At 39.6% G+C, this 144,179-nt stretch overlaps 3 protein-coding genes and 1 pseudogene across 5 annotated transcripts in view; 2 read left to right on the top strand and 2 right to left on the bottom strand.

Annotated features, from left to right (window-relative positions):
* The window catches only part of LOC108276567 (caseinolytic peptidase B protein homolog), a 31,928-nt gene extending 3,155 nt beyond the window's left edge, over nucleotides 1-28,773 (top strand). Inside the window, 10 exon segments of the mRNA XM_053687060.1 lie at nucleotides 16,918-17,031; nucleotides 22,064-22,141; nucleotides 24,105-24,160; nucleotides 24,242-24,286; nucleotides 25,103-25,264; nucleotides 25,785-25,941; nucleotides 26,155-26,180; nucleotides 26,381-26,461; nucleotides 27,293-27,397; nucleotides 28,257-28,773. Of these exon segments, the coding sequence (XP_053543035.1) occupies nucleotides 16,918-17,031; nucleotides 22,064-22,141; nucleotides 24,105-24,160; nucleotides 24,242-24,286; nucleotides 25,103-25,264; nucleotides 25,785-25,941; nucleotides 26,155-26,180; nucleotides 26,381-26,461; nucleotides 27,293-27,397; nucleotides 28,257-28,484 (1,052 nt within the window). The 3' untranslated portion in view covers nucleotides 28,485-28,773.
* Nucleotides 28,774-31,739: 2,966 nt separating this feature from the next.
* Nucleotides 31,740-51,684, bottom strand: LOC108276646 (phosphatidylinositol 3,4,5-trisphosphate 5-phosphatase 2A-like; annotated as a pseudogene).
* An 11,124-nt stretch (nucleotides 51,685-62,808) lies between these two features.
* On the top strand, nucleotides 62,809-121,351 carry esama (endothelial cell adhesion molecule a). Of its 2 annotated transcripts, none has more exons than XM_017489774.3 (7): nucleotides 62,809-63,269; nucleotides 111,734-111,873; nucleotides 113,200-113,395; nucleotides 116,490-116,645; nucleotides 116,793-116,915; nucleotides 118,764-118,893; nucleotides 120,269-121,351. In XM_017489774.3, the coding sequence occupies exons 1-7, from the start codon at nucleotides 63,200-63,202 to the stop codon at nucleotides 120,726-120,728; spliced, it is 1,275 nt and encodes a 424-aa protein (XP_017345263.1). In that variant the 5' UTR covers nucleotides 62,809-63,199; the 3' UTR covers nucleotides 120,729-121,351. The 2 variants fall into 2 exon arrangements, with proteins under 2 accessions (XP_017345263.1, XP_017345262.1); XM_017489773.3 differs by having other exon boundaries at nucleotides 118,761-118,893.
* Nucleotides 121,352-123,930: 2,579 nt separating this feature from the next.
* On the bottom strand, nucleotides 123,931-141,340 carry fez1 (fasciculation and elongation protein zeta 1 (zygin I)). Of its 2 annotated transcripts, none has more exons than XM_047160836.2 (10): nucleotides 141,012-141,340; nucleotides 137,996-138,362; nucleotides 131,101-131,152; nucleotides 130,287-130,373; nucleotides 128,476-128,644; nucleotides 127,583-127,854; nucleotides 125,585-125,665; nucleotides 125,370-125,445; nucleotides 124,465-124,530; nucleotides 123,931-124,322 (listed from the first exon to the last, which is right to left on the bottom strand). In XM_047160836.2, exons 2-10 carry the CDS (start codon nucleotides 138,310-138,312, stop codon nucleotides 124,306-124,308), a joined length of 1,137 nt encoding a protein of 378 aa, XP_047016792.1. In that variant the 5' UTR covers nucleotides 138,313-138,362; nucleotides 141,012-141,340; the 3' UTR covers nucleotides 123,931-124,305. The 2 variants fall into 2 exon arrangements, with proteins under 2 accessions (XP_047016792.1, XP_017345266.1); XM_017489777.3 differs by having other exon boundaries at nucleotides 131,101-131,200; nucleotides 141,012-141,331.
* Between the last annotated feature and the right edge of the window lie 2,839 nt (nucleotides 141,341-144,179).

The following is a 144,179-nucleotide window of genomic DNA, read 5'->3' as shown; positions in this document are numbered from 1 at the left end:
AGCGAGAAGTTGTATACCGTGCTGAGAGCATTAAGGAGTTCTTACAGAATACCAAATGGCAAAAGAACATTGTAGTAGAAGAACATTTCCCAGATTTGAAGCAGTTTATCCATGATGTCAAACATTTTAGAAGGGAAGGAGCTTTTATTGACACTGAGATTTATCGTCTGAAGAAATTCATTACTAAAGTCAGCAGAGAAACTTCTGATGATGACCAGTAGAGTGTTTGGTGTGTTTTATATTAAAATGGGTTTTATCATCTGCTTGTTTTATCTACACCTTGTTCTTATGAGTGGGATTCGTATTGCAAGTTTAAACATTAACGGGGCAAGAGAACATGAAAAACGTGTAAAACTGTATGAGTTACTAACGCAGAAGCGTATTGATGTAGTGATGTTGCAAGAAACACATAGTAATGTCAATAATGCTACTAGCTGGATGAAGGAGTGGGGTGGGCTGGCAATTTTAAGTCACAATACATCAGTTAGTGGTGGGGTTGCCCTACTGTTTGCTCGCAATTTTACTCCCAGTTCTTATACAGTAGTTGAGGTTTTAAATGGGAGGCTTTTAAAAGTAAGAGCTATCTATGAGAATGAGAGCTTTGTTTTTATTTGTGTGTACGCTCCCACCAGTGCAGTGGAGAGAATGGTTTTCTTAGATAAACTAGACAATGTCATTGCTGACTGCAACACTGCCGATACCTTAATTCTGGGTGGGGATTTTAACTGCACAACAGACAACTTGGACAGGAACCACACAGAACCTCATGTAGCCTCCCGTAAGCGCCTGTGGGAGATGATGGAGGCTCACGAACTGATTGATATTTGGAGAAATTTAAATAGAAACCAGAAGCAGTACACGTGGGCCCACTCCATAGACAACACACTCTCCCTGGCAAGACTAGATCGCTTTTATGGTTTTAAACATCAGCTGACACTTTTTACTAAATGTTTTATTGTTCCAGTAGGCCTCTCTGATCACAGTATGGTGCAGTGTATTGTCAGTAAAGAAAATGTAAAACCAAAAAGTGCATACTGGCATTTTAACACTGCACTTTTAGAGGATACTAATTTTAGAGAATCTTTTATTTATTTCTGGAATGTTTTTAAATATGAAAAGATGGCTTTTAGTTCTATACAACAGTGGTGGGATGTGGCCAAAGCTCAAATTAAGGCATTTTGTCAACAGTACACTCTTAATGTCACGAGAGACATTGTCAGATCTCTGAAAGCTTTGGAGACTGGAATAGTGGAACTCCAGTGTTTGGAGACCACAGGAGATCGAGGGCAGGTTGAAGCCCTCAAAAGTAAAAAAGCTATAATGAATGACCTGTTGGGCATCACAGCACAGGGGGCGCTGGTCCGCTCACGCTTTAAAAGCATGAATGAGATGGATGCTCCTTCTAAGTTCTTTTTTGGTCTAGAGCAGAAGAATGGACAGAAAAGATTCATACATGCTGTGCGAACAGAATCAGGAGATCTTCTGTCAGATCCCGCTGAAATTCGCAAGCAGACAGTTAGCTTCTACTCGAAGCTGTACAGCAGTGAGCAGTCAGGGGCACAGACAGTAGAAGAGGGCTTCCTTAAAGACCTGCCAAAACTCTCAGAGCATGTGGCCAGCGATCTAGACATAGAGCTAACTCTAGCAGAGCTCCATGAAGCTCTCCAAGGGATGGAGAATGGAAGGGCGCCAGGCATAGACGGTCTCCCTGTAGAATTCTACAAAGCCTTCTGGACAGTTATAGGGCAGGATGTGCTAGAAGTGTTGCTAGGCAGTGTGAAGGGAGGTGAGCTCCCATTGAGCTGCAGGAGAGCCGTCCTGACCCTCCTGCCCAAAAAGGGAGACCTGACGCATTTGAAGAACTGGCGCCCGGTCTCACTGTTGTGCACTGACTACAAACTGCTCTCAAAAGCGCTAGCTTCAAGACTGACTAAGGTAATGGAGCAAATCACTCATCTTGACCAGACGTACTGTGTACCCGGCAGGTCTATACTTGATAATATACATTTATTATCATTTCGTGACATTTTGGACGTCTCCAGGCTATTGGGATTAAAGACTGGCCTTATTTTTCTAGACCAGGAAAAGGCTTTTGACCGGGTTGAACATGAATACTTGTGGAAGGTGCTGGAAACCTTTGGTTTCAACCCAGGTTTCATAGCCATGATCAAGACCTTGTACAGTGAAATTGAGAGTGTACTGAAGGTTAATGGTGGTTTGTGTGCCCCTTTTAGAGTCTACAGAGGTATTAGACAAGGCTGTTCTCTGTCAGGCATGCTGTATACCCTAGCGTTTGAACCTCTTTTATGTAAACTGAGAAATCAACTTTCTGGTTTTAAGATATCTCAATCCAGCGCTTCTCTGTGTCTCTCAGCATATGCAGATGACTTAGTCGTAATGCTGGGAACACAAACTGATGTGACTATTTTAATTGATGTTTTAAAAGATTTTGAGATTTTATCTTCTGCCAAGGTCAACTGGGCCAAAAGTGAAGCCATTTTAGTTGGAGAGTGGGGTGGTGGGCAGCCCATATTACCAGCTGGTTTGGCGTGGAAAGAGGGTGGTTTTAAGTACTTGGGTGTTTATCTAGGCAGCACTGAGTTTCTAAATAAAAATTGGGAAGATGTCGTTGAAAAGATAAAGGGCAGGTTGAACAGGTGGAAGTGGTTGGTCCCAAAAATGTCTTACAGGGGACGCACGCTGGTCATCAACAACCTGGCAGCATCAACCCTGTGGCACAAGCTGGCATGTGTGGATCCGCCACCAAACCTGCTCTCGAACATCCAGGCCCTGCTAGTGGACTTCTTCTGGGACAAACTACACTGGATCCCTCAAAGTGTCCTTCACCTGCCCAAGGAGGAGGGGGGGCAGGGGCTGATCCATATAGCCAGCAGAACTGCGACTTTCCGACTCCAGTTCATCCAGAGACTCCTCACTGGACCTGAGAGGTTGGTATGGAGAGCAGCAGCTTATAGGCTGTTACACACAGTAGGAGGACTGGGATTAGACAGAACGTTGTTTTTAATGGACACAAAAACGCTAGACCTTGCTGGATTACCAGTTTTTTATAGTGGGCTTTTTAAAATATGGACTTTTTTTTAAAAACAAATCAAGGGGTGCAGAACACCATACTGGCTGCTGGAGGAACCCCTGGTGAATGGTGGGAGATTAGATATCTCTGGTGTGACCACCCCATCATTATCCAGAGTTCTGGTCTCATCGGGGATTGTGACACTCCGGCAGCTGGTGAACATCGCAGGAACGGACCTGTCACGGGCTGAGGACTTGGCAGCGAGCCTGGGACTACGGTCGCTGCGTATTGTGAACAAGCTCCTACATTGCTGGAGGTCCACCCTAACGTCAGAGGAGCGTGCTCAGCTGATGAACAATGAAACAAGCAAGACTGGACCTATAGAAGAGGAACCTTTTCCCCAGCTGGGCATCGCTCCAGATCTAGATGGGTGTGGTGGCCCCCTCCTGGAGTTCAACAGTGACATGAACATTGAGACAGTGACCGGCAAGCTCCTGTACAAAGCCTGCGTGAAAGTTTTAAATAAGAAAAAGCTGAATGGGAGAGTGGACACCCCATGGCGAGCTGTACTGGGTTTTAATGATGATGTTAAACCGGAGTGGAGGGCACTTTACAAACCACCCTTAACTAAAAAATTTGCTGACCTCCAATGGAGGATTTTATATGGAATTGTTTCTGTGAATTCTTTTATCTCCATTTTAAACCCTGAGGTCACACAGGAATGTCCATTCTGTTCACAGAGAGAGACTGTTTTTCATGCGTTTATACATTGCTCCAGGTTGCAGCCATTGTTTGTGTTTTTAAAAAACAACCTGAGGTCATTTTATGTGGATTTTACTTTTCAGATTTTTATCTTTGGTTTTAAATACGTCAGAAAGAACAGGTTTAAGTGTCAGCTGATCAATTTTATCTTTGGTCAAGCAAAAATGTCGATATACCTAAGCAGGAAAAACAAAGTGGCACAGAACACAGACTGCGATGCCAGAAAAATTCTCTGTAGATTGATCAAATCACGGATTCTGATCGATTTTAACTTTTACAATAGTATGGGAGACGTGGAGATGTTCAAGGCGGTGTGGTGCTGCGAGGAGGCTCTGTGTTCTGTAGTGGAGGGAGAACTTTGTTTTACACCTGCATTAGGCTGATAATGTTCTTAACGACTAGCCTTTTGTTGTGCTGATTTATTTTATTAACCTAATTTATAACCTGTATATTTATGTTTTTTTAATGCTCTCTAAATATTTATTTATTTTTTATATTGAGTCACATTTGACTTTAATGTGTATAATGTGACCTTTTGTTAAAAATAAAAGATTGTAAAAGTCAAGTCTCTCTCTCTCTCTCTCTCACACACACACACACATTTATACACACACACACACACACACACACACGCACACACGCACACAGACCTGATGTGTTAAGTGTGTGTGTGTGTATGTAATAGCATGTACAAACTTGATAAACATCCACAAAAATGAGAAAATAACTAATTTTGTCTGTTATGTGTGTTTGTTCTAATGGGTATGTAATTATGTGGGCGATATTATATTAGTCAATGCAAATACATGGATAGAATCTCTGTTTCTATCTGTCTCTCTCTCTGAGTCTGTATGTCTCTCTCTCTCCCACTGTCTCTCTTTCTCTCCCTCTCGCTGTCTCTTTGAGGATTGTGGATAGCAGGCGAGAGTGCAGGTGGTTAGAGCACGTCTCTGAGTGTTTTGTAGTCCTTTTTCAAATACTTTCCTTTCTGTTTTCTTCTTTAGTCTATTGTTCTAAAGTAAGTGTTTTTAGTTAGGTTAACAGTATGTGAGCCAAGTATTGTCGGCAGAACTCGCTCCAAAATGGAGTGAGACATGGGTGTGAATGCATGCTGGATGACTCCATACCAATTGAAGAAGTTCTAACTGCTTTCAGTAATCAGGTTGGTGGTTTAAACATCAGATCAGCTTCTCGGATGAACAAAGCAGTGGTGGTTTTTCTTGCTGAAGTTGAAATGGCGGATACGCTAATTGAACAGGGCCTAGTGAAAACAATGAGTATGTTCGTGTTTTTCTACTTTCCGGTGTCTCTAAGAAAATTGTGCTGTCTAACGTGCCTCCTTTTATTAAAAATGAAACTTTAAAAAGTGTGCTCGAGCGCTACGGAAAGTTAACAGCACAGATTAAAACGATTCCTTTGGGTTTAAAAAACCCGGATATTAAACACGTCATGTCTTTCCGCCATTTCACCTACCTGATCCTAAACACACAACATGAGCCGCTCTCTCTCTCTGTTAAACTAACGCTAGAGAATAAAGATTACATCATCTTCATCAGCTCCGAACAGATGAGATGTTTAGTGAAGTGAAGAGCACCCACAGCCTGTTCATCCAGAGGCTGATCCTAACGTTTTACTCGAGTTAGAGGAGGAAATGCAGGAAACTTGTTCTGAGATGGCTTTAGAAAGCTCACAACGTGATAATGAGTCAGAAAACGAACTTGAAGGTCTAGAGAGTGGCTCTGATGCGGACGTTGATTCCTAGGAGATGGTAGCTAGACTACACAAAACTTTCAGTAGTTCTCAGCTTTATACCACATTACAGATAAACGCTTTTTTAGATCTGACAAAAGAGGCTAAGAAACCCAAAATCGATACCTTTTTTCCTAATCTCTCACGTTTTTATCTGTCATGCCATGTAGCAATGCAAAATGCCACTCTTGAAGAACTTGACCAACTAAAACGCTACCACCTAAAAAAATTAATGCCAAAAGTGAAAAGTATGATACAATATATGTCCAAAAAGAAGGGGCAATGTTAATTTAAATAAAAAAAAATAACATGTCCTCTCTAAACATTGGCTCACTCAACATTAATGGATGACGTAGTGCTGAGAAGTGTTTTAGTCTTTTTAATTTTTTGTCCCTAAAAAAAGCTAACATAATATTCCTACAAGAAACACATACAGACACCAGTAATCAAATACAGTGGTTAAGTGAGTGGAAAGGTCAAGTTTGGCACAGTCATGGTTCAAACATGAGTGCTGGGGTCGCTATATTGTTTTCTGTAGATATTCGAGAACAACCAATAAACGCAGTAGAAATTATACCTGTAAGGATGCAGAGAGTAGATATTGATCTACACAAACTCTCGCTTTCCCTGATTAACATGTATGCTCTCAACATTGGGACAGAACGTGTCCCTTTTTTTGATCTTTTGAATAAAGCCATCTCAGATATTCCTCAAGAAAGGATAATCATTTTAGCTGGAGATTTCAATTGCATTTTGAATCATAGTGTATATTGAAACCATGGTGAACCTCATTCTCGTTCAGCAGAAGCACTCAGAACTGTGGTACAAAACCATAATCTAGTAGACGTGTGGAGGGAAACTCTACCCATAGACAGACAGTATACTTGGTTAAAATCTACCCATGAAAAGATTCTTACAGCAAGACTCAATAGATTTTATACTCAAAAATTCAACAGAGGCAGATTTTTATAACAGTTACATTCATCCCACTCCTCTTTCTGACCATCATTACATTTCTGTCGCTGTCAATACCATATTGAGCACTTTCCGACAGCATCACTGGCATTTTAACAACAGGTTATTACAGGATCATCACTTTATTCATGCTTTTACACTTTTCCGGAAGTCTTGGAGAGAGAGAAAGTTTCAGTCTGCACCAGTAAACCAGTATTGGGACATTGGTAAAGTTCAGGTTCAGATCTTCTGCCAACAATACACGAAAAACAGCACCAGAGAAATCAAGGAAAAGATCAACTTTCTTGAAAAAGAAATACTGAAACTTAGCAGCTCAATAAGTGAAGAAGAAGAAACAAGAACAAATGAAATACTGGAGAAGAACAAAATTCTTCTGAAATACTTGTATGAAGAGAGAACAAGGTGCAAAGTTTACACAATATAATAAAATGGACTCATCTACATCTTTCTTCTTTGCACTGGAGGAAAAAAAACAGAGAGAAGAAGTCCATCAGTCACTTGAAACTACCCAATGGACAAGAAACTACAAAGAAGACAAAGATGACATCATTCTACAAGCGTTATCTTTTTATTAGAAACTGTACAACAGTCAGCCATGTGATCCTGAAGCAACTGAAGAACTTCTGAATGGACTACCACAGCTGAGCGAGTGTGAGAGAAACGAACTTGAAGAATCACTCTTGTTAGAAGAGCTCAGTACAGCTACTCAACAACTGTCAAATGGAAAGTCACCGGGCTGGATGGATTGACCTCCGAATTTTGTAAAACATTCTGGTCCTTGATTGGCTCAGAGCTGCACTTTGTCATACTCAGATGTATGGAATCAAAATTCTACCTCTCAGCTGTAGGAAAGCTGTAATTACTGTTACCCAAAAAAGGAGACCATGGTAGCTTAAAGAACTGGCGTCCTGTCTCTCTCCTTGGGACAGATTATAAAATCTTTTCAAAGGCATTAACAAACCACCTTAAAAGATTTTTATCCACAATAGTACCTGAGGATACTGCGTCCCAGAATGCTCAATCTTCAACAAACTTTTTCTAGTGTGAGACCTGTTACACATCACAGAGCTATATAAGGTAGAGATAGGACTAGTGTCACTAGATCAAGAGAAGGCTTTTGACAGAGTGGATCATGGTTATCTTTTTAAGACCTTAACATCTTTTGGTATTGGTGGACGCTTCATCTCATGGATTAGGCTGCTGTACACTGATGTGTACAGTATGCTAAAAATAAACAGAACACTAACAAGAACTTTTTCCGTGCACAGAGGTGTTCGACAAGGCTGTAGCCTGTCCGGTCTGCTGTACACACTCTCCATTGAGCCCCTGCTAAGACACCTGCGAGAAAATCTGCAAGGGTTTTCAGTGTTAAGCCCTGACTTATCTGATGTGACCCCAATCAAGCTCACAGCATATGCTGATGATGTGATGGTGATAATCAGGTCCGAGGATGACATCGGTCATGTGTGTTCTGGCCTCAATGCCTTTCAGAGAGCATCATCTGCATGTGTAAACTGGAACAAAACTGATGCCTTGCTTCTAGGTCAATGGCAGGAGGAGAATATACCTCACCTCCCACAGGCGTGTTCATGGAGCAAAGAGGGACTGAGAATACTTGGGATCTTCTTTGGCACAGATCGATATATGCAGAAGAACTGGGATGGATTGACCAATTAGGTTCTAGAAAAGATAAATAGATGGAGATGGATTCAATCACAGCTGTCCTATAGGGGCAGGGTTCTAGTGATAAACAACTTGGCTGATTCAATGCTATGGCACTGTCTGACAGTATTGGATCCACCTCAAGAACTCTTACACCAACTTCAGAAGTGCTTTGTGGACTTCGTCTGGGGCACCATTGGATAACATCCGGTGCACTGAGTTTACCAGCGTGTGAGGGCGGGCAGAGCCTGATCCATCTTCAGTCCAAGGTGAAGGCCCTGAGACTATAAACTGCTCAGAAACTGTTGTACTCTCCAAGTACTGTGCCATGGGTTAATTTTGGGCTTGCAGTACTGAGGTTTGCAGGAAGAATGGGAATCAACAGACAGATGTTCTTAATGTCTAATAGTGCCACAAAGACCGCGCCTATCTGTCACTTTTATGGAACAGTTTTTACAATCTGGGCTCAGCTTAGAATGCAACGGAAAGATCATTATGGTCTGAATGAACCACTTTTCTATAACACCTGGCTCCCTGAACAAACTGAGTCTAGAAGCGAGATTACTGCTTTCATCTCAGCAGGAGTAGCCAAGGTGGGAGATCTTATTGACCAGGATAAGCGAGAGTGGATACAAGTACACCAACTTTTCAGAGAGATTGGAGGCAGGTCAGAGAGCATTGTGGGGAATGTGGTAAGGACTTTGAAGGCTTTGTTCCCCACACCCCTACTGACGTTCATAAATAACTACATGACTGGAGATCCTGACCAAATGTCTTTTCCAGAGTTGTACATAACTCCCAGCGAAGCTCCAGATGACGATGACGCAGGCCAACTTCTCTCATACAAAGGACTTAAAGACGTCCCCTTTTCAATGATGACAAAGGACCAATTAAAAAACGAACTTTGAAGAGAGCTCAAAGGACAGACAGACACAAAGTGGAGAATACACCTATCCGCTCCTTCGTCTCAGTCCCCTACGTGGAGGGTGCTCTATAAGAATCCTCTACCAAACGATCTGGAGACCTACAGTGGCGAGTTCGTCACTCTGCAATGCTGAACTTTACCTTCCTGTTTAAGTGTAACCTCACTCTCCCCTCTGCAGGTTCTGTGGACTACCAGACACTGTGTTCCACTGCTTCTGTGACTGCCACAGACTGGATCCTCTTTTCAACGCATTGGACAGAATAATCAATAACCTTGGGTCATCTTTTTCTAAAGCAATTTTTATTTTAGGTTGTAAATATTCCCGTTCCTGCAGAGAACGTGTCACATTGATCAACTTTCTAGTTGGACAGGCAAAAGTAGCCAGTTGGAAATCTTATGGACTAAAAACAGAAGGAAGATAAATCAACACCGTGAACTTATTCAGAGCTCTAATAGAGTCACGGATTAAACTTGAACTTGAGTTCCATATAATGAATGACAATGTGGAAATGTTTGAAAAGACATGGTGCGCAAATGTGGGTTTGTTTTTTATAACGGATGATGGTGATTGTTTTATTAATTTAACCATTCTTTTACATCCATGTTGAAATATGTAGATCTTTTTTTCTTTTCTTTTTCAATGAGTGATATTTTCTGTTTTCCCTAAACAGTTGGTAAATAAAGAGAGTTTAAAAGTTAAAAAAAAAAAAAAAAAGTCTCTCACACACACACATGCACACAGACCTGATGTTTTAAGTGTGTGTGTATGTAATAGCATGTAGAAACTTGATAAACATCCACAAAAATGAGAAAATAACTAATTTTTTTCTGTTTTGTGTGTTTGTTCTAATGAGTATGTAATTCTGTGGGCAGAGTCAATGCAAATCCATGGATAGAATCTCTCTCTCTCTCTCTCTCTATCTCTCTCTTTCTCTTGTGTGTGCGCATGGACTGAGTGAGTGAGTGGGCGGAGTCGGAGCGGTAGTGAGTGAGTGAGTGAGTGTGTGCGGAGCGTGGCCGAGGCTGCTGCCCCAAAGTTCGCTTGTTCATTTTTCTATCTATCTTTTCTTCAGAAATACGATTACCTTTTAGGTCTTTGTTTTCTGAGGGAGTCTTAATTTACTCTTGTTTGTTGTGTGTTTGTGTGTGATTTTTCCCGCTGGCCTGGGCGGCTGTTTCCGTGGTTGGGAGCATGGCTGCCTCAGGTACGGGGAAGTATGATTCCCTCACGCGGCGGCATGCTATAAAAGTAGCCACTACCGCCAGCGTTGAGGAGGTTAGTCTGGCCATGGGGGAGAGTGTTGGATACGACAATATTCTGTCTGCGGCCCGTATGAATAGTGCCGTCGTGTTGTTTCTGAAAACGGTGGAGTTGGCAAACGAAATGGTTGACAACGGAGTTGTGATTGATGATGTGTTCCACTTAGTGCTTCCTTTATCGGCCCCGTCTAAAAAAGTCATCCTGTCTAATGTTCCTCCTTTTATTAAGGATGAGGTACTGTCACAAACTTTATCCCGCTATGGAAAATTGGTCTCTCAGATCAAGAAGATAGCGATTACAAATAAATCCCCTCGTGTAAAACATATCGTGTCTTTCAGACGTTTTGTGTACATGGTTTTGAAGGATAATAATGATCTGGATCTGACACTCAATGTAAAGGTGGAAGATTTTAATTATGTTATTTACGCTACTACTACTACAATGAAGTGTTTTGGGTGCGGTTTATCTGGTCATCTTGTGTGGCCTGTCCGGAAAAACGTGTGAATCCTGAAAATGGTAATAATGCTAACGAGGTTACTGCCGGAGAGGGTGTTGGGGTGGATGGGGCCCACACACCGGGAGAGGGAGCAGCAGCACCTTCTCAGGTGGAGACACCTGAAGCTGGCCCCTCTCACCAGGGTGTCGGTGTTAAACCAGGTGAAGAAGAGAAGGCTGAGAGTGAGCCTGATTTATGTGATAAGGATACACAGGACAGTACGGTGTCACTAGATAGTGTTGATCTGTCCCTTGCTGATGAAGTTGGGGGTGAAAGCTCTCATATGGATACGGAAGAGAATGTGTTCAAGGTGTCCCAGAGAAGGAGACAGAGAAACCGTCCTCATGCACAGGCTAAGAGGAAAGATGTTGCAGAGGAGTTGAATTCTGTGGCGGTAGAGAGCGAGAGCGAAGCGTCTGACTGTAGTATTACATGTAGTGTAAATCTAAGTGGCTTTTCGAGCCATGAATATAGCGCGGACAACATCAAGGCTTTTCTGAGAAAAAACTAAACATGCTAGGAATGTGAGGATAGACGAGTTTTTTTCCAGATGTGGAACGGATCATTAAAAAAACAAGGGGGTTTCACTGATCAAGAGGGATACCGTCTAAAGAAAATCCTTACAAAAGTCAATGTAATGTTAGACTATAATGATAGTGATAGTCAATCCTAGACATTAGGTATGTTAATCTATTATTTTTCCTCATATTTATGAGTGAGTTTCGAATTGCTTCATTGAATTTAAATGGGGCAAGGGAAAGAAATAAAAGGTTTAGCTTATTTGAAACAGCAAAGCAAAAGAAAATTGATGTAATCTTTGCTCAGGAAACCCACACAGATGCCAGTAATGCCACTGACTGGACCAGGGAGTTTAAAGGGTTATCCTTTTTAAGTCATAAGACATCTTCCAGTGGGGTAGTAGCTATTTTATTTTCCCATAATTTTATTCCCTGTGCTTATCAAGTTGATGAAATTATAAAGGGTCGACTGTTAAAGGTTAGCGCACAATGAGAATAGGTGGGTTGTTTTTGTTTGTGTTTATGCCCCGACCGCAGCCATTGAAAGAATGTTATTTTTACGAACCTTAGATAATGTCCTGAAGAATTGTGACTCTGATGATTTTTTAATTCTAGGGGGGATTTTAATTGTACAGAGCTGAGTATAGACAGGAATCATGTAGAGCCCCATATGCCATCACGTAGAAGGCTAGTCGAGTTAATGAATTCCTGTGACCTTGTGGACATTTGGAGAAATTTTCACCACATGCAAAAGCAGTATACCTGGGTGCACTCCTATAATAATATGCTCTCTATGGCCAGATTGGATAAATTTTATGGTTTTAAACACCAGTTAAGTGCTTTTAGAAGTTGTGTAATTATACCAGTAGGATTTACGGGCCATTGTATGGTTCTCTCTACTGTGTATTTAAGTAAACTCAAACATAAGAGTGCGTATGGCATTTTAACACCAGTTTATTGCAAGATGTTCATTTTAGGGATGTGTTTAAATATTTTTGGAGTGATTTTAGAACCACAAAGGGTTCTTTTAAATCGGTGCAACAGTGGTGGGATTTTGCCAAAACACAAATTAAACAGCTGTGTCAACAATATAATTCCAATGTCATGAGAGACACAACTCTACGCATGAAATCCTTGGAAGATGAAATAATGCCGCACCAAGAGTTAATGAAAAACACAGGACGGCAGGTATGCATAGAAAATTTAAGAAATAAAATAATTTATTGACTAAATTGCTAGACGTTACCGCACAAGGAGCTCTGGTCAGGTCACGGTTTCAGACTGTGGAGTGTATGGATGCACTGTCAAAATTCTTTTTTAATTTGGAAAAGAAGAATGGTCAAAATAAGATGATACATGGCCTTTTTTCTGATGATGGGACACTTTTATTGGACCATAGAGAAATTCGAAAGAGAGCAGTCGGTTTCTACAAGGAACTGTACAAGTGTGAAATCTCCAATGAACAGGCCCATGATAACGTCTTTTTGAAGGATCTCCCTCAGGTGTCAAAGGAAACACATGCAAACCTCGGAGGGGCGTTGACCCTAGAGGAACTGCTATGAGCCCTCCAGGGTATGGAAAGTGGCAAGGCACCAGGGATCGATGGTCTACCAGCTGACTTTTATAAGTCTTTTTGGCCTGAAATGGGTGCAGACCTACTGGAGGTACCGGGTGACAGTTTAGTCACGGGGCAGCTGCCACTCAGTTGTCGCAGAGCAGTATTGACTCTGTTGCCCAAAAAAGGAGATCTACACGACATAAAATCATGGAGACCTGTTTCAGTTCTCTGCGTGGAATATCGACTGCTCTCTAAGGTATTGGCAAACCGACTTAGTTTAGTCATGGAAGAGGTGATCCATCCAGACCAGACCTACTGTGTGCCGGGTAGATTTATTCACAATAACATTTCGTTCATTAGGGACGTCGTAGAGGTCAGAAGGATTTTTAATTTGGAATGTGATTTGGTTTTAATTGACCAGGAAAAGGCTTTCGACAGGGTTGAGCATACCTACTTATGGAACGTTTTGACTGCTTTTGGTTTTAATTCGGATTTTATTGATAAAATAAGAGTTCTGTACCGTGACAGTGAAAGCATACTGAAGATTAATGGTGACTTGTGTGCTCCTTTTAAAGTTCATAGGGGAATAAGACCAGGATGCCCACTATCAGGCATGTTGTATTCCCTTGCGATTGAACCTCTTTTAGCAAAACTGAGAACAGAACTGCAAGGTATAACAATTCCAAAGTGTGAGGGTGTTTTTAAACTATCAGCATATGCTGATGATGTGGCGATACTTGTTGGCAGCCAGAGGGATGTTGATACGATGTTGAAGATCACTGACGATTTTAGAATTGTTTCTTCCGCCAAGGTGAACTGGGAGAAAAGCTTGGCGTTTTTAATCGGGACATGGTTAGGTGGCGTCCCAAGCCTCCCAGACCGCTTATTATGGTGTAGAGATGGTTTTAAGTATTTGGGGGTGTTTTTAGGAGACGAAGGGTTTATGGGGAAAAAACTTCGAAGGGACTGTTGAGAAGGTAAAGGGTCATTTGGAGAAGTGGAATTTTTTAGTTAAAAAAATGGTCCTTTAGGGGGCGTGTGCTTATAATTAACAACCTGGTAGCCTCATCCCTCTGGCATAGGCTTGAGTGCTTCCATCCCCCAATACATGCTTTATCTAAAATCCAGTCAATTTTGGTTAATTTTTTGGGGGACAATCTACACTGGGTTCCACAGAGTGTTCTGTTTCACCCCAAAGATGAAGGGGGACATGGACTGGTACACCTGCAGAGCAGGACAGCAGCCTTTTGGTTACAGTTTGTGCAAAGGCTGCTACATGGACCTGTAAATTCAAACTGGAAGGCTGTAGCATGTGCCATTTTACGGACACTTGAAGGGCTGGATTTACATAAACCTCTTTTCTGGATGGACCCGAAAAAGATGGACATCAGGAAACTTCCTGTTTTTTACCGTAATGTTTTTAAAGTGTGGGGACTTTTAACAGTGCAGAGAGTACAATGCTCAAGTTCTCTCTACTGGCTGCTGCAGGAGCCAATCATAAATGGTTCCATTTTAGATGTATCTCGGAGAAAGCCGTTTCCTGCTCTTATGGAGGGGTTCCGCAGGGCTGGAGTTGCCACTCTGGGTGACCTACTAACCTTAGCAGGACCGGAGTTTGGGAACGCGGTGGCAGTTGGTGGACACATAAAGATGAGGTCAGTCCGTGTAGTCACGCAGTTCCTTGTGGAATGGAGGTCCCTGTTGACTGAAGAGGTCTTGAAAATGCTGGAGGAATATTCCGGGGGGGCTAAGTAGTCCCACTGACCAAGATCCTTTACCGGATTTTAGAGTCTCGGCAAATGTACGTGAGTGCTCAGGTGTTTTTTTTAATCTGGAAAAACTAAGTTTTGTGGGTCCCAAGTTACCATCTGGGAAAGAACTGTACAAAATTTGTGTACTATCTCTAAATAAAAAGTTTCTGGACAAAAGAGTTGACAAACCTTGGCGTTGTGTTCTACAAATAAAGGAACATGTAAAGCTACAATGGAGAGCCATGTACAAGTCACCATTAACAAAAAGGGGTGGGGATTTACAATGGAGGATTTTGCACGGTGCAGTGGCTGTTAATTCTTTTATTTGTGTTTTAAACCCTGATGTGAGTTATGAATGTCCTTTCTGTGCTGTGAGAGAATCTGTTTTTCACATGTTTTTGCACTGTGTGAGATTGAAGCCTCTTTTTACTGTTGTACAGAGACTGTTTGGCCATTTTTATGAGAGATTTAAAACTTTTATTTTTGGTTTTAAATACTCTAAATAAAAAAAATAAAAATAAAAAAAAAAGGTTTAAGTGTCAGTTGACAAATTTTATCATAGGGCAGGCAAAGATGGCCATATATGTCAGCAGGAAGAACAAAATTGAATCAAATTCAAGGGACAGTATTTTATTGGTTTTTGTGATTCTGTTAAAATTTAGGATATTAATCGATTTTAAGTTTTACCAAGATATGAAAGACCTTGTATCATTTGAAAATATATGGTGTTCAAAACTTTTATTTTTGGTTTTAAATACTCTAAATAAAAAAAATAAAAAAAATAAAAAAAGGTTTAAGTGTCAGTTGACAAATTTTATCATAGGGCAGGCAAAGATGGCCATATATGTCAGCAGGAAGAACAAAATTGAATCAAATTCAAGGGACAGTATTTTATTGGTTTTTGTGATTCTGTTAAAATTTAGGATATTAATCGATTTTAAGTTTTACCAAGATATGAAAGACCTTGTATCATTTGAAAATATATGGTGTTCAAAACTTTTATTTTTGGTTTTAAATACTCTAAATAAAAAAAATAAAAAAAATAAAAAAAGGTTTAAGTGTCAGTTGACAAATTTTATCATAGGGCAGGCAAAGATGGCCATATATGTCAGCAGGAAGAACAAAATTGAATCAAATTCAAGGGACAGTATTTTATTGGTTTTTGTGATTCTGTTAAAATTTAGGATATTAATCGATTTTAAGTTTTACCAAGATATGAAAGACCTTGTATCATTTGAAAATATATGGTGTCTGGAAGGGGCATTATGTGTGGTTGCAGAAGAAAAAGTGAGATTTCATCAATTTTTAGAAGACTGTGTACATACTGTTTGAAACTTGTTTGCTTATTTTATATTCTTTACTCCCTGTGGGTTTTAAAGGCAACTGGAACACTCTCTCACACAATCACACACACACACTCTCTCTCACTCACACACACACACACACACACACACACACTCACTCTCACACACACACTCATAGACACTCACACACAAACTTTCTCTCTCTCACACACACACTCTCACACATACACATTCACACACACACACAAACTCTCTCACACACACACACTCTCTCTCATACACACACACACACACACACTCGCTCTCTCACACACACACACACACACACACACTCATAGACACTCACACACAAACTCTCTCTCTCACACGCACACTCTCTCTCACACACTCACACACACACACACACACACACACTCACTCTCTCACACACACACACACTCATAGACACTCACACACAAACTTTCTCTCACACACACACACTCATAGACACTCACACACAAACTTTCTCTCTCTCACACACACACTCTCACACATATACACACACACACTCTCTCTCTCTCTCACACTCTCTCACACTCACACAAACAAACTCTCTCTCTCACACGCACTCTCACACAGTCACACGCACTCACTCTCACCCTCTCTCTCTCACACACACTCTCTCTCACACACACACTCACACATACACGCACAGAGTATCACAGTCACTAATCATGAATTGTAATTAAATAGTAAAATTGTTTAAGTAAATATGATAATCAAGCTAACGTTTTTCTCTGTCCATCTATTTGTCTGTCTGTCCATCTGCACGGCTGTCTGTCTGTCCATCTGTCTGTCTGTCTCTTCATCTGTCCTTCCATCTGTCTGTCCATTTGTCTGTGTGTCAATCCGTCTGTTTTTTGTCTGTCCCTTTGTCTGTCTGTAGTTTATGGACGAACAGAACAGAGGGAGGTGGAAGAGAGAAGGAGGTTTCATCTGGAGCGCAGACCAAAGGAGCACATCATCGGTCAGGAGGGGGCCATCACTACTGTCACCTCAGGTAACACGCACACACACACACACACACACACGCACATTCATACACACACACCTTTCTGAGGACTTTCAATTGACTATGTTTACATGGACAGCAGTAATCTAATTATTGACCTTACTCTGATTAAGGTAATATTGTGATTAAGGTGTTTACATGAGTCACTTTTAGAATGCTCTTGTCATGTACCCATTTTACATGTTATAGAACATAATTAGATTAACAGTCCGCGTCATTACATCACCGCGCCCTGCTGTCCCTCCAGAATTTCATGTATCAACATACAGTTCGTCTTCGTTATGCTACCGTATACAGTTTTGGGTGTTTTTATAAAAAAAAATTTTACGAACGCTTTCAGTGCAGTTAATTATTTGTCATGCTATACGTGCTAATAGACAACTGCTTGAAGCCGTGGGCTGCGTCCCAAACCGCGTATTTACCATCTATATAGCACCCGAGATACATGTATTTTTCCCCACTACAGGCCTATAGTATATAGTAGACAAGTATGCGGTTTGAGACACAGCCAAACTCTCTTGTTTGCCGTAAAACGTAAAACTGCCGTGTGTGATCATGTCCTGTCGCAAAATGTGGTGAAAACTCTCACACGACATTCATAATGTGATTAAGGTGTTTACATGTCTGTAATACACGTCCATAATGCGACTAAAACAGGAGTACTCCACCTGTCTTAATTATATTATTGCTTACTTCGATTATGACCTTAATTAGATTAAGGTAAATAAAAATTGCTGTTTACATGGTAGTTTCTTAATCAAAGTATGGTCTTAATCGGGTTAAGAGTGGATTATTGTTGTCCATGTAAACGCAGCCATTGACATAATGATTACTGTTGATAATTAACGCTATGCTAATTCTAACTCCAGCCTCAGTTACTAGAGGAAATATTCTGGATCTTAGTTTTAAAATAACAAGCTTTCTTATGAGAAAACCTAAACACACATACGCACGCACTCACACACACACACACACGCACTCACACACGCACTCACACACACACACACACACACACACACACACGCGTGCACACACGCACAGTTTTGTGCCAGCCTCCAGATAATTACAGGTCACACAGAAATAAACAACAGAAATACTTTATTACATTAAAATTTTAAATTAAATGTTTTATTATCTCTGTATTAAAAGTAATTTATATTAAATTTAAGACTTATTATACGCCTCACACCTCCAGGGTCTGGGGTTCGAGTCCCGCTGGGTCCGTGTGTGTGGAGTTTGCATGTTCTCCCCGTGCTGTGGAGGTTTCCTCCGGGTACTCTGGTTTCCTCCCCCAGTCCAAACACATGCATGGTAGGCTGATTGGCATGATCAAAGTGTCCATAGTGTATGAATGAGTGTGTGAGTGTGTATGTGATTGTGCCCTGCGATGGACTGGCACCCTGTCCAGGGTGTACCCCGCCTGGTGCCCGATGCTCCCTGGGATAGGCTCCAGGTTCCCCGTGACAAAAGGAGTAAGCGGTTGAAGATGGATGGATGGATGCTATCACACTGCCTAATTACACTTTATATATATATATATATATATATATATATATATATATAATGTATGTATGTATGTGTGTGTGTGTGTGTGTGTGTGTGTGTGTGTGTGTGTGTGTGCGTGCGTGTGCCTATTATCTGTTGAAGGACAGTGCATACTTTTGTGTGCCTTCATTACTGTGTAAATAATGTCCATGGATTGCTGAAACAGAAACTGGGCTGTGGTGATGTTCATAGATTTTATTTTTCCTTAATGAAGAAACATAAAACATTTACATCGTGTATACACACCGATCAGCCATAACATTAAAACCACCTGACTAATATTGTGTAGGTCCTCCTCTCCTTGTGCCACCAAAACAGCTCTGATTCTTCAAGGCATGGACTCCACAAGACTTCTGAAGGTGTGCTGTGGTTTCTGGCACCAAGACGTTAGCAGCAGATCCTTTAAGTCCTGTAAGTTGTGAGATCAGGCCTCCATGGATCAGATTTGTTTGTTCGGAACATCCCACAGACTCTGGATCGGATTGAGATCTGGGGAATTTGGAGGCCGAGTCAACACCTTGATCCCTTTGTCATGCTCCGCAATCCATTCCTGAACAATTTACCATCCATGTGAGTCATCAGACCAGGCCACCTTCTTCCATTGCTCCATGGTCCAGTTCTGATGCTCACATGGCCATTTTAGGAGATTTTGGAGGTGTACAGGGGGTCATCATGGACACTCTGACTGGTCTGCAGCTACGCACCTCCATACACAGCAAGCTGTGATTTTCTATGTGTTCTGACTCTGACATCACAGATCATTATCAGGTCTGAAATGTCCCATGTTGTTCAACAGGGGTCCAATCATTGGTCTGTCCCACACTCCCTTACTTCTGTAACTCACACACACTGTGCTGTGAAGTCTCAGGCTTGTATTGTCGATGGGAGTGTGTGCGTGTGTGCGTGTGTGTGTGTGTGTGTGTGTGTGTGTGTGTGTGTGTGTGTGTGTGTGAGTGTGTGTGTGTCCTCAGGGAGGGTCCCTCACACTCACCCTGTGTAATAAAGTCGAGAGAGAAAGGCTCAGTCACAGGCGGACCTGCTGAAATATGGCCGCTGTGGAGTGCTGAGGGAGACACACACACACACACACACACACAGCAGTGCTGAAATATGGGTGATGTACGTTATCAGGGGGAGGAGGAGAAGACACGGCCTTCAGCTATTCGAGATTCTTCTTTATGACGAATGACAAGACGCTAAACACTAAACACACACACACACACATAGTCATACACAACCTTACACAGTCTTGTGTCACTTCCCACCTACACTACCTCAAAATTTCTCAAATTTCTGCTCAGCAAAAATGACTTCCCTTTATTTTTGTTAGTCCTCCATCTACATCTATTTTTCTGTTTGAGTGTGTGTGTGTGTGTGTGGCTGGTCTTTGTCAGCTGTAACTGGTTCACTGCTGAGGTCCTGTATTAACCTCTAATGAACTTTCTCATTAGTCATGTTCACTTTTTCATTCTGTTAAAGATGTTTTTCACAGGAACACATTTTTATGCTGCATTCAAACCCGCATGTCTCTGTGTTTAAGAGAAGATTCCACATCAGCGTCACCGTTGTGTTAAATTCAACAGATGAAATTTAGTAAAAGCTCAGAGTTTTCATGATGGGTTTTTTTTTGCATAATATATGCAAAACCTACTTTTGTGAACTAGTCCATTTGATTTTTTGCCAATATGGCCGACACACCTCAATCAGTTGTGAGGAGGCGGAGATGGATTACTCAAATAGCTGATTGGTCGTATGGATTTGAACTTGGAACTTTTCAGCACAAGGTTCTGAGTACATCTGAAAAGTTTGGGGCATGGTCATTGATGGGGTTGAGATGAGGCCAAATAGCTGTTTCTCAGGAAACAAAAGTCTGATTCAACTGAAATTTGTGTGCTGCATCAACCTGCTAATCTCTAACTGGATTTTTATTCATCAGTGAATTAGTTTTGAAACATTCAGCCAATCAGCTTTCAGCAGGCGTTTCACTCAACTAGCATTGAGCTATCATCACAAAACTAGGTAATTATGTTCATCTATGATCTCTTTATTGTTCACAGTAGCAAGAACTGGCCATTGTGGGCGCTATTTACGAGGAATGCTTGGACCCTGCAGATCGCTGCTTGTGGCAATTTTAATTGCTGTTGTTGTTTATTATTGTTTGAGGACTGTTATTCTGTGAAATGATTCACACAGAGGAACAGATCAGTCCAAGATATTACTTATATATCAACAGTATATTATATTATATAAACAGCAGCAGCTGCTGCAGTCTTACATACATAGGGTTCTTACTTTTCTAAATGGATCTACTCAGGGTTTTGTAGGGGTTTTCAAAGAGCCTTTAAGAAAGGAATCTGAAGAAAACTACTAAACACAGAGCTGGTGATGGTGATGATGGTATTTTAGTGTGTAGAATATTGTGATGTATTATATAATCCATCATCACATAATTACACTTGCCCTTAAACTCGTGCAATCTGAGCAAGTGTTTATTGTTATTATTGTTGTTGTTATTATTATTATTATTATTATTATTATTACTGTTACCATGGGGTCTTTTGTAACTTTATGGCTACATCTGCCCATGCAGACACACACACGCGCACACACACACTCACACACAAACACACACACTCCTCGACCTCGAGGACCTTTGACCCTGTTACCCCCCAAAAAACTAACGATCTGCTCATTCAGATTATATATTTATTTCTGTCTCCTTTTACTTGAACACACACACACCCATACACACACTGGTTGTTATGGTGACGGTGCGTTTTTGTAGCCCTTGTTCCTGAGGCACCTCTGCTGAATCCATGCTAACACGATTAGCTGGCTGCAGCAGGGCGCATGCTAATGGAATTAGCGTTGTGCTAATGGTGGACTGGAGAGAGAGGGAGGGTAGAGAGGGTGTGTGTGTGTGTGTGTGTGTGTGTTTGACCCTGTGTGAGTTTCAGACATGTCAACTTCAACAACAAAAATTTTAACTTTTATCCAAAAACCAAAAAGTGAAATTATTTCCTTAGTTACTGAGGTTTATCGTTATTCAGCTTCACGTCACTCACACGTGTGAAAACCAGCACACGTGTTCATCATACATTTATTAAACACCATCAGGAGGGACTGAGTGTTTGTGTTTTATTGATAATCTGTGTAAAACATTCGAGTTGATATAAATATAATTTCTGAATTGTCTGATTTAGTACAAGAGTAAGAGTGCTGATTAAAGAAACCTCTTTTCTATTCACTCTCTTTTCTTTTTTTATCTCTCCTCTCTCTCTCTTCACTTCTCTTTTCTCTCTCCTCTTTTTCTCTTTTCTTTTCTCTTTATATTTGCTCTCTCTTTTTCTCTCTTTTCCTTCTTTCTCTTGTTCATGCACAATGCTCAAATCATCTCAGTAAGACAGTCAGTGTAATTCTTTATATTTCTGTAGTTATAATAATATAAGCCCCACCCCCTGTCTCCCCCTTACAGCAATCAGTATGAAGGAGGATGGCTGGTATTCTAAAGAACGTCCGCTGGTCTTCCTCTTCGTCGGCTCTTCAGGAACTGGTAAACAGTTCAACTTATTTAAATTCCTTCTTGTTATATTACACCCTGATACAATTTCACACAAATTGAACTTTACATTTTTCAAATGTAAACATAACCCTTTCACACTTTATTACACACTTTATTACACGTTACATTTACCTATTACACACTTTATTACACAATATATTACACACTTTATTACGTTACATGTACCTATTCCACACTTTACTGCACACTTTACTGCACACTTTATTACATGTTACATGTACCTATTACACACTTTATTGCACACTTTATTACACACTTTATTACACACTTTATTACATGTTACATTTACCTATTACACACTTTATTACACTCTTTATTATACACTTTATTACACACTTTATTACACGTTACATTTACCTATCACACACTTTAATGCACACTTTATTACACACTTTAGTACATGTTACATTTACCTATTACATACTTTATTGCACACTTTATTACACATTTTATTACACACTTTATTTCACACTTTATTGCACATTTTATTACACACTTTATTACACATTGTTATAATCTTTACCCATATACAATTTTAATACATATTATATTTATCTATATTTATCAATACTCAGTTACACATTAGATGTACACGTCACACACATTGTTACACATTGCATGTACAGGTCATACACATTGTTACACATTAGATGTACACATCACACTGATTGTTACACCCTGTTATACATTACATGTAAATGTCACACACCTTGTTACACATTGCTACACATTAGATGTACACGTCACACACATTGTTACACATTACATGTAGACGTCACACATTGTTACACATTGCATGTACAGGTCATAAACATTGTCACACATTAGATGTACACGTCACACACACTGTTACACATTAGATGTGCACGTCACACACATTGTTACACATTGTTACACATGTACACGTCACACACATTGTTACACATTAGATGTACACGTCACACACATTGTTACACATTAGATGTACACGTCGTCCACATTTTTACACATTAGATGTACACGTCACACATGTTGTTACACACTGTTACACATTACATGTACACGTCGTCCACATTTTTACACATTAACTATACATGTTATACATTAGATGTACACGTCACACACATTGTTAGACATTAGATATACATGTTACACATTGTTGCACATTAAATGTACACGTCACACACATTGTTACACATTAGATGTACATGTCACACACATTTTTACACATTAGCTATACATGTTATACATTAGATGTACACGTCACACACATTGTTACACCTTACACATTGTTACACATTAGATGTACACATCACACACATTGTTACACACTGTTTCACATTAGATCGATTAGATAGATTCCTTTCCCTTACTGCTAACACTTTTTTAGCTCTGAAAGTAACACATATTTTTAAAGGTAAAAGGATGAACGCTTTTGTGGATTATTTGAAGTGTGCATCAGTGACATAAGTCAATTATTCACTTCCTCAAACTCTGACTCTGAGACTGAAGTTTAAGCTCTAACTGAACTTTAGAGAGAACATTCACTGATTCATGGCCTTTAGTTCCTCCACACACACACACACACACACACACACACACACACACCCCATTAAAGTTCATACAAGGAATAATTGTTTACTCAGAGACAGGAGTGATGATAGAGATGGAAAAGAGAGGGAGATGGACAGAGAGAGAGATGAAAAAAGGGGAATAAAACAGATGCAGGAAGCAATGATCTCGTCACCATGACGATTACAGATCTGCAGTGTTGGAGAACAGAGAACGTGGTTCTGTGGTCATTTTTAACCACAGATTTACCATTACGCTCGAGTTTTTGTGATTTTATCTCAGCATCAATTCCTGCTGTAATACAGTTTATGGTGTCATAACATCAGGAGTTTATAATGATGTTTACCTGTGTGTGTGTGTGTGTGTGTGTGTGTGTGTGTAGGTAAAACAGAGTTGGCTAAGCAGGTGGCTCATTACATGCACAAAGACAACAAAAAGGTCAGCATTACACACAAATCGATGTAAACAATAACACTGAAGCGTTGATCTGTTGTCTGATCACCGCCTTTATATACACAGGGTTTCATCAGAATGGGCATGTCTGAGTTCCATACGAAACACGAGGTAACATGCACGCGCGCGCGCGCGCGCGCACACACACACACACACACACACACACACACACACACACACACACACACACACACACACGGGTTGTATACAGTGGAGAGTAAATGTCTCAGTCAGGATTTAATTCTGAAATTACACACATTCAGGCCTCAGATGTAACTACAGACTTAAGCTCTATTCAGAAGTTACATGAGTTACGCACACGGGTGCAGAGTTTATCTTAAACAGAGCCATGTCTCAGTTATGCCAAATTTTTTTCATTTAAGCATAAATAATAGTGAATTGATATAAACATGTCATTGATGTTACAGCCTGATCCACTGTCTGAGCTGTGCTGCTAAAAAAAAATAAAAAATAACGCACACATTCTGACCCTGAACATTTACTTCCACACAGAGGACATCAGAGGAGACGCACTTTAAGAAGTCGCTTATCGTGAGCGGTGAATTTTTTATGATGAATGCACTATACATTTCTCTGTAAGTGCAGCAGATAAGTGCTCTGTCAGATTGTCTTTCACACCGTGGGCAGCCTCGGAGTTGTGAACTATACACAGGAGATTTTAATCTAGAGCTCAGAACCTGAATATAAGGAATTTTCCACATGTAAATACTGACGTCACTTCTGGACTATGAATTTGGCTCAGTGTGTCTCTGGTACTAACGGTGATGCGAGTGTTTTAAAGGTGTTGTTACTTGTGACCTCCACTCCTGAGAGAGAGTGTGTGTGTGTGTGTGTGTGTGTGTGTGTGTGTGTGTGTGTGTGTGTGTGTGTGTGTGTGTGTGTGTGTGTGTGTATTTGTTGCTTTAGGTGGCTAAATTGATTGGTTCTCCGCCGGGGTATGTGGGCCATGGGGAAGGAGGTCAGCTCACTAAACAGCTGAAGCACTGTCCGAATGCTGTGGTGCTCTTTGATGGGGTGGATAAAGTGCACCCCAACGTCCTCAATATCATGCTGCAGCTCTTCGATGAGGTCAGAAGCCTAGGATCAGAATCATTGAGTCCCAGAATCATTGTGTGTGCGCACGAGTGTCAATGTGTTACTCAGTCACTGTTTCAGTGTCACACTGAGTCTCTGTGTTACTGAATCCCTGAATCACTGTGGCACTGATTCATTGTGTCACTGAGGCACTGAGTCAATGATTCACTGTCACTGTGTCACTGTATCGCTAATTTACTGAGTCACTGATTCGGTGTCACTGAGGCACTGATTCACTGTGTTACTGTCTCTTTATTGCTGATTCACTGTCACTGTATCGCTGATTCATTGTGTCACTGAGGTACTGATTTACTGCATCACTGTGTCACTGTATCGATAATTCATTGCGTCACTAAGGCACTGATTCACTGTTTCACTGAGTAACTGTGTCTCTGTATCACTGACTCACTGTGTCACAGATTCACTGTGTCACTCAGTCACTGATTAACAGTGTCACTGATTCACTGGGTCAAGTGATCTTTGAGTTTATTTTATTGAAATATATCTGGGTCAGGGACGTCTGACGGATGGGAAAGGGGAAACCATTGAATGCAAGGATGCCATCTTCATCATGACCTCCAATGTGGCGAGTGATGAAATTGTCCAGCATGTACTGCAGCTCAGACAGGAAACCCAGAAGCAGAGTCACCGCTGTCTGGAAGACAGTCTAAGTGAGACGTTTTTTCATTAACCTCATTTTCTCCCCAGTTCCCCTCCAAGAGTCAGCTGTCCCCGTCATCACCCAGCATGTCCCCACAGCTACCAACCATTCATAAGCTGCAGTAACACTGAATATCCTCTGTGTGTGTGTGTGTGTGTGTTTGGTTGGTTTATTCCAGATGAGGATTAGCAGAGTGAGATCACCATCTCTGATGATTTTAAAGAGGAACTGATTCGGCCCATACTGAAGGTACACACATTTCCGCATGAATCGACTGTATGTTATATATTTCATCCTTTAGCTACACGGCATGGTTTGATCAGAGATACACACACAAACACACACACACTTTCCAGCCAGTCAGAAACAAGGATTTGTCCATGGCCTATAAAGTGATTGTGGTGTCCTATTGGCCAAGTTGTCATGGTAACGGATTGTGATGGGTTAATTAAATCGTTTACTTTCTGCCTTTCTGCCACACGACGCTCATTCAGCTCATCGACAAGGAGATCAACTACTGGGTTAAAAAGGTACTGTGCGCGCGTGCATGTGTGTGCGCGCGTGCATGTGTGTGTGCGCGTGCATGTGTGTGCCCGCGAGCATGTGTGTGCACGCTAGTGTGTGCGTGTGCACACTAGTGTGTGCGTGTGCGCGTTTGTGTGTGCGTGTGCGTTTGTGTGTGTTTGTGTGCATGTGTGTTTGTGTGTGTTCATGTGTTTGTGTGTGCGCGTGTGCAGCTTGTGTGTGTGTTTGTGTGTATGTGTGTGTGCAGTTTGTGTGTGCATGTGTGTGCATGCGTTAGTGTGCACGTGCTTGTTTGTGTGCAGTTTGTGTGTGCAGTTTGTGTGTGCATGTGTGTGCAGTTTGTGTGTTTTTGTTTGTGTGTGCAGTTTGTGTGCATGCGTTAGTGTGCGTGTGTGTGTGTGCGTGTGTTAGTGTTTGCGTGCGTGTTTGCTTGCGTGTGTGTGCGTGAGTGTTTGTGTGTGTGTGCGTGTTTGTGCGTTTGTGTGTGTGTGTGTGTGTGTGCGTGTGTGTGCGTGTGTGTGTGCGTGCGTTTGTGTGTGCGTGTGTTTGTGCGGGTGTTTGCGTGCATGTTTGTGCGTGTGTGTGTTTGTGCATGTGTGTGCGTGCGTGCGTGGGGTGTGTGTGTGTGGTGGATCAGTACATTACAGTGTATTTATTACGCAGCCGTGTGGAGGAAAAGTTCTGTTTCGTATTAAATGATACAGAAAAAGTGCAGCACCACTACCATCTCTCTGTCTCTCTCTCTCCCTTTCTTACACACACACACACACACACACACACACACACGGTTCAGTTTAACACTCGATCCTTGTTTTTGTGTTTTTTTTGTCCCTCAGGCCAAACAGAATCACAACATCACCCTGCTGTGGGAGCGAGCCATGCTGGAGCTGCTGACTGGAGGATACAACCTCCACTACGGCGCTCGCTCTATCAAACACGAGGTACACAATCAATCAATAACACCATCGATACACAATAAACTAATCAATACTGCACAAACACACACACACACACACACACACACCCACACACACACCACTAAACACACACCAGAGTGTCAGGAATAGAGAAATATGAGGAGAGGAATCAATAATGGTCCTTATTGGATTGGAGGCTCTATACCCTGATATTGGCTTATATACTGGGGAGGTGTGTGTGTGTGTGTGTGTGTGTGTGTTTGTGCAGTATTGATTAGTTTATTGTGTATCAAAGGGTGTTATTGATTGATTGTGTACCTCGTGCTTGATAGAGCGAGCACCGTAGTGGAGGTTGTATCCTCTAGTCAGCAGCTCCAGCATGGCTCGCTCCCACAGCAGGGTGATGTTGTGATTCTGTTATATATATATATATATATATATGCTGAGCTAATCTTTTTGCTGTGATGTCAAGCTTGTTGTTGTCTAAAAGCCACTATGTTCTAATTGTTTTAATGATGTTTATTTAATTCAAAGTGTCTCACACACACGTTATTATTATTATTAGTAGTAGTAATTTTTTTATTTTATTACTATAAACTTTTACTATTACATTAAGATTTGAGTAAAATGTGTATTATAACTCTGTAGGTGATGAAATGCTGTAGCAGCAGATTAAATTAAATATCAGTATCACTGTTTAGGAAAGTTAAGAAATGATGATATAATTTCATTTTAGCACAAAACATAAAAAAGATTTTTGTTAATAAGTAAAATGCTGATATTTTCTGTATGCTTCGTGTTCGTCCTGCACCTCTTCAGTTTAACAGGAACTCTGCTGTAACGTTACAGATGGCTCTAAATCAGCGCTGCTCTGGTTTTGCAGGTGGAGCGTCGGGTGCTGAAGCAGTTAGCTGCAGCGTACAAGCAAAAGCTCCACCCTAAAGGCTGCACGCTCCTCCTCACTGTGGATGGAGAACTGGGAGACGAGAAGACCGTAAACCGCCAAAGCTCGCGCTCTCTCTCTCTCTCTCTCTCTCTCTCTCTCTCTCTCCCCTCTGATTCCACGTACAGCTGGTTAGTGTTAGTGCACATGTCAATAGAACTGAACTGAATTGAATTGAGTCGAGTTAAATTGAAAGAGGGAGAGAACCCGACAAGGAGAACGGGCACGTGCGCTTGTTCGGTGACCCGGACTGCGCGAGACCACGCTGCTCAAATTCATCAACCTTCATTAACAAAAACGGAATTAATCTGAATTACTGATCATTATCTCCGTACCTGATTGTTCTTTCTTTTTCCGACTTTCTCCAGTGGAAACAAATGTATTTACTCTGATTGAACAACTGTAAGCATCACACTTCCTAAATGCGTGTTTATTTATATTGAACGCCTCTGTAATAAATTCGACATTATAATTTAAAAAGATTTGATTTGTTTATTTAAATCAATAACTTTAAATATTCACATTTATAAATCAAGAATTAAAATGCGTGCTTTGTTATTTGAAATTATGTTGTACAGAATAATCAAAAAATTAAAATGTTGCTAACGAATAAAAAGAAAGTAATTAACTATGACATAAACTCATGATAATGGATGAATATTAACTTTCAGTCATCATTAGCACCATTAGCATTCTGAATCTGAACATTAGCCTGAGTGTTTATTTGCTTAGTGTTTAATCTCTGAAGCAGCTGCATCTCTCTGGGTGAGGCAGGAAGAGCAGAAATGTGATGCAGCACTCGGTGAAAGGTCTTATTTCATAGAAACAGCTCTCGGTGTGCGCGCGCCGCCGGTGTGTATGCGGTGTGTATGCGCCGCGTCATCGTGTATCCTGCACACGGGCGCGAGCTGTCCGCGGTGGCAGGAAACAAACCGTGCGCCGGAAACACGCGTAATTTGTCCGGTGATAGATGGCGCGCGACGGGAGAAAGACGCCTCGTATTACCGAAACGCAGCGTGACGAAAGCGCCTAGAGAGAAAAACGGTGCTGAATAGGAGCGCGCGCTCACAGACAGGAGGAGGAGGAGGAAGATGGCCTAGTGATCCGACCACGAGACTAAGCACACGGGACATCTTAAACAATCGGGTCTTCGACACAAATCAGTGTTTATGAGATGAGTTAAATTAACCCTAGTGTGTTCATTATGCACGTGCACGGGTTTAAACACTATAAAAGTCAAACGAGTTAAACACTGCACTTCATCCAACTCTGTTCCTCTAATCCTGGAGCAGTTCATTAAGCACTGCAGCAGTGAGGTGGTGTTTTATTGTGTATATTTAACACTGAGAATGCTCAGGAAATGGAGCTGGGCAGCGCGCTCTGAAAATAACGGGATCTTCAGGTGACCCTTTAGGGGTACCTTTTAATGTTCTCCCTAAAACACTTCAGAACCCTTTAGAACCGTTATCGCTCCAAAGAACCCCTGAAATAACCCTAGTGACTTAGTTAAACAGTTCTATTTACTGATGTGATGAATAATTTGTTGTATTTTACACGACATACGTCGTAAGAAAAATCATGAATAACCTAATCAAAAATTTTACAAATGTGCATCACGACACCGTGTGCTGAGAACATCCGGTTAATTTTTATTATTAATAAAATAAACTAATATTATTATAAATAATATTGTTAATAAATACTGACACACTCCAACCAGCTACAAAATAAACACATTTTTCCTAATGAAAAAAACAACAGCATCATCATCAGTAATAATAATAATAATAATAATAATAATAATAATAATCTCACAAAAAGTCGCGAGAGAGCACGCGGGCTCCCGGTAAGAGTCCCGTTAAAGAACAAAGCAGCAGATTAGAAGAAAATTATAACATCAGTTTAGATATTTAAAAAACGAGATACTTGTGTGGTGTTAAATCCTGAATAAGAATTTCTGTTCGAAGACTAATTATTTAAATTAGGTATAATTCATTTGCATTTTTAAATTTACATATTCGTTTCAGTGTGAACTGCTTTAACCTGCGCGTGAGCAGAAATGTAATTTGTCACTACAGCTGAGTTTTCTGCATTATGCTGCTGCTGCTGATTATTATTATTATTATTATTATTATTATTATTATTATTATTATTATTATTAATGCATGCCTCTTTTCTTACTCGCTGCGTCACGTGACTTTGAAACACATCGAGCTCGTTCCAAACTGAAACATGTGAAACTCTAGAGCTCGTCAGTAAGCACTTTAACACCGGGGGGAAATCAGCAATAAGGAATATCTGTCCCGTGCGCTGGTAAAGAAAGGGTTAAAGCGCGAGCGCCCGGAATGCGCTATAGCGAAGGGGCGGGAGGAGGAGGAGGAGGAGGAGGGCGCGAGCTCTCGAAATATTGTCATGTAAAGAGGGACCACTGCCAAGTGGCGGAGCAGAGCAGAGGGCGAAACAAAGAGAGACAGCGAGAGAGACAGAAAGCACGAGCGCGCAGAAGATTGTGGATGTGCATTTGGAGCGAGAAAAGAACCGAGAGTGACTGGAGAAAGTCAAACCCTGATCACCGACCACACCGTCACCTGCCGGAGGGAGTGAAGTTAATTTCATAAAGCTTAAAAAAGAACACGTGCTGCTGTTTGGTACCTGGTGCCCTCAGTACCAGTACCGTAACCAGCGGAATACCGACTCCACACGGAAAACCTCGCCTCGCGCACCCCGTCTCCTATTATTATTATTATTATTATTATTATTATTATACAATCATGTATTGATGTCCGCGCGCTCTCTGTCTCCTCACAGTTCCATATAAATTCTTCTCGGACCCAACCGGTCTGAATGAGAAGCGGAAGCAGTGGCGGATCCGCACCACCTTCACGAGCTCTCAGCTGAAGGAGCTCGAGCGCGTGTTCGCTGAAACGCATTACCCCGACATCTACACCCGCGAGGAGCTCGCGCTCAAGATCGAACCTACCGAGGTCAGAGTTCAGGTAATTATTATTATTATTATTGTCCATCCATCCATCTTCTACCGCTTACTCCTTTTCAGGGTCACGGGGAACCTGGAACCTATCCCAGGGAGCATCGGGCACAATGCGGGGTACACCCTGGTCAGGGTGCCAATCCATCGCAGGGCACAATCACCTACACACTCACACACCCATTCATACACTCCCGTGACCCTGAAATGGAGTAAGCGGTAGAAGATGGATGGATGGAAGATGGGTTAAACCTGGAACTTGTCTCTCAGGGAGAACTGGGAAGAACTCTGTTCAGTTGAATTTTCAGAATTGTAATTAAAATGAATAGCCAAAAGCACCTTTATTTAAATTAAAAATCATAAATTTACCATAGAAACAATGACATCCCTATGAAGCCCGCCCATCTCCTCTTCGACCAATCACAGGACACGGTGACATCAGTCGTTAGTTTTTATTCACATGACTTCATTCAGCGCCAATTCACAAATATTAACTTAGTCATTAATAAAACAGTTACAAACAGCAAAGTAAACTGAACACAAAGAGAAAGTGTATAAAATTAAAACATGACCATTTTTATACTTACACACATGGTAATGTAGGCTAGATAAGATAGTGTGCGTTATAAATATATTTTCCCCATTAACTGTGCAGTTCCCACACATTTAGGATTTAAACTGAGTTGGTCTTTATAAACCACGTCTCCCACACACATTAACGCTAGTGTTCAGCTTTTAGAAAGTTCCAGAAAACACACAGACAAGCCACAAAGAAGCATATTCAGAGGAACTCTAGAAATGTCTCCACACACACACACACACACACACACACACACACACACACACACACACACTTTAATACACAATACAAAAGAAAACGTACATAAAACAAACATAAATGTCCTCTCTCACACACAGAATAAAGTATATAAACTTAATAATTATTCACTGAATTTGTCTTCTTTCTTTCCCTTTTCTTTATTAAAATCATTAAGAGTAAATGAATAGACTAAATAAGCCAATCACCCAAAAGAGAAAACAAAAGGAATGTGGATGAAGCTCTCAGGCATACTCTGATTATGTCACTTCCTCCTCTGTCAGGAAGCAGGAAGTTGATCCCCAGCTGCAGGTTCGAGGCCTGTAGTGAAACTGTGTGTGACCAACATGTCGACTTTTCTTTAAACACTGTCGAGTGGAAGATATAGACTGAGGAGGAAGATGTAGGATAAAGACGATGTTTGCGATGCTGCAGTTGTTCTGCTCACTTCTGCTGCTACTGTCTCAAAACTGGCCAATAGGATCATCTTTTGGGCAGAGTCTAGCATGCCCTCCTCCTCTAGGTCCTCCTCAGTGATGTCACTGCAAACAGTTTATGTCATCAATGAAAGAAGCGAATGCTCAGTGTAGAAAATGATGAATAAATATTCAACTCAATTTAAAGAGTTAATGAGAGACTTTCCTCATAGACGGAATTATGAACAACGAGAGAACCAGAAATAAATCTGCATCTACACCAGAACCCTGTAAATCAAAAACCGGATTCAACCAAAATAACACACCCAAACAGGACGTTAGCGTACATGTTCACGTAAGCAATATTGCCATTATACTGAATATGGACAGGACTGTGATTCGGCTGTAGTCACGAGCCCGCAGGCCGAGTGCTGCATGTAACCACAGCCGTGATGATGTTTACTATAACCACACAGCTGACAGTGTGATACTGCTTTTATATAACAGTTCTATAAACAAGAAATTTATATCAAATAACCAACATTTATGACACAATAATAAACACACAAATTTCGGCTAGTGGACATAGATCTAGAATTTTCAGCCTTCTGTTACTGTTCACTTCCTTTTATTTCTAAAAAAAAAACCCTCCTGATATTCTGAAGTGTTTAAACTTCTCTTAGATGCTGACTCGGATTATATAATTTGTTTATTCAGGTTAAATTTGCCTACACATTTTAAGGTCATATTTTTCCATTTAAAACAGATTGTCAGTCCTTCAGTGTAAAAATGATTTGGGGGTGGGGCTATTTGCATATCACCTCAGTTTGATATGCAAATGTTAGGATGATATGGTGGTAATATGGATAACATTATTGATATGATGCAGTTATTCTGTACAGTGAGTTTAATTTAGTGTAAATGAAGTAAAACAGTGAGGCAGAGGTGGTGAGGCAGCACTGAGGCAGCACTGAGGCAGAGGCACAGTGGTACACCTCTAGATTTAACCAGCAGTAAATAAAGAGCAATGCCCCCTAGTGGACAACATGAACGCAGGATTTGGGATGGCAGAAGAATGTGTAAAGCAGGAGTGTCCAATCTTATCCGGAAAGGGCCGGTGTGGGTGCAGGTTTTTATTCCAACCAAGCAGGAGCCACATCTGAGTCTACTGAAAGCCAAGATCAACTGATTAAACATGTGGAATCAGGTGTGCCTCCTGCTTGGTTGGAATGAAAAAGTGCACCCACACCGGCCCTTGTAAATGTAAATGAATGAGATTACTGAGGATAACAGTATAGACTTGACAACAAAATAGACTTGATGTGAAAACTTTAACAAATTTCCTGATTATAACTGCACCATTTGACCTTATAGTACACAGTTATAAAAGGGATTTATTTATAATTGCACTATTGGTTGTGATTGAGATGAGGGTGTGTTCCCTTTAGAGTCTAGTTGCTCTCAAGGTTTCTTCCTCATGTTGTCTCAGGGAATTTTTCCTGGTCAGTCGCCTCTGACTTGCTCATTAGGGATCACCTTTTCATTTATAAATTAAAAAATATATTTCCTAAATTGATATATTTCTGTAAAGCTGCTTTGTGACAATATCCTTGTTAAAAGTGCTATACAAATAAAACTCAATTGATTTGAACATGGCAGTTTTCAATTTGAATTTTCATACACATTCATAAATTCTAGAATTTTTTTATGACTGAAGCTAAGCACAGAACTGAAAGTTTCATAATGACAATCAGCATTTTAATGCCACATCATGCAGAGGCCATGCACAGTTTCCCCTTTAACCAGTGTGCGGGAGAGCATGTGGGCGTGCGTGTGCGAGCAAGGTGCCCGAGCACCTGCTTTTCGTTGTTGACAATCGTGACATTGTGTACATTGGACACGTGTTTTTCGTTATGTTTCTGTTATGTCTTCTCCCTTTTCTGTCATTGGCTGTTATTTCACGTGTGTCTAGATTGGTGTCAGCCGTCAGCAATTGACGCTGATCATGTGTGTATATATACCGCGCACCTCCCAGCACACGGTGCAAAATATCAGATACGTTAGAGTAGATTAGTTAAGATTCCACACGATAGTTTATCACAGTCACAGTTATAGTTATTGTCCATGTTAGATTGGTCTGTTTAGTTCACGCTGGTTTTTCCACTCCCAGTTAGTAGTCATAGTTTATGCTTCTTGTTTTGTTCCTCGACCCTGTTTTCCGTGACCACGACATTGATTCCTGCCTTGCTCAGTTTATGTCAGTTTGCCGATCGCCTGACCTTTGCATGTTTCTGGATTACGATTTGGATTATTCTGCCTGTGTCTCTCTTCAATAAAATTGTCAAACTGCATTTGCATCCGTCCCTATCTTCGTTACATCTCAAGATGTGACAGAGTGTCATATGTCTTACCTAAGGAACTCGAGGTCGTCCCAGCCATTCCTCAGCAGGCCCTCCTCATAGTGCTCCAATCCAAGTCTCTGCAGCCATTCACCCACGCTAGAGTCCACTGACACTGCTACTACTGCTACCACCCTGCCACAGACCCCCCCCCCCCCCCCCCCCCACACACACACACACAATTACTGGAGAATATAACAAACAAGAGGTGTAAATAAAAAAAATACACAATTTATGACAGTGAGAGACAAATCAAGTCAGACAGAAAAATGAAACAGAAAAAGATGACAAGACAAAATTTGTAAAAGTTCCATAGAAAACTGTAAGAGAGAGGGAAACAAAAGACACACAGATAAAAAGAGGGACAGAAACATCTGCCCCACCCCCTTACCTCCTCAGGCAGGACCTCGGCCATGATGTCTTCCGGGATGGAGTGAGGAGGAAAAGTGCGACAACTTTCACTAAATCCCAAACCTCGACCGTGGATGACTCCACTCCTTTAAATCCCGTCCCCCCAACATCTCCTGCTCAGCTCACATATTCCACTTCACTCAGTTTCTTGGCCAGATGAAGTACTGAACATGACTGGTCCTGGCGAAGGGTCCAGACAGAAAGCTCTGCTTCCTGTAGGGGGCAGGGCAACGCTGGGGGAGGGAAGAGGCTTGGAGGAAACGGTCGCTGGTATTTTGATGTCTGCCATGTAAGGGTGCAGCCGAGGTTTGCTCTCTTCTTGGAAAAACAAGGCATCCGACACTTCAAGAGCACTTTTAGGGAGGGGTGGGGGTGGGAAGTCAGGAGGTGGGCGGGTCAAACCGGAACTTCCATCTTCCTCAGAGGTTTCCCCCTCCTCGCTGATGGGCCGTGGCGGGCGGCCGACTGTCTGTTTACGCACTTGGACGGAACCTTTGCCTTTCCCACCTCCACCTGCAGGGGGCGGTGATTTGGATGCAGATGGCAGACAGAAGGCGGAACCTGGGAGCAGGTCTGCAGCCAAAGCAGCTGATTGGTTAGGAACAACCTCAAGGATGTAGTAGGCAGGATTGCTGAAGCTATTTTTGCATGTGGTGGTATCTCCATCTGCAGAGTCTGTCTGCTTCGACCTGTCAAAAAAACAAAAACAAACAAAACGTGTGCATGCACACAATCAAGGTAAAGCCTGAATGAAAAACATAATGTTAGGTGTTCTGGGTAAACAAGGGTGGAGCTTAATTTAATTTGATTAACAGAAATGAAGTGAGATAGTCAGCTAACGTAACACAGCACTGCAATTCTGTGAGCCATGTAGCATAGCTAATTATATTTTAGCTCTCCAGCAATATCCTGATGCTAAACTGGCTTCCCTTAAATTATTATAGTGTGTAATTAAAACCAGGACTAACTTCAGGCCAACTGTTCAGCTATCAGTTACCAGCTGATCACACACTTATCACAATCATCTGTGTGTGCATGTGTGTGTGTGTGTATACCTGGTCTGTGTGTTCTCCTCTTTAGCAGTAGTGTGCGTGTATGCAGGTCGTCCTGTAGTGTTTCTCTCTCCTTCTTCTGAAACTTTACTCAGCTCCTTCCTGCTGGGTGTGGGCCTTCAGGAACCACCACCACAATCATAATCATCATCATCATCATAATCGTAGTCAACACCACCATCACCTCTTTGCTACTCCCACCTTTAATCATAATAAATATTCAGTAATCCATAAATTATTTTGATAGAATGAATGTACTGTAAGTGAGAGTGAATTAAATTGAGGATTACAGCATGTGTAACATGTGTTATAATCTCACACTATGTTTTACAGATGTACACTTCCAGTTTCTGTGAAGAGTCTGGGATCATGTTTCTCACTTGATGTAATCATGTCCTGCTCTAGAGGGCAGTGTTTTCCCTTTTGGCCCTCTGGTCTCATCCTTATCCCTGCTGATCCACTCTGAGAGGACAGAAAACAAAGGAAAGTATAGATTACATAGCCAGAGTGAGTGAAAAGCATCAGAATTTCACTGTTTTATTGATTGTTGCAAAATAAACACATAACACACATCAGTCCTTACAGAACAACCAAGTGCTTAGTTGAGTAACCATAGCAACCAGTAGTAAACTCAAGCCAGGAAATGACTAATGACTGCTGTTTACTAATTTAGTCGATGTAAAAAAAATTACTAAAATAATCTGTGCACTAATCCAAATCAAACAATTTTCATGTAAATCACTGAGCAAGAAAAAAAGGGGTTGATGGAGGTTCAAGAGTGGTACAGGTTAACACTGACTGGCCGACCCCGACACCTGACTGGCCGAGCCCTGACTGGTCGACCCGACACCTGACTGGCCGACCCCGACACCTGACTGGCTGAGCCCTGACTGGCTGACCCCGACACCTGACTGGCCGACCCCTGACTGGCTGACCCCGACACCTGACTGGCCGACCCTTGACTGGCCGACCCTGACACCCGACTGGCTGACCCCCGACTGGCCGACCCGACTGGCCGACCCCGAAACTTGACTGGCCGACCCCGACACCCCAATACCTGACTGGCCGACCCGGACACCTGAATGGCTGACCCCGACACCTAACTGGCCAACCCTGACTGGCCGACCCTGACACCTGACTGGCCGACCCCGACACCCGACTGGCTGACCCCGACACCCGACTGGCCGACCCCAACACCTGACGACTGTACTGTTGCTCATCCCAGGACTCTTATTCACAATCTGCTCATACTGAACATCCTGTACACACACTCTGTGTGTCTTTATTCTTCCACACCTGTACACTGTAATGATTTGTAATCGCAGTATCTAGTGTCACCAAGAAGAGTACAGGTTCTCTTTTTAAATCTGGTTCTTCTCAAGGATTCATATCCTTGTGTCGTCTCAGGGAGTTTTTCCTCAACACTGTCACCTCTGGCTTGTTCATTAGGATCTAGTCATTTAACATAGGTTTTTTTCATCTTGCCCAACTGACTCTCTTCCCTTCAAATGCATCTCTCTTTCTTGCCTTTTTTTGCCTATCAACAAAAATAAGAGTGACAGTCTGTGTCAGTGCAATAAAAAAATGAAAGTGGTACAGTAAAAGCCCATAGTGGCTTGAGAATCTGCATAAATGACAGCTAAAACACTTTACAAACATTACACACGTCTCTATTTAACTATTGACCAAGTTTCTATTTGTAATAAACATGTAGGCTAACATTACTGTGGATATAATACTTAGCAAGCTAGGAGAGTGAAAATAAATGAAGATGAATAAGGGCATTCAAAATAGATGAAATCTGAATGCACACAGCTTTATCCATATAGGTGTGTAGCCTGTAGGTACAAGTCTTCATCATGGAAAACAGGTCATCGACAAACAGTTATCGTCATAGTTTTCGTTAACGAAATTAACACCACTCTTCACACACGGAATGATAATGTTTTTAAAACTGCACTGTGTAAGCTGAATGCTCACACACACACACACACACACACACACACACACACACACACACACAAAGTCATACCGTAGGACTCGTATCCATCGAGGGATTTGACAGTGAGCAGTAGGTGTTGGTCCTGCAGGTACTCGATGTCAGACAGGATGGGCTTCAGTGTGGTCAGCTGCTTTGAGGACCAGCTCACACGCAGGAAGTTTTATTATCACTGCTCTGAGAGTCGTTCTCATAACTCTTCTTAAACTCTATGAGTGGGGAAAGAGAGTGACATGGAAAAAGACAGGAAAAAAAAGTGCTGAAAAAGACTGAACAATTCCATTACTAGGCACAAGGGGCTGCTCTTATTACAGATTTTTATTTAGAAATGTGTGTGTGTGTGTTTGTGTGTGTGTGTGTGTGTGTGTGTGTGTGTGTGTGTGTGTGTGTGTGTGTGTGTGTGTGATAGAAGTGTTACAGGCATGGACAGGCAGTATAACCTAAAATTAAAAACTGTGACTCATTTTCTTAGTGAATATAAATAAAATAAAAACATTTATATTACAAACCTCGTTATATGCCAAGAGTAAATCGCACACAACAGATCACGTCCATTTTAACAATCGTTTTAATCCACAGTGTGTGTAAAACACCAGCCACCAACAGTTTTTTACCATCCAGACATGTGGAGTAGAACTTAATAAAGAACTTGGTTCTGCTGGCCGTCTTAACAATGGCCTCAATGTTCTCAAACTCAGTGTAAGCCTGCTCTGAGGATTTAGGCAAACCTAAAAGAAAGACAGACAGGGGGAGTGAGACAGAGATTATTATTATTAGTCAGCAAATATATAAATTATTCAGTGTTACGTTTCTGAAAATTCAGCATCACAGTATGAAAGAAAACCTACAGAGAGTTGCAGAAATACCAACAGAGTGCTACAGCAACACTAACAGGATAAACACTAAACTAAAACTGCCTTGATCATTAATCATTTGTTAATCATTAATAATTATATTTTAATTAATACAATAAAGTTACTGATGAAATACATAAAATAAAACATTTGTGCAGAAACTAAAACTGGTGTACCAATAGGTAATACAGGAAGTATGGGTTTTATTTAATTTTGGTCTCACCTTTTTTGAGACAAATTGTGAGGGCTTGCCCACCTCAAACGTCGCAAACACAGGTGAGTGATCACTGGTGGCAATGTCGTCTGTGCAACCTGAGAGATTGAACCAGAAAATATTGTTCAGTTCAGTCTAACATTCACTCAAACAGCCTTTATATATAATGACATATACACACATAAACACATACACACACAGTAATGCTTGTAAGTTTGTGAACCCTTTAGAATTCATGAGTCCTAAAAGTAGATAGAGAGATCCCAGTTAAACAAATGAGACAAAAAAAATTATACTTGGTCATTTATTTAGTGAGGAAAATGATCCAATATTACATATCTGTGAGAGGTAAAAGTATGTGCGCCTCTAGGATTAGCAATTAGCAGTTTAAAGAGTCAGGTGTTTAGAATCAATGGGATGACGATCAGGTGTGAGTGAGTGAGCGTCCTGTTTCATTTAAAGACAGGGATCTATCAGAGTCTGATCTTCACAGCACATGTTTGTGGAAGTGTATCATGGCATGAACAAAGGAGATTTCTGAGAACCTCAGATAAAGAGTTGTTGAAGCTCATCAGCCAGTCACATCAGACTGGAAAATATCACAAAACCATCTCTAAAGAGTTTGGACTTTGGAGTTTGGACCCCTCCCCAGTAGTGGAGACCAACAAAGATCACTCCAAGAGCAAGGTGTAATAGTCCACGAGGTCACAAAGGAACCTCTGTACAAGAGTTTAAAAACCAACTCAAAATCTCTTTGCCCAATGTTTCTGTGACTCTTAACTGTGACTGTTTTGTGCAACTGTTTTTTTTTTCTCTTCTTCTTGCTGTGTTATTTGTGCTTTCTAATTGTAAAGCGACCTTGAGTGTGTAAAAGGCACTATAAAAACAAACTTCTTATTAAAATTCTAAAGGGTTCACAAACTTTCAAGCACCACTGCATGTACACTGCCCTCCTCTAATATTGCCACCCTTGGTCAATATGAGCAAAGAAGGCTGTGAAAAACTGTCTATTGTTTAACCTTTTAATATTTTGTTAAAAAATTCACAAAAATACTCTGCTCTCATGTATATCAAACACTTGCAAAAAAAAAAAACCAAAACAAAATACAGGTTTATCCAGAAAAATATCTGTTAAATATAGGTGTGGAACAATTATTGGCACCCCTATGAATTCATATGAAAAAATATATTTGTAGTATATTCCCATTGATATTTAAAAATGTTTTAGTACACCTGGGTGACGAGGAACAGGAAATTGTTCAACCATGACTTCTTGTTTCACAGGGGTATAAATACAGTATCTCACAAAAGTGAGTACACTCCTCAAATTTTTGAAAATATTTGATTATATCTTTTCATGTGACAACACTGAAGAAATGACACTTTGCTACAGTGTAAAGTAGTGAGTGTACAGCTTGTGTAACAGTGTAAATTTGCTGTCCCCTCAAAATAACTCTACACACCATTAATGTCTAAACTACTGGCAACAAAAGTGAATACATCCCTAAGTGAAAATGTCCATATTGGGCCCAATTAGCCATTTTCCCTCCCCGGTGTCATGTGACTTGTTAGTGTTAAAAGGTCTTAGGTGTAAATGGGGAGCATGTGTGTTAAATTTGGTGTCATTGCTCTCACACTCCCTCATAATGGTCACTGGAAGTTCAACATGGCACCTCATGGCAAAGAACTCTCTGAGGATCTGAAAAAAAGAATTGTTGCTCTACATAAAGATGGCCTAGGCTATAAGAAGATTGCCAAGACCCTGACACTGAGCTGCAGCATGGTGGCCAAGACCATACAGCGGTTTAACAGGACAGGTTGCACTCAGAACAGGCCTCGCCATGGTCGACCAAAGAAGTTGGGTGCACGTGCATAGCGTCATCTCCAGAGGTTGCCTTTGGGAAATAGACATATGAGTGCTGCCAGCATTGCTGCAGAGGTTGAAGAGGTGGGGGGTCAGCCTGTCAGTGCTCAGACCATACGCCGCACACTGCATCAAATTGGTCTGCATGGCTGTCGTCTCAGAAGGAAGCCTCTTCTAAGGATGAATGGGAGTGTCATGGTCTGGGGCTGCATGACTGCTGCTGGCACTGGGGAGCTACAGATCATTGAGGGAACCATGAATGCCAACATGTGCTGTGACATACTGAAGCAGAGCATGATCAGTATGCAGTATTCCAGCAAGATAACAACCCCAAACACACCTCCAAGATGACCACTGCCTTGCTAAAGAAGCTGAGGGTGAAGGTGATGGACTGGCCAAGCATGTCTCCAGACCTAAACCCTATTGAGCATCTGTGGGTATCCTCAAACGGAAGGTGGAGGAGCACAAGGTCTCTAACATCCACCAGCTCCGTGATGTCATCATGGAGGAGTGGAAGAGGACTCCAGTGGCAACCTGTGAAGCTCTGGTGAACTCCATGCCCAAGAGGGTTAAGGCATGGTAGCCACACAAAATATTGACACTTTGGGCCCAATTTGGACATTTTCATTTAGGGGTGTACTCACTTTTGTTGCCAGCGATTTAGACATTAATGGCTGTGTGTTGAGTTATTTTGAGGGGACAGAAATTTACACTGTTACACAAGCTGTACACTCACTACTCTACATTGCAGCAATGTGTCATTTCTTCCGTGTTGTCACATGAAAAGATATAATCAAATATTTACAAAAATGTGAGGGGAGTACTCACTTTTGTGAGATACTGTATGAGGTAACACACAGGTCAAATTCCCTTATTCATTCATAACAATGGGTAAGACCAAGGAATATAGCTGTGATGTGCGGCAAAAGGTTGTTGAGCTTCACAAAATGGGAAGTGTCTATAAGAAAATAGCACAAGCATTGAAAATGCCCATTTCCACTATCAGGGCAATAATTAAGAAGTTCCAGTCAACGGGAAATGTTATGAATCAACCTGGAATTGGACGCATGTCTATATTGTCTCAATGGACTGTGAAGAGGATGGTCCAAGTGGCCAAAAAATCTTCAAGGATCACAGCTGGAGTATTGCAGAAGTTAATTGCGTCTTGGGGTCAGAAAGTCTCCAATACTACAATCTGAAGTCACCTACATCACCACAAGTTGTCTGCAAGGGTTTCAAGAAAAAAAATTCTACTCTCATCCAAAAACAAACTCAGGCGTGGATATACATTCCAACCCAGGCTCGAGTGTCTTGCAGTGACCCTCAGATCTTTTGAACAGGCCATGCCCTCAGAATGAATGAGTGCGTATTCTCGTTCCCACAACGTTCAGTTCCCTTTGAAAGAGAGTTACATGCATGTATCCCTGTTCCCTGAGAAGAGACATTGTGTAGCTTCGTCATACTGGGGCATTCCTGTGAATTGAGTCTTCGCTTCAGAGATTATTTTTATATATATATATATATATATATATATATATATATATATATATATATATATATATATATACACACACACACACACACACACACACACACACACACACACACAGTACTGTGCAATAGGCACATGCAAAGAAATGATGCACAGCAAAGATGCCATTAAACATAATGAAATTTTCATGTGAAAAAATAAGTACACCCCATGGAAATTGTTGCATTTTTTTAACGTTTGAATAAGCAAACATTTGATCATCTTTGAAACAAGTGCCTGTTAATCAAGTTGATATACTTGAACAAAGCAACATGGAAATTAGCTTTTTCAATAGATGCGATATTCTTCTGTGGAAAAAATAAGTACACCCTTGGCCTTAGAAGCTAGCATTGCCCCATTTAGCAGAAATAATTTTGTGTAGGCGTTTTGCATAATTGTCCACCTGTCGCTGACATCAGTTAGCTGGAATTTTTGACCACTCTTCCATGCAATATTCTTTCAGTTCCAAGATGTTTGAGGGTTTTCTTGCATGTACTGCCCATTTCAAATCCCCCACAACATTTTAATGGAATTCAAATCCAGGACCACAGAAAGGTCCCAGGCATGATCTGCAGATGGGCCTCAGCCTCCTGACACTACACATAAACCTTGATGTTAGAGGATGTTGCCCCACAGAGGCTCCATCATTAGGGGTGTGGCAGGCCGAAATGGTGGCCACATAGACCCTGAATTTAGAAGGCGCCAACACTGCTGACAAACTCTCCTGTCAACTCTCTCCAGACTGGGCATCACCGGAACGGTTCTGCGCTGGGTGGAATCCTATTTCTCAGACAGATCCTTCAAGGTATCATGGAGGGGAGGTATTTCTGAAACTCAGTAACTCACAACTGGCGTTCCACAGGGGTCAGTTCTAGGTCCACTGCTCTTTTCTATCTACACTACAACTCTAGGACAGGTGATTGAGTCTCATGGCTTCTCATATCATTGCTATGCTGATGACTCCGAGCTCTATTTGTCCTTCCAGCCTGACGATCCATCCATCTCTGCACGTATCTCTGCTTGCCTGTCGGACATCTCGGTCTGGATGAGGGAACACCACCTTAAGCTCAACCTGGCAAAATCTGAGCTTCTCGTCATCCCAACCTGTCCCTCAATCAACCACATCCTCACTGTACAGCTTGGCTCAACCACACTCAAGCCAACCAGGATGGCCTTGGGGTGATTCTCGATGACAGCTTGACCTTTACAGACCACATCTCAACAGCTGCATGGTCCTGTAGGTTCATCCTATACAATATCAAGAAAATCAAACCCTACCTCACCAAACAGGCTACACAGATAATAGTGCAGCCTCTTGTTATCTCAAAATTGGACTACTGCAACTCACTACTCTTGGGGCCTCCTGACCAGCTCCATCAAACCCCTCCAAATGATTCAGAACGCAGCAGCACGCCTCATCTTCAACCAGCCCAAGAGAACCCATGTCACACCCCTATTCATCTCCCTCCACTGGCTTCCTGTAGCTGCCCGCATCAAATTCAAGGCCTTGACGCTCACCTACAAGACATTATCTGGAACAACACCCTCCTACTTCAACTCTCTCCTGAAGGCTTACCTTCCTCACGCAATCTGCGATCAATCAACAACCGAAGCTTACTAGTGCCTACTCAGCGTGGCTCAAGATCCCTTTCAAGAACATTCAAACTAACTGTTCCTCAGTGGTGGAATGAACTTCCAAACTCAATCCGGACTGCAGAATCTCTCACCATCTTCAAAAAACAGCTAAAGACCCACCTCTTCCGTGAACACCTAACCAAACCATATAAAAAAAAATATATATATATATATATATATATATATATATATATATATATATATATATATATATATATATATATATATATATATTTTTTTTTTTTAATATCTCTACTCTGCGCACTTTGCTTCTTCTGGAACTCAATTAACAGATCCTGTATGGTAGCACTACTTGTATTGTATTGATAACAGACACATTTTGCAGTAGTTTCCACACTGCCAGATGGTCTTTTAGTGATGTTAATTCTTGCACATTCTATTGGATTTTCATTGTCCTGTGACACCTTACTGACCAGAGAAGTCTGAAAACTTGGGATAACCTACAGTAGTATTGGGGGCAAACTGCATGAACAACCTCATGTCTGCTGATACCTCCCTCTGCAGCCCCTCAGGACCATGCCTTCTTTGTCTGCTTGGCCTTTATGATCATTCTGAGATCAGGCCTATTAGCAATTACTCCTGGATCTCTGAGGAGGTAGGTAGGCCACCATACTCGCCTTCTGTATCTCCCGCGCACTAGCTGAATACCGCTGTATGTCGAGCTCACTCAGCAGGTCTACTTGGTAGGCCAATAATAACGACGACATCATTATAAATCTGCTAGTTACCGTAAAAAATCAGATCAAGATACAAGAACACATTTTTATGATACATGATGCTAATTCTGATATTTGGATTACTTAAAATGTCCAGTCAGCTGGTCATAACAGCTTGATAACGGTGTTATCAACATAATGTGCTGTAATTTATCACCCTGTGAGTGCTACATAGATGACTCAGTGATATTTGGTAAAATTTACCGTAGGAGTTACAGATGATGTGCGCTTCTGGATAAGACTTCCACAGGATCCGGTCACACCACAACGGCACGTTTGTCCTCATCGGAGAGGAAAAGTGGAGAAAGCTGAAAAAGAAGGTTAAGGGGATGGGCATCAGTGTTCTTTAGTTTCATTTTGATCCTCTGTGACTTCCTGTGTCAAAGGTAAAGCAGCAGGAAGGAGGTTTCTATCCATCAGGTTTCGCTGCAGTAATTTATACAACCCCAGTTCTGAAAAAGTTGGGACAGTATGGAAAATGCAAAAAAAAACAACAACAAACAAACAAACAAAAAGAGTAATTTATTTTGCGCTTTATAATGTGCTACACATTCTCAATGGGAGACAGGTCAGGACTGCAGCAGGCCATGCTAGCACCTGCAATCTCTGCTTACACAACCACGTGCTTGTAATCTGGGCAGAATGTGGTTTGGCGTTGTCCTGCTATGGATAGCAGCATATGTTGCTCCAAAATGTGTACATATCTTTCTGCATTAATGATGCCCTCACAGATGTGCAAGTTACCCACTGACACACCACCATACCATGACAGAAGCTGGCTTTTGGACCTGACGCTGATAACAGCTTGGATGGTCCTTTCCCTCTTTACCCCGGAGAACACGACAGCTGTTTTGTCCAATAAAATGTCGACTCGTCGGAACACAAAACACGATTCCACTGTGCTACTGTCCATCTCAGATGAGACCAAGCCCAGAGAAGTGGGCGGAGCTACTGGACACCATTCATGTACGGCTTCTGCTTTGCATAGTAAAGCCTTAACCTGCATCTGTGGATGCAGCGGCGAATGGTGTCGTCTGGAAAAGGTTTACCAAAGTGTTCCCGAGCCCATGTGCCCAAAGTGTTCTGAGCCCACACCCCACACCCACCAACCCACCTCACCCCCAACTCAACCCCCCAACCCCCACCAACACCCACTCCCCAATCCACACACACCAATCCACACACACACACCACCATTCCACACCCATCGATCATTTTATTGTGAAATGATTGATTTCTGTTACAGGATTCGGCGAAAAGGGGTCGCTGCGCTTCTCCTGTTGCACCTCAGAATGAGTTTATAATGGATTTGTTTTCAGTTTGTTTTTAGAAGACAGATCATCAGGCTGAACTGAAGAATTTCAGGATATCCTCCTATATGTGTGACTCCACCCAAAATGTGTGAGTGTGTGTGAAATGTGTGTTAACACAGACTTGGTAATACTGTAAACCTGACTCAGTGTTTCAGTGAAGTTGAGTCAGTCTGTAAAAAAGGCTCTCAGTTTCCAGTAAACTTTCTTGTACATTTAGCAAAAATGTAAATAAAGTAATGCACTATAATCTAGTGTAAAACCACTGTAAAGCAAATACACCCCCCCCCCCCCCCCCCCACACACACACACACATATATATATATACACACTTATACACACACACAATTTACAACATTCATTTCCTAAGTGTGTTCTGGTTTCATGCTGAAGTTAAAAATGGAGTCACATATTAACCCTATTCCACCTCTCCCTCTCTCTCTCTCTCTCTTCATCTCTCTCTCTCTCTCCATCAGTCCCTCTCTCTCTCTTCATCTCTCTCTCTCCCCCATCAGTCCCGCTCTCTCTCTCCCTTCATCAGTCCCTCTCTCTCTCTCTCTCTCTCTCTCTCCACATCAGTCTCTCTCTCTCCATCAGTCCCTCTCTTTCTCCATATCTCTCTCGCTCTTCACCAGTCCCTCTCACTCTCTTTCTCTCCCTTCATCTCTCTCTCACCCTCCACCCATCTCACTCTCCCCGTCTCACTCTTGTCATGGGTGAAGGTGGTCCAGTCCTCCTGTGTGTCCTTCACTTTCTTCATCACCACCAATTTTCCCGCCTCCACGTCCACGCTGAATGTGTGTTTCTGACTCTTCCCTATTTTAGCCAGTTCAGCCAGGTACATGTCCGGCTTCACCTGACACACACACACACACACACATACACACACACACTCCTTGTGAACAGCCAAGTGACATCTGTGGGACATGTTTTTGGTCATACTTTGACAAAAGTGAGGCACAGCAAGCACCAAAGTGCTGTGTGCATGTGCAGGTGTGTGTGTGTGTGTGTGTGCAGGTTACCTTGAAGGCGTGGACAGGAATGGCCTTGCTGTGGCATGTCAGGGGGTGAGGAGAGAGGACACACTCATATTCTGGAGAGCCTTCAGAGCCTACAGACAGACAGGGGGACAAGGAGAGGGAGTGCAAGAGACAGACAGACAGACAGAGCTTAGTAATCACTTGTCAGCTAAAACAGGCTTTAAATAAATGAAAGCGAGGGAGCTGGTACCGACTCTGGAGTAGGAACTAAAATCAGCCCTGTAATGGAAACACCTGCAGTGGAAACCGACTCCCACTGTGGCTCATGGGAAAATAAAAAGCTGTTCTAGCTTTCAGGTGCCAAAACCTGTGCCACTGTGTGTGTGTGTGTGTGTGTGTGTGTGTGTGTGTGTGTGTGTGTGTACCTTCTTCTCTATGGAGGACAGTAGGTCCTTGAGGCTGGCCAGTTTAGTGACGAGATTCTCCAGTTCTTGATCTCCACCCTGACTCACAGACTGTGTGTATGAGAGAGAGAGAGAGAGAGAGAGAGAGAGAGAGAGAGAGAGAGAGAGAGAGAGAGAGAGAGAGAGAGAGAGAGAGATATTAATCAAATAATTTTGAATATTTAAACAATCAGGACAGAACAGATTCAGAGTCACAGTGGTAAAAAAAAAAAAAAACAAGAACCTGTTTGGCAGCACTGCTTGTTAAATTAAAGTATAGATAGCCAACTATGGCTAAAGCTACACTACATGATACATGCTAATTACAAGTACTCCTTGCTGCTGTATCCTGATTGGTCAGAAGGTGTTGATTAACTGCAGCTCTGACAGTAATGCAGCTGCAAATCACAGGTTTATATTAATACACTCATTCTAATATGTTATCGTTGCCATAGTAACAGCTCATTCACAGGGACTTGCACTGCAGAAGCTCCTCATAAACAAATTAAACAAGTGTGTAAATCATTGATATGGTGAAGTTTTCTGTATGGAGATGTTTATGTAATATTTATGGAAGGAGTCTCCAGTGTCAGCGCTTTGTAACAGTCAGAGTTAAAGCTGTAACTTTTAAGCCTTCAGGACAGAGAAGTTTACACTTTGCGGTTTCTCAGTAACATGACTAGCTGCGTTTTTCTCTTATTAACTTCAAGAGAGAGAAAAGAGAGAGGGCAGGTGAGGGAATGACTGATTATAGCTGGTATAACGTAAGTGACAACAGGAACTAACTTGTTTCATCGATGTTCCACAACAGTAAATGTAACTACAACTCCTGGCAAAAAATATGGAATCACCACACTTTAAGCTTCATGAAGCATACCTCAAACAAGGTAAATTAAATTATTTTAAATAATGGCATATTTTAATTAAAATAATTAAAATATTTAAATTTTTTAAAGTCACTCAATGTTGAGGAAAAAATTCTGAAATCATCTTGTAATTCACATTTCTGAAACAAATACCAGCACAAGTCTAAAAATGCAAATTATAGTGCTTACACACCTTAGAGTGTTTAAAGACCTTTCCCTTGGACTTTTTGTCTGACACAGAGTGTAGTAAAAGATGTCTGTTGTTCACAGTCAGTATAAACAAAATGGGAAGGTTATGAAAGAAAAGTGTACGGGTCGACCAAGGAAGACGGCAAACGTCAGGATATAAACCTCGAAGCGATACACCTTGAAAATAGAAAATGTACAACAAAACAAATTTTTAAAAAATGTGTCAGAAGGAGGAGTCAGTGTTTGTGACAGAAGTGTAAGAAATCGACTGATTGAAGCGGATTTACGTATAGAAAAGGCAAACAAAAACCAGCACTAACACCTAAACAGAAGAAAATAAGGTTACAGTGGGATAAAGAGAAGAGATCATGGAGTGTGGAGGATTGGATGAAAGTGATGTTCAGTGATGAATCAGTGATGAATCTGCACTGGCCACTGAGATAATGTGGAACTTCTGTCTGGTGCGGTTCTAATGAAACATAAAGATGACTGTCTGAGGAAAACAATTAGATTCCCCACTCATGTACGATATAGGGTAACATGTCAGGTAAAATACCAGGAGAGACCTCAACAGTCCATGCACAGGTGTACACTGAAATTAGGTTTGGTGATGATGTAGTCATTTTTAAGGATGATGATGTATCTTACCACAGAATAAAGAGTGTTGGACTCCTGGCTGAGCATGTGAGTGAGAAGACATGTGTGAAGTGAGCTCCTGAGCATTTTATCTTTTAATTGTGCTTTTCAGGCAACTCAAATCTTTTCTAAGACATTTGGTGCATTCTTTTTCAATTACTTTTACGTTACGATTATAAACAGAAAGGACTTATGGCTTCTGAAAGACTACGGAAACCTAAATCTTCACCCAGCATGACAGTGAGTCATGGTGACAAGCTACCGCTGACCTGGAAAACCTCCGCACAGCTTTGATCGCGGAGCTAACATCTACCATCGCAGTACAGGTGAAAGCAGCTATTGACTCAGCTCTGGCCCCAGTTGTTGCGTCTTTGAGAGTTTTAAATCGAGCACTGAATCATAAGCTTGACCAGCACCTGAACGATTACAGTGACCGCATTATAGCACTGGAACAGACGGTGCTAAAGCTATATTTGACTAACAAACAACTCACCGATAAAATGGAGGGCCTGGAGTCCCGTTCACGGCGCTGCAATCTCCGGGTCATCAGTATTCCGGAAGGAGAAGAAGGGAGCGATCCGCTAACGTTTATGTCACAATTTTTCCAGGATGTGTTCAGATCAGAAATCTTCCCAACCGCTCCATTGCTGGATAGAGCACACCGTATTTGTCCCGCGCCTTTGGAGGAGCGAGAGGATCAAAGGCCCAGAGTGATGATTGTGCAGTTTCACTACTTTCACGACAGAGAAAAAGTTGTTCGACGCGGGAATTGGAATCAACTTTTCCATCAGGGCCGTAAGGTCTTCATCTTTCCTGATTTCAACTCGAGCGTTGCTAAGAGGAGAGCGGCCTTCACTACGGTGAGAAACAGCTTGCGTGAGAGAAATGTGCGTTTTTTTTCTCAGATACCCTGCTCACCTTCGGATAGACCTCGGTGATGAGAGGCTGTAATTTGACCCCAAAAAGCACAATGATGGTTTAATGAACGGTTTCCTCCATCTAAAGCTGCCTACATGACAGTTAACCAATTTATTAATACCTGTCATGTGACTGTAAAACTACTCGGGTGTGGGCAACTATATCAGTTTCCATATAAATCTATAGGTTGCCTGAAATACATGGTAATTGTGGTACCTTTTATGCTCGGGAGTGACTTCACACAACAAGAATAGGTATGGTTTACAAGTATCGGATGTTCCAATGTTGTGAGGTTCTGCCTTCATTGTTGGAATGGAGAGAAGAAGTTAATTGATGTTCAGAGAAGGGTGGGGGAGGGTGGAGTTGGAAGCGGGGAGGGATGCCGTGCTGTTTTGGTTTTTTTTTTTCTTTTCTTTCTTTCCTATTGATATCAACCTATCTGTACTTCATTCTGTATTAACCTAAATTTATGGACAATACCTGAAGCTCATTCAGATTCCTAAGTTGGAATGTGAAAGGTCTGAATGGTCCCTTCAAAAGATCCAAAGTTTTGACACATTTAATACTACAAAAACCTGATGTTGCATTTCTTCAGGAAACCCATCTCCGTCTCAGGGATCAACGCAGACTCCAAGCTCGCTGGACATTGAATATGGCTCAATACTAAAGGTACCAAATGTTTCTCACTCCCATTTTCTGTCTGCCAAATCATTTAATAAATAAGCTAAAAATCTACAACAGAAACAGAAAGCAAAGATAAAACCAACTTATAACCAATTTATTTTCAAAGGTTATGTCAACATCTCAAAATATACTGTACCTCTGTTAAACATTTAAAAATAATCAGTAGGAATAAATCTTGTACAAACTGTACATGAACATGGTAAGAAAGATTCCAACAGGAATTTGAAATGTGAACCTTTGATTAAAACTCGAGTATGTGAGTGAGGGGTGGATTGCTGTTAAGGTATAAAGTTTGTATGTTTCCATAAAGTACATGCCTGACTACCACCCCAGCCTCGGTGCACTCTGTTGATGCAGCCACCTCTTTCTCACACTGAGTGACAAACTGTTCATAGAAGTACAGGCTTTTCCAAGTTTCCACTGGCATCGTGGTGCTGCACTCTGCTGCCTTTAACTACACCAGTCATGGTATCCTGGGGAATGATCATCAAACTTCCCAGAAGCTCCATGATAGATACGTGCCTGCCTGCCTGTACTCCTGGGAAAGAATGTTGTGTTTACTGTGGAGAACACATTACAGAACATGTTTCAAAACACATTTTGGATGTCAGATTTAGACCTAATTACTGTGAAATGCCACAAATTACAAAGTAGAAATATTCAATATCAGTCCTTATAGGATTTGGGGGTTTTTTTGTGATTGTTGCAGCCAAAAATGCTTGCCTTGCTTTTGCTCTGGCTTTTTTTTCACAATTTGCGATGCAACTCATGGAGGTTATTATGCTTTTTTGTGGAAAACTACTTGAATTGGCGAAATTTGTAATTGCATGAAATAGTTTTGCACGGACATTCACAGTGATGTTTGTTGGTAACTTTCATATGTGTTCACCTCATAATTATGATATTTTCAACAGGAATTGAAGTCACCTTATATGAGTGTACAAGCAAGCAGGAAATTGACCCCCCCAAAAAAGCTAGGCAAAATTACATATGCTTTGACTATTTTTTTTAATTCCCAAATATAGATTGATAATTCTAGATAGCATGGTTCAGGTACATTGGGAAAGTCTTAAAATACAGTTTTAAAATACAGTACAAGCTGAGATAGGAAAAGTGATATACACTGATCAGACACAACATTAAAACTACCTGCATAATATTGTGGAGTTTCCCCCTTTTGCTGCCAGAACAGAACTGACCTGTCGAGGCATGGACTCCACAAGACCTCTGAAGGTGTGCTCTGGTATCTGGCACCAAGACGTTAGGAGCAGCTTCTTTAAGTCCTGTAAGTTTGCGGTTGGGCCTCCATGGGTCGGGCTTTTTGTCCAGCACATCCCACAGATGCTCGATCGGATTGAGATCTGGAGAATTTGGAGGTCAATTCAACACCTTCAACTCTATTGGAAGATACTAACCACTGCATACCAGGAAAACCCCACAAGACCTGTTTTGGAGAAGCTCTGTCCCAGTCGTCTAGCCAGCACAATTTGGCCATTGCCAAAGTCGCTCAGATCCTTATCCATTTTTACTTTCAATACATCATGTTCAAGATCTGACTGTTCAATTGTTGCCTAATACTGTGTATCCCACCCCTTAACAGGTGCCATTGTAATGAGATAATCAATGTCATTCGCTTCACCTTTCAGTGGTTTTAATGTTATGGCTGATCGGTGTAAATTTGTCATGACAAATAATATCCCATATTTATCATGTATATACTGTATGTAGAAGATGTACTAATGTAACAAAAGAAACCTAAAGTTAGTTCAAATCATGTACAGATGTGTATTATTATTATTATTATTATTATTGTTGTTGTTGTTATCATCATCAGCATCATTACCATTTTGTGATATGCTGATATCGCAATTTTTCTATCTTTTGGTATCGCAAATCTCTCTCTCTATCTATCTATCTATCTATCTATCTATCTATCTATCTATCTATCTATCTATCTATTTTTTCATGAATTGATGTGCAGAGCTTAAAGGAAAATTCCAGCTTTTGTAGAACGCTTTGCTAAGTATTTGTCAATTAAGCCCTAAATCTACTTTTTCAAAGGTAGGAATTTGTGGTTATCAATTATTAACCTCAACACATCAAATCCTCCAGGCTTTAGTGATTTTGCAATTGCAAAAATTAATGCAAAATCAAGCAAACTCTGCAATAGTTTGGAGGAACTTGCAATGTTTCAAAATCACTGCAGATTTTCTGCAGATTTGGGCGAAGAGGCATCATTTGATGTCATCACAACGCACACTCAGTCAAACCCCGCTTCAATTCACAGTACAGCTAAGTGGTCATATTTACCAACAAACATCATTGCAAAAGACAGTGCAAAACAATATTTTGCAATTACAATTTTGGCAATTAAAGTAGATTTCCACAACAACAAAAAAAAATCATTTGAAAAAAGCTGCAGCAAAATCAAGCATTTTTGGCCACAGCAATCCCCCCCAAAAAACTGCAATCTCCTGTATGGGCTCATGCTTTCTTTGTGTTTACACATTTAACAATGCTTTTATGAATCACTGTAACAGCCCACAACGAATGATAGGGCTGGGCTTGTGCGTCGCACTGCAGGTTATCCAAGTCAGGAGACACAGTGGAAAGCACGCTTCTATTTTCAGCTGTTATGTTAAACCTAGATTGCAATTTTGTTTTGATGCACACAAGGACACTGTGCCATCAAGATAATTTTCACAAATGAACACAACCTTTTATGAAGTTTGAAGCCTAAATACAATCGCCAGAAATAAAAACCTAACCGTTTGCTATAAACTAACTATAGTACGGTCTCTACTATACGTAACGTATACGTCACCATCACCAAGCTTTTGGGGGAACTGTGCAGAGCAAACCTGAACCAGTTTATCTGCAAAGTTTTTTTCCTGCTCGGCGTGATGACGTTTAATATCCCCGACAACATCTGTAGTCCCATTTAGCAGCATGTAAGTGTCATGATTTCCCCTCGCGCAAGCACTGGAGCTCGAAGCGCCCTTTCGGGTTATTTAGTAACTTTCTACATGTGCTTTTGTTATGATTTCTGTCCTGTCTCCGCCCCTGGATTGTTATTGGTTGTTCCCGTATGTGGATTCTTTAGTTTCAGTTGTTTTGTGTTCAACCTTAATTACGTTTGTCATTTAAATCCCTCGTGTCTCATTGTTCGGTGCGAAGTGAGTTTTCGGTGTACCAAGCGTTTGTTCAGTGTTGAACCTGCTCGCGGCCTCGTTGTTTGAGTTTTGTTTAGCCTTGTTAATGCCCGGTTGCCGATCACCTGACCTTTTGCCTGTTTTGGACCACGCTATTGTCTCACGTTTTGGATTTGTCTGCCTCTCTTCAGTAAAGCTCTTCTCTGCACGTGCATCTGTCCTAAACCCTCATTACGTGACAGTTAGCAACCGCCTTTTTCAATACACGTAAAAGCTTTTTTAAAAATCATGAGTGGGGTTTTACTGGTGTCTTTTATGTCGTATAATAAAACGTGAAAATATTTTGAGTTTGTGTTCACGACAGACCTAATTTCAGACTTTTAACCAAAATCCCATTCAAAAAACCCTATTGATTTGGGATGGAACCGAAAGGCTGAAATGATAACTTGTCTCCATGTTTCGGTTTTACAAAATGACGTCATCCCTGCACCACTCTATATTGACTGGCTGTAAGTTTATGAAGCGCTTGATTTGATATGCAGCAGTGTTTTTGTTTTGTTTTGGGTTTTTTTTGTTGTTGTTGTTGTTGTTGTTGTTTTTTTAAATGAGCAGAGGACGAACTTTCAAAGGCAATCTAGCAGTTGATCATGTTCATGATTAATTGTGCATACAGGTGTGAAACACGTTTTTCAATGCTTAATTGCTTAATTTTCCCCCTTCGTTTTAACGTTACAAGGGAAAATTGCGCCCCAATTGTGGAATCATCAAGCTAGACAAGCTGAAGTGCAAGAAACTAATTATTTCACTGAATAAATAGTTTGTAGCTTATGTTCATGTACTATATCAGTTTGTGTCAACACCATACAGTGTTTCAGCAAGCATATAAATACATTTTGTTTTATCAACAAATCAATGGTCAAATAATTCATTAGTTATTCATCTGGCATCATAAAAAGTAGTAGTTTAGCAAGATGTTTCCTAAACACCTTTTACTTCACCGGAATATAATGTTTTTAATGCACAATAAACATTGTTCCTCATATGAACAGCAGATGGCAGTAGAAACTTAAGAAGCCAGATTTTATTTCCGTTACCAAATTGGAATACTATATGCTTGAGTCCCTAATGAAAACCTTATGTATGATTTGGCATTTTGTTCTAAATGCATTGTCGACCTTTCTCAATGCAGGTTTACAGCTGACATACAGTATGGCAGAAATATATTTATAATGTTTTGAGCCCAAACTGGAGTGTGGATAAAGAGGCTATGGAGAGAATGGTGTAAGTTTAGGGTTAGGGTAATGTTATGGTATGTGTTTTCTTCACAGCTCTATTGTAAAAAAAAATAGTTAAACAATAAACAGAAAACTTAGGTAAAATTAAGTAGCACTGTATTTTGCTTTACATTTACATTACATTTACATTTATTCACTTAGCAGACGCTTTTATCCAAAGCGACTTACAAATGAGAAAAAAACTTTTTAAAAAATCTTTAAAAGCTTTAAACACACACTATGAGAATGAATTATTCAAACCCGGAATCCGCTTTCCCTGTTTACCCTATTTAAATGTGCATAGTGAGGCAAGTCACTTTGAGAGGAGGTTCATCGCTTTGCAAAGGCACAAATTGTATGATCACGTTCTGTTATGTTAATTTGTCTGCCCTTAACACCAGTTTGTGGCTATCCTGTATTAATGTGGGAGATTTAAGTCACGCTTTAATGCATAACATATGAGGGTAAAAGGAAGTAAAAGTGCAATTAATTCTATCTGAATAGAAGATTTTTATACCAATATCCTTTGGACAGACAAGACAAAAGTGGAGCTGTTTGCCATAAACCAAGTACAGCATATTAACACTAATACCTCTAACAAACCTTGAAGCATGCCAACAGAGAGGTAAAGATATATACAGAAATATAATACTGTCTTTCTAAAGTTTGGCAGAAATTGCATCATAAAGCAGGACAGTGATACCAGGATATACTAATTCAATTTTAGAATTTTAGTTCATGTCCTAGTATACACTCACTGAACTCTTTATTAGGAACAGCTATGTATACACCTATTCATTCATGCAATTATCTAATCAGCCAATCATATGGCAGCAATACAGTGTATAAAATCATGCAGATACAGGTCAGGAGCTTCAAGTAATGTTTGAAGAATGAGAAAAAATGTGATGTCAGTGATTTTGACCGTCACTGGTCAAAATCAGTGACGGTCTGATTTTGAATTTGGTCTGATTCAAACCAAATTCTGGTTTGAATCAGATCAAACCAATCTGATTGTTGGTGCCAGACAGGCCGGTATGAGTATTTCTATAACTGCTGATCTCCTGGGATTTTCACACTTAACAGTCTCTAGAGAATGTTGCAATAAAGAAAAAAAATCCAGTGAGCAGTTGTTCTGCAGACGGAAAGGCCTTGTTGATAAGAGAGGGCAGCTGAGAAAGGCCGGACTGGATCAAGCTGATAGAAACTCTACATTAACTCAGATAACCACTCTGTACAATTGTAGTGATAGGAAAAGCTTCTCATAATGCATAACACATCGAACCGTTTGGCGGATGGGTTACAACAGCAGAAGACCACGTTGGGTTCCACTCCAGTCAGCCAAGAACCGAAAGCTGAGTCTGCAGTGGGCACAGGCTCACCAACACTGGACAGCTGAAGTCTGGAAAAATGTAGCCTGGTCTGATGAATCTCAATTACTGCTGGGGCACACAGATGGTAGGGTCAGAATTTGACACCAACAGCATGAATTCAAGGACCCAACCTGCATTGTGTCAACAGTACATGCTGGTCAAGGTGGTGTAATGGTTTGGGGGATGTTTTCTTGGCACGTTTTAGGCCAGTTAGTGCCAATCAGTTATCGCTTGAATGTCACAGCCTATTTGAGTATTGTTGCTGACCATGTGCCACAGTTTACCCATCTTCTAATGTTTTCGTCTAGCATCATAATGTACCATGTCACAAAGTAAAAGTCGGCTAAAACTGGTTTCATGAACATGACAATGAGTTCATTATTCTTCAGTGGCCTTCCCAGTCACCGGATCTGAATCCAATAGAACACCTTTGGGATGTGGTAGAACGAGAAATTCACAATATAAAAACGCACATGAAAAATCTTCAGGAACTGTGTGATGCAATCATGTCAACATGGAGCAGAATCTCAAACGAATGTTTGTCTTGTGGAATCTATGCCAAGAAGAATTGAAGCTGTTCTGATAGCAAAGGGAGGCCCTACCCAGTATTAGTATAGTGTTCATAATGAAGTGTTCAGTGAGTGTATAATATATTATATATTCAATATGGACAAGAAAAATGGTGTACTTTCTTTTTCACAGGATTACACTACTCTCAGGAAGAAATCTTAAAGATTTCCTTATCTCATCCCCCTGATTGAACCCTTAAAGGTTCTATATAGAACTCTACAAAAAAAGGTTGAACCTTTTGACTGTCCCGGAACAGTGAAGAATCCTTTATAATTCCTTATTCCTGGTTGCTATGTAAGTATTTCATTAGATTAAAGTTCTTCATTAGATTGTCTACTCTAAAATTGCCCTTAGGTGTAAAAAATTGTGTGAGTGTATGTGAGTGTGTGTGTGTGTGTGAGTGTGTGTGCATGTGTGTGCGCTCGCATGGTGCCCTGTGATGGACTGGAGTCCCATTGAAGATGTATTCACACCTCATGTCCAGTGTTCCAGGTTTGCTCCAGATCTACTGTGACCTTGGCCAAGGTAAGGAAGTTACAGAAGATGAATAATATTAATTTATTCTTTGTGGAGAATTATGTTGCCTGTTGCTTTTCCTTAACTATTCCATGCCCATTTAACTTATATTTCCCAATGTGTTCAGATAACATAACCAATGTTTTACTTTTATTTTAATAATGTAAGTTTCAATTAATTTTTAGACAACCAGGATACTGAAGTTAAAATACAAATATAGTATATGATCCTATAGTGATGGTTTATGTGTTCTAAAATATTGGGCTGTAAAGGGCTGTAAAGGGCTGTAAAGCTGTTTATATGTGCCCAACATACTCACACACACACACACACACACACACACACACACACACACACACACATACACACACACACACACACACACCACTGAAATGTATCTGTTGGCACTGCACTGACCTTTGTTCCAGCATTATGCCCTGCCTTGTAAATGGGATCGTAATGATTGGATACCATTCGGAGTACTAAAGTATCAAGTATTAAAGTACTAAAGTATGACAATGAGTAACAAATGCGTGCTCTGTACTATAACATATTAATAATTCTCCATATCGGCAAATTAAGAATTTAAATTCACACACAGAATTGTTAAAAGTTGGTCACATATTCTCCTGCTGTATGAAAGCACTAGACCTATAGGATTTTACATACATACATACATACATACATACATATATATATATATATATATATATATATATATATATATATATATATATATATATATATATATGCATGCACCATGTCACAAAGTAGAAGTTGGCTAAAACTGGTTTCATGAACATGACAATGAGTTCATTACTCTTCAGTGGCCTTTCCAGTCACCGGATCCGAATCCAATAGAACATTATAAATATGTTCTATTGGATTATATAACATATATATATATATAACAGGCAATTTACTCATCCTGATTGTTACACTGCTACTTTATTTCCACTCTGCCTTTGCTTGAGCTGTTTCAGGTTGTGAGTACCTTCATTTTGTACCTGAGCAGTGAAGCAGCAGTATCTCTCTTTATAACAGCAAACCAGACCATATCCACCTCTAATAACTGAGCAACATCAGCCTAAGCCCTGTTTCTATGACAACCAACCTGGTGCAAAAGGAATGAAAGAAGTTCACCTAAAGCCAGGTCTGCATGCTCTTTGTTCATTCATTAGACTGTCTGCTCAGTGGCTCAAGAAGAGGAGAAGTAAAGCAGGGGGTTGGGCCAAAGGTTAGAGTATTGGTAGCAGTGTCAGGATTGAAAACAGCAGAAATGTTGAAGTGTAGAATGTGATCCAAAATAGCTCTTGCATCCACAACCCTCATGATGTTAAATTATTGATGAATTATAGTGATTCATTAGGTGGGTTTTACTGTTTGTTTAAAATCATTAAAGGGTATAACATATATATATATATATATATATATATATATATATATATATATATATATATTCATATACATTCAAATGAATGTACATCAGACTATGATTCATTGGTCAGCTGAACTATTAGGAATAATCTCAGGATTGTCATAATGATGGCATGTCATTGTGCTCGTCATTAATGTCACAGTGGATTAATATAATAGTTATAGTCATATAATAACAATGTTTGTTATTTTTCCGTTTCAGTCTTAAAATGTGAGCAAGCCTGGTCACTATCAACATGGTCACACACCTGCAAATGCATAAGAATTTACATGACTCAATTGAAACAAAACTATATAAAAGTTAGGGGTGGGTTAGCTATTTCTTATGCCTTTATCCATATGAAATCGGAGGAATCCAAGCACATCACCCTCACTCGTATACATTTTTCTGGTCCAAAAGTTGTATACTAAGCATTACAGTAGAGCAACTTGGAAATACTAGACTAGTATGTGGTTTACCTATAATTCAATTCAATAAACTTTCATACAATTTCATTTAAGTGCTTTGTTTTTTAAGACCAACTTCTGCTTTTTATGGCATGTCTGAGCTGTTTTTGAGTGAGGACATTTATCACCTGTGTGCTTTTTCTCCTTGATCATGGGTAAGTGTATGCTTTTTCTGCATTGTTATTAGCATATGTACTGTATGATTTAGTAAAATTATCATTAGCCAATAACTTTGTTATTCTGATTACTCTGGGTCTGTGTATGAGTGAGTTCATGCTCTTGGGTATGTGTGCTGTGTGTTGCACTTCCTCTTTTTGGTCAGGCCCTAGGCCTTGCTATAATTAACTTTTAAGAGACATTGTCTATAAGGAAGAGAGCGTGACTCTGTTCTTTCCTATATTCTCACAAAATTTTAATTCTCCATATTGTATTACCCTTATGTTTTATTTGCTTCATTTCTTATTCACAACAATATGGCTCTGGTGTTGGATGGTGTTGGATAAGCAGTACAGAAAATGGATGGATGGATGGATGGATGAGAATCCCTATAGATGAATAGAGATTGGAGAATAGAAATAAATGTTTAGAACAGTGACAACAACAACAACAACAACAACAACAATAATAATAATAATAATAATAATAATAATAATAATAATACTAATAGTAGTAGTAGTAGTAGTAGTAGTAATAAATAAGTAGCCCAGAGGTGCGTGTGTGTGTGTTTGGCTATGTTACTGGCCCTCATACTATGGCAGGCAGATGATGCATACTGCCCTACTAAAGAACTGGCAGTGTGTGATATCAAATTTCTCAAACTATGTTTTGACACATGTAAATTTATTGTACTCTTGTAGAAAGTACAGCCCTTTCTATCTGTACCTAATGTGTCACGTGCATGAAAAAATGCAAAGACGTTTGTTGTATTTAGTCTATAGTTCTGCACTGGCATAAAGTTAGTTTGACATTGGACGTTCGATATTCGGATATGCGAAAATTAAGGGACCGTCTCTAAAGTCTAATGTCTAATGTTATACATTTTTCTAACTTTAATAGCATTTGAAAGGAATGACTTACAGTCATATAACCAACTGTTAAGTGTTCTTATAGGTGTCAGCTATGATGCATACCTTTTAGATTTTTAATATTTAATAAAATAAACTATTAAATCATATATAAAAATTGCCGTGTATTTTATTATTGCATGGGCTCATACACAAAATATACCATAATTAAAGCTCAATAGCATTTGAAGGGAATGACTTACAGTCACAGAACCAACTGTAAAGTGCTCATCTAGGTGTCAGGTATGATGCACAGCTTTTAGATTTTTGATATTTTTAAAATAAGCTATTAAATCATATGTAAATTAGATATGAATTTCACTAGAGAATGGTCCATACACAAAATATACAATTATTTAAAGCTCAATAGCATTTGAAGGGAATGATGTACAGTCACACAACCAACTGTAAAGTGTTCATCTAGGTGTCAGGTATGACAGGCGAGGCCTGTTATGAGTGGAACCTGTCCTGTTAAACCGCTGTATGGTCTTGGCCATTGTGCTGCAGCTCAGTGTCAGGGTCTTGGTAATCTTCTTATAGCCTAGGCCATCTTTATGTAGAGCAACAATTCTTTTTTTCAGATCCTCAGAGGGTTCTTTTTCATGTTGAACTTTCAGTGACCAGCATGAGGGAGTGTGAGAGCGATGACACCAAATTTAACACACCTGCTCCCCATTCACACCTTGTAACACTAACAAGTCACATGACACCGGGGAGGGAAAATGGCTAATTGGGCCCAATATGGACATTTTCACTTAGGGGTGTACTCACTTTTGTTGCCAGCAGTTTAGACATTAATGGCTGTGTGTTGAGTTATTTTGAAGGGACAGCAAATGTACACTGTTACACAAGCTGTACACTCACTACTTTACATTGTAGCAAAGTGTCATTTGTTGTCACATTAAAAGATATAATCAAATATTTACAAAAATGTGAGGGGTGTACTCACTTTTGTGAGATTCTGTATATACACATACATGTATTATGTATATATATATATATATATATATATATATATATATATATATATATATATTATTCATTATTTCATTAATAGGACATCTATTTATTTTTTTTTGAAGAAGAAAACCATTCAATCCAGTACAGGTCATTTTGACCCCCTTTATGCATTTGTGAAGGTTTTTTTGGTTCATGCAATGTATGGTTACAAATCAAAAATCTAAACTGTGTGCATCATACCTGACACCTAGATGAACACTTTCCAGTTGGTTGTGTGACTGTATATCACTCCCTTCAAATGCTATTGAACTTTAAATAATGGCATATTTTGTGTATGGGCCCATTTGGTAGTGAAATTCATATCTAATTTACATGTGATTTAATAGCTTATTTTAATAAATATCAGAAATCTAAGAGCTGTGCATTATAGCTGACACCTAGATGAACACTTTACAGTTGGTTATATGACTGTATGTTATCCCCTTCAAATGCTGTTGAAGTTAGAAACGTGTAACAATGTCGTATGTAACTTTAGAGACAGTCCCTTAATTTCGGCTTATCTGCGAATATCGAACGTCCAACGTCACACCAACTTTATTCCATTTTCTTCTGCTGCCGCTTCATATTATTATTATTATTATTATTATTATTATTATTATTATTATTATTATTATTATTATGCGGAGTCACCTGTAGGAGAGGCGGGGTTAGTGACGTCACCGATGCGAGTCGGGGGGCGTGGTTAGTGTACGCAGGTACAGCTTTTCTCTAGTCCACTGTCACTCAGTCACACCGCTGTATCGTGTTGTAAGGGTTTCGAGGTCGAAGTGCAAGGTTAAAAAAAACTACTGCATTTATAAAATAAAGCTCCAGTCACTTTGTTTCCGAGCGCGTGGATAACTGCTGGAGTCGTCGTTTCCATTGGTGTCGACTTTTCCATTCAGGAGTCAGATATATTTATTTTTTAGCTCGCGCTCTCCACACTGAAAAGCCGAGCTGTTTAACAGCGCGCAGTTCCCAGGAACACGCGTAAGCTAAAGTGTCGCCGAAAGCAGTTTATTTGTAGAAAACAGGGTTATTTCGGAGGACTCAGAGAAACGAGAAGCTTGGACAGAAGGAGAGGAAGGACAGACGGACTTGTGCTGAGAAATGGAGAGCCGAACTTGGGAGAAACTTGACACATGGCTGTCCGTTCTGACGCTGCTGTGTCTTTACCCAGGTAGGCTATGTGTTAACCTGTAGTTCTTTAAATAAATAAATAAATAGGCTTAAATAAAATAAATATTGGGCTTTTTAACGAATATATAGTCTGAATACACTCATATCAGCCTAGTGGAGTAGGCAGAGCAGTAATTCACTATGATTAAAATAATAACCATCTTGTTTAGTAGGCTATACTTTAAAAGGGGGGAGGGGTGTTAACTAGCCTATAATGTGATTAAACCATGTTCTAATTTCTAATTTACATCAAATACACTCTCAGAAAAAGGGTATAAACTGTATCTTTCCTTGTCACTAGGGTGTTACCTTAAGGCGTACACTTTTGAACATTTAGTGTGTCTCTCTTTACGCTATAAGAGGTAATTATGGTCCAATTATGTACCTGAAATCTTTTTTTAGAGACACACTATATCAGTGAAACATACATATTAGATAGAGATGGCACCGATTCCTTAACCAGGATCATTATTGTGCAGATACCAGTGAAAGTTCGGATGTAGAAGAAAAGAATGAATTCAATCTGATCTGGTAATATTTTTTCTATTAGGCTATATTTTTATAATGCAATTATATTTATACCATATATGTATGTGTGAGATTTGTGTGAAAAAGCGTTTAACAAAATAAGAAATGCTGTGGGTCTGTGTAAGTCTCGTTTATAGCTATGTATTTTTTACCTGTGCATCAGTTTTTTGTTTTTCTTTTTTAATTCAAACTTTGTAGTTTTTAAAGAAAAAAAAACTATCGAATTTGGTATATCGGAAAAGAGAAAGTGGTATCGTGCCATCTTTAATATTGAAGGCAGGTAAGATAAGGGTAGCTCCCCAGCAATAAGGAAAGGTACAGTTTGGTACCCTATTTTTCTGAGAGTGTAAGCTAACTTTTGTCTGTGACATAAAAATCCCTCACTTTGTCATGCAATAAATAACAATTCAGCTGTATAGATAATATTCAGCTATATTAGGTAATAATTTTTTTTTCAAATACACTTTTCTTTATAGTTGCTAATTTGTAAAATCAAAGGTGTTCATTTGCACCCACATTCAAACAATATTTTTGTCATGCGTGAGAAAAAATGGCAGTGCAGCACTCTGATGGAAGTCCTAGCAGTGTGCACGCCCTCATGAGACTATGTTACCAAAACACTCTGTGTACGCATAACCACAATACCATATCACACTGGTTATATGAAAACAGTGGGAAAGAATAACTCAAGGACTATTTAAAGAGTCTGTGGGAAGTAATGCGGAGTGTGAAGTACAGACAGCGTTTACACCCCATTTGGTTTAAATCAGCCATTTATTATTACCTATTATTACTTATTACTTACTTATTCAAACTGTATTTTTCTTTTTTGTTTTAGTAAATGAGCAGTGACGTCTGACCTTGACTGCAGTTACTGGCTCTGTTATACACACACAAATGCACAAACACTAACTTAGTAACTTGCAGGTGTGTCCTCCCATACACTGGTCTGTTTTTTGGAGCGGAAACAGGGATAATAGCATCGTGTAACAGAGGAAGGAAGAACAGCGTCACCGTGATGATTGTTGGGATGCAGGACATTGGAGAAATAATGGTTGGCTATTTTGGACTGTAATATAAAGTAAGGGTTTCTCAGTAACAAGGAGAGGTAGTAAAAGCTCGCTTAATTTTTTTTTCTTCCCTTTCCTTCTTAGAATTTGTTCTACAGTTTATGTTTTAATACTTGAGTTGGTCAGAATTAGACATCTGGTTATGGGAATGTTGCAAGATCCTGAGAATGACATCATTTCTTTCACTGCATATCTAACGTCATTTGAAGAGTGATGTGTTTATGGCGTGCGAACACCTGGTAAGGAAGGCTTGCCTGCTGGACGTTATCAAGTGTACTGTTTACCAGCAGCAACTCGTGATAATGGATTTTGTTTGGGCAGACTGACATTAATAACCACATACCCTCAAGCAAAATTAAGTCGAGTGGTTATCGCCCTTGACTTGCTATAGACTACTATCTAGTGAATTTTTAGAGTGATTCTGTAACAGGCATCCAGTCTAGCAGCTTGTTTTGTGTGGTTTCAGACATACCTTCCACTGTGTTCGAGGTAATATCATTAACCAGGGTTGACAGGTTGCAGCCAAATTTCCAGCCCAACTACATCACAAGAAACCACACAAAAGGCCTAAAATGAGCTCAACTTGGTGACATTTCTTCTTTCTATTAGCCTTTATGTGGGAAACAAGTAGTTTATCAAACGTATTTCTGATGAACGGACATTATTCACTTCATAATCCATCCCCCATTTCCCTCTTCGCAATATATGCTAAGATAGAAATGGTTTTGTTTCATAATCACACTGTGTACTCTGAAGATTCAGGCTGTCTGCACATTTTGCAGAAAATTATTACATCTAATTCATTCAATCATTTTTCTTCTTGTTCTTTTTGTCATTGGTGGACGTCCTGTTCTTGGTACTGTAAATGTTCTGCAGATTATATACACCGCCTTTTAACCTTATTGGTTCTACAGTGCACTTTCACACACCCATTCACACACACACACCCATTGGCAACAGAGCTGCCATGCAAGGCGCCAGCCTGCCATCACAAGCAGCTTGGGGTTCAGTGACTTGCCCATGGACACTTTGGCATGTGGGGGAGCCAGGGATCGAACCACCAGCCCTGCGATTAGTGTACAACCAGCTCTACAACCTGAGCCACAGCCGCCCCTAATGTCATTGTGCTGCCCTACTCTGTAAAAAATATACTCCAAAAAAATCAGGCAACTATTTGCATCAGCTTTTTGTGAAGTTTAGTTAGTTAGTTAGTTCCGTCCACGCAGCGAGGCGCATCGGGCAACAAGCATTCGCCAGCGGGCTCGGTCGGAAGCGTCGATTTCCACATCTTCCCACTTGACATCGAGCGCTCGTAGATCTTCCATGAATGTTCGTCGCCAAGTATTCCGCGGCCGCCCTACTCTTCTCTTCCCCCGTGGCGGCGTCCAGCGCAGCGCGATCTTTGCGTGGCGGTGGTCAGACATCCGTAGAATGTGTCCTGCAAAGCGCATTCTTCGCTCTACGACCATTTCTGCCAGGCTGCGGGAGTTTGTTCTTCTTAGAATTTCTTCATTTGAAATACGATCACGGTATGATACACCGAGTATTCTTCTCAGGCATCGTTGTTGAAACACATTCAGCTTGTGGATGACTGCCCTCGAGCTCTTCCAAGTTTCAGATGCATAGATGGCGGTTGGGATGATGATGCTATTAAACAGGCGAAGTTTGCTGTTGGTGTGGATAGTTCGCCTAGCCCAAATCGGTTGTAGCTGTTGGAAGACTGCAAATGCTCTGCCGATTCTGCGATTGACATCCACGTTAGTCCCACCATCCGCAGCCACAATGCTGCCAAGGTAGGTGAACTGTTTGACTTCTTCGATCAGCTGGTTGCTCACCGTGATCCGCACCGGCGTCATCCGGCCGACGGCCATGACGTTGGTCTTGTCAGTGCTGATCCGTAACCCAACTTTGGCTGCTTCGTGCTCCAGGCTAGTGGTCATCTCCTGTAAGACTTTCCCATTCTGCGCCAATAGCACAATATCGTCGGCGAATTCCAGGTCGGTCAGGCGTCCCTGGCCTGTCCACGGAATTCCAGACGCTGGCTGTGTTAGTGCTCGTCGCATGACGAAGTCCATCATCATGAGGAAAAAGAATGGTGAAAGAATGCAGCCCTGTCTGACTCCAGTCTCGATGGTGAAAAAGGCAGTATGACCTGTGTCCGTCCGGATGCAACAGCTAGAATCCTGATATAAGTTCTGGAAAATGGCGATAAACCGCTGTGGAATGCCATATAGCCGTGCGATGTTCCAAAGCGATTTCCGGTGGACGCTGTCAAACGCCTTCTTAAAGTCTATAAAGTTGACCAAGAGCGGTTTCTGATATTCGGAGCTTTGTTCAATGATGTTTCGAAGAGCAAAGATTTGTTCAGTGCACGACCGACCGCTTCTAAACCCGGCCTGTTCGTCCCGTAGAGCCTGATCGACTGCTCGCAGTATCCGTTTGAGGAGGACGAGACAAAATACCTTGCCTGGAACAGACAGAAGGGTGATGCCTCTCCAATTGTTACAGTCTGCGAGATTACCTTTCTTAGGTAATTTGACGATGACACCCTGTCTCCAGTCATTTGGGACACGTTCCATGTGCCAGCAGTCATTGAGCAGCGTAGTGAGCACCCGTACAACTTCATCACCACCCGCTTTCAGCATTTCTGCCGAGATTTGGTCAAGACCAGGTGCTTTGTTGTTTTTCAGATGACGAATCGCTGCAGCGACCTCAGCATCCATGATGTCGCTCATGTCCACTTCCAGCTCACAGGGAGGAGGAAAGACTGTAAAGTCGCGCGTGGCTACGGGAGCCGGCTGGTTTAGGGTGTCTTTGAAATGTTCCACCCAACGCGCGTCCTGCTCTTCTTTGCTAACTAGCATCCTGCCGGTTGTATCCCTTATCGGCCCAGTGGAACCGCTTCGGGCCCGAGTGAGATCTCTGACCACACGAAAAAGAGTCCTGCTGTCACCCTGGTCCGCAGCCAGTTGTGCTTCAGTGCCCTTCCGGTCCAGCCAGTCCTTCTTGTCTGCTCGGCAACTCCTCTTGACCCTGCGGTCGAGTTCTCGGTACGCCTGCGATGCTTCATTTCGCTCCTCTTCGGTCTTTGCTTGATCGCGCTGACGTTTCTTGACCCGTCTTTCATCGAGCAACGACCATGTCCGGTCCTGAATCCACCGTTCTCGCTGCGTTCCACGCCGTCGACCAATCGTTCTCTCTGCCGTCTCTATGGCAGCATCCTTGATCTGTGCCCATTGTTCTTCGATGCTGGCCGAGTTGTCAAGAATCTGGAATCGATTAGCGAGTTCAATGTGGAAGTGCTCGGCGTTTACGCGGTCCTTCAATTTCTCGGAGGCAAATGACCGAACGGTGTTGCGTCCAGCCACTCTTTTCAATTTTAGTCGGATTGAAGTCACAAGCAAGTGGTGATCAGATCCGACGTCGGCGCCACGAAAAACCCGTACGTCACGTAAAGCCGAGCGCCACCGTCGATGGATGCATACATAGTCGATTTCATTGTGAGTGGCCCCATCTGGTGACCGCCACGTCTTTTTGTGAATCCGTTTGTGAATGAAATATGTATTCCCGATGCAAAGGTTGTTAAGATTGCATAGGGATAGGAGACGCTCTCCATTATCGCTCGTTACTGCTGCCGATCCATGAGGTCCGATCACGTTTTCCCAGCCCTGCCGGTTGCTACTGAGTTGCGCATTCATGTCGCCAAGGAGGATCTTTATGTCATGGTTGGGGATAACCGTGATTGTGTCTTGCAGCTGGTCGTAGAAGGCGTCCTTCTCTTCATCATCTGCCTCATTTGTCGGTGCGTAGACTTGAATAACAGTAATTTTAGCATGGCGAGACTGAAATCGGGCGGTAATTATGCGATCACTGATCGGTTTCCATCCAACGAGTGCCTGTGCCGCGGTTTTGCTCAGGACCATCCCGACACCGTGCACGTGATGTTCTTTGGCTCCCGAATACAGGACGATCTTCCCGTCGCTTATCATTTTTCCATTACCCGTCCACCTCATTTCGCTGACACCGAGAATGTCAAGCCGGTAATTGTCGAATTCGTGCAGAAGCTGCTCCAGTCTCCCACACTGGTACAACGTTCGCACGTTCCAGGTTCCAATTCGTGTGATCGTATTGGCGTCGAGTATCCCATTTTGCATCGGGCGCTGGACGACCTTTCGGCTTTGCTCCAGCACCGTCATCAAGGGAGAAACAGGGTCATCGCGCCGGTATTGTTTAGACCGCTGGTTTTTGCTTGTTGTTTCCGTAGCAAGATGGATTTTACGGGATCAGGGTGCTAGCCTGATGCCCAACCCTCCTCCTTTTTCACCCGGGCTTGGGACCGGCGTCGGCGGAGATTTTGTGATTTGTGAAGTTTGAACTAAAACTATTTTTGTTTGACTCATTTGAGTTTACATGTTTTCAACTAGTTTTAAGTAATGCCAACTCAATTTATTTAATTTACAGACCATAGTTTTAATTTAAGAATTCATTATTTATCCTGTGTGGAACTATCATTTTATGTATTATTTACTTTTTTGGGGGGAATTCACTCAGTTTTTTTTAAGTTTGTAAGACTTATTTTACAGATGTATTCAATATATGTTCGAAAGGTTCTTAGAATATTTAAAAAAATAATAGAATTCTTTAATAAAAGAATAGAATATATTACATTATTACATTGAAACAAATGTAAAATATTGATTCATTTTACAGTATCATAACTGTTATTGCATCATTACTACAGCATTCAATTGAGATACATTTTGCCACAAATATTTTGTGATACTGGATTTTTGATTTCCATGAGCTGTAAGCCGTAATCATCAAGATTAAAACAAAAAAAGGCTCGAGATATTTCACTTTATTTGTAATTAATCTAGAATATATAAAAGTTCCACTTTTTGAATGAAAGTATGGGAAAAAAGAACTTTAACACAACATTCAAATTTTTTTGAGATGCACCTGTACAGTCCCCTCCGAAACTATTGGAACAGCAAGACCAGTTCAGTTGTTTTTGCTGTAGACTGAAGACATTTGGCTTTGAGCTCAAAATATGAATATGAGAAGAGAGTTTAAAATTTCAGCTTTTATTTACTGGTATTTATATGTAGACATGTTAAACGACATAGAACATAGCACATTTTGTATGAGATCACCCAGTTTTTATGTGAGCAAAATTATCGGAACAGATAAGTCTTGAAGTGAATTTGGTTGCATATCCCTTGCTTCCAATAACAGGATCAAGCCTGTGACATATTGACATCACTAAACTGGTGGGATATTTTTTGTGATGTTTTTCCAGGCTTTTACCGCATCGCCGGGGGGTGTTCTCCCTTAAGTCTGCTCTTCAGGAGTTGAAATGCTGCTCAATTGGATTAAGGTTTAGTGAACAAATGCCACAGGTTGGATATCCCTGCCAGCAAAAGTTTTTGGAAAATAAATTAATTACAATTATCATTATGAGATATCATTAATGTCATGATTAATACCTTCAGATAAAAAGGCTACACAAAATCATACACCGATCAGGTAACACATTAAGCACGTAATTAATTCAAATTACAGCAAACAACAGCAACTAAAGCTAAATCCTCAATTGCGTAACTTACAGAGATGAAATGTATATTATTTACAGAAAGTATATTATTTACAGAATAAATTGTGTATTATGAATAAAAAAAGACCCTGAAGAGAAATCACTGACAAGCTAATCTAATTTACAAGATTATGTAACTAATATAATTATATAAATCAGCAAATAAAACAAACATTTTGCATGGCACATTAAGCAACATTTAAAGCATTCTAAGGTCAATTTGTTCATAACAAAGTCATAACAAAGATTCTTACCTTTCAATGACACTGGCTTCTGGGTGATTTGGAAGAATTTAGTCTTGTCACTTTAGACTTTTTTTAATGTTCTGACGGACCTCAGACATGTATGAGAACTGCCTCATGCAGCGTTTTGAAAGTTCCAAAAGACCTAAAACTCCTTAAAATGTCAGCATCAAAATGCATCCATGATCACCTGTTTCACAGTATGATCATTGCTTTTGAACATGAGTTTGAATGTGATTGGTAAATTCTGAGCACAGTTCACATGCCCCATTATAAAAGGGTGTACACACTTATGCAAACAGGCTATTGTAAGTTTTCTGTTGGTTGCTATATCAAATTAAAGATGAAAAAAAGACATGATTTATCTCTCTTTTTTTAATGGTCAGTTTCCCTTTTACTTCCTTTCCGGATGTTCATGACAGAATCATTTCTGAAACTGCAGACCATGAACTGTATTTCATTTATGGATTGTTTTAGTGCCTCACTGTTCCTTTGTCAATCACATCTCCAGAAATACCAAAATGCTTGCTAAGGGAGGGCCTAAGCTGGACACCACTGTACCAGCCTCTCCTTATCTATAATTACTTATTTCTTAACATAATATGAACTGGCTCTTGCCCAGGACCCTTCTGCCAGGAGTCCATGCCATGAGTGAAGACAGCTGGTCTCTGGACCTATGCAGTTTCACAAATATAGACTCCATTAATACTGCTGCTGTATAAAACTAGAAGAAGTTGTTCTGGTGAACCAGGTGGCTTGGGTATTTTTAAACCTATATTAGAAAGCATGTCACCAGTTGTTGTAATCCTCATTGAATCCTCCTTCTTTAAGCAACTTGGTAACTTCAGTTGAGTGGAATGAAATGAGTAAAAAAAGTCAACTTTTCTGGTTTGTTATAAATATTCCTCTATAGAGAAAATACATCTGTTCTTGTCCCTAAAACTGACATTTGGTTTTAAATGTATCACATTTTTCAAGGCATTATAAGTGTAAAGGATTGTCTAAGTCTAGCAACAGGATATTCCACGTATGGATGTGTATGAGAAGTTTCTCTCTTCCTCTCCCTCTGTGCTCTCTGTCCCTAGAGGAACATGCTCAGTATGGGACAGGGGTCATGAGAAAACCAGTGGGCTACTTTCCCAAAACTCTTTTTGGTCTGTGAATTGCTACACACACACACACACACACACACACACACACACACACACACACACACACACACACACACAATTGGGTTATAGTTATTATCTTCCATTTGTAAGCAGTAGTTGCTCAGGGTTGATCAGTGCATGTTCATGGTATTTATCTTTGTGATTATGAGGAGGAAGTGAGAAAGTTATAATGAGAGACGTTGTTGTGCAGTTGTGTTGTTTGCCAAAGACATGATATTGTACCTTCTTGCTGGCACAAACAAATGTCATAAAGTAATTAGATGCCTATTTTAAGCATTTATAGACTATTTCTCCCATTTTATATAAAAAAAGGGAAATGGTTTCTTTTTATTGTAATCATCTAATTAATGATTTGATAAATACATGAAAATCACGCTGTGTTCAGTGTAAAAGTATTTGCATAAGGGCTGGGTTTTTTTTGTCACCTCGATGTGACAGCACCTCTGACAATAGTGATTCTAAGGTATATGCCTTTAACAACAGTAAAGATTTGAGGCATATTACCTTTGTACATACATGTACATGCATATCTGCTTGACTTGACTATTTTGTGATTTTCAAACTCCTATTTCTGAAAACCCTGAGGTTGAGAGTATCAAGGGAGAGAGAGAGAGACAGATAGAAACGAGCTTCATAGCTGATACTGCAGTCTGCTGGAGCATCCCACAGGTCATTTCATGTAGGATAAGGCTGACAGATTTTACACTGTCCTCACTGTCAACCCTCAAAAACATATACTGACACTTAAAAAGCTGTAATAGTCAATATTTTCATTTATTACTAGTACAATGAATGTGTGCTATGTACACTACCAGTCAAAAGTTTGGAGACATTTGATTGAAATGTTTCTCATGATCTTAAAAATCTTTTGATCTGAAGGTGTATGATTAAATGTGTGAAATCGGTGTTGTAGACAAAAATATAATTGTGCCAACATATTCATTTCTTTCATTAGAAAACAAACATTTTATTTACAAAAAAATATATTTTTTTTAAATGGATGAAGTGGAGCAAAATATTCCAAAAAGCAGCTAATAAGGGTCCAGCATAGGTGGGAACTCCTTTAATTCTGTTTAAAAAGCATCTCAGGGAGATTCTTCAAGAAATTGGTTGAGAAAATGCCAAGAATACATTTCTGAAAATTCTAAGCAAAAAGGGTTTCGACTTTGAAGATGCTAAAATATAAAATTATTTTGATTTATTTGGGATTTTTTATAACAACATAATTCCTGTAGTTCCATTTGTGTTACTCCAGTGTTTTGATGACGTTATTATTCTAAAATGTGGAGGGGAAAATAAATAAATAAAGAATGAGTGTGTCTAAACTTTTGACCGTTAGACTATATATATAGAAATTATGAAAACAATGGTTTAAGCCATGGCCTCATCACAATATTATGTGGCTGAAAAAAAACAACTTTTGGAAACTTGCCTTCAGGTCTGGAATGCTTGTTTGTGTTTGGATGTGCTTCTTTTTAGTCATTTTATAGACACTCCCCACTGCTCCTTCACTCCAATTCCATCACAGACTGAAATCAGGAAGCACCCAGTGCAGCCAGATCATTCTCCTGTAAGCAAAAAAAAAATCACTGCACTAACATGTTAGAGTTAAAAAGAGCTTATTACAAAGAAAAAATAACTGACGACACTTGTGAATGTCCTCATAAATCATTATAAGTATAAATTTGCATGTTTATAGAGTTATAACTCGGCTTTCAAGCACGTGAATAGTTAAGTGTGTTAGAAAGTTCTGGGGGCAGAGCTTTGTGTGTCTAATTCTGAATTAATCTAATCCAGGCTTGGACAGAAATTCCAAGCCAAAGTTTTGGCAAAACAGTTCACTGTATTCCATGCCATTAGCAAGATCTTTGAAGTGATACTCATGTTTATAATACATCTAATAGATTTAACAGATACATAGTTTATCTTCAAATGTAATGGGCACACTGAAAAGCTCTCATTAAGAATGGGCTGAACAATATAGGAAAAAATAGACTGCATCTGTGTCCATAGCAAGTTATATGTTTAATTTCCCATGAAGCACACTATTTGAGTGCACTCTATTATTACACTATTATTAATGCCCCCCCCCACGCACCACTTTCTTTGCAGATAGTGGTTATGTATAGAGGGTTTTCACAGTCAGTCATGTGGAAAAAGATGTTGTGTCACTCGGATGGAAGCCTGCAGTGCCACTCATGGCAATGTTCATTAATGTCAACATTCCACAGTTTCACTAATCGTGAGGCGCTCGGGGTAAAGTGGCCAGCCCACAGGGTCACTGTGTACTAGCTTGATGGAGAGAGAGAGAGAGTCAGTTCACCTGTCAATTTCTGTGTGTGTTAAAGCAGCCTGGAGTACAGAGGTATAGTTTCAGAGCTGTAGTTCCAGTCTACAAAACTAAATACACACACATCACCTACAAGAGTTTCATACATAATTATACACACAAACCAGTACTGACTATAGCTCCATGAACCTGGGACTCTGTTCTGGTCTTTATAATAGTCATTTGAGTCCCGTTTTCATTATGCATTGTAATTATTGGATCTCAGCTTTGACGCTTCTATATTACACCCTGGTGTTTATGAGACCTGTGCCTCAGAGAGTTGATGAGAGTTCACTGCTCCTCAGAATGCCATTATTTCTTTTGGAGGCATGCAATGGGATGATGTCATGTTTGCATCAGGCAGATTTACAGTCCCAGGTGAAATACATGACGATCAAATGCTTTCATTTCAATGTTGTAATATTGTCTTGACCCTGTGACAAGTTTTAAATAATTGAGGGTGATTCCTTCTTTGCATAACTGGGGGAAAGAGCTCAGGATAATTCAATCAAGAGACACAGGAGGTCAAATTGTTCTCTAAAAACATACAGATTAATTTATTGGACAAATGTGATTTCCACTGCCACTGCCAAAACACACAAAATCCTTTCTGTCAGTGTCTAAGTGGACAATGCCCTATAAGAGGAAAAAATGGTGCTAAAAAGCATTGATCTTTAAAGCCTGCCTCTGGCACTGAGCTGTGCCTTTACACTCTTCTCTCTTCGGTGGAAAAGATTAAATGCTCCAAACATGTTTAAACCCAACTTATTTATTCTTCTCAAAATCACGTTGTACATTTTGGTTTGTTTAATTGTGCATGTGCTGCAAAAATTAACATAGGGTATAAATATTACCTTATATACAGTAGGCTATCCTTTGATAGAACATGGAACAAGACAACAAAATTGCCACTAGAACTACTAATATAGTACCAATATAGCAATGCAATATTTTCCAGCAGTTCTCCTACAAGATTTTATCTTACGATAAGACCTGGTTAAAAGAAGAACACAAAATTTTAAGACACCTAGGATTGATTATTGTACTGCTTCACATTTAAATATTGTGGATAGTTATTGCACATCACTGCCGTAGTCCCTCCGCTTACGGTTTGACCTATTGTGTGTTCTGAGATGCTTTTCTGCTTATTTGAGTTACTGTAGCCTCCCTGTAAGCTTGAACCAGTCTGGCCATTTTCCTCTGACTGCTCTCATCAACAAGGCATTTGGATGTTTTTTGTTTTTCACACCATTCTGTATAAGATTGTTGTGTGGGAAAATCCAAGGAGATCAGCAGTTTCTGAAATATGTAAACCGGTCCATCTGGAACCTACAACTATGCCACGAACAAAGTAACTGAGATCATGTTTTCCCCCATCCTAATGTTTGAACATAAACTGAAGCTCTTGATCTATATCTGCAAGAATTTTTTATGCACTTCACAGCATAATTGGCTGATTAGATAACTGCATGAACAAGCAGGTGTGCATGTTTCCCTAATAAAATGGATGCTCAGTGTATATACAGTGTGTATCTCTACAGTGAGCAATATCTCTATATATAGGCCAATGTGCTACATTTCTAAGAGTATTAGTGACCACACAATGTCTTCAAGTGCCAAGGGAGAGTAAATTCAAAGCAGGATCTGTGCGGATTATATCTGGGTTGGAAGCAGTCTAGCTCAGAAATATTTTTGGTGGAGAAATAATGCAAAGCACCTCTCACCATATAATCCAACTTCAAATAGGATCTTGTGTAAATTGTCTTTCTTAAACATGCCAGCATTTTGTTGGTCTGCAGTATGTGATTGGACCCTTTTTTTTGGCAAGAGTTTGTATTGTGTGTTGCTTGTGGCAGGATGATGTTATTTCCACATAGTAATTGATACCAAATAACTTCACGGCCCTCTTCCTCTAAATCTAAATTGCATTTTGAACGCAAGGCGCTTAGTTCATTAGTGACTGATCATTACTGTTATTGATTTTTTCACTTTTGCCATACAGCCATTAAGTCAATGCCACTGTGCCTCATCTGAAATGGGTTATTTATTTCCGGCCTGTTTAGTTATATTCTGTATCCATTCAGGGTTGTTTTTGTAAACTTTCATATTCAGGTTTTTATTCTAGTACTTGTGTATGAACTAATACTAAAGCTTCTGCACAACTCACGACCTGTGCCAGGTAAATGTTCTTCCTATAGTTACTACTATTTGATTTGTATTTGTGAGATCTAGGTAATTTATCCTAATACACACATAGTGAATATTCTGTGGAAGTGGGCTGAAGTGGCATGCATGGACATCCAGGTCAGCTGCAGTATGAGCAAGTGTTCCTGAGTTGATTGTGTGTGACACTGGATGCTAGGTTTGTGCCTAAAGCAGCTGCTTGCACTCCTTACTCCGTTTTCACAGCAGTTCTACAAGAGCACATCCCTCACACAATACACCACTGCTTTCACGCTCATTTGGGAGCTGTTGTTGGCACCACATAGCAATTCCAGATTTAATTCTCTTTCTTAACACACATATTTCACATTTTAATTGTACCTTTGATTCCATTCATCATTCCCCCATCTTTCCTCCACTGTGCATGCACTTTGGTGTCATTTTCTATCTCTGTATGTGTCTTTCCAACATTTCATCATTATGGGAATACCAGTAAGTGTCCCCCCTCTCCACATCCCTCTGTCCCTTTTTTGACACAGAGACACTCATGTAAACAGTAATCCTCCAGTCCCCAGATGTAGGACTTCATACAGACCCACATTAAAGCTGTAAGATTGGTGCGTATTCCCTAGCTGTCACTACCTGTCACTGGCTGTTCATTTCTGCACTGTGATCTGGAGTAATCTGCAGGAAGCGGCAGCAGGGAGCTCATTTTCTCCTGTCTCATTTAAAAATAGCCTCAGCTGTCAGGATCAGGCCACTCTCTCCTGACACTATCGATAATTCAGGTCTTAATTACCATGTTATACATAATTGAGCACTTGATGAAAAATCTGTGAAATGTTCGTTTGAACAGTTTCACCCTTAACCTGTTCTAGCTGAGAAATCTGGCAGCAAAGGTGAGGGGAGGCGTGTTAATGAGACCAAGAGTCTCTGCAAATCATCGTTGCAGCTGAAATAACTCGCATTGGAATGTCAGTGGGTTTTAATCCTAGATTGGTTTGAGGTGCATTTTTTTAACTGAAATTTGTATTTGACATTTACATATGGAGCATCATCCATAGGGACACCTGCTTATTTGTACAATTATCTAATCAGCCATTCCTGGGGATACAGGTTAAGATCTTCAGTTATTGTTCATGTCAAACATGAGAATGGGGAAAAAATGTCATCTCAGTGACTTTGACAGTGGCATAGTTTTTGGTATCAGACGGACTGGTTTGAGTATTTCAGAAACTGCTGATCTTCTGGGATTTTCATGCAAAAAAGGCTATTGTATTTACACACAATGGTTTGCTCAAAAAAGAAAAAAAAAGTTTTTTGGCAGTTTAGTGGGCAGAAACACCTTGTTGATATATCAGAGAAGAATGGCCAGACTCGTTTGAGCTGACAGGAAGGCTATAGCAACTCAAATAACCAATCTTTACAGCCATAGAAGGCCACATCGGGTTCCATTCCTGTCAGCCAAGAACAGAAGCTGAAGCTTCCTAAAGCTTAGACAGTAGACACAGGCTCACAAAAAGTGGACAGTTGAAGACTTGAAAAATACCAGGTGATGTTTTTCCACTCTTCACCTTTCCAGTTTTGGTATTTTCTTCTAATATAACCACTGATATGTCCACTACAGAAACTCCACGCTTGGTATCTGGGAACGAGAAAAAATGTTTTATGCTTTATAAAGTCTGTGCATTGCCAGTTATATGGTTTATTCTCACAGTAAATGTAAAGATACTTTCCATTGTATTTGTTACAGCAACCACTGGCCTTTGGCTATCAAGTCATGACATGCTGACTACGAACATGCTATTTATATGCTGTTATAAATTCATAGCACTTATGTTTAATACTGTACTTGGATGCAAACCCTTTGCAGTCTGGAACCCATGGACATCACCATGAGATGCTTTGCTAGACCTTTCCTGCAGCCACCTTCAGTTACTGCTTGTTTGTGGGTCTTTCTGGCTTCAGTTTTGTTTTCAGTAAGTGAAAAGCATGCTTAATTGGGTTTTGGTCAGATGACTGACTCACCCATTTAAGAACACTGCTTTGCTTTGCCTTAAGAAGCCCTTGGGTTGCTTTCGAAGTACGTTTTGGGTGATTAGCCCTCTGTACTGTGAAGCACAATTCAGTTTTGCAGCATTTTACTAACTCTGAGCACAAGTATAGCTCTATACACTACAGAATCCTTCCTGCTTCTTCTATCAGCAGTCACATCTTCAATAAATACCAGTGACCCAGTTCCACTGGCAACCATACATGCTCATGCCATAACACTCCCTCCACCATGTTTAACAATGTGGTGATGTTTGGATCATGAGTCCTTCCTTTCCTTGTCCATTGTCTTCACATCATTGTGGTACAAGTCAGTCTTGGTTTCATCTGTCCAAAGAAGCTTATTTTATTTTATTTTTTTCTAGCAAAGTCTAATCTGTCCTTTCTGTTTTTCAGTGTTACCAGTGGTTTGCATCTTGAGATAAACTGTCAGTATTTACATTAATGAAGGCGTCTCTTGATTGTAGACTTTTGACAATGATACACCTACTTCCTCCAGAGTGTTCTTGAGTTGGCTAGATGATGTGAAGGCATCTTTCTTCACCAAGGAAAGAATTCTGCTATCATCCACTCTTCTGTGGTCTTCCAGGCTTTCCAGTGCATTCCTACCAAACTGTTTTCTCTCTGATTTGGTCTGTTTTGTTTTGTTTTTCCAACCTAACCATGGCCTCCTCCACTTGCATCGACACCTCTTTGGAACAGCTACCAAATGCAAATTCAATGCTTGGAATCAACTCCAGACATTTTTTATTGCCTTAATTTGTCATGATATAATGTGAAAACAGGCCACACCTGGCTATGAAACAGCTTATCAGTCAATTTTCCAATTACTTTTGACCCTGTGAAAATGGAGATACTATGTAAAAAAATTCTGTAATTCCTAAACGGCTAATGCAACATTTTTGTTAAACCCCTTGAATGAAAGCTGAAAGTCTACACCTCAATCACAATTTTGATTGCTTCATTTCAAATCCATTTTGGTGGTGTACAGAGGCAAAATTTAAAAAAATTGTCACTGTCCAAATACCTATGGACCCAACTGTATATCAGATCTCTAAATCACACATAAAATCTGTCATTAAATGTGCTGTTTGAGTCACATGTACTTACTTACTTGCTTGCTTTCTTCTGAGCTCTAGATTTGTCTACTTAATCAAACTGGTGAGGATTACTTCAGGGATTATGAAGGCATGGCAAAGTATCAGTAAATTAGCTTTTGGCTTTAATCTAAGGAGGACAAAGAAGCATGTTTCAAGTGGGGGTCTATTATTAAGAGTATGTGCATCAGTGTGTGTCTCCATGGTCTGTTTGGTTGGGTGGTTTTACAGACTTGTCCTCCCTTCCCCCTGCTTTTCCTATATCCTTTAGTCATTGGAGTGTTTTGAGGAAGAGGGTTTAATCTCAGTTCTTCACATTCAGATTTATTGATGTACACATACACACAGAATGTGCCTCGATGCACAAAAATGCCTATTACTTGCTATTTCTAGTGCACTGCAAACAGCTGATATGTAACTATCCAGAATCAGATAGTAAAGCTGTAATATTAAAATGTATCATGGCTTTGCAATTCCATCCTTAAGGTTACATAATCCATATACAATATAGTACCTATTTTACTGTAGATTCAGATATTATGCAAAAAATAATTTAAAAACAAAAAGTGAAATAAATATTTGGATCACCAAGTAAGAAAATAGTTTTTCCTAGTTCATTCAGCGCAGCATCCAGGTTGGTTTCCCCAGCTATCCTTTCCAATCTGCATGATCTGAGAAATTAGGAAATAAGGTGTTGAATTTGGTGACAGGTCACTAGGAGGAGGATGAGGTAATGAGACTGTAGTGATCACTTCACATTTAGATGCCGCAGTGTTTTTCTCTGGACAACAGGACTGCAGGGTTCTCTGTATGCTTGTGCAGTTTGTGCTTGAGATACTGCACACTCTGAAAAAGGCACTCAACCATTGGATTTTTTTTTCTCCAGTGCTGTTCAAATCCTTTTGGCTCATACAAGGTTATTTAACTACATTTTGTAAAGGAAGGAAACTGAGCGTTCTATTTCATAGTAAGAGTTTTACTATTTGCAATAGACAAATATCACCTTTTGAAAAAACAAGCACCCTTTCCTTAATGACATAATGATTTATTTTCTATTGTTTCTATTCAGACTTAATTTCTGTGTTCTTTTAGTCTCCACATTTAATTTTCCCAGCATCAACCAATGCATGCCTCCAAGTTGACACCGACCTTATTCAGTTTTGAGTATGTGTGTGTTCTTTTCAGAGGAATGCTGCTCGTTTGTGAGAATTTGAGATGAAGGATAGAGTTGCCGGAGTCTTTCTCATCCATACAGACACACCCTATCACTTCTCTAATTATCCTCATTGATCAAAGGCTTGAACTTTGTGGTCACACAATATTTATTCTGTGGATTACGTGCAAGACAAACAGTAGCAGTGCAGACGTCCGTCTTTAGACATTAGTCAGCATGAAATGAGCAAGTGGTCATCTGTTTGTCATCTATATAATAATGACTCAGAAATTGTCTTAAATCGACGTTGTGACAACAGGTGTGTTGTATATAGACAGGATGATATTGACTCGTTTTTATGGTTGCTGGCAGTTCATCAGGTCAGTCCTGAAGCTGTAAGACTAGCTGTTAATTATTTATACAAGTAGCATGACAACAGAAGGTGCATGAGGAACACAAAAGAGTTATAGAATCAGTTCTGGTTACAGATAATGAAAATGCAACACTGTAGCGAATGTGTTTTGGCGTTGAGGGTTGTGTAATTAGAGAATGAGAAATGAGAGATTCATTGCTTCTGCTCAGTGATTATCCTATAATTTATTTTTCCCCATAAACCATAAATAAGCCCTACTGCTACAGAAGTGTCTTTTCTAATTAAACAGCCCTCACTGCAATCTTAGTTTAGAGTACTACCTTACACCACTAATTGAAAACAAGCCATTTGATTAACTTTCTGTCCATTTTAATGGTTGTATTTTGTTTCCTGAATCCTAATCTAAAGTTCAGGCATTGTATAGGGGATCATTTGCAGGAAATATGAGTAAATCCATTTTATCTTGAATCAGTATACTTCCATTATGTCAAGATACATTACTAAAGCGAGAGGGTGAATGTCCACATATTCCTTCACCTCCAACACTACTTGTAGCTTTTCTGTTTCTCACATGCTATCTACAATGTAACTTTGTCTTATGTCAGCTGATATCTCTGACTGAGTCATCACAAGTCATCTACACTGCAGTTCTTTGTGTCGCACTTTACCATAAGCCGGTATGAAAATGACACAGGTGTGTTTATAACAGCATAGGTGTATTACTTTTATTTACTACTTACGTAGTAAGGGTGTGAAGATTTCCTCATTAGACATCATTGTATATTTGGAAAGCGTCCCTTTATCGAATCCAGTGCATAAATGCGTAGATGGGATTGTTTCTGGTCCATTGCACTCATGAGCAAAATAATTTCGATATGATTAATGTATATTATCATTTATTTCACACCAACACAGTACAGGTATTATGGTGTTCAATGAATTCCTGCAGAATCAGTTTGACTCCATTTTTCAGGACGAGTAAATGACATTCTATCAGGTATTAGTGAGCATTTTATTAGTAGAAAAATATGGGAAGTTCAGTTTCACAAATTTAATCTGTGTCAAATGACACCAGAATTTGCGTGACACCATTTTCTGTCTCATCAGAAATGAAGTCACATCAGTTCAGCAACAATTTTGTGTATGTTTTCTTTTGAATTCAAAGTGTGTGCGTGTGTGTGTGTGTGTGTGGGGGGGGGGGGGGGGGGGGGAGTGAAAAACCCAGCATATTTAAAGCCAGTAGAGAATCTCTGGGGTTGTGTATCTCCAGGAAATGTGTCCGTTTGTGCCTTTCCTGTCTTTTCCTCTTTACTTCCTCTCCCAGCTGCCTGCCACTCCCTGATAAGCTCCAGCCTTCATATGCCCAGCAATTCCACTGCTCCCAGATCAAGTCGATAATGCCAAAAAGTAAATAAATAATTTTTTCCTTGTCTTTCCAGGGGCCTGGTAATTTATCTGGAGGGAGAATATACACGCAGGCAAAACGTTGAGATAGACGAAATGTCTAGACTTTGATGGATTAGGTTTTGAAATTATCTGGAGAGAAAGAGTTTGTGTTGAATATGTAGTGTAGAGGGACATTAGAGGACACTCTGGTACTATACTGTCAGTCTAAACAATTTTCCATGCCTAGTTTAAACTATGTTCTTAATCTGTGATATAGTCTGAGACTAATTTGGTCCTATAAACTTACTTCTTGATGTTATTGTTGTTGTTGTTTTAATTTCTTTTTACAATTAATTTTGGCTATATCGGTTATGCTTGATTACTAGTATGATACCTCTGCAGCCCAAGGAAAAAAGCATCAACATTTGTTATGGTCAGTTAGATTAGTTTGTGGTCTAATCTCCATATTATAGAGGGGAAACGTGACTCTCTTGGCCTGGTCTCCACCCATCTTTCCTGTTATTGGATCCCGGGTAGACAGAGCTGTAAAGAGGCGCTTTGTAGGGTCCTGCAGACCTGGACTATTGTCTGCTGTCTCATGGGACTCAGTGTTATAAAGACAAGCCAGTTGACTAATGGAGTTTTTGTTAGTGATACATGTTAAACAATGTATCAGACTGAACAGTAAAATGAACATGTAAACAAAGTTGGTTTAGTTATCGTAGAGTATATCCCTTCTGTGGTACAGTATCATGCCCTGTAACCCCATGTCTGCTTTAAAAAAAATGTGAGCACATGAAATTCATTTTAATTTTTACACATTATTCTTTTTTTTCTTTTTTTTAAAAAATGTATTTATCTATTTGTTATCATTTATCTACTACAGAATCATGAGAACAAGCAAACTAAACATTTTATTGAATTTATTTTATCGAAGGCATGTGATAATGTAGTTCTTGAATCTTGAATCAACCACTTCCTTTGGTTTAAGTCACTTCCTTTGGCTCTTTTGAAAGAGAAGGATGTGGATCCTGTCACATACTGAGGTTAGTGGTCATAGATAAGACACACAGACACAGTAGTGCAGATCCCAGGGTCAGTGACTTGCATCTCCATAGCCTCAAATATATTATCATGTGAAAGGGGGTTTAAACTCATGCTCAGATAACAGAGAATACATTGAAGGCTTATACAGTATATAGTACTGTGTAAAACTCTTATAATGCAATATAAAAATTTATATTTTTTATTAGAAATGTGACCTATTACTTAACTTGGTACATTATATTAACATGGTCCATAACACAATACAAAAATGTATCTAACAAGCATTCTTCCTGTCAGCATGAGAATATCTAAACTCAGTACAGAATTACTGTTTGTTGCAATTTTAATCAGGATGTCAAGGTTAAAAAAGACCTTGAGCTATTTAAAAAGAATAGAGAATGAACAAAAGTACAGGAGTTATCATGATAGGATTTAAAGAGCATCACGAATAATGGAAAGTGGAATCTTTGATGTCTAGTCAGGATGGAGGCAAAAGTATACTTAAAGACATTTTCACAATATACAATACATCTATCCATCCATCCATTTTCCAGACCACTTATCCTACACAGAGTTGCGGGGGAGCCTGGAGCCTATCCCAGGGAACTCGGGGCTCAAGGTGGGGGACACTGCGGACGGGGTGCCAACACATTGCAGGGCACAATCGCCCACACATTCACACACTACGGACAATTTGGGAATGCCAATCAGCCTACAACACATGTCTTTGGACTTGGGAAGGAAACTGGAGTACCCAGAGGAAACCCCGGTAGTACCGGGAGAACTCCGCACACACAGGGCGGAGGCGGGATTTGAGCCCCCAACCCCGGAAGTGCGAAACAAAAGTGCTGACCACTAAGCCACCATGCCCTCTATACAAATATATTTAAAAAATTTATTAAAATATATATTCTATTAAATCTCGTATTAATATATAGTTGATGAGTATACTGTAAGTATAAGTTTGTAAATTGTTATAAAAAACTGACAATACTGTATTATCTGGAAAATATCTACTATGACTAATGAGCAGTATTAAGAGAATATATTATATATACAGTATTTTTATTTTGTGTGTGTGTGTGTGTGTGTGTGTGAGAGAGAGAGAGAGAGAGAGAGAGAGAGAGAGAGATCAGCCTGAATTATGATGTTGACTGTACCTGACAGGATCACTAGTAGGGAGTTGTGATTTTAAGGTTAAGGGCTCTAGATGGTTTAAGGAAATTGTAGATTGGATTAAAGACAATGCAATAGATGAGGTTTGAGTTAGGGCTGGAGAGATGTGTTTGTAGAAAATTTGTACAAGAAGAACAGGAGATGTTTACAGTTGTGATATTATAGGGTAGATGGGATTGTTGCTGTAGACATTTAAATGAAGGCTTGTGGCATAGTGGCAGTGATGACCCAGTGACTGAGTGTGACGTCAATGACTGGTGGATATCTGATCCTTGGTAGGGCATAGGCTAAAATATATACACTCTGTCTTTCACACACAGATGTCTGGCGTAAACTTCTTCTTACAGGACATTACCAGTTCTATAAGAAGTAGGCCATACCCAAAGTAGGCCACACCCTCAGAGGGAGATCCAAACCTATTGCAGTGTGTTTTACTGACTGTTGCAGGAGCAGACACTGACCAGAAACCTGAGTGTGTTGGACAGACACACACTAACGCTTACTAAGTACTAATTTTATGTGAGCTTGTTAAGTAGCTCAAAGGTCTGCCTGCAGTGTCAGCATATAATATGTGGCATCTATGCATGTGTGTGTCATGAATACCTGTTAGAGCGCTTAGAGATAGAAGATGGCATTTAATGACTGGCATTAGCATGGGAGGAGTTTTGGCAAGCTTGGGAATAATGAAACCAAATTTGGTTTATATTATTGTTCTTTTTTTGTGATAGTCTAATGAGCATGGGAAATGTGTATTTCTTATCTTAGATCATAGATGTAGCATAGGGAATCTCTGGCACTTGTACTAGTACCAGAAAAACAGTCCTTTCATACTGCTTTTTGTTGTTGTAGTGTTTTTTTTTGTTTGTTTGTTTTTGTTTTTTAAGTGCTGACCTAAGTGTCTTTTGTGCTGATATGAAAAAACAAATACAAACGCTCTTACTAGTCTTACCTAGTATTGGCTAAGTAGGTAGCCTCGATTGTTTGATATGCGACTGTGGAGGCAAAAAAAAAAAAGTGAAAGGAGGGGAGCTGCTTATGTCACTTGACTGTCTGCAGTTAAAGTATGATGTGACATTATGTATGGGTGTGTCCCAAAAATAGTTGTGTTTTCTTTGGAAATACTGGCAATGAATGTCCTTATATTCACTCACTGGCACTTTGTCCACCATGTTTGTTTTTCTAGCATGCCCCCTGAGTTGTGGCCTAATTGGATGGGAAGTAAAAAAGCATTCGTTGTCACTTGGTGCTTTTCTGAAAACTTTTTTGTTCAAATATTTAAACGCACAAGAAGATGTTGACCTGCTATGGTGTCACTGCCTATCACACTTCCTCCAGTGCCCATAAGATAACCCCGATTGTCCTTGAGCCTTGCCAACATACCTACCACAACCAAAACCATACAGGCCTTCCCAGTGACTAAGGTTGTAGCAAGCCCTACTGGCACCGTTAATGCATGCTCAGTGCCACTGGTTCCATGTGGCATAGGTCAGCTGTAGGGTCATCAGCCAGGTATCACCGCTCAACAATGTTGAAACTGCTTCACTATGACAAAAGAAAATCTAAAAAAAAAATACTGAAGGCAGCGCTTTTTAAAAAAGTGCCATAATCCACCTGCCTTTTTGCCCCTTCCTATGGAATTAGATTAAAATGTATATATATTATATGTATTTTAATTATGTTGCTTGCCAGTGTTGCTTTGAGTTTTTCCATGTTGCTTTATATTAAAGTTTGTGCTGAAAGTAGGACTTTCATGATCAAAAAACTTTTACTGATACTTAATTGTGGTACAATTGCAGTTAATGATATAATTGTGTAGTTATTGACTTTATGGCACGTGTATAATATAACAATAGTGTAATGATACATATTATCTGACTTATAGACTGTAAAATTTAAACACATTATTTATATATATATATATATATATATATATATATATATATATATATATATATATATATATATATATATGTTACTGAAATACTCAATTACATTACTGGCCAATAAATTAGGGATTAAAGCAAAAAATAATGCACTATTTTATTGTAATATACTAAATCTCCACTCCACTCTATTTTAATGTGTTCCATGACAAAACATATTTGCCTCAAAAATTCCAGATCAGCTCAAATAATTGTGATTACGCAACTGTAATATTTTTGACAATTGAAAATTGAAAAACCTGGCAGCAGTTGACCATTATGAAATCTGATAAGAACAGAGTGCGTATAGGTTTCACACCCATATCTTTTCCTTTGTGTGCCTTAAATTAGTCACTGAATAACCACATACATGCTCACATGCACAGAAAATAGTAGTATGTTTCCAGCAAATAAGTGCACTCTGCAAGAGAAAAAAAAAAACAGTCAAGCAGCCAGACTAAAATAACCTGACGCATAATAGATAGTGAAATTCACAATCCTGTGACAGCAGCTGCCCTATCGATTGCCAAGACATTCACTATGGAAGTCCATAAAATACTGATGTGGCAGTAGAAGTCCTGCCTCTCCACATCATTAGTGCATTTCTCTCTACTCTGGGTAGTACTGTGGTACTCTGGGTTTTGACTGTTTTTGCACACATGTTTACTTTTTTTTTGGGGGGGGGTTGTTTGCCTATTGCAGAGGTCTGTGTCCTGTTTTTTCCCTCTAGTTTGCATTTTCTAACTTCTGAATAAACTCTGCTGCTGGATCAGCACATCTTCCCTGTGTTACAAATCTTGAGTTATAACCTAAATAAAGCATGTCCAGTACATTTAAACCTAATACATCCACAATTTAGCAGGGTTTAATACACCATAATATTAAACTAGGGCTGCAACTAACGATTATTTTCATAATAGATTAGCTGGCCGATTATTATTATTATTATTTGGATTAATCGATTAATTGGATGGGGGGGGGGGGGGGGGGGGGTTCCAATACCAATTTTTAAGTTTATTTAAAATAAAATCCACAAACCGAGTGTTACAAATATAAACTTCAGACTAAACAGACTAAACTAAACTACACAGTGGACCATTTTGGATATAAACATAAGTTTGTGTTCGAGCATCGCTGCAGTGCTACATAAGCTCCGCTTTATAAAGTTTGATCTTCTCCATGGTGTTTAATATAAAATGCCCCCCCTGCCTTAGAGGACTTGGAGGTCACACACGTTCTTCCTCAGTCACTTGACGATTTCGTCTCCGTCTGACGGTGACTGAGGTCATGTTGGGAATAAAAGATATCGCTGACAAACAGTAAACTGAAGAAGGTCATTGTCGGTGAATCTCTGTATCTACTAATGCTAGCGGCATCACATTACGTGCGTATGACGTCAGGCGCCATCGACTAGGAAGCGGCTTATACTTCCGGTTAGTAAAAAAAAATGCTAGTGTTTCATTTGAGATGAAATTACCTGTCTAAAATTCATACACTAGAGCAGGGGTGGGCAATCTTATCCGGAAAGGGCCGGTTTGGGTGCAGGTTTTCATTCCAACCAAGCAGAAGCCACACCTGAATCTATTGAAAGCCAAGATCAACTGATCAAACAGGTTGAATCAGGTGTGCTTCCTGCTTGGTTGGAATGAAAACCTGCACCCACACTGGCCTTTTCCAGATAAGATTGCCCAATCCTGCACTAGAGGGTAGAGTACAAAGTGCATAGTGTAAGTGTATAGTACTTCATTTAGGACACAACATTAATATTTACTCTCCGGTGCGTGTTTTCGGAACAGAAGTAACATAGTGAGTAAACGCACCCATTAGTTGTTGCAGCTCTACATTAAATCCACTGACAGGTGAAGTGAATGAACTTGTTACAGTGGCACCTTGTCAAGGGGTGGAATATACTGTATTAGGCAGCAAGTGAACAGAGAATTCTCAAAGTTGATGTGTTAAAAGCAGGAAAAATGGGCACGCGTAAGGATCTGAGTGACTTTGAATAGGGCCAAATTGTGATGGTTAGACGACTGGATCAGAGCATCTCCAAATTGGCAGGTCTTGTGGGGTGTGTATGCAGTGGTTAGTACCTACCAAAAGTGGTCCAAGGAAGGACAACCGGTGACCCGGAGACAGGGTTGTGTGTGCCCAATGTGCATTGATGCACTTGGAGAGCAAAGGCTAACCCGTCTTATCCGATCCCACAGAAGAGCTACTGTAGCACAAAATGCTGAAAAAAGTTAATGCTGGTTATGATAGAAAGGTGTCAGAACACACAATGCATCGCAGCTTGCTGTGTGTGGGGCTGCGTAGCTGCAGACTGGTCAGAGTACCCATGCTGTCCCCTGTCCATCACTGAAATTACCTATGACGGGCACGTGAACATCAGAACCAGAGCATGGAGCAATAGAAGAAGGTGGCCTGGTCTGATGAATCACATTTTCTTTTACATAATATGTGGACCTACCGATACATAATCTTAGGCAGGTGGTTTTAATGTTATGGCTGATCAGTGTTGATACCTAACCCTTTCCCTCAATGTTTCTTTCATGGGAAGGAAATATATATTTATACTCTCCAGGTATGTGTTGCAGAGTTTCCTCTGTGCAGATTCACTTCCGTTTAAGGTCAGAAGTGTATTATGTGTACGTGCCTTTTTGAGGGAAATTCATCTAAGGAGACCTTGCTTCAAAGCATGCATAGATTTTACTGGATGTTTTGTCACTCAGTCCGGCCGAGGGGGCATGTTCCGGTGGGAAAGTGACGTCAGTGCATATCCTCTATAAGAATGCACTCATTTGAATACGTTATCATTTCTATTGTATTGTTCCTATACACAGGGACAGGAATGCCAAAAAACGGTTTTAAAAATAATTATTGTTGTGATGAACCTTTTTGTGAGGAGGCATTTATTTAGTATTTATAGAAGGAGTCTCCAGTGTCAGCTAAATTGTACCTTTAAGTTTTCTGACATGAGAAAGTTCAAAAGAGAAAAAACAACTATTTGTAGCTTCTATAGCATAAGTCTCACAGAGATGCCACAACATTAAACATAAATATAAACAAACATAGATGTTTGTGCCTATAGCCAACGGAAAACAGAGAGCAAAATCAACATGGTCGGCAAAACAGAGTGAAAACAGAAACAAGTTTGGGGAAATGGTAACATTCAGTGTGGTCTATACAAACATGAAGTAGCCTGACAACAACAACTTAGATGAGTGAGCACATATAGAGAGAACTCTGTAAGACAAGTTTACCTGGTTAATGTAGCCATTCATAAAATGATAAATGTTCAAATTGCTTCTATGATAACAGTAGGTCCAAGAAGTTTATTTTTTTTTTTTAGCCATGTTTTAGACATATAATATAAGGTGACAGCAAAAAAAAAAGTTTCTTATACTGCTCTGGTCTGTTGAAATTGAAATAAAGAACTAAGTGCTAGTTAGCTCACTCTCTGTAGTAGGAAACCTCGTGTTGTTTACAGAGACTGCAAAGCTTATTCTGCTGCAAATATGAACGTTGTATGAGCATACATCTTTTGTTCATCATTTATCATTCATACCACAAAAACACCATTAACATGAAAGGTAGTCTCCTCATAAGGGTGGAAGTAACACCTAATCTTTGAAAAGGCAGTGTAAAACCTTTGTGTAATTTTAACATTTAAGCACTTTCTGCCTTGTCTATTATTCGGCATGGGTAATTTGTATTACTTGTGCCCTGCTCCTATTCATTAAGCTGTTTCAAACTGTAATAACCTTACATACAGTAAGATTTATTTTTGTACTAGTGGTTTTGTTTGGTTCACGTATTACAACATTTCCAGTCCTGAGCTTTTCTAATCCTTCTAGGATATGCATATATACAGGACTGTATATGGCTGAATAATCAAGAAACAAAAATAATAGATAGTAGCATTGTTCATGACCAGTTTGAGTCACGAGTATGACCGAAGGAGCAGGAAGACAAAAATGTATAATTGATAAGAAAATGAAACGAACAAGTGTGATTGTTGCCGGAAATCGCTTTCTTTAGTAATATAACGCAGAACTGCATTATCCATCAGCCCCATCACATGTCTTGTTAAATCTTGTTTGCACCACTATTTAATTTTAGTTTCCCAGTGGCTTACCGGTAAGTTTTTTGCTGTAGTTGTTGTGTGTGCATCATTGTAGCTTTTTGTCTGTGTGCGTCTCGCCTTGTATCCACGGTTCATGTTTATGGTTCTTTTATTTTGGTTGTACTTTACACAGTAAATTGTCTGCACTTGCATCCACCTTCATCTCGACTTCATCTTTGAAATTCTACCAAAAGGTGCATCTCCATTAAAAATGGAGGAGTGTTCATGACACACTCATCTGAAAGTGTCTCAACTGAATGGTTTTTCACTGTTAAAGGTTAAGAGCTCTAACATGAATGAATACAGGGTGCTTTAATTTTTTCTTATCTGTTTGCATTGGGTGCATAAAAAGTGATGACGTTATGCTCAAATTCCTGAAGAATCTTGCACGATTATGAACACGGTTCATGGTTGTGTTATGATGTTTGTCCTTTTTACAGTGATACAGGATGATACTGAACCCTGATGGAGATTCTGATGGAGAGCTGGTGAATTCTCCTGCCCTAAGTAAAATGTTCAGGTTTCAGGTTATGTCACTTGAAATAAAATAGATAGAAACAACCACAACAATTTTAACTTTAATCAGGGATCTAAACAAGAACTGTATTATTGTTGTCTAAATAGATCTTTCCATTTTTGCTGTTTTACCTCATAGGCATATTTCTCCCTGTTTTGGCACGTCCAAATCTAGACTGTGTTATTATGCCAGGACTTATAAGGTGCTATAATGCCATATTTCATGTCATTGGGGTTAAGCCAGTTATGTCTGGCTGAAGTTGGCGCTTTAGGAATGCAGCCAAGAATAGTGACAGTCAACAATTTAGTATTCTTCCATAAACAGTACTTCATCATCATGTGCTTTTTACCAAAACAAAATAAGATGAATTTAGAATACATGGTCAATACCACTGAATGGAGTTTCGCTTCAGTAAACGTGGAAAACGTTACAGTAAACGGAAAGTACATTCATTCAGGGATAATTACAATAAAAATAGCTTTATAATCATTAGAGCTGCAACAAATAATCGATAATAATTGATTATGAAAATCATTGTCAACGAATCTCATTATTGATTAGTTGGTCTGCGTACGGCACGGGGTACATTTACTCATTACTTTACTTCTTTTCTGAAAACACGCATCACAGAGTAAATACAAAAGTTGTGTTCCAAATGATGTACTATACACTTACATTATGCACTGTGTACTCTACCGTCTAGTGTATGAAATTTAGAAAGGTAATATCATCTGTTTATCATTTGAAGTATAAGCAGTTTCCCAGTCAGTGGCGCATGACGTCATACACACGTAATGTGATGCCGCTAGCTTTAGCAGATATCCAGAGTCACCGAGAGTGACTTTCTTCAGCTTACTGTTTATATCAACGTTACTTTTTTTTACCAACATGATCTCAGTCACCATCAGATGGAGGCGTAATCGTCAAGTGACTGAGGAAGAAAGTGTGCGACCTCCAAGTCCTCTAAGGCAGGGGAGTGTTTTATATTAAACACCGCGGACAAAACTGTAACCTGCAAACTTTATAAATGGAGCTTGTGTATCACGGAAACATGACAGTGATGCACAAGCACAAATTTATATCCAAAATGCTCCACTATGTGCAAGGGGCTGGGGAAACTGGTGCGCTGGTTGCTTAAGAGGTTTAGTTTAATTTAAGTTTATTGTCATTATATGCTGTATTTGCACGCTTGCAGTGTGACTTAAGTCGTTTATTATAACGGAAGTGATCTATTAGTAATGATGCCATGTTGCTCCTCACTCGCGGTGTAGACACGGTGATAAACAGTGGGAGTGCAAGTAAGTTCTGTAATGTCTAATTATAACACTATGATCAAAAGTAAACAGAAGTAAATCAAAATGCCTAAAGGCATTTTAACAGAAACCGCAAGGTGCAGTGAAAGGGAGTTTTTATTATTAATTTAGGACTGTAGTTTAATTCAGTGCTTTTTGTGCATCTATAAAAAATAATGAATAAATACTATTATATAATATAAACTAATAATTATGCACTATTTTTTATGGATGCACAAAAATCACTGAATTAAACTACAGTCCCTAAATGAATAATATATTCTGGTGTGTGTGTAAAGTTTTAGTCTGAAGTCTATATTTGTAACACTCAGTTTGTGGATTTTATTTTAAATAAATGAAAAAATTGCACCAAAAGTTACCCCCTCCCCCCAATCCGATTAATCGAAGAAGGAAAAAAATAAATAAATAAATAAAATGACTGGCCGACTAATCGAATAGGGATATAATTGTTAGTTGCAGTCCTAATAATCATAGACATAATGTAGTCATAGGAGTGTGTGTGTGTATTTGTGTGTGCGTGTGTGTGTGTGTGTTTGTTTGTGTGTACTACAGTACATCCTTTTGTTTCTGTTTGTCTCTGCTGACCTTTGAGCTAATCACAAGTCACACACTAAGCAGCTTCAAACACAACAGCCTCTGATTATTTCAAGACAAACACAATACCTCACAGTTCCCGTCACCACTGGACATCTGAAAGTTTTCTTTCCTTCCTTTCACCTTTTACCCTCATTTAAAAGCCTAGTTATTAGTGAATTTATCATCTGTTTGTTCAGTCGCTCGTATGAAACAGGCTTCACAGAGGAATTACACTGACTACTCAGGGACGGATGTTTTACGCAGAAGCATCCCTGAATCGTTTTGACAGCATGTGGGAAACACGCAGTGAGCTTATAAGTACAAATATAATCCATCTTCATCATTCCAGGCCTGTCTTTGCTTTGGATTTGCTATTTTTGTTATGCATTACACTACACCACTTTGGCTTTTATTTGGCTTAGTTACTTTTCTCATCAATGTGAAAATATAGTCAATACTGTAATCTTATCTGAGCAGTTTGTTCATTTGCATGGCATATAATTTAAAAGCCCAGCCTTTTAGGTGGTGCCATTACCTCTGTCTAAAATGGGAGGTATAAGGTTTGTGTGTCAGAGATGATCACCCTTTAGTGGGTCGTGTAATACATGTAATCATCAATACATGTAGGTCATGTAATCATCTTAATCCAGGCTTTTCTGAGTGGATTGCATCACCTGTTCTACAGATTGAGCTCAAAACGGTAATTTTTAGACAGGGATGGACACACACACTTAAGTGTCTCAGAGAGTACATAACTCAGGAATAAAACACAGTGGGATGTGCTGTTATAGGAAAATAATCAGTCATAGGGTGGTATGATGATGATGCTGTTACCATCCTGAAGTTCACAAAAAAAGTTATAAATCAGTTATAAAATCTGATTGCCTGAGCCATGTTTGACATTGTTGTAAAACACTCAATACATGCACATGTGTGACCATGTCTCAATAACTGAATTCAGTTCAATTTAGTAGTGGATTTTACAGGTACCGATAACTAAGTTGGGCGATACCTGCCGATAACCGATTAATCAACCGATAGTTTTTAAAATTGATACTGAATGAGAACATAAAACTCAAAGTAAAATATTGCTGAACTTTATTACAAAAATAAACAGTACTGACTGCATCATGAAAATGTACTGTACTTTATAAATGACATAAATATTAATATATATTAACTATTTTATAAGTATTAAAGTAAATAAAAAAGATATACATCCAAACTGAACAAAAATGTAACACTCCAACTAACAAATAAAAATAGAAACATTCGATTTTAATTAAAAAAAAAACACTGTCGTACTGTATAATGACAGCAGACCCCTCTCAACTGTTCCTGCAAGATACGCAACTGGGAAAAACTATCGGTGTGGACATGCTGAAATTAACAATGGGGAGATAGAAATGTTAGAAAAACTAAGAAATTAAGACAGTGAAGTACAGTAATGGGTGTTTCACTGCAAGGCAGCTGGAAAACACTGTGCAGGAACTCTCTGAGAAACTTATGGAGGTGAGGGAAATCATTGCTGTAACTGGCCACCGAAGTGAATCATCCCTATAGTCGTACTGGCACCCAAACTACATTTAATGAGTGAAGATTCTGGAGCAACATCCTTTCTTGCGCCAAGTTAGTAAAACACAGTTGCTGAGAACACAAGCACCTCCAGCACACAAGCGAAGTGCAACTGAAGCATGTACTGTCAATGGAAATGTCCAGATTAATGTAAACAGAAATCGTAATGATTAAGATATTGTTCTGTCTATGGAATTCCCTAATTGTTGACCATTACAGTCCCTTCTGAATCTATTGAAATGGCAAGGCCAATTAATTTGTTTTTGCTGTAGACTGAAGACATTTGGGTTTGAGATCAAAAGATGAAAATGAGAAGAGAGTTTACAATTTCAGCTTTTATTTATTAAGCCATAGCATAAGATGCAAACCACTCATCATCAGTAAGAATCAGAAAGCGAGATTGGAATTCACAAAGAAATACAGAGATGAGCCACAAAAGTTCTGGAGCCAAGATTAACCTCTACCAAAAGTGATGGAAATGCCAAAGTATGGAGGAAGAAAGGATCTGCTCATGATCCAAAACATACAAACTCATCTGTGAAACATGGTGGAGGTAGTGTCATGGCTTGGGCTTGTATGGCTACTTCTGGAACAGGCTCACTAATCTTTACTGATGATGTAACGCATGATGGTAGCAGCAGAATGAATTCAGAAGTTTACAGCAACATTTTGTTTGCCAATATGTTGCCTTAATAAAATGGTAAATACCAGGAAATAAAATCTGAAATGCTAAACTTTTGTCACATATCCATCTTTTGATCTCAAATCCAAATGTCTTTGGTGTATAGCACAAACAAATGAATTAGCCTTGCTGTTCCAATATTTTCAGAGGGGACTGTATGTTACTTAGCAATCAAAGCTATTATTAATAAGACACCTTGAACCTTGTTCAAGGTTGTGTGATTTTATCATGGATAATCACTGTAATGCGCACCCTCGTATGGATTATCACTTTTATAACAGCCCATTATTTTGTATATTAGAGCAATTTTATATTACAGCAATTTTTATATATTAAAGAAGGACATGGCATACCTTTTATCTGTTTATAGTTATGTTTCATTTTGTGGAATATCTGTGCAACAAGTTAGTTGGGCTCGTGCTAGTGTTGATAGTGTTTTAGTTTGCTAGCAATAGCCGAAAACCTCTGTTATATGATAAGGATTTGTATCCACGTGGGTGTGTCCATGGTTGTGTGTGTATGGATATGTGTTTATATGTGCTGCTTGCTATGTGCTTGCTATTTTTGAACCTACAGTATATAGCAGGCATTGTTTTTCTCTCTACATGCAGGTCATTCCTGTCTCAAAGGAAGCAAAGATGGGGCAGGAACACTGGGGTTTAAGACCATTCCTACTGTTCCTCACTTCCAGGTGCATGTAAATGTTGCCCTTATCAAACCTGTGGCCTTAGAGTGTTCTGTTATCTCAGGACTTGACCGTTTATTTTAGTGTCAGTAATATTGATGAATATGTAGTATGGCTGAAGTTCTAAATCCTGTGAGTTTAAATCGAGGATTTCTGTTGTACGCATAAGCAAGGCCCAAGTCACAAAATAAGCAAGTCCCTACATTACTCAGTGTTTATTTTCTCCCTGTTTCCCTAAAAGTATTTCCTTGACCTTGTCTTTGCATTTTAGTCAAGTGTATATCATATCAGTATATCACAAGCTCTGCTTGTTGGATGCTCGGTAGTAACCCAGAGCCAAATCTGGTTTCATGTTAGTGTGACATGTAGGACTGGTGTAATGCTAAATCAGATTTCACTGCACACTCATTACCGCTTCATTTAACATCTGACTGCACAGCTCCTCCAAATCGTATGCTTATCTGCACTCTCAAATGACATATCAATTCTTAGCAGCCTCACACTGAGATCTAAGCTCTCTTGCATGCCACTCACTCACTCACTCACTCACTCGCTCTCTTTCTCTCACTCTCTCTCTCACACACACACACACACACACACACACACACACACACACACACACACACACGTATTTCCTCCTGAAGAGTCTCACCCTGAAATTAAACTAGAGCTTTATAAATATATCTCAGAAGAACTGTCCCACTGCAATGTCTGTAATTACTGTGTGTGTGTGGTAAATGGCTCTTTAGTTTATCTGATAATTAGCATCCTTGCTTTTTCATTCTTCAAAGAGATTTGACCAAAGAAGGAAGGTGAACCTATCTTGGCTGAACTTGTCTCCTCAAATTTATGATCTGCAGTGCCCGCCATTAATATTGGCAATTAAGAAGGCTGTGAAAAATTAGGGCAGTGGTAGCTGAATGGTTAAAATGTTGGCCTACTGATCAGAAGGTTGTATGTTCAAATCCCAGCACTGCCAAGCTTCCACTGTTGGGCCCTTGAGCAAGGCCCTTAATCCTCAACTGCCCAGTTGTATAAATGAGGTAAATGTAAGTTGGTCTGGATAAGGGTGTCTACCAAATGCCATAAATGAAATGAAAAATTATTTATTGTTTGATCTTTTGTTAAAAAATTTCACAAACATACTCTGCTCGCATGGATATCAAACAAATGCAAACAAAACACAGGTTTATCCCCCCAAAATATCTTTGTTATATATAAGTGCACAGCAATTATTGGCACCCCTATGAATTCATATGGGCGGAGATACTAATAGTAGTAGTAAGGTTCTCTGCAAGTGGTTCTTGAATCTGAGATTACTGAAAAAAAAAAAAAAACATGATTTACATATTTTTCAGAAAAGAAATAAAAAAAATATAGATGTGTTTTTTTTCTCTACATTTAAATTTCTAATTACTTGGCCTGGGCACTGTATCAGTAATTATATAATTTTCTTTGTTAAATAACAGTACATGTGTTTATTATTAGTCTTAGTTTACAGTGCTGTGAAAAAGTATTTGCCCCATCCTGATTTCTTCTGTTTTTGTGTATATCTCATACGAAATTGTTTCAGAAATGAAAATAAAATCTAAGCTAAAACAAAGGCAGCCTGAGTAAACACAAAATACAGTTTTTAAATGATAATATTAATTATTTGAAGCAAAAAAGTGATCCAATACCAACTGTGTGAAATGTGTGAAACTGTATATGCCCCCCATAGTTTCTAATTCCCCAAATCTATGAAACTGCATTCATAATGGGGTTCAGCTAAACTAAACACAACCAGACCTGCTTACTGCAAACCCTTCAATCAACACTTAAATAGAAGTTTTTCAACAGCATGAAGTTGGTTAAAAGGTCTTACCCAGTGACACACTATGCCAAAGTTGAAAGAAATTTCAGAAATGATGAGGCAGAAGGTGATTGAAATAAATCAGTCTGGGAAAGGTTACAAAGCTATTTCAAACCTTCCCAGTAGTGGCTAGCCTTACAAAATTCCTTCAAGAGCACAGCAACTACTCATCCAGCAAGTCACAAAAGAGCCAAGGACAACATCAAAGGACCTACAGGCCTCTCTTGCATCAATAAAGGTTCATGACTCCACTATCAGAAAGACAATTGGCAAAAATGGCATCCATGGAAGAGTGGTGAGGTGAAAACCAATGCTAACCCATAAGAACATTAATGCTTGTCTGAATTTTGCCAAAACACACCTTGATGATCCTCAAACCCTTTGAGAGAGTGTTCTGTGGACTGATGAGTCAAAAGTGGAACTGTTTGGAAGACAGAAGTCCCATTGCATCTGGTGTAAACACAGAATTTCACAAAGAGATCATCATACCTACAGTCAAGGACGGTGGTGGCAGTGTGCAATAGTTGCAGTAAATTGGGGAAACATGAATCCTGCTCTCTACCAGAAAATCCTAAAGGAGAATCTTGAAAATCAAAACTTTAAGTTGAAACTCAAGCGCAGCTGGATTTTGCAGCAAGACAATGATCCAAAGCATAGGAGTAAATCCTAGTCCTAGAAGTAAGTGAAAAACTGATCTCCAGTTATCAGAAGCGTTTAGTTGCAGTTATTACTGCTAAACTGGCACGAACAGATTTTAAGTTAAAGGGGGCAATGATTTGTTCACATTGGTGATAGGTGTTGGATAACTTTTTTTGCTTCAATAAAAAATTAAAATAAAAACTGTATTGTGTGTTTACTCAGGTTGCCTTTGTTTCGTGTTGTAATTCGTTTGAAGATATAAAACTATTTAGTATGCGATATACACAAAAAACAGAAGAAATCAGGATGGGGCAAATACTTTATACAAGTCCTTGTGAATGAGTTATTAGAGTTATTAGAATTATTAGAGTGCATTAATATAAACCTATCTGCAGTATTGTTAGAGCCATGCTGTTATAAAAAATTTACCAACACTTTCTAACCAGTCAGATTTGTGTCACGTATCGGGAAACTCTGGACTCCACTTCCCATCAACCACTGCACTAGTTGTCACATGACCACCTGCACCTGATTCATGTTTTGGTTAATGAGCACTCATGGGTATAAATAGTCCTTGTCTGCACCATTAGTTTGTCTTTTGTTGTCTTAGACTCCTGTTGTTCATGTCTCGATGTTTGTTTCTTGCCACAGTGTGTTTCAAGGTTGTCATAGGGTATTTGTTTTAGTACGTTTCTTTAAATAAATGTCTTTATCTGCAATTGCATCTGCTTCTGGCTCAACTCCGATCTGTGACAATTTGAGAATCCATCAGTATTGTGGTATAAGTGGGTTTAGATATTATATATTTTTTCGATAAACCTGACAGGTAGATAAAGCTGATACTTTTCAGTATCAATGAAGAAACAGTTATCAGTTACTGTTTTTTATGATCCATTTTATGAGATGCAAGCACAGTATACATTTAACTCCCGCAAAATTATACTGGGGAAGATTTTTAAACCTTGATTCAGAATAGAAATGTATCTTTGCATTTGCTGTTCTCTTTAACTCACCAACCCTGTTCCTTTAGCTACCTTCCTGAAGACTTTATCCCCAGCCATAATCGTGCCCACCTAACCATCTAATCATTGCCTTAAGTTCTTGATCAACTAAAATAGGTGTTTTGGGTGGAGGTTAAACCTACAAGAAGGTAGATCTCAAGGAAGAGGGTTGGTGACCACTGCTCTGCTTCATCAATTATCATGCTGGGTGTGAAGTAGATTTTAAAGGATTGCCCTTTGTATTCTGAACTCGTGAGTGTCTGGAGAAAGTGGAGAAGGAACTGAAATAATTTAGAATAACTGTCTTAATTTTGTGGTTTTTATAAAGGTTGGGAAAGCTGTGCTAGCCTCCACCCAACACTTGTGTGTGTGTGTGTGTGTGTGTGTGTGTGTGTGTGTGTGTGTGTGTGTGTGTGTGTGTGTGTGTGTGTGTGTGTGTGTGTGTTCTCCAGGATTGGGGGTTCGATTCCCACCATGGCCCTGTGTGTGCGGAGTTTGCATGTTCTCCCCGTGCTGCGGGGGTTTGGTCTAGCTTCTAAAAGTCTCTGGAATTGTACTAGAGAGGTCAATGCTGTTCTTCTAAGAAATTCCCTCTCAGTGGGTGTTTTGTTCTTTGTGGCATAGATCACTGTCTAATCATTGATCTAAAAATGACCAATTAATGTTTCATTGGGTTAAGACCTGGTGACATTGAAGTCCATAGCATATTATTTACAAATGTTTCATCGTTGGGTAAAGCTTATCAAGCAAAGTCAAACCCTACCGGCAAAATGTCCTCTACAACATAACAGAGCCACAGGCTTTTTCCTTTAATTTGTCACCCATAGATATTTTAAAATAGAATAGAATAGTGCTATATATTTCAGATCACAGAAAAACCTTTCTAAATTAACTGGGTCATAATGTTGTTGGAAGACTAATCAAAGTCTCACCTTCATTGCAGAAACATACAGGTTTTAGGATACAATATGGTGGTATATAGTGCATATCATGATGAAGTCAATCCTCAAACTATTCTTGAACAATTTTTGCGGTGTTGCAGTGTCACTCCCCATGCGCATCAATGAGCCTGTCGCCAATTCACCAGTTGTCTTTCCTTGGACCATTTTTAGTAGGTACTAACCACTGCCTATCCAGGAACACCTCACAAGACCTGCTGTTTTTGGAGATGCTCTGACCCAGTTGTCTAGCCATCACAATTTGGCTCTTGTCAGAGTCGCTCAGATCCTTACATTTAACCATTATTCCTGCTTCCAACACATCAACTTCGGGAACTGACTGTTCACTTGCTGCCTAATATATCCCTTCTCTTGACATGTGGCATTGCATTGAGATAATCAATGTTACTCACTTCACCTGTCTGTGGTTTTAATGTTATGGCTAATAAGTGTATATGTTGTGTATATATATTTAAACAATTGAAATATAATCCCACAGTGGATACTTTTTGAGAGGTTCATAATTAATTGTGAATCAATACATAGTTTTTTCACTTTGGCAGTGGTACTGTGATTCAATATTGTGCTGTATCACTACATGAACCATTACCTTATACCCATACACTCAAAAAGATATTAAAACCTTTGTGCTGCCTCTTCATTTAGACAGATGTCTAGCTGTGAGCTGTAGATCTAAACTGATACCCTAGTCCTTATTTTCTTCCAAGACTATCCTAAAGCAGGGGTTCTTTTTGCAGCCAGGGACGCTTATATCTGTAAAATATATTTTACAGACTCCCGATTACAGAATTATTTTATGAACGTAATCCATCTGTTCAAATAGGAGATTCATTATTTAAATGTGTACACTATATTGGTTATTTATTGAAGTCATAAAGCTTTTTATTCCGGAACCTTCAACCGACAGATCCCATTCGGTCCAATTTGACATTATTTGTAGGCTGACTTAATTGCTTAGGTTTGGTTTAGACACATTTAATTAAAGTGACTACTTGAACAGGCTAATGAGCATAACGCAATAATAAACATATTATATTTTCACCATTGTAACTAAACATGGATTTGAGAACCACTATCCTAAAGGTTATTAATATAACAAGACATCAGACAATTGATTATTTTCCCCGTTTTCTTGCTGTATGTATTTGGCACAGTTAAACAAGTATGTGATTAATAATAGTAGCTCTCACAGAGCCAGTGGTAGCTCAGTGGTTAAAGACTCTTGGTTACTGATCAGAAGGTCAGGAGTTCAAGCCTCAGCACTGCCAAGCTACCACTGTTGGGCCCCTGGGCAAGGCCCTTAACGCTCAGTTGTATAAATATAGGTTTCCCTGGATAAGGGCAAATCCCATAAATTTAAATGAAATAAAATAAACACAACATGTTTTGGCTTCCACCCTGAAAGTAATTTGTACATCACTACTGTAATTCATATTTGATCCACCTGCTGCTGTGAGTTGACTACCTATGCATCAGAAGGTGAATGGGCAGTAAGCAGTCTCTCTCTCTCTCACTCTCTCTTTCTTTCATTTCCTTTCCTAGTGCCAGACTTATTTTGAAGTCCTTATCTTTTTGCGTTCTTGCTGTGTACCATAGCTAAGGGCGAGTCCTCCATTATACAAGAGATTACCACAAAATGTTCCTCGGTCCACATTAATTACCAGGCTCACATATCCCTCTTTATGTCATCCTCACCGCTGAACAACCTCATTCTTCTTCATCTTCTTCTTCTTCTTCTTCATTTATATTGTTCCCTAGCAGCTTTTGGAGCTTCTACTTTCTTTTCTTTTTTTCTTTTCTCAGTATTCAGTCTTTCTGTGTTTATCTACATCTCCTATGTAGTGCTAAATATAGAATATCCACTTCATTTTTTTTCTCCTCATTTAAGCACACTTGACATATACATTTTATTTGCCCAGTTTCAAAGAAATTTACATTTACATTTATTCACTTAGCAGACGCTTTTATCCAAAGAGACTTACAAATGAGAGAGATACAAGCAAAGCGATATCAAGCAGAGAACAATACAATAAGTGCTACCATACGAGATCCATTAATTGAATTCCAGAAGAAGCAAAGTGCAGAGTAGAGGTGTAAGTGCATTTTTTTTTTTTTTTTTTTTTTTTTTTTTTAATATTATGAGTTTGTTAGGTGTTCATCGAAGAGGTGGGTCTTTAGTTGTTTTTTGAAGATGGTGAGAGATTCTGCGGTCCAGATTGATATTGGAAGTGCATTCCACCACTGAGGAACAGTTAGTGTGAATGTTTTGGAAAGGGACCTAGCGCCATGCTGAGTTGGAACTGCTAAACGTCGGTCGCTAATCGATCGCAGATTGCGAAAGGGAACGTAGGCCTTCAGGAGAGAGTTGAGGTAGGAGGGTGCTGTTCCTGACAAGGTCTTGTAGGTGAGCATCAAGGCCTTGAACTTGATGCGGGCAGCTACAGGAAGCCAGTGGAGGGAAATGAAGAGGGGTGTGACATGGGTTCTCTTGGACTGGTTGAAGACGAGGCGCGCTGCAGCATTCTGAATCATATGAAGGGGTTTGACTGGGAGGCCTGAAAGCAGTGAGTTGCAGAGTTGCAAATTACAGGAATTGAATCAGAATGGTGAAATATAAAGCAATTTGTGAACACAAGCAAAGTGTAGAAAGTACAAAACAACCATTGTTTTTAGTTTAGACCTCAAGGGAGCACTGAATCATTAGATATTATATCTCAGCATGAAAAGCATTAAACGTGTATCGGGATGTGATGATGGATGTTGTATATGTTATGTATATTAGGCAAAACATTCATTATTATGAGCAAGAATGTAATTGCAATGCGAAAAGTCATTTTGCAGGTCATTAGATAAGCTAATGTGATAGACTGGAGTAAATTAGATTAGCACTCAGACTGATGTGATGTATCATTAGAGAGCTGTGATAATGGGTGATCATTAGTAGCTTTAGGATTAGCCAGATGTCTTGCACTTGACTTTTCACATGTCGAATCAGTGTTACTCCTGCTGTCATATAGAGTTTTCTCTCCTGTTTTGACACTCTGCTTATTTACAAATTGGCAGGATTATGACTCCCATCTTATTGTGGCAGGTGACACGTCTACCTCTGAGTCAGCAGTGTGTCACCTTCCCTCAACTAAGAATGAATTTGCCTTGTATAAAACATGAATGTATATATATAAAAAAGAATGCTTCTCTTGGATAAGCCTTATAACATTTTGTACATGAAAAGATATATTTTGGATGGGCAAAATTTGTATTATACACTCACCAGCCACTTTATTAGGAACACCTGTATACCTGCTCATTTATGCAGTTTTCCAATCAAATAATCATGTGGCAGCAGTAAATTGCATAAAATCACGCAGATACAGGTCAAGAACTTAAAGTAATGTTCACATCAAACATCAGGATGTGACTTTGACAGTGGCTTTGACTCTGGCATGGTTGTTGGTGCTAGATGTGCTTGATTATTTCAGAAATTGCTGATCTCCTCTTTGATCTTCACACAGAACAGTTTCTTTACACAGTTTATACAGAATGGTGCAAAAAAAAAAACCACCCAGTAAGTAAGTGTCAGTTCTATATAGGCAGAAATGCCTTGTTGATGAGAGTGGTCAGAGGATAATGGCCAGACTGGTTTGAGCAGACAGCAAGGCTACAGTAACTCAAATAACCACTCTTTGCAACTGTAGTGAGCAAAAAAGCATGCCACAACCTACATGTTGAACCTTACGGTGTATAGGTGACAACAGAAGATGACCAAATCAGCTTCCACTCATTTATGTGATGCTGTCATGTCAACATGAATCTCAGTGGAATGTGTCCAACTCTTTGTGGAATCCATCCCGTGAAGAATCAAGGCTGTTGTGCCCAGTATTAGTATAGTGTGAATGCACTGTATGTTTGCCTCAGGTGTTTCAAATCAAGTGGTGATCTCTAAGGCAGCTGCTTTGATTTAAATAAATTAAATGTATTGGAGAGAATAAAAGAGATTCATCATTTTGTACTAGTTTACGTTATACATATTCAGAACAGGTATTCTCTCTTTTGGCGGGGGGGGTTGTCTGTTTTGGCTCTGAGTTTTCAGACATACATTCAATACACACTCATATCCACACACATCTCTTCACACAGAAATATGTCTGAAACTATACTTGTCCCTAGACTGATCTTAAATACATTAGCGATACAGTCACAGGAAAGCATTGTGAGCATGGGATGCCAGGAAAGCTGAGATGAGTTGACTATGTGCTGCCCTCATGAGGTGATTGATGTGTAATACAATACCTTATTTTTAATGCACATTAGGGAAGATGGAAATAGCAATGTATGTACTTTTTTTATGTTTATCTCATTTCACAGAAAATCATTAGAATGTATAACAAATAATGAATAGCATAAAAATCTTACAGCTAATTAATTGTGGTTTTTGTGAATATTATTTGCACAGACCATGATAATCCTGTAAATCTTTAATGCACAAGTATACACATGCTGCTTTTCCACCACAGAAACTTTCCCCACGAACTAGGGACTTTTGGAGGTATTCTGTGTGTTTCCAGCGCAGAGACGAGGGTCTAATTTAGGTTCCGAAAAAAATGTTTAGCCCTCGCAAAGTCCCTACTTGGGAGATGGTACTTTTTCAAAAGCCAGGAACTTTGGGGGGTGGGACTTAGGCACTGAACATGCTGATTGGTTGAATGCATGCAGCATTTTTTTTCAACCACCATTTTTAAAAGTCTGTTATGGTGCGTATGGTGACAGATGTTAATTACAATTCGAATCAATACAATGGAGTTTCTTAACAAATACAACCAATGGACCAACGACAATGTTCAGGTCTTATTAAGTATTTATGCCGAGGACAAAATACAGCGGTAACTGGAAATGTATAGTTAAAAATATCAAGTTAGTTAGGCGGGCTGGGCATTGTTCACACAGGAAAACAGTGCAGAGAGAAGCTTGTGCGCGCGTTCGTCTCAGTCATCTCAGCGATAGTTGATAAAATCCATTTGCTTACTTTAAGTCTAGCTTTACCCCCATTCTGAATTCGCTTTACTATCACTGCTCGTCTCTTCTCTAGTGTTTTCTCAATTACCTTTTTAGCAAGGCAATACATCACAATCAACAGCACAGCTTGAAATCCCATGCTTGTTGTTGTTGCAGTGTCGTTATCAGATTTCAGAAAATAGACTGTCAATTTTTAAAACCGTAGTAAATGAAACAAAGTTAATATCTGGTGTGACAAAAAAATAAAAATATTAGTCTCTGGTATAATTAGTGCAGTTTTATAAGGAAATGAGCTGTAAGTTTTATTGAGCATCTTGCAGAACCAGCCACAGTTCTTCTGGAGACTTTGACTCTCACACTTGACTCTTATTTTTGCAACAAAACCCAGCAGCCTTCATTGTGCTTTATGTCTGAAAAGTGGTCTCTAACGTAACATGCTGTTTTCTTTAATGACATTCATTAATTTTTCTGTAACATTAATTTTGTGCTGGGAAACTAATGTTTGGGAATCCAAAATGTTTTTTGTACTGACTCGATAATGTAGAAGTCATAACATAAAAAATCTATAACAGAGTTCGATTTCAAAGGGAACTTCAACGTTGCATTTAGCATAACACTATGGGAGCGCCTCCCGCTGCATCTGAAGCGCATCTGAAGCCTGTGTAAAATCATGCCTATTTATAGGCCTGCCATCAGGTGACGTGGCAAGTATATAAATATGGCACCTGTGAACCGCGCCATCGGCCTTATTATCTTCAATAAGATAAGACTGCATGTCGGTTGTGTGTGTAAAGAAACAAAAAGATGCTTAATTTCCTCTCTATCTTTTCTCAAAATCTCAGAACTTTTCTATACCTTTAAAAAAAGAGAAGGGTAAAAAAAAAAAGGAATGAGTGAGAGAGAAAAATATGAGTGAGAGAATTCAGGAAGTGTGTTACAGCTTGCTCCTGTTTCAACACGGGGAATAGTGCACACTTTCTGGGTGAAGTGTTTATGGGTAGAGCATGCGATGGCAGCCTCGAGAGGCTGCTCATTGTCACGCCTACATCAGGCAGCTCTGCTCACGACTCGCACTCTTCTCGGAAGCCGAAGCAAGTTGGGTTTTCAGAGCCTCGCAGATCTGGGTCTCAGGTTCGGGGGATCTCTTATGGATCTGGAAGAGGAGCCGGAGACGAGCGCTGCTCTATCTCTTGCTCTGTCTTCCGGGTTCGGCTCTCCGCGGGATTTTAGAGCTTGCATCGCGACTCCTCCTTCCGCTATGTTAAGCCAAAAGGGAAAAACACACACAAACACAAAAAATAGTAATAATTCTTCACTGACTCCAAAGAGTCCGAATGGTGTACTAAAAACTGAGAGCAGCATATAAAGAGCTGCTTGAAGTGATTACTAAGGCTGGATGAGCTTTTTTCTCCCCAGTGAACGTAAGTCCCTCACACTGCAGAAAACTCCCCTTTCTTCCAGAAGTGCATGACAAAATATCAGGCTTTTGTGGGAAAACCATGCATAAGCCGTATTTATAACCCCACGATGTTGGATTATTCGGCCATTATGGGGAATGAACGGCATAGCTATTTAGCTATGCTAAGGCTGGAGGAGGCGCTTGCGAGCTACCTTTCTCCATCGACAGCAGATAATTTAGGGGGGCTGGCTTTGCCATCCAAGCCATCGTGTAAGGCCACTGTGGCATTGGTGGCCAAGGCCTATACAGTAGTAGTCTTGCTTGTGGGTTACTGCTGACAATGACAGTGTTACGGCCTACCAAGCAGACCTGCTTAGTGAGCTCAACATATGGCGGCATTCAGCCAGTTCCAAGGGAGTGCAAGGGAGACACAGAAGGCGAGTATGGCAGCCCGCCAATCCCCAATGTTGTTCTCGCCCACATGAAGAGCTTGGGGCTCAGGTTGAACCTCAGAAAAGTATGCTTTCCCCAGTGCAATGGACAACTTTTCTGGGGGTTATAAGGATTCTACTACAATGAGGGCATTTCTATCCCCAACCTGCGTAAAAAGCTGGATCTTGGGAGACTTTTGGACCTTATGGGCCTATTGCACATGAGACCGTTCAGCGGTGGCTGAAAAGTTGGGGGTTTCATCCAAGGACGAAACCTCTGAGAGTAATCAGTGTCATGCAGCGATGCCTACGTGCTATGAGAATTTGAGTGTCCCTGGTTTCTAGCCTTGGGTCACCCTCTAGGGGTGTCTCCTTAGCGCAAGACGGTAATGACAGACACCTCCCTCACAGGCTGGAGCATGGTCTTAGACAGCTGTCCAGCTCAAGGTGTCTGGAGTGGCCATCATCTGGAGCGGCATATAAATTGCCTAGAAATATGGGCCATATTACTAGCACTGAAATTCTTTCTTCCTCAATTGAGAGGTCACCATGTGTTTACAGACAACACAGCAGTGGTCTCATATATTGACCACCAGGGAGGATTATGTCCGCGCCCCCTGTTCAGGCAGGTGCAACTAATTATTCTCTGGGCAGAAGGAAAGTTTGTCAGTGAGTGCAATGTACATTCTGGGAATATGGGGGCAGACATCCTGTTGAGGCAGGGGCTGAGACCCAGGAATTGGTGGCTCCACAAGTGGTGGAGTCCATATGGCGAGGTTTGGCCAAGTGGAACTGCATGTGTTCACCTCTGAGGAGACAACATACGGCCCGCTGGGGTTCACCCTCACTACTCCCGCACAATTAGGGCTGGACGCCATGGTCCACATGTGGCCGAGGTCACATCTGTACGCTTTTCCCCCAATCACTCTGCTCCCACAAGTTCTAGCAAGAGTTTGCCAAGACAGTCTATGTCTGCTGCTAGTAGCACCTCATTGGCAAGTTCGAATATGGTTCTCAGAAATAATATTCCTGCTAGATGGCACTCTTTGTGAGATCCCATCCGCAGGGATGCACTGTAGACTCAGTGAACTGTGCAATAGCTACAGTCCTGGAGTTCTTACATGAACGTTTCTCAGGGGGGGTGGGGTCCTTGTACAATCAGGGTTTACGTGGCCGCCATTTCGGCCCTGCACACCCTTGTTGATGGAGCCTCTGTGGGGCAACATCCTCTAACTTTGAGGTTTATGCATGGTGTCAGGCAGCTGAGCCCCATCAGCAGGCTGTGCATACCTTCCTGGGACCTTTCTGTGGTCCTGGAAGGTCTGTCAGGTGCCCCATTTGAGCCCTTAGAGTGGATCTACTGTCTAAAGCCGGAGGGCTGATTTATCACCCTCGGCCAGAACTATGGAAACTGTGGGTCTTGCCCCTGAGGCGCACCAGCTCATAGACTCTGGTCTCACAACTGAGGTTGCAGAGACCATGTTAACCGCTAGAGCACCATCCACAAGGAAATTGTATGCACTCAAGTGGCGGCTTTTTGTCTTGTGGTGTGAGGAACGTCAGCTAGACCCAGTGAACTGCGCAATAGCTACAGTCCTGGAGTTCTTACAAGAAAGTTTCTCAGTAGGGTGGGCTCCTTCTACAATCAGCATTTATGTCGCCACAATTTCAGCCAGCCACGCCCCTGTTGATGGAGCCTCTGTGGGGCAACATCCTCTAACTTCGAGGTTCATACGTGGTTGAGGCCCACCTGCAGGCTGCAAATACCTTCCTGGGACCTTTCTGTGGTCCTGGAAGGTCTGTCAGGGGCCCCATTTGAGCCATTAGAGTCAGCTTCTGAGAAGCTTCTGACTGTAAAGGCAGCTCTTCTGCTGGCCCTGACATCTCTCAAGCGAGTAGGAGATCTACAAGCTCTCTCTGTTGTACCTTCCTGCCTTGAATTTGTCCCGGGATTACCCAAGACCTTCCTGTATCCTACGGCGGATTATATTCCTAAAGTATCTACATCGGCTGCCCACCCTGTGGTGTTGCAGGCTTTCTGCCCTCCTCCATTCCCTACACCGGAACAAGAGAGAATGCACCTGCTGTGTCCAGTAAGGGCTCTCTGTACTCACGTCCACTGCTCCGGCCAGTGGCGCTGGTCGGAGCAGCTTCTGGTCTGCTTTGGCGGCGACAGTAAAGTTGATGCTGTGTTAAAGCAACGCATCTCTAATTGGATCGTGGAAGCAATCTCTATTGCTTATGAGGTGCATGGTCTTGCTACGCCTCTGGGCATAAGGGCACATTCAACTAGGGCGGTCGCCTCCGTGAAGGCTTTGTCCAAAGTGGTATCCTTACAGGATGTGTGTGCTGTTGCAGGGTGGTCTATGCCACACACATTCATTCGTTATTACAGCCTGGATATTCATTCCACCCCAGGCATGAGTCTCTTGCACTGACCCTCAGGTTTGGGTCTTTTTGAACAGGCCATACCCTCGGTATGACGGAGTGGGTATTCTCGTTCCCATAGTGTTATGCTAAACGCAACATCAAAGTTCCCTTTGAAAGGGAACGTCTGGGTTATATATATATATATATATCATGCGATGCGCTTAATTGCCACGTCATCTGATCATGGCAGGCCTATAAATAGGCATGATTTTATACAAGCTTCAGATGCCGGTCGCACGAGAGGTGCTCCCATAGTGTTATGCTAAACGCAACATCTTGTTCCCTTCTCAGGGAACAGGGTTGTATGCGTAACCCAGACATTTGTACTAAAAAAAAAAAGGGTGTATAAAACTTTTGCACAGTACTGTACATTTGGGAGTTTTCAATGCTACGGCTAATTTAGATAATTTTTACTTCTGAATATCATTTGAGGAAGATTTTTGTGATTTTGAAAGAATCATTATAATTTAACCAGTTGTGTAATGATTACTTATAAATGTCTCTGAAATCCACTTGTACTGGTTATTATAGGTAGATTATAGCTACATCATCAGTGTTGGGTAAGTTACTCAAAAATAGTTATTGACTACAGATTACTAATTACTACTTTAAAATTGTAAACTGATTACATTTCTGATTACTGCATGTAAAAAGTAATCAAAATACTTTACTTTCACGTTACTTTCAAAACCTATCAAAACTACAAAAATACATTACAAAGTGAAACTCATAGTTCTTTCAGTAATTTTAGTGCGTGTCAATGTATGACATGGTCATAAAAAGTTGGATTTACCATAAAACTTGCCTCTGGTCACTGTTTGTAGGACTACCAGACTGATAAAATATAAAATGCCTACTCAGCATGGCTCAAGGTCCCTTTCCAGAACCTTCACACTAACTGTCCCTCAGTGGTGGAATGAACCAACCTCAATCCGGACCACAGAATCTGTCACTATCTTAAAAAAACAGCTAAAGACCCACCTCTTCCATGAGCACGTAACTAACTCCTAAAATGTCAACCCCCACATTATCCTATAAAAACAAACAAACATAAAAACACCTACTCTAGCACTTGCACCTCTACTCTGTGCACTTTGCTTTTCTAGAACTCAATTAATGGATCTTGTATGGTAGCACTACTTGTATTGTTCTCCGCTTGATATATCGCTTTGCTTGTATTTCCTCATTTGTAAGTCGCTTTGGATAAAAGCGTCTGCTAAATGAATAAATGTAAATGTAAAAACTTTTTTAACTAGTAACTAGGCTAGTTTGGTGTCGCTAGCCAAGGGGAGGCACAACTAAGGTTTCATGCTACTACTAGCTGCTACAATGCGATGCAAAGTACATTATGCTTTGTTCATATCATGTTCACGTAAACTGGAACTCATATAGACATTTACATCTGCATATATCCATTTTTCATCACACTGACTGTGTGAGCAAGCGTTTGGCAGAATTGAGAGCTGTCAGCCAATAAGACATGAGTATTTCCACGTTTTTTTCCTGTAAACCCTGTCTGATTGGTCTCACCTCCGTTCACTGAAGATATAAAATTACGTGTTTTACTGACTTTCAGTTACGTAGTGACAAACCGCTCCAAGTGGAGAATTTTGCGGGGCTAAAGAAAAAATCTTCAGGGTAAAACATGATTTATTTTAAAAATCCATTTTACTTACTATTGTTTTCTTAACAATAAATTTAGAACATAATTTTATTGACATCAGTAACTGTAATCAAATTACATAAATTTAAAATGTAAATGTAATATGCAACATTACTCTATCATCATCTCCACATGTAACATTCCTAACCATTGCTATTACACTATCAGTGTATTTTGTTGTCAGTATTATACATTGTGCTGCAGCCCAGCAGTTTTTGTAAGATTATTCTATAAAAAAAAGACATTCTCTGTCTCTCTGTCCCTCAATCTCCCCATATGTCATTGTTCCTCTCTCTTTCTTTAGGTCTTCTGGCCCAGCTTCAGATGCCCCAGACGAATGTGGTGGTGATTCAGGGGCAGACGGTAGTACTTCAGGCCTCATACTCTGGAGGTGACCTCAGTTCAGCCACCATCAGCTGGAACTACCTGTCTGATCCCACAGTGGTAGGTAACTTTTGGCTTTTTCAAGGATTCAAGGAAGTTTATTGTCATTCCAAAGCATGAGCTACCTGAATGGAACGGAACTAGGTACTGAGATCCCGGTAACAACAGCAAAGACTAAAAAAGCTCAATATAAAATTAAGTGGCACAATAAATTAGCGCAGCAAGAAATAGGTACTGTAAATAAACAATAAAACAATACAACTTACAATACAGCGATATAATGTTTTTGATGAGTGTTACTGAACATGAAATGAGTGTTATTGCACTCTGGTGTATGAGTTTTGACACCAAGTATGATACCAACTAGAGATGCACCTATGTATCGGCCTATAAAGGCTATTTTTCACGCTCTCGGCCATCGGTGATAGTTTAGAACATAATCAGGGCCGATTATATCCTGTCAATCAAAAGAGGGTGGGAAAACACATCGAATTCGTGCTGTGTGGAATGATGGCAAAACTGCAGCTTGTAATCTCTGTAAGCTCTGCACTGCAAAAATTTTACACCTGAAGTGAGCAGCAGTGAAGTGTGAGTTTTGGCGTTGAGTCAAATTTTTTTTTTGCTGCGCTGCTCGTGCTACTCGCACCGAATTTAAGCGCCAGTACGCCGTTGAAAGATTTAAATGGAGTTGACAAAAAATTATATATTGCACAGAAAAATATATTTGTAGTGTATTTCATATCCAGTTAATGTTAATATATAAAAAAAGTTTATATTATATTTTACGAATATGATGTCACTTATGAAGTAGAAATGCTTTTGTTTGTGGTGAGTGAATGTGAGACTAACTGGAGTTTTTTTTATAATTCTGTCAACGTTAATATGAATTAATAACATTCAATAAGTTAAGAAATCTTACTTTAATCTTCAGAATTTAGTTAATGTGTAAAAGTTAATTTGAGTAATGTGTTTTATGTTTGAGACCAGTTACTGTGAAATGGAAAAGTTTTTATTTACATTTCTTTCAGAATTGTTAAATTAATTATTATTAATTTATAAGAAGGTATAAAAGGCAGAACCATCTGTATCAGTTATCGGTATCAGCCGATATCACTCTGAATAATCGATTAACGTATCAGCTGAGAAATTTAGTATCAGTGCATCTCTAATACCAAGTAATCGGCAGTCTTCAAATCATGGCATTTGGTATACCTTGGGTTGATGTGGAAATGGCACAGACATTATAATAGGAAACAACTGCGTTTTATGAATTGTGTAGGTTTCCTTTTCACTTATTTTATCTTTTTGTTTGCCTGTCTCTCTCTTGTCTCTCTTTCTCACTTTTTCTCTCCCTCTTTCTCACTTTTTCTCTCTCTCTCTCTGTAGATCATTTCCTATCTAAGAAACCCTGTCGTCAGCGAGCAGTATACAAACAGAGTGGGCTTTGTTTATCCAATGCCCAATAACAATCTGTCAATCTACATCAATAACACGGTTGAGTCGGATTCCGGAAAATATATGTGCCAGATTATACCTGTCGGGACTTCTGGAAGTTTACAGGAGCTGACGCTTAATGTGATGGGTGAGTACAAGGGAAGAGAATTACTTACACTTGTGATCCAGACACATCTTAATATTATGTCCAAAAGGAGCCTAGGTAACACAGAGAAATGAAGATGTCCATACAGTGCTTACAAACTTACTTTGTATTTACAGTGAACAGTGCTGTTCCTAAATTTGTGTAGAGCTCATGGAGTGCACAGTGTTGTTACTGCAATAACTTGAAGGCACTGTAGATATACAGTATATTCATACTCAATGTATATATATATATATATATATATATATATATATATATATATATATATATATATATATATATATATATATATATATATATCTTTTTGTTGTTTAGGTAAAGCATTTAAGTTTGTGTCATTCTATGCAGGAATGCTACATAACACAGGTGTGTACAAATCATAAATCAGGTTGCCCACTGGACAAGTGGAAATTCTAATGTGCTACCTGGTCCCATGTTTTGGTTGCCTGGAAACTGGCTAGGCAAAACATGCTAGCTTACATAATATAATAATATATAGCTAGGGCTGCACAGTTAATCGAATATCGATCGCGATAACGATTTTGACTGCCCACGATTAAATGAACATGATCGACTGCGATATTGACATTTAAAGTTCATCCTCCACTCATAGAAAACTCCGCTGTTTTCTCCACTCAAATCAAGCGCTTCCTACACTTACAGCCAATCACATAGCACGGCGCAGGGCTGACGTCATTTTGTAGTGCCAAAACCCGCATTTTAGCGCTCGATCTGCCAGTTTCTCTGTGAGCTCCAGCGCTTGCACGAGGGGCAATCATGACACTAGCACGATGCTAAATGGGACTACAGAGGTTGTCGGGGACATTAAACCTCATCACGCCGAACGGGAAAAAACTTTGCAGATAAACTCAGGGCTCTACAGTGCGATCATTTCACTCACATTTGCGACTGAAGTACTTTGTGCGACTGTGACTAAATATTTATTTGCACCAGTGCGAGTGACCTGTTCGGAGTTGTATAATACAATCGGAATAAAAACTACAGGAAGTCCAAAATGCATCTACAGTGAGCATCAGTTACTTTCACACTGCTTTTCATCACTTCAGTCAATTGAACAAGTGTGTAAATACTGCAGAGAAGCCATTATGATGATGAGTAACACTGAACATCATCTGCTTTTCTCATCTTCCCAATCTCACAACCGCCATCTTTTACTGATCATGCACTATGTTCCTAAATTCTGTCATAACTGACAAGCTCAAGTTTTGTCATGCCTACTTGTGTGTTATATTGTGGCACATTAACGCTACCATCTCTTAAAAAAACAAAAAAAAAACAAACAAACACTAAACTTCAACTGTACTCCTAAATTTTTGTAATCTCCTAAAAGAAACGGTCTTGCGTCTCTCCTCCTGTAAACACTGTTATTGCCTTTTCTGCATACGCCTGAATTGTTTTCATTTAGTTGCATATTGTTGTATTTGATGCATATTTCCATTTGGTTGATGGCATTTTTACTTATCCTATATTTTCGATACAATTTTATTTATATTTTGCTTCTACGAGATGATGCAATTTAAGGACCAGTCTAATTTGATGCAAAGATTTGTACATTAGCAGGAATGTAGCACAATATGGAGGTGAAAGCAGCGGTCTGTTTAGTTAAACGTGAAAGTAAAATAAAAATATGTTGTCCCTATAATCAATGAATAATCATGATAAATAATCAAGATCTCAAAATTTATCAAAATAATAGGGATTATCATTTTGGCCATAATTGTGCAGCCCTGTATATAGCCAGCTAGTTTGCTATTTAACTGCATTAAAGGGTGATGTTTTTTTTTTTAATTATCTTCCCTGAGGTGTAATTATAATATTACTAAAGTTTTTTTGCACACACACACACAAAAAAAAAATACAGAATTGAGTAATTTATGACCTTTTTCCACCCTGTCTCTGACTGAAGCAATCGGTTTTTGTGTCCTTTACCTTTAAGACTTCAATGTAACCACCTACTGCTATGATTGGCTAACATCATTGCCTATGAAATAATTATCAGTGCCCCGTGCCATAACACGCGCGTAACTGCTTTCAGCGACCGAGCACCCCCCAGTGGGCGGGGCCAACTGTGTGATGATGTAAAAGTAGGTGTCAATGTCTTGCTGTAGGGGCAGTCATATGCAAATATATTAGACCGTGTGATATCACAAATCCCGCCATATCCAAACGAACTGTTATTGTAGCTTGGTAAAATAAATGCTCTTTTTGTTCTGAGGGGGAGGTATTAGGCTATGAAACGTGCAGGATGTTTTAATGGAACAATGACCCCTTATATGTCAAAATATCAAGGAAAATTTGATTTTCATGTGATGACCCATTTAATATAGACTAGTGGAAATGAACAAATGTATGATTATCATCTTCTTCTAGCAACGTTTATAAAGTAGTGCACAACATGCTTACGAGCAAGTCATTGGCCAGCGTTTTGGGTATGAGATGTGGTTCTGTCCTCGCATCACACATAAAAGACATTATTTGAATCTGGCTGCCATCTTTATTTTTTGTCGCTCCTGATGTGAATGCAGGTTGTGCTAGCAGAAGAGTTATATGACAGCTTAGTGCTGCACTTTATCTTGCTTGATTTGATCAGTGTTTTCACATTCGCCTGCTTGTTCCTATTATGAAAAGGTTGTCTGTTATCTTTGCATGCTAATTAATATGCCTAGTAAAAATCGTTCCACCATTCTTGTGTCTCTACTGATCTGTGTAATGCAGCAGACAATGAGATTTGAAAGCATGTGCTATAGTTACAGCAACAATGTGTGTTACATCACCTTGAAGCACATAGACATACATACAAAATGAAAGCTTTTTCTTTGCGTAAGTCAGTAATTATTTTTTTAATGATTTGTAAGGCTTTTTTAAGGATTCAGTTTCTTTTTTTCTTTTTCTGCTTGTTTACAAATAAAAAACTAATAACCCATACAACAAATCTGCTTGTCTATGTGTCTGATCTAGTGATTTATCCACACCTGATAATATATTCTGAACATGATTTAGTGCTCAAATTCTGTTTTTATCTTAATGTTATCATTTGTCTCCTGGTATCTTGCAGTTCCTCCTGCCACGCCCATTTGTAAGCTGGAGGGAAAGCCAGAAGTCAAAGCTAATGTCACACTCACCTGCTTGTCCAGCTCTGGCAAACCTGTACCCATATACAAGTGGTCTAAAACCAGCCCAAACTCTGAGTTCTTCTTCTCCCCCATGCTCAGTAAGTTCCTCATACAGATTGTGAATACTAGTGGACCTGATTGTACTGTAATGCTTATTTTTATCAAATATAATGCACTCAGTTTACCCAGCATACACAAGATGGAAAGATCACCCAGATATTGCATGAACTTGTGTTCCCTTTCAGATCAGGTTAATGGCACACTGAAGCTGAATAACCTGAGTAGCAACATGTCAGGGAAGTACGAGTGCACAGCCTCCAACTCCGCAGGAGAGGCCAAGTGTTACACCAACTTGGAGGTCATCACCTGTAAGTCTTACTGTCTATCTGTTTGCATGTTGGATTTTATTTTGTCCTGTATGTTTTACTTTCTCATAAAACCAAACCGTTGTGTCAAAAAAGCGCCAGATACTCACAGACGTTAAATACCATAGATGGTATTTTGTTCTATTACAAAACATTCAGACCACCTACTGCAATTATTTATAATTGTGCATTTCTTTAGGTACAGTCATGTGAAAAACATTAAGTACACCCCATAGAAATTGTTGGTTTTTTGACATAGTTGGACAAACAAACATTTGATCCTCTTTGAAACAGTGACTATTAATAAATGTGATACACTATCAAATGACAGCTAAAATTGACATTTTGTCATTTTCACAATTTAAATGAACAAAAAAACTGATTAGTCACCTGGAAAAAGTAAGTACACCCCTACATTTATCACACCTTCATATCCATAAAATTAGAATCAGGTGTTGAAGATTGTGTGTCAGTGATTAGAACCTGCTTAGGGAGTGCAGGTGGAAACTGTCCTATTTTTACCCCTCCCATATCTAGTATCTGGTGTTCCCTTTGCTAGTGAGGTGTGTGGTGTCATCATGCCAAGATCTAAAGCGTACTGTAAGGCCTTCAGAAAAAAAAGGTTGTGGATGCCTGTGAGTCTGGAAAGGGATTTAAAAAGATCTCCAACTTATTTTAAATCATTCCGCTGTAAATCATCTACAAATGGCGCAGATTTCAAACGACTGGCAATTTGTCCAGGACTGGCCGTCCTAGCAAATTCAGCCCAAGAGTAGATCGTCTGATGCAAAAATAAGTATTCCAGAACCTCATAATTTCAATACAGGATCTGGTAGTAAGTCTTGCAGCTGTTGGTGTCAAAGTGCATGCTTCTATGATCAGAAAGAGATTGCACAAATTTTACCTACATGGGAGGTGTGCCAGGAAAAGGACTTTGCAAGTCTACAGTTTGTCAGTGAGCAAAGACCAGGCTTTTTGGAATAATGCACACCGCATAGATGAATCAAAGATAGAGTTGTTTGGCCACAGTAATAGCAGACATGTTTGGCACTGACCAAAGACAGCTTTTCAGGAGAAGCACCTTATACCAACAATGAAGCACGGTGGTGGAAATGTTATTGGTTGGGGTTGCTTCGCTGTCTCTAGGACTGGACAGCTTGCCTTCATTGATTCAACTATGAATTCTGCATCATACCAAAGAGTGCTTGAAGATAATGTGAGGCTATCTCTCTGAAAGTTGTAGTTGAACTGAAAGTGGACCTTTCAACAGGATAATTATCCTAAGCACACTAGCAAATCCACCAGGAATGGCTAAAAAATATTAAATGAAGGGTTACGGAATGGCCTAGTCAACGCCCGGCTTTGAATCCCATTGAAATGTTCTGGAGGGATTTGAAACAGGCAGTACATGCAAGAAAACCCTCAAATATCTTGCAACTGAAAGAATATTGCATGGAAGAGTGGTCAAAAATTCCAGCAAGCCTGGTAGACAATTATGCAAAACACCAGTATGTCTTTTAAGACAGTATGTCTTTTAAATTTCCCACTCTTTATGCAACTCATTCCACATTCCCATAAACTATTACATATTTGATATATGAATATTTGTAAAAAGAGTAACATGGTAACATAATCAAAAGAGAAAACTAGACACAGTTATGGAAAGACTACAGCAGACACTCAATGCATCATTATTTATGTGAAAACTCATTTACCTTACGGTATCATTGCAGTTCTTTTGTGTTTTTTTTCTTCTACATTTGTACTCACACTTTTAAAAAAATATGTTAAAAAGCTATTTGACAGAAATGCCACTTACATGGTATATGTATTGTTCCTGTTGACTAGCAGCTAATGCTGGGGTGATAGCTGGTGCCACGGTGGGTGCTTTAGTGGGCCTCATCCTCATCATCCTTGTTATCGTTTTCATGTGTACACGGAGAAAGAAGGACACTGAGGAAGATCTGGCCAATGATATTAAGTAAGATTCACTTCTTCTTTATATACTACCTCATATCAATATTTAATCCTATATTTAAATGCAGATCTATTTTCTGTGGTGTTATTCACAATGTGCATGACAGGTAGCCATAAGTGATTGCTCTCAACTAATGTGATAGCTCTCCACAGTTGTATGAAAATAGTAGCATTTAGCTTTTTAAAGAGCAAATATACTAGATGAATATTAGAGAAAACTGTAAATTAAAGTGTTTTGATAAATTTTTGTCCAGGACTCACCTTCATCCCACCTGGATACAGTAGATTTGTACATAAGAGCTGCTGCTGTATTCATATATACTGTCTTGTGTTCATCCCAGGTCTCATACTGATACTGATATACTCATACTGAACATCATTTCAACACACTTTTGAAGTACTGTTCGACTTAATATTATATAGTTGTAGAAGAGTAATTATTTATAATAGAGATCGACCAATTGATCGGTTTTGCCGATTAATCAGCACCGCTAACATATTGCTGGAATTACCGGTTATCGGCAGAAATCCACACCAATAGTTTTCCTAGTTGCATCCATTGTGGGAGAGGCTAAGAAGGATCAGCTTTCATTATACAGTATTAGAGTCTCTAGGTGTGAAATAAAAATGATCACTGACAAATTTTGTTGTTATTTGAAGTGTTTTTTCATTCTCATTCATTTTGGATCTCTATTTTTATTAGATATTTGGCGTGTTACTTTTTGGCTCAATTTGGATGTATATGTTTTATTTAATTTAATATTTATTAATAGTTAATATAGATTAATATTTATATATTTATTTCATTAAGAAGAAGTGCAGTACATTTTCATGGTACACTCAGTACTGTTTATTTTTGTAATAATGTTCAGCAGTATTTTACTTTGACTGTTATGATTTCAATCACTATCAATTTTAAAAACTGTTGATTGATTAATCGGTTATCGGCAAAAACTGTCCAGCTTAGTTATAGGGATCGGTAAAAAACCATTATTGGTCGTCCTCTAATTTATAATCCCACTATCTGGTGTCACCCAGAAGAGGATGGGTTCTCTTTTCACTCTGGTTCCTCTCAAGTTTTCTGCCTCAAATCGCCTCACTTGCTTGCTTATTAGGGATCTAAATTTGGCTTTCTGTAAAGCTGCTTTGAGCCAGTGTCTATTGTTAAATGCACCATACAAGTACACTTGAATTGAATTAAAGTACTGAAAGTAAAGAGCATCCTGCCAGCTTCCTATTATTATTTTTTTAACATAAATTTTGAATTTGTAGTAAATGCTGTAGTATCAAAAGCTAATGTTTCAGCTTGTAGTTATCATTCTCTCTGAATGTGATTCTAAGTAAACTAAAACACTTATGTAACCATGTGTCTTAAACAGGGAGGATGCTCAGGCCCCTAAACGTGTCTCATGGGCGAAGAGCGGCACAGGTTCAGACATCATCTCCAAAAACGGCACACTGTCATCCGTCCGCTCCAGCCCTCTACCTCAAGACACACACGACCACCACCACCACCACCACCATTACCCTATCACACAACCCACTTCTGACACAGCCTGCATCATCACAGGCAGCACAAGCTACCGGCCCCAACCTGCAGGCATCTCCAGCACCCCGGAACACACTTTTCCCGGCTACAACACCAATGCCACTGTGCCACGCAATCCCCCAGCACCCTCCAGTTCCAACGGAGGCTCCCTACCTAGGATTGAAGCTCTTCAGCCACCGACCTCACGTTATGTTCCTGCCCCGAGCGGAGTGAACGCCTCCAACCTGTCCCGTATGGGAGGCGTTCCCATTATGGTTCCTGCACAGAATCAAGCTGGTTCTCTCGTCTAGGGCTGAAGTGGTTTAGCTGTTTGGAGCACCCTCACACTGGAACTCACACTGGAATCGACTGAATGTGGAGGTGGTTTTATAAAAGGGAAGAGCTATTAGAGTCTTTTCACTGACTGTCCTGAAAATGTGCAGTGTAATGTAATCTTATTTACAGAATTGACTTTTTTATGTTTTATATATAGACATAAAACCATTGTTTTAATTACATCAGTTCAATTATGTAATATATTCACTATCGTTTTTACACTGTATTTCAAGAAAGTTACAGAAAGTCTGCTCTTGCTTTTAAGTGAATGACACATACATTACTCCTGACTGTTAGCTAGAATTACTTTTTTTTCATTTATGTCTTAAATATGTTAGCACATCTTGATAGGATTTTAGGCCTAGTACACATTATTTACATTTTTTTTATGTAAAATCTTTTTATATTAACCCTATTCCTTACTTGTACATAACCATCAGCAAAAGCAGAGGAAAATATATGCACTGAACTGGCTGTTTTTGGATTAAGTGCAGAGAAATGTGTCTCTAAGTGTTTTGAGGCTACTTGACACTATGACAGCTACATTTCTAAAAACAAACTTGGGATGTTCTTATTCATATATATATATATATATACATACACATATATATATATATATATATACACACACACACACACACACACACATATATATATATATATATATATATATATATATGAATAAGAACATCCCAAGTTTGTTTTTAGAAATGTAGCTGTCATAGTGTTTTTCAATATGGACTGTTGAATTTTGTATATACAAATATTAATATAGTTATTATTTTGCTCTCTTGTCAAGCAGATAGTAGTAACGATGTCCAATATGCAGATAATGGATTAGAAACAGTTTTCTATCTGAAACATCAAATATTTATTTCTTTTTAACTTTTAATTCATTCAAAATACTGAACTGTATATTAAACCAGTAAAATGGTGGATTAGTTATTTTGGGGAATAATTATAATTTGGGCAGGCCAGGTGCAGGGGGTCCATAGTTAAGACAGGTTTTGTCCCAGGCTTTTGCATTATACACTCATATGCCACAAAACTAGGCAGGTGAAGTTTGGAAAAAGACCAAACGCAGATTTCTATTATTGGCTGAAAGGAGTGGAACCTGTCTGCGGTAGAACCTGCTTTTATAACCCATCAGCCCCAAGGTGCGGTATGTTGCGTGTTCTAAGATGCTTTTCTGCTCACCATAGTTGTAAAGAGTGGTTATTCGAGTTATCATGGTCTTCCTATCAACTCAAACCAGTCCGGCTATTCTCCACTGACCTCTCATCAGCAAGGCATTTCTGTCCACAGAACTGCTGCTCAATAGATGTATTTGGTTTTTCAAGCCATTCTGGCTTGAAGGTTAATAAGTCCTTCCTCTGAGAAACATGAAGCCAGCCAACTACATCTTTTTTGAACTGCTGCTTGTGTTGTGTCACAGCATGACACAGCATAACACCCTCAGTGGAAAGCGCTCTCTGCCCACCTCAACATAGATGAGGTCACGGATGCCCACAATTGGCTAGTGTCACTGTGATTGACAGGGGAGAAAGAGTATAATATCCCTCCCACACAGATTTTGCTTCTGCCAGCTGTGACATCATCAAGATTCGAACTCACAATGATAGAGTGAACACGTTTCTGATGTGCCACTCAGAAGGACTATCATGCATGATTGGCTATTTGGATAATTGTACGCATGGGCAGGTGTGGTCTTCCTATTACACTGGCTGGTGAGTGTACTGTATATAGCTGGCACTTTAATTAAAATAATCAGTTACCATTCATGGTTTAGCACACAAATGTTATGTTGCTTGTGACCCTTTTTCTACATCATAATTTGGAAATATCAAAGAGAGAAAAAAACTGTACAGTGTGTTCTGACTGTACAGTTATCAGAAATCACACTACTAGTCCTTTCGGATATTTAGTATAGTATGTTTTTGTTCAAAATCAACCCAAACTAATAGATAGTTACAGTTAAAGTAATATACCCGTTAAATATTTTTGTACACAATGTTTATTTTAGCACTGATAAAAACAAACTATGTCAATGAATCATCAGTGATGTTAGAATAATGTAACTTCCCACTGGAGAGAGATGCAGGTCTTTATATCCGTATACATGCCAAAATAGTGTGGTCCTTTTACCATTTTCCTCATGCAATCTTTACAGAACGTTGTATTACTAACAATTATGCCATTTGCTGTAAGTGAACTGAAGTGTTTTTAAACGTGCAATTATACTGTAATGATCTAATTATATTACAGTGTTTTAAAGGACTTGTACTTTATTATATTTTTGCCTGCACTGTTTTTTTTTGTTTGTTTTTTTAAAGGATATTCTAACAAGCACTTGTGTGAGTGTATTAAGTTTGTATATTGCTAGTCGTATAGTTTTTCATGTGCATAGCACAAACTGAATATATAGACATTTAATAAGGTTCTCTGTCTTCTAGAGCATCTCAAACTATATATATGGGACATCTTCTGTACATGGAAATGAAAATCATTTGTATTTACATTTTTAATTAAATGAAAACAGACTCAGATTTTTTTTCATAAACTCAGAGGAAATGCTAATTATTTATCTGAATAAAAGTTTCCTTTTGTTATAATAACAAGAACAGGCATTCAGTTAAAGCAGCAAAGAGAAAGAATGAAGAATGGAAGTGAAAAAAAACACAAACTAGTTTTTTGTTTGTTTTTACAGGGTTTGACATTTATTTGGACTTTGACTCAGCCATACTTTTCTTTCCTCCATGCCCCGTAATAAACAAGAAATATATACATTAAATTAAAGATATGCTCATATCATGGCATAGATGACACTAAATTACACTAACTCAGGGTGAAAACTGTCATCTCTGGTGATAATGATTCACATGATTAGTGATTTAAAAAAAAAAAGAAAACTGATATTCTTCAAATAAAAATAACAATAAAATAAGTGGCCTCTGGTAATCAGTGGGTGTTTTTTCTATAAATTAGCATTAATATGAACATTAAAACATGCTATATACTAAGATGAAGCCACAATACAGAAACAGCAAAAAGCAGAAGGTGATAGATGGTCAGACTAGTCAATAATGTGCTCAAACGTCCCTCGATGCACCTGCAAACACCTCCGAACAGACAAGAAGAAACATAGTGCCCTCATGTAGGCTTATCTTTTTAAAAAAAAAAAAAAAAAAAAAAAAAAAAAAAGAGGAATAGAGAATACCTGATCAGTGATGGAAACGGATTCTTATTCGTCTGTTTCCTCCTAACATGCTCCATATGGCTTTTTGCCCATTGTATAAGTATAGAAAAAAATAGGAAAGCACCAGGCTCTGCTGTACTGGCCTTGTGGATATGTGCACACGCAGGAAGGACAGTGAGATGAGCTGGATTAAGCTAAGCGAAAGGGTGGATGGTTAGATTTTCAGGGTCCCTTGTTGATGAAAGGGTTAAGGAGCTCATGCAGCTGGGACTGAAGCACAGAGAGAGCGAGAGTGAGAGTGAGGCAGACCCCAGCCTTCCTCACAGCCCCAAAGACAGGACAGCACATATAGCTGCTTACGTGGGACACAGAACTGAGAGGGGGAAGAAAACAGAAATCAGACTCTTAATATATAGGTACAGCAAAAGTGATGCATTTGAACATTGTTTCATTTATACAGAGATAACTCTGAGCTCAAATGAATCAGGAGCTCAAATGAATTGAATGATGTTCACCTTTTAGTATGTAGTCAGTTAGCAAGGTGGGGACTTTCTCACTGTCCTCCTTCATGGCATAAAGGACTGAGGGAACGGAAGAAGAGAAGGACGGCAATGGCAGTGGTTACATGCATGACAAATAAACCTTGTATGCTACCTTGTATTTACCTTCTACATTGTATATATTTGTCTCTAATCAAGTTATAATTAAAAGGATAAATTCACCCTGAACAACTTGCATATTTATCTTTATAATTAACGTGATCTTTAACACCATCAAAGATTTACTTTGTAATGAAATTGTCAGTTTCGCTTTGATTAATTCTTTCCTACATTACCCACAATGCTTACCCCAAATCTGATTATCTGCTGAGAGTCGTGCCAATGAACTTTTAAGTGCTTTTAGTCCTTTAGTCTGTCCAGCTCCCTCACCTACTCGTCAGTACATTCCTCTCACACAGGTCAGCTTACGACTTGAAAGCATCAAATTTATTGATAAAATCACCAACATCACTGTGGTTATCATCTCATAGATCGCTAATTAGCTGAGCCAACTCTCTAGTGTAACTGTGTTCTGTAAATGCATTACATTCAGGAACTATGAGTTTCATTTTTAGTCCACTATGTATACGCTAGATTTCTCTTTTATAAGACATTGAACGTACAAAAAAATTATTGTTTAATGGTTATAAGCTCTTTAATTCTCAGGAGGTAACAGCAAAACCGCACACAACCGCTAACTACTCATGATAAGAACGAAAATACACCACGAATCGACAAAGTCGCTCCAGAGCCACTAATATTTCAACCTAAACATATCTAATAATCTAAAGTGTTTCAGGGTGGAGGTTTCCTTTAAATTAGCAGTTTTATTAAAAGCACTTAAAATGATATGTACCTACACACTGTTCAAGACCACTTACTTTTTGTCAGCATTTGAAGTTCCTCAACAGATGGAGCAGCTCCTTTCTTCTCATATGGGATCACTGTGTTTAGATACTGCATAAAGCAGATAAATACAAAGTCTACACTGAGAGAAACATAGCTAACACGGTCTTATATCCACAGAATAATGTGGATTATATCATGTTTGCAGTGCACCCTCCATTACATTACCATTACTGTAATGCTTCCTCACCTGTCTGTCCATCCCTGAGTTTCCAAAAGTCTGTCTGATCCCCGTCTGCAGGATGTTAGACAGGCCCTCCATACTGAAACGCTGGAAATATTCAGACAGGAAATAATTCACACTGATATGGTTTATATACAATGCTTTAGATCACTTGTTTGTCACCCGAACCCATTCAACCTAAAATATTGGTCTTAAATGTCAACTGAGGCTTTAAGTACATTAACATTAAGTGAAACTATTGTGTTAACTATCCCCAGTTGGGGAAACCCTGCTTTAGATTACATCAGACTGTAAAATATATATTTTCAAAAAAGCCCAACTAGTTTTCTGTCAAACTGATTTCATGCAACATTCATAAATATTGAAATGACCAAAAGTAACTTTATCGGATTGCATATAAATGAAGTTATAAGCGAAAATATCAAAAATAACACTGCAAAAAAAAGGAATTTCAAGAAAGTAAAAAAAACTTTGTTTCTGGTGTAAAAAGACAAATAGTCTTTTTCAATAATGTTTTGCATTAATAAAAGAAATCTAATTTTAAGAAAATATAACTAAATATAAAATATAAAAAATACAACTAACTTTGCTTTAATAAGATATTGCAGCTGATATTGCACTAGATTTAACCAGTAACAAGCTACAGCAAGGTGTGCATGATATCCCAGCAGAGGAGCAAGATTGTTTTCCTTGGTTTAAGAGTAAGAGCACTTGCATAACTCCAATTTTTCAATGTAGCAGCTATATTGTGCTATGTTATGTTAGAACGCAATACAATGGGAAGCATTGCGGAAGCTCTGCACTGTTTACAGCAGAGGAAGAGGGACGCCGTACACAAACTGTTACATAGAACAATCTTTGTAACAAAGTTGTTTGCAGATTCCGATAGAGGAGGACTTGCATTTTTTCCCCCATTTCTCTCAACATGCATATGGTTCTCTTGTGAACGTGTATCGGAGATCTATATGAAAGTGAAGATATTTTGTGAATAAAGACTTTTAGTGAATAAAGACTTTTTGCGTACACAAAGCATTCGTATCGCTTCATAAAACTGGGATTAAACAACTGGAGTCACATGGATTACATTTATGATGCCTTTATGAACTTTTTGGAGCTTTAAAGTTTTGGTTACTGGACTGTAAATGGAGGGAGAAAAATCTCCCAGGTTTCATTAAAAATGTCTTTGTTTGTGTTCCGAAGATGACCGAAAGTCTTATGGATTTGGAACCACATGAGGGTGAGAAATTGATGACAGAATTTACATTTTTGGCTGAACTATCCCTTTAAGGGTTATATTCTTAAAGTCAGCTCAATCAAGAGACCAAAATACTAATTTTAAGTTAGTCCATCTTAAATAACTGCGTTTTCATTGCTTATAATAAGCACAACTTGCTTAAATGTTGGCATTTTGTTGGCATTTTATGCTAGTTTTAAAAATTCTAGCCAAGCAGAATTGGCTTACCCCACTGGCAGATAGTTTTTGCTTGATACAAGACAATTTGATTATATTTGGCTTCTTTCTAGTAGGGCTGTTTTTGCAGTGAACACTGATAGCAATGTGAACTTCTATAACTAAAGCATGCAATGCTTTATGAAGTGTGAGACACAACCATAATTAGAACATGTTAGGAATCTGTTTACAGTAACAGTGCAGACAGCGTGAGCTGAACCTACACATGATGAGGCTGAAACGTCTGTGTAAGCTTCCTTTGCTCTTCCTGTAAGTGCTAAGTGCAGTTTAAGTTAATGGATGTGTGGAGGTCCATTAACCAGAGATATACAGACAATGCACTATGACTTCAAAAAGCACCTCAGCTCTTGCACTCAATTTCTCTCACACACATACAAACAATACAATCGATTTAGTGTATACGATTCACCTGCTGTGTGGCGGCCGAGCATGTAACTTGTATTTTAATATAAATATTTAATACTATATTTATAACTATTTAATAACTGTTCTCCATCTCTCTCTCCCTATCTCGTCCTCCGTCACAGACACACCTTCATTGGCATGCCGGTCTTCTCGGAGCGGCCGGACCCCTGCAGGCTCATGGCCTTGTCCCTGCGCCGACGCTTGCTGAGGTCCCGCTGCTCCTTCTGCCGGTTTTGAACCTCCATGAGAGCCGTGATGAATGTATTCTTCACCTCCTTCTCAAACTCGAGCTCGTCTCTCCGTGCTAATTGAGCCACCAGTTCCTCTGAGTACTCCCTCACTGCCATTTCCACACGGCCCAGCAGCTCCAGCAGATCCGAGCTCGGCATCAGTGTTAATCCTAAGAACAAGAAGGTGCAACACAAGATTTAGGTTAGGCATTAATGCATGTTATCAGTTCTGGAGAATTGGATATTTGTAGTTCTTCATGTCAACACAAGAGGGCAGTATTTCTTATGCAGGGCAGAGCTGATGTAGATGTCTGCTTTCAGTCAACAAGATTTGTTAGGGTGATTGAATTAGGTTTACAAAAAGCCCTGAAGATGTTTTCAGCTAATGGAATAGACTCTATGTATTAGACTGATCTTTTGTTACACACTGACAAAGGCAAAGATACTGTTTTGCTTGTATTGTAATTTAGATTTGAAAAATAGTTTATCAAAACATTATCTTTTGTCTATTTGGTCCACATCGGTCTTATTTGATTTATATATTGCTGACACAACATACTTATAGATACTTAGTGATTACTATGCTTATGCTAATACTGGACTGTTGCTACACGCATCTGGTATATTTGGTCTGATAAATCCAGCTTTGTTAGAAACTAGCAACATACAGTAAGCACATTAACTACCTGTAACTGTGGTGAAAATAACTCATGTTGAGTTAAAAGCTCATTGAATTAAAAGACAAGAAGATATGATTGTGCACAGCCATTATGTCAGAGATGAAGTATGACCTTCGTAGGAGCAGTTGTTGTTGTTGGCAGCCTGAGACAGCATGCGGATCTCCTCCAGGAGAGAGGGATTAGTCTTAGGGGAGGAGATTCCGCTTTCTTCCTCCTCCTCTTCCTCAGTCTCGCCCGGGTCAGGAGAGTTCTCCATCATCTCAACAATCTCCTCTATCACCTAATAAAAGTGTTCAGATTAAAGAAAAACAAACAAACAAATAAACTCTGTTATACTGACACATGCAAACATTCATTGTGATTAAGTAGGGAATAAAACACAAGGGGGTTTTCTGTTATTGGAAAACAATGAACAAAAAGGCGGTGTGATACAGCCAGACACAAATCAGCTGCCAACCTGGAGTTATAATTTTTAAGAATATTTTATTCCTCTTATACCACTGCAATTTGCCAACAATTACCAATCATTATTTGTGAATGAATGACACATCATACTTTTTAACCATTTATAGTTACATACAACAGTCCGTACAGGATTGTGCGGAGTTTTTTTTTGTGATTGTTGCGGTCAAAAATGCTTAATTTTCTGCAGCTTTTTTCAAACATTTTGATGCAATTTGCAGTTTTTTGTGTTTTTTTTTTTTTGAGAAAACTACTTGAATTGGCGAAACTGCAATTGCACTAAATAGTTTTGCATGTTTTTTCGCAGTAACGTTTGCTGGTAAATTTTAGCTGTACTCGTGTTTGACACACGTGAATTGACAATGTGCGTTGTGATGACTTCACTTGACGTGTCTTGGACCAAATCTGTGGTAATTTTGAAAAATTGCAAGCTCCTCTGACTCTTGTGGAGTTTGCTTGATTTTGCGTTAATTTCTGTGATCACAAATTCGCAAAATCCTGCAGGGACTGATTTAATATGAGAAAAGTTAGGTCCTGTTATTGCTCACATTAAAATACGTTATAACTGTTTAGCTACACAATAAACAGTCATTTTCTCATAGTTCTCTCTTGAAGCTTGTCATATTTCCGAGAAATCGGAAAGTACAAAGTCCTCTGTCCTGAGGACTCCCCTGTGGGAGTCTATCGAAAAACCTATCGATTGTTACAAATCACTGACACATGAGACTCCTTCCATATATGTTAAATAAATGTCTCCTTACAGCAAACTTCACCAGATCAACAATGAGATATTTGTCTTTGTTAAAGGAGAACAAGTTTATTATGAGCCTTAGATTATGCAGATCAGTCCATGTTAATACTATAAGTACTTACTATGGAATCAATAATGTATTAGAATAATCATATTAATATTGACCTGAAATTTGAATTATAAATGTTGTTATAGCAAATTAGTAAACACCTTCTGACTGATCAGATTTGAGAATTCAATAGCACTGTGGTATAAAAACAATCAGAACAATTGTACAAATTCTAAAATGATCATTAGGATGCATATAATATTAGTTAGCTTAACAAAAGCCACAGACCCAATGGCAACACATTTGTAACTAAATATAGCCATGATGTGTTAAATCAACTCCTTTATTTAAGATTAATTTCCTGTACTTAACTGTTTTCACTCCTTCACAATTTCCACTTTACGCTGCTTTTCCAGAATGACTGCTAAAATTTACTCAGCTAGGAGAAATAACTTTTGTACATCAGAATAATGCACACAGTTAAGACTAAAGTGCTGTTGTTAATCTTAACCATCTTCATTAGTGATGCAATTCTGATATAAAGTTGCTGCTCTATCAATTGGAAATACACTGCCATCCTAAATCAAGCTGGTGGCTTTCCATCATAAATCCATCATCAGGAAGTGTTTAGTGGAGGCCGAGGAGTTGGACGTGTCTCACCTGGTCAGCTGTGATGAGAGGTTCTTCAGTCAGACAGTTAGCATTTTCATTCTTCTCATTCATCTCCTCCTCCTCTTTTTCGTGTATCTATAAAAAAGTAGGTTAGAAACAGGGTTGTTATGACAACGCTCAGCTCAAATCTGCTTGTATTAACGTCATCCTCACACGTGACAAATGGCAGAGTGGAAGGGCAAATGACTCTACATTATTCCATTATTATGTTCTCTAATATGTTGAGTGCTGCTGAACATTTTTGCTACAGCCTAGCATACATTTGATGAATGGTGTCTAATGGAAGGTCTTTTTCAAATCTGCTGAACTGTTATAAACAGACAGCTTTCTAAGTGCTCAATGTGTGACATATGCAGTCTAAATTACTTTTCATCTATGCTTTTTTCAGCTTTTAATGATGTGATTTTGTCTGGTCGTTGTAATAATAAAAAATCAAGCTGTCATTCTGCTGGAAATCATGCTGACACAAAACCCGGAGCACTTAAAGTGATTTTGCTGCTTGCTATTATCTGTCTGAACAGAATAAGTCTGGTGTAGAAGAAGGGACAAGGCTTTGTTTCAATTCGAGAAAGAGAGAGAGAGAGAGAGAGAGAGAGAGAGAGAGAGAGAGAGAGAGAGAAGAAGCTATCTTTTCTTAGAGACATCTTTTGAATACAAATGATGTTAATAATTTTGTATTCAGAGAGATGTTTGAGGATTTTTGAGAAATACCATCAGACAAATACAGTATATAACATGCATTTCCATTTACAGTTATCTGATACTTTGTTAGAAGAAATGACCAGAGAAATAGCTCACTTACCTCATCATCTGAAAGGTTGCCATTCAGTGTCTCTGAATTCGGGCCATCCCAGCTGGACACAGAGGATGGCAGATAGTTATCAGTCAGAGCGTCCCACACACTACAAACAAAAACACACACAATTGTATACACAAGCCCACCTTTAAACACACAATACAGAGACCACATGTATACTATTAGGCCTAGTTTAAGAGAAATAGGGCTTAGAACTTGACCACATCAGATGATGATAAAGTTATATTAAATAATAAGAAACAATGCTTTTTGTTAAATTCATCACCTTGATCAACGACATTCACTGAACAGACTGAATGACAAAGTCCATACATATCAATACTGCAGATCAATCAGTCAGAGAACAAGACCTCATTCACAATCACATACACTCACATAAAACCCTCACAAAAGACAACTGGGACATCACAAAAGGGACAAACTGGTACTGATCTACTGTCTGCCCATAGCATCTGAAAGCAGCTGACTAGTCTACAGCCATACCAAACAAATCTTCACTCTCTGTTTTCAAGCAACTGCACAAAGCTTTGTGCTTGTGTGCCACAAAACCACACTCTGAGTACTAATACTAGTGCATTATTTTAGGAATTTAACATATGGCATTTAAGTTTGAAACCATGATGCAGAATATGTAGTAAAGGTTGATGATTAAACTGTGAAGTGTACAAAATCGCACTCCCCAAACTCCATCCCCTATATTTAGCAGGCACAGCTGGCTTAGCTTCCCACCAGAAATATATCTAGACTCAATGTCCTAAAGTTATTGGTCATTTGAGAAATTACACCTCAGGATGTTTTGGAGCGATCATCATATAATTTTTTACGCGATTCAATTATAGACTCACTATACAATTAAAATTACAATCACAATAATTATGAGTGTTATTAACAGACGAATCCATTTATATTCATCTTGCCAATTAGCCATGAATGCACTACTACTGGTCTATAAACAAGCACCTTATCTCTAGCTAGATAATTATCCTGAACATTAGGCTAGTTAATGTCACTTCCTTTGATGTTAGTGCCAGATTATTTAGTTGGCTCTTTGTTAGATAATGTTCTACCCAGTGTACCAGTGGTCATTTTCTTTCCCCTACAGCTTTGCTTGAAAATCTAAAATGTACTGGAAAATTAGAAGCAAATAAGAATGCTGCGATAATACACAAATATATCTCAATGAAAGTATGTTTGTATGATGTTGTGTGAGCTTCATGCTGTGGGAAGCACCCTCACGTGTGACCGGTATCTGAAGTCTGTGTGAAATCATGCCTAATTATATGCCTGCCATGATGAGGTGACATGGCATTTTGCATGTCGCATGATTATAAAACGGCGCCTGGAAACCACGTCATCAGTCTCTGTTATCTGAAGTGAAGACACGATTCACAGGCATGCTCCAGTATCACAAAGCTAGGCAACATCTCATAACCTTCTCAGGGAACAGGGTTACATACATAACCCAGACATTCCCTTTCAAAGGGAACACAACGTTGCGTGAGCTTCACTCTGTGGGAACAAGTATACCCAGTCCATCATACTGAGGGTATGGTCTGTTCAAAAAGGTCCGAGCCTGAGGGTCACTGCAAGACACTTTAGCCCGGGATGGAGTCCATGTCCAAACTGTAATATTGAAAGAAAGTGTGTGGCGCAGACCGCCCCACCACAATACACACATCCTGTAAGGGTAACACTTTGGATAAAGCGTTTGAGGAGACAACCCCCCTAGTGGAATGAGCCCTTATGCCCAAAGGCGCAGTGAGACTGCATGCCTCATAAGTGATAGAGATTGCTTACACTATCCAATTAGAGATGTGCTGCTTTGACACAGTATTACGTCTACTGTCACTGCCAAAGCAGACCAACAACTGCTCTGACTTATGCCACTGGCTGGAGTGGTGGACATAAGTACAGAAATCCCTTACTGGACACAGTAGGTACAATTTTTCTTGGACCAGAAAGCCTGCAAGCACTACTGGTTGGGCAGCAGACATAGGCAGTTTAGGAATATAATCTGGCCTAGGATATAGAAAGGCCTTGGCTCAACCCATGGCAAAGTCAAGGCAGGAAGGGGCAACAAAGAGAGCTTGTAAATATCCTACTCACTTGAGAGATGTCAGGACCAACAGAAGAGCTACCTTTAGAGTCAGAAGCTTCTCTGAGGTTGACTCCAATTGCTCAAATGGGGCACCTGACAGACCTTCCAGGACCATAGAAAGGTCCCAGGAAGGTATGTGTGGTATGCAGGTAGGCCTCAGCCATCTGACACCATGTATAAACCTCAATGTTAGAGGATCTTTCCCCACAGAGGCTCCATAAATTGGGGCATGGCTGGCCAAAATGGCGGCCATGTAAACCCTAATTGTAGAGGGAGCCAACCCTGCTGAGAAACAGCCCTGTAAGAACTCAAGGACTTTAGCTATTGCACAGTTTACTTGGTGTAACTAACGTTCCTTACACCACAAAACAAAAAGTTGTGATAAATCAACCCTCTGGCTTGAGACAGTAGATCCCTGTGAATGGGAATCTCCCAGGGAGTGCCGTCTAGCATGGCTATTATCTCCAAGAACCATATTGGAGCTGGCCAATAAGGTGCTACTAGCAGCAGACGTAGACGATCTTGGCGAACTATTGCTAGAACTTGTGGGAGCAGAACAGACGTGACCTGGGCCATGTGTGTACCATGGAATCCAACCCTAATGGTGCGGGAGGACTGAGGGTGAACCATACCAGGCAGTGTGTTGTCTCCTTGGAGGTGAACACATCCACCTTTGCCATATGGACTACACCACTTGTGGATGGAGCCTCCAATCCCCAGGCCTCAGCCCCTGCTTCGATAGGATGTCTGCCACTGGTTGCCCGGAACTTACATTGCACTCAAGGACAAAAACTTTCCCTCTGCCCCGAGAAGAATTAATTGCACCTGCCTGAACAGGGGGCGCAAACGTAACCCTCCCTGATGGTTGATATATGAGACCACCGCTGTATTGTCTGTCAGTCACTAACACAGGGTGTCCTCTCAACTGAGGAAGAAAGAATTTCATTGCTAGGAATACGGCCTGCATTTCTAGGCAATTTATATGCCACTCTAGACGAGGGCCACTCCAGAGACTGTGAACTGATCAGTCATCTAAGACTGCACCCCAGCCCATGAGGGAGGCATCTGTCATTACCATCTTGTGATAAGAAGATGCCCCTAGAGTGTGATATGATGCTAGAAACTAGGGACACCTCCAAATTCTCAGAGCACGTAGGCATCATTTTCAGCCACTACTGAAATTGTGCAGAATAGGCCCAAAGCTATGACATTGGCTGCTGCTGCCATAAGCCTCAACAGTCTCTTGTAGAGACAGGAGAAGATGTTTTATCTTGCTCAATGTTGATAGGATTGACCCTATGCGTGTTGGGGAAAGATACGCCCTCATCATAGTAGAATCCCATATAACCCCTAGAAAAGTCGTTCTCTGCACTGGAAAAAAGCATGTTTTTCTTGGGGCTCAACCTGAGCTACAAGCTCCACATGTGGGCAAGAACAACATCTCAATGTTGAATCGCCAACTCCCTGGATCATGCTACCAGTTATCCAGGTAGTTTAGTACACTGATTCCCTGGAGTCGCAAGGGAGCCAGAGTGGCATCCATGCACTTTGTGAAGGTGCGAGGGTATAAGGCTAGATGAAAGGGATGAACCTGATATTGGTATGCATTGCCTCCAAATGCGAACCTCTGGAACTTCCTGTGACTGGGCAATATATCTATGTGGAAATATGCATGTTTAAGATCTATCATCAAAAACCAGTCCTCGAACTGAATCTGTGGAACAATAAGTTTGTGTCAACATCTTGAACCTGTATGTCCAAAGAGTGCACTTCAGATGGCTGCATACTCCAATCTTTTATGGGGACCAGGAAATAATATCTGTAAAAACCTCCCTCCCTCAAAACCTCCCTCCCTCAGAGAAAGGGGCACATATTCTATGGCCCCTTTATCCAAGAGGGATCTTAATTTCTGCACTAATGTTGGTCTCTGCTCTGTTCTGACTACTGTGCTGAGTGAGTTTCCACACTACCAGATGGTCTTTTAGTGACGTTAACTTTACCACATTCTGATGGAGGGAAAGCATCAGATTTTCATTGCCCTGTGAGAGCTTGCTGACCAGAGAAAACTGAAAACTTGTTATGATATTGGCTAGGGGTTACAATAATACTGGGGGCTAACTGCCCTAACAACCTCATGTCCCCTGATACCTCCTCCCACAGCCCATCAGGACCACACTTTCTTTGCGTGCTTGGCATTAATGATCATTCTTAGATCAGGCCTACTAGCAGGCTGTGACTGTGGCCGGCAAGTCCCCCTGGCTTTCGACGGGGGAGGCGGGCCTCCACACTCGCCTAATGTGCCTCCCTCGCACTCGTGCTGGTGAACTCTGAACTGCTGAACAGGGAAGCAACTGGCTGAATGCTGCTGTTTACTGTTTAGCCTCATGAAACCTGTAGGGGATGGCGTTAACCATGTCACCGAACAGGCCAGAAAGTTCAACAGGGGCATCCAGAAGGGAGACCTCATCCTTATCCTACATTCCTGAGAGGTTAAGCCATAGGTGCCTCTCCGCTGCAACAAATATATCCATTGAATGGCCGATATGACGGGCTGTTTGCTTGGTCGCCCGAAGAGACAAAATGGTGAAGCTCCACCACTGCCTCGGGCCCAATTCTCTCCCCACTTTCAAGCTCATTCTGCATGTCTGCTTGCTAGGCCTGCAACAACGCCATTCTATGCAGTGACCCACAAGCAAGACCCGCTGCTGCATAGGCTTTGCCAACCAACGCTGAGGTGGCCTTACAATTCGATGGCAAAGCCGGCCCCCTTAAATTCCCTGCCATCAATGGAGAGAGGTAGCTTGAAAGCACCTCCTCAACCTTTGGCATATCCAAATACCCATACTGTTCATAATTTGAACCCATACTGTTCAAAATTTAGCAAATCATTTCAGTCATGTGCATAGATGTGACTAATTGAATAAAAGTGTGTGCATGTGCGTGGATAGGAGGTATAGTAATGGCCTGCTGTGTTCCCACTGAGCACCAACTGACCAGACACGCCTGTAGATGTACATTAGTGGGCTAGTTTGTCCTGACATAAATCGATCCATTAAAATGCTGCTGGAATATTTTAGGTCAGTCATCATCTCAGTAGATTTGTTCCCTAAATATATGTCCTTATTTGGTTCATATTAAAGTTTGCATATAACCACAAATGTTGTATATGTAATGTCTTCAAAAAGATGTGTTAAATACTCAAATCTAAACAGCCCATAATCATAAACAAAACAGCTTTGTGCGCACTGTGTTGACTAATATCTTTTGTGTGTTGATGTATTCAAAAGCATGCTACTAATTAACTAAAAAACTTTAATACATAAACATTTAACACATAACTGCTACACTGTGCTACATAAGATTAAAATTTCAGGAGGCTTACAGTACAGTATAGCAAGTGTTTGAATTAGGATTGCTGATCAAGCATCTAATAAAAGGTTTGCAAAATTGATATATGTAAAATAAGACTGTGCACATACTTTCATACAGGCCCATGATATGAACAGAGTGTGTAGTTATGAAGGAAAGCGATTAGGGTGTTTTTGTGTGTAGGTGGGAAGAGGTGTGATGTCTGTTCCGAGGCCTGCCTATATTCATTTCCTCCATCGTGATCCTGATTCTGCAATTTAGTGACTAGTGAGTAATGTGTGGTTTTAAACACGGCGTTAGTCTAGATAAAGGGCGTGTTTCGTGCTGAATTCTGTAAACAGGCACAGATTTGTGTGTGACTGATTCAGGCCAAGAACAGGAGCCACGGGGAAGAACAACACATCACAGCAGGAGCCTCCGACTAAAACCGCTACATGCGGGCCAAAAACTGACTCAGAGCTCAATAAGCCTTCAAACAAGACTTCTGTGCATAACAACTGCAATTCCCACTGACACGAACATATGGTGGAAGCTCTGAAAAGTCTATAAACTAGGATGAGATTACTGAGAGGTAACAACTAAGAATCAATCACTTGGCTAAATAGAGAAACAAGATGCTGTGTAGTAAGCATCTCTGTTGATACAGTAGTGCTTCGGAAGCATGCTGTACTATGAGAAAATAAGAGTTAATCTATCATTTGATAGATTTTTTTGCTGACAAACTGTAATTCAGAAAACAGCAATCTTATCAGTTTTCACTGATGCTGTTATTGATAGACTGCATTGATATATATTCGAATTTTCCCTCTGTGAGTTTGGATCGAATAGCACTGGTCATGTACTGCATTTCCATGTAGTTTGACAGATACATTGACATCACATATGAGCTCATACACTGCAAAGAATGACATCTTAGCAAGTGGAAATATATAGTCAAATTTATCTAGTATTTCCTGTTATAAGATTACAATAAACCAAATAGAAAATTATTAAACCTATTTCAAGCCATTTATACTCATTTCAAGCTTGATATAGTCTTGCTCTATTGGCAGACAATTTTGCTCATTTTAAGCATTTATTTCTAGAAAGAAGCAAAATTATCTACCAATAGAATAAGAAAACTACCTTGAAATGAGTAAAAAAAAAAAAAAAAAAAAAAAAAAAAATTTGTCTTAAAAATAGGTTTAAAGATCTTATATTCGGTTTATTGTAATCTTCTAACAAGAAATACTAAATAAATTTGACTATATTCAAGATATTTTCACAAGATTCAGTGCTCTGGAGTATTTATATATATTTTCATACAGTTTGTGAATATTGACTTAATATTATGTTATTACTATGAGTAAAATCTTATATGAAAAATTCATGCCATATATAAATCTATATTAGAGAGTGAAAAAACACACTCACTCTTCATCCTGCAGTCGCTCCTCATCCTCCTCTGCATGCGACTGATTGCGTACCGGAGCCAATCCCTCTGTCTTGGTGTTGTAGTTGTGGAAGCACACGTTCAGCTTCTCGTCGAACTCGTTCACCAGGTCCTCCATGGACTTGAAACTCATCATCTCTGAGAAGTTCTCCAATTCGGAGAAGTCCTCCCGGCACAGCGGAGCCAGAGGAATTGTCCCGTAAGGTCGGTGAGGTGCCAGTTCCGGTTCCAGCTCCTCCATCTTGCACGGCCGGAGATCCTCGAACTCCTCATCGAGGCAGACAAGCGGAGCCTCCATACTTCTGCCCACACTCACACGGCCACTTAAAGATCGTTTCGATCACAGCCCTGACCAAAACATAGTTCTAATTAATTTTTGTACAACAAAAAAATGTTGCGCTACAGTTCCATTAAGGTTTTAGTTAGGAAGCACTTACAGATGCAGGACAAATTTAGTGCTCAAAGGGAAGGCACTTGAAGTGCAAATGTAACACATGATTTATGCACACATTCTAATTGCTTCTATTATCTATAGAGCACAAGAATGAATCTCCAGTATCGATTATATATTTACAATCCTAAGACTAGGATTTAGCTGTGTTTTGAAATGTGGCCCTTTAGGTTTACAGGAAAGCTCTATCAGCTGCTCACACAGCACTAGCAAAACTAAGGAGATAATGTCACTGTGCCAGTCAAAGCACTTTCTATATCTATACACAAATAGGTATCATATCACATCTAATCTCGTAAATATGTGAACATGTGAAAGTGCATTTTACCATGTTATGTCTTGAAATGTGTACAATATTGTAATCATATGTGGAAAAAGAATTACTAGAAACTCACATTAGAAAAAAGAAACCAAATGTCTGAAACTGTGTAAAAATCACATGTGAAAATAAAAACATGTGAAAAAAGTGTGTGTGTGTGTGTGTATGTATGCATGTATGTGTTATATATATATATATATATATATATATATATATATATATATATATATATATATATATATATATATATATATATATATAAAATTCATTCCTTTGTTAATTCATCTGGACTACAGAGGAAAGTAAGTAATGAACTTTGGGACTCAGGGACACACTCGAGCAGAAAGTGATTATACAGAACTAAAGCGATATTCTTTAAACAAAAGGAGACTCCTCAATCTTACTTATGCTTACTTATTACTTCTGTTTGATTTTGATAAGCATTATCTGGGCATGTCCTTCCCAAATGTTGGACCTATTTTCATACAATCTTTACTGAATATTAGTTATGTTTTATCCATTTTAGATTCAGGACTATATTTTGCAAGATAAACTTTGCAAAAGGAAAAGAGCTCCCAGAGCAGCTATTTACTGTATGTCTTATACAGTGTGTCACTGTAGGTTAATCTCTAGGTGTTAAATGATTGTCAAGGAAGTACTAGGTACATTCCAGACAACAGTCTTTTTTTTTTTCAACACAGTTTGTTTTCTTGCCCAGTGAGGCAACATGGGGGTGACTTAATACAATATAAAAGCTTGTAAACATTAGATATGATTCTGCAAAAAATAATATACTATAGTAAGAATATCTTCAATATAGACAAATTCAACTAATATTTCTCTATAGAATATTTTGAAATAAATATATTATTAAGCCTATCTCGCCATATTTTTTATTAATTTCAAGCTTCAAATTTCCTGATTAAATTGGGAGATAAATTTGCTTAAAGCAAACATTTATTTCTAGAAAAAAGCAAAATGATCTGAAAAATAAAATGACAATTTTAAGCAAGAAATTAGTAAATAAGTCTAGAAATATGCATTATACAGTAGTCTTATAGTTTTTATATAATGATCTTATAATGTCAGATATTAGAGAACGTTTTCTTTATTCAAGATATCTTCACTTGCTAAGATATCATTTTTGCAATGAATTAGAACAGGAGTTTGCACCATGTTTTAATATAATTCATAACCACAATATCTTTTGGTTATGAATATCATATCTCTATATACTGCATGGACAGCAGATGGAACAAAAATACATCTTAATATACCTTGCGTATATCTTTCCTTCCAACCAATTACTCAGCAAAAGGACATCAAAGGATTCATTGTCTTATACTGGACACGTTTATATTAAAATCAAGGCGTTGACCTTCAGATCTACTCAAGTCTAGACTCTGCTGGGATATGTATCTCTCTATTTCCATGCCTAAAGCCAAAACACAACAGTGTCACATTAAAATGAAAGTCAATGATCAGAAGCAGAGGTTGCGGTGACATGGTGATGAGTATATTAGCTGACCCTGATTCACTCTGCCAGAGAAGTAGCAATAATGTGTAGTAATCAACAAAATGTTAAAAACAGAGCAATGCAGGAAATGTTATTGAATGGGGGGGGGACTACTAACATCTGTGATTTACAAATTAAAAACTGATCTATTTCTAAATTCCTGTTGCAATATAACACATTATTATTATTATTGACAAATATAACTAATTCACTTGTTAATAAATATATTATTACAGTGTTATAAGGTATATTCATTTGTATATACACAGCGTTATCAGATTCTGTATCCTTCCATACACCTGCCTTGTACAGGAAGAACATAATAGGCCACGAGAATCAAGCGGAGAAAAAAAAAAATGGCGGCACGAGACGGCTGGAAAAAACATGACTGACTAAAACCAAGCCACCATATCAATCAAAACACCATGCTAAAGAGAATGAGCAGAATCACATAAGAACATGCCAGAAATCATAGCTAAGACATTGTTAATATATGTACACTATGATGAATTTTGTTAGAAAAACATAAATGGAAAAATAAATAAATGAATGGAATCTGAAAATGATACAAAAGGGAAGCTGGGGAAAATTAGGAGGGTTAAAAATACTGAATGACAGAAAGCATAGATGAAGATCAATGTTACATGTTCCTTAGAGAGGGAGACGGTGGGAAAACAATAGGGACTGGAGAGAAGAGGAGAGAGTATTTACCTGCAGTCAAAGCTCTAGTTGTTTTGTAGCAGGCTGGAGACTGGAGAAAGCCCCTCCTAGTCTGAGCAGGTCAGAACCGCACTAGAATCAGCAAATCCCCTGCATGATGAACAGTGGTCCACACGTTCATTTCTCCGTCTCTCACACAGAGAGAAAGCAACTCTCACAATGGCTGTTCTGTCTCTCTTGATCACGCCACTGTTGTTCAGTGTAAGCTAGCAGAAGCACAGGCGCTCATCCCCTGATCAGTAAGCAGCAATAGCCTTGGTCTCCTCACAGAGCCTGCGCATTGCCACGGCAACCGACATCCCATCATTCCCCCTCCCTCACCCCTCCTCAATCTGCTGCTCTCTTTTCATCCACCTCATTCGCTCACTTTGTCCACGCCTCCACCCTTCCTCCCCCTTTCCGGCTTATCTCTTTCTATCCCAGGCAGAAAGATCTCTATATTCATGAAAGAGGAATGAGGGAAAGGAGGGATGGATGCTGCAGGGCTTCATTCACACCTTCCTCTCTTTTGTCACTTGCCATGTGCCAGGGTGATGACAGAACCCTTCTTCTTCTGCTTCTTTGCTATTCTCAGCACCACTTACAGGCTCACATATACACAAAGGCCATATAGACAGGCATTTTCAAAGCAATTGAAAACCAAAATTAATAGACCATAAAGGATAGACAAAACATGGCAAATATACATTAGCATATTTAAAACTGAGTAGGAAATGTTAACATATGAAAATTTTTTATTTTAGGGGGCATTAATACAAAATAATAATAAATCATATTTATCTTCATTATAGGATCAACAACGATGGGAATAATGCATGTGATTTTGATCGTTTTATAGAAATATAGAATGTAATAATCTGATAGGTCAAGCAATTTCCATGTTAGCTTACAAGCAAACTATAAATGCAGTCATAAACCTCCATGTGCATAGATGAGTTAGGCAGCTAATATATAGCGATGGGGCATAAAGAGTCTTTCAGCTCATTCAGACACATCAAAACCCATCCTCTCTTCTGCAATATCACACAGATACTGTACATACCTAGAGTACATGGAAAATTGCAGACATTCTCCAGCCTGAAGAAATACAACCAGCAAAGGCTTGTATAAATAAACTAGCAGAGGTAATACCCCTGTAGGTGCTTTCGGCAATGGACAGGGGTCAGCATGGGCACTATGACCGGTCTGCAGCTACACAGCCCCATACACATTAATCTGTAATGGACTGTGTGTTCTGACACCTTTCTATCATTGCCAGCATTAACTTCTTCAGCAATTTGTCCTACAGTAGCTGTTCTGTGGGATCGGACCATACAGGCTAGCCTTCGCTTCCCACGAACAACACTGAGTTTGGGCGCCCATGACATTGTTGCTGGTTCACTGGTTGTCCTAACTTGGACCATTTTGGTAGGTACTAACCAGTGCATACTGGGAATACCCCACAAAACCTGGCGTTTTGGAGATGCACTGACCCAGTGGTCTAGCCATCACAATTTGGTCGTTGTCAAAGTCACTCAGATCCTTACGTTTGCCCATTTTTCCTGCTTCCAACACATCAACTTCGAGAACTAACTGTTCACTTGCTGCCTAATATATCCCACCCCTGGCAGGCACTAATGTGTCAACATAACCAATGTTATTTACTTCACCTGTCAGTGGTTTTAATGTTATGGCTGATAAGTGCAGTTTCTATTGTTAAATGTCTTAAAGTGGATTAGTTTGGACTTTTGAGGAACCAAGCACAACACCACCACCAATGGTTGAAAGAAAATACACAGAATGGTATGAAGAAGAAAGGCTGTGACTGATTTCTTTCTAACCCAGAATCTAGATTCATGTAATCCTATTGGTCATAGTTATATCATTACACAGAGTGAAACACCACCTAGATCTGATCTCCAAATGGGTTCAAATTTTTCATGTGTATGTTTAGAGTTTTTTTTGTTTGTTTGTTTGTTTGAATGAATGTTACAACTTTTCTGTTTATCCTGTTTGGTATTCGAAGGAAACAATTTTAAAAAATCTGCCATTAAGCATGTGTGTAATAAGACCTCATGATATAACAGATTGCTCAACCCTAATAATTTCAGTGTCAAGATATTGACAGGTATATATTTTAGGCTCCTATATAATATTACCTCCAGCCCTCATTGAATATAACTGTGTAGATATGTGTCTCACTATACGTTTGTGTGTTTGCAGACCACTGACAATCATGCATAAATTCTACAGGGTGTCTCAAAAGTCTCCATACATAGGGGAAATTAAAACTTTTCAGCAATATGTCTTCCAAAATTTTTCATACTTACTTTATATTATATATATTTCAGACAACCTGTAAGAATGCCTTTGACCAAAGAAGAACGTATTGAAATCATTCTCATGGCTGGATCGGGAAGCTGTTGCAAGGTTGCAATGGAGTTTAACAGGAAACATGGTGAGCACATCACACACAACACTGCTGCCAAAATTATTAACAAATTCAAAAAGACTGGAAGTGGACGTCCATGAACATCCACGAAGCCACAACCAAGGTACTCCCCTATGAATGGAGACTTTTGGGACACCCTTAGATCAAGATCTCATAGAACAGACTGTAAACAAAGTCCTCTCAAATCCTCACCATGACGAGAATGTGATCAGAATCCACAGTGGGTTAATTTATAGCACCAGAGTGAAACTGTTTGCAGACTTTTCCCTCCATAGAGCTGCTCAACTACTGTATGTATTACCTTATTTCCATGCTCTATTTTTCTATCTTGTTTTTGTTAGTATTTTACCTTAACACACAAATATAGTTATGCATGTGTGTTTGTGTGTGAAGAGACAGAGGGGTCTAAATGAAATCTATACAAAATACAAATTCACACAACATGGTCATCTGTTATATAGCTTTATCCTATCACAAGCTACTCTAAATGTCATAATTAGAGCATTTGACCGTGACATTGTGGCAAAATTCATGTTGAGACTTATGAACTACAAATTAACTAGTATGTTCCAAATCACTTTGACATATGCTTCAACAATGTGAAAATAACTAAATATAGCTGTATGGGTCAAAAAAAAATTAGTTCCAAGCACAGGAATCATGATCAACTCACCTACTGATGTGTTTTGGATTATATTAGTTGTTTTTGTTTGTTTGTTTGTTTGTTT

The sequence above is a fragment of the Ictalurus punctatus genome, chromosome 16, assembly GCF_001660625.3.
Source record: "Ictalurus punctatus breed USDA103 chromosome 16, Coco_2.0, whole genome shotgun sequence".
Lineage (NCBI taxonomy): Eukaryota > Metazoa > Chordata > Actinopteri > Siluriformes > Ictaluridae > Ictalurus > Ictalurus punctatus.
This window is presented reverse-complemented; position numbering and strand designations above follow the sequence as displayed.

Excerpts from the sequence above, each read along its gene's own strand:
- esama (XM_017489773.3), top strand. The coding sequence starts at position 63,200 with ATGGAGAGCCGAACTTGGGAGAAACTTGACACATGGCTGTCCGTTCTG. Across the intron at positions 63,270-111,733 it reads GCTGCTGTGTCTTTACCCAG|GTCTTCTGGCCCAGCTTCAG; the intron begins GTAGGCTATGTG and ends CTCTTTCTTTAG. Across the intron at positions 113,396-116,489 it reads GCTGACGCTTAATGTGATGG|TTCCTCCTGCCACGCCCATT; the intron begins GTGAGTACAAGG and ends GGTATCTTGCAG.
- fez1 (XM_017489777.3), bottom strand. The coding sequence starts at position 138,312 with ATGGAGGCTCCGCTTGTCTGCCTCGATGAGGAGTTCGAGGATCTCCGG. Across the intron at positions 131,201-137,995 it reads GAGCGACTGCAGGATGAAGA|TGTGTGGGACGCTCTGACTG; the intron begins GTGAGTGTGTTT and ends TTTTGTTTGTAG. Across the intron at positions 125,446-125,584 it reads ACTCAGGGATGGACAGACAG|TATCTAAACACAGTGATCCC; the intron begins GTGAGGAAGCAT and ends TGCTTTATGCAG.